The following is a 139,309-nucleotide window of genomic DNA, read 5'->3' as shown; positions in this document are numbered from 1 at the left end:
GTTATAAAAAATCATCAAAATCGGAGTTAAAATAACCGTTAAATCGTGATTTTTCATTTATAACCGTTGAAAAGCTTTGTCCCGTTTACTTGATCTCTGAATGTTTTTTTTTTGTGATTTTTTGCTGATGTGATCTCCAAGCATATACAAACAATTTTGATGGTTTGGATCGTTGAAATTAGTTTTGGAGAATTCGTAAAACGATAGATTCACTAACACTTAGAGTTTATTTATACTTAGATTCACCACTTCTATTAATTTTCATTTTTCCCTCTCTTTTTTGTTTCCTTTTCAACTTTTTCTTATCATTTTCACTTTTCCCTCCAACATCTTTCCCTAATTGAATTCCCTCACTTTTTTGTTTTATTTTCAACTTTTCTTAACATTTTCATTTTCCCTCCATTTTTGATTTTTTTTTTCAAAAAGGGCGGCAAGTTGGCAAATGGCAATGGCAAGAAATTGATTATTGAAATTTGAGAATGGAAACAAATCACATCTGAGTCCTGACGCATCAAATTTCAATGGATGCAAAATCATGCAAATATGCAATGGATGATCATGCATATTAAATTATTAATTAATAATTATTATAGTTTTTATAAAATTTAATATATATATATATATATATAATTAGTATAGACAGACTTAATATTTTGGGGGTATAATTATTATAGTATATATAATTATTATAATTATTATAAATTTTATAGTTAATTTAATATATATATATATTTATTATAATTTTTAGGGGTATAAAATTGTAAAATTAATGTATATAATTATTACAGTATTTTTTAAGGGTTATAAAATTATAAAAATAATATTCTGCTTATCGTGTATCGTGTTTACCCACGTGTATACCCGACCCAACCCGTTATCTTAACAGGTGCTTATCGGGTTACCCGATAAGACCCGATTCGTTATCGTGTCGACCCAAACACCTGTTAATTTCGTGTCGTGTCGTGTCGGGTTATCGGGTCGTGTCAGAAATTGCCAGGTCTAGTCGTAGGGCAAGATTTTGGCGCCAACAAAAAATTTGGTGCGCAAGTCATTGAGGCTTACAGGACAAAACACTGATTCGTTGGCTAAGTTCAGTTTACCCGATGGACAGTTTCATTGACTAACGGTTTCAGTTAGTTTTAACAAAGGACCACACCCTAGACTCTCCTCCATCTCTCTCTTATACACAAACACCCTACACTCTCCTCCATCTCTTCCTCTCCCAATTGATTGAAGATTAGTTTATTTTTATTTGTTGATTAATTGTTTCTTCGAATGTATGATTAATTAACTTAGTAGCTATTAAAAAGGAATCATGCAAGGAGCCTAATGAGGAAGGACGCCCTACTTACCATTTGATGTATATTATAATATTATATTATATTACGTTGTAGAGCCAATGTTATTCTTATATTAATTTATGTATTTATTGTGTAATTTCATTCTGCACGACAAGTATTTTTGGTTAATAAATATTAGAATTTCAAGTTTTGTTTATTTATGTTATTTTTGTTTATTTCTAAATTGTTCTCCAACAGATTTTGTGTCCACTAGAAAATGTTAGAAAGGACGCTAGGATCAGAGAGAACAATAAAGGGAGAGTCGATAAGCGAGGGTGAGGGTTTACGGGTAAGTCAATGGATGTCTAGGTAGACTGGGGTTTTCATGTGCTGTGTCTAGTGATTTTTTTAGAAGGATAATGCTAGGTAGCAAACTTTTAAACCAAATTTTGCAAACCAAATGATGTATCATCAATAAGAGTTAAGCATGTTAATCAACACTTAAGTAATAATCCAACCATAAACAATCGTATCATTTGGCTTACAAAATTTGGTTTGAAAATTTGGTTCCTTGGCATTATTCTTCTTAAAAGTTCAGAATTTAATATAATGGCTGGAGCGATTGCTTGAGATCTATGTTTCACTAAAGATGAAAACCATAAGTTTTCAAAATTTTCAACTTCACTACGTACCAAACAAGTTTTTGGGTTTTAATGAAAATTATTCTTGTAAATGTAAGTACAGTTGCATATAACTGAAATATATGAGACAAAGGAATTGATCATCGTCATAAAGTGCATTAAACATTGATTGAGCATTGCCCTTCTATTCCTAATGGATTTGAGCCTTGTTGACGTCATCAAAACCATGATCAGCTTGCTTAGTCTTGTTAAGCATGGCATTGGCTTCTCTCCACTTGTGGTATTTACCAAACAAGACCTCCATATCTTCAAGGGATCGACCCTGCGTTTCTGGATACAACGTATAAAAGAAGACCCAACTAAGCGCAGCAATTCCCGCGTAAAGAAAGAAGGCCCCACCAATCGTGATGGCCTTATACAATGAAATAAAAGTCATGGAGATGACCCCGCTCGTCAACCTGTTTACGGCCACCCCCATACTGCACCCTTGTGCGCGCAACTGCAACGGAAAGATCTCAGAGCTGTAGACCCACGTGATGGGTCCCAACCCGATGGAGAAAAAAGCGACTATGAATAGTACCATGGCGATGCACAACCCGACGGCCCATGGGACCTTGCTGTGGGATTGATCAACGACCGTAAGACCCACACCGAGTAGCGTAAAAGAAACTACCATTCCACCCACGCTGCTCAAAAGCAAAACACGACGTCCGAACCGATCAACTTGAAATGTTGCCACCAAGATTGCAATGGTCTTGACAAATCCAACAGCCACGGTTGCAAGTAGCTTGTCATTGTAAGAAGTGATTCCCGCTTTCTCGAAGATCCTAGGGCTGTACAAAACCACAGAGTCTGTACCCGACACTTGTTGAAAGAAGTGGATACCAAGGGCTGCTACTAAAATGTGGCGAACAGCCGGTGTGGGGCGAATGAGCAATTCCTTCCATATACCTTCACCTTGGCTGCGTTTAGAAACCTGAACGACCTCATCCTTTGAGTCTTTGGGGATTCCTGCAGCTTCTTTAATCTCGTCTAGTCTGAGCTGCGATTCCTCTTCAGAAGATGATGTTCTATTTAGTACTCGCTTGGCGTCTCCGAGTCTCCCTTGCATGACGAGCCAGCGTGGTGACTCGGGCATGGCTAAAACGCCAAGGGCTAGAAAAACTGAGGGAATTGCGCCGATGCCGAGCATGATCCTCCAGTTCAAGTGGATTGGGAGCTTGGCTAAGGCAAAGTTGGATACATACCCGAGTAATATACCAACGTTAACAAACACCTACATATTTTCAAAATGATCAATTCTATTAATATAAACTCCACGTGCATGCATTTGAAAGGTTTACGAAACAATAAATAGGGTGGTGCTATCTACACATCCCTTAGTATTTTTCACACACCTCTTGTTAATTTCCGTCTTTTGATATTCTTTAGTTCATTTGATCTTGCGGTCGGAAATTCAGAAGGTGTATGGAAAGTAAAACATGGTGTGGATAGCGCCACCTAGTAGATATTTTAGGAAAATTCTAGGGTGAGCACATTTTTATATGGCATTTGTGCACTATCTAATGTGGCAAGTGATGTGTACATGTCACATTAATTAATGAATTTATCTCATTGAATGTTGGTTGCATACATCACTTGCCACATGAGATGATACACTAATGTGCTCTAAATATCTGGTGTCCCTAGCATTATTTTTTGGGTGGTGCTATTCACACACTCTTTTTTACCATCTAACACATTCTCTCAATTTTTGGCTGTCGGATCAAATGAATTGAAGAAGACCAGTGGACAAAAATTAACAAGAGTGTGTGGAAGGTAAAGAGGGGTGTGTGAATAGCAATCCCCTACTTTTTACAAGGAAATTGTTAGAATATCACATTTTTTTACCGTATTTTTATACCTTTGGACGTGGCAAGTGATGGTTTAAATGCCACATCAATTAATGAATTTATCTTATTGAATGTTCATTGTATGCGCCACGTGTTACATGAGATGATATAGAAATGTGATATAACTATATGGTCTCGCAAGCATAACTTTTTTCAAATGCTTAGAGGCTTATATTTACGTAAACATATCACCCTGGCTAATAACAAAAATAGTTAGTATATTATATGATAATTTAACGTGGTAATGAAAAAAACCTCAGGGAAAGATGTGAGGAAGCCACGAAAAGAGGCCGGAGAGATTTCGGCGGTGTAGACAGGAGCTATCATAAGAGCATAGCCAACTCCAACTCCGGCAATGAATCTACCAAACATGAGGAAGGCGTAGTTCGGGGCAAAACCCATGAGGAGAGCTCCAATAAAGAAGATTGTTCCGGCTAGTACTATGGTGTACCGGCGTCCAATCCAGTCAGAGGTTTTACCGGCCAAGGCGGAGCCAATGAGAGAGTATATATTCAAGGTGCCGTTAAGAACTTCAACTTGAACATCGCTGATATTGAGGTTTTCTTTGATGAAGAGAGACGCTCCACTCATTACACCAATATCTGTAAATAAATTAGAAATAAGCATGCGTCGCAGGTGGAGAAGTTTCTTCCAAAACAAAAATATCTATGAGTTTATCATTAAAGAACCACAACCACTAATAATATCTATGAGTTTTAATGAACAATTACCATAACCCAGTAAGATAGACGTCATTGAAGCCAAAACAGCACAGGCAACAGCAAACTTCTTTGTCTTGGGTTTCTTTGGGGGATCAAAGTCTGCAATACTATTCTGGGGTTGGCCGGAGACGACGTTATTTTCTGCTCTTTGGTCAGCCATCTTCATATCTATAGAGCTAGATAAATGAATTGATAGAGAGAGAGAGAGAGAGAGAGAGAGAGAGAGAGAGAATTAGATATGAGGAATGAGCTATTAATCAAGTACCATTTATACAAATTATATCCATTTGTCTGAAATGTTGTTGTTCATGGAAACAAACACCGTCATCCAATACTGTCATCAATCAACGAAGAAATTTGAATTATCTTAATTCTAGAACACAATTTAGTTAATTAGTTCTTATATACCAAAGCAACAAAATAAAAAACTGAAATATGGTTCCATATTTAGTGTCATTTCAGGCACGCAACTATATATGCGCAAAAACTGTGTGATATTGTTCCATATATGTTACAAGCTCACCCGCCACAAAAAAATTGGGGTTGCCCTACAAAACCTTGCCCTTAGGAAATAACTAGTTCGTTGCATAAAGGTCATGAAAAAAAAAAATTGTGAGACAAAATAATGAAATTTGTCGCACAACAAATGATTGTGCGTTAAAAAAAATGATTCGTCGCATTAAATGTAACAGAACAAAGAGCTTAATTTTTCGTGTGAAATGCAACGAGGCAAAAGTATGTTGTCATATTGTCCTAATGGGGACGAAAATGCTGCGTTAGTCAAGCATTGCACGACGAAACGTTTTGTCTAGTAAACATTCATGCAACAAATTGGAGTAATTTTAATATTATTTAATTGTCACAAATTTGTCGTATGCATTGTGACATCCCACATCGCCCAGGGAGTGATCCTTATGTGTATATTCTCATCCCTACCTAGCACGAGGCCTTTTGGGAGCTCACTGGCTTCGGGTTCCGTAGGAACTCCGAAGTTAAGCGAGAAGAGGGCTAGAGCAATCCCATGATGGGTGACCCACTGGGAAGTTGCTCGTGAGTTCCCAAAAACAAAACCGTGAGGGAATGGTAAGCCCAAAGCGGACAATATCGTGCTATGGTGGTGGAGCGGGCCCGGGAAGTGATCTGCCCCGGGCCGGGATGTGACAAAATGGTATTAGAGCCTAACCCTGATCCCGTGTGTGCCGACGAGGACGTCGGGCCCCTAAGGGGGGTGGATTGTGACATCCCACATCGCCCAGGGAGTGATCCTTATATGTATATTCTCATCCCTACCTAGCACGAGGCTTTTTGGGAGCTCACTGGCTTCGGGTTCCGTAGGAATTCCGAAGTTAAGCGAGAAGGGGGCTAGAGCAATCCCATGAAGGGTGACCCACTGGGAAGTTGCTCGTGAGTTCCCAAAAACAAAACCGTGAGGGAATGGTAAGCCCAATTCGGACAATATCGTGCTACGGTGGTGGAGCGGGCCCGAGAAGTGATCTGCCCCGGGCCGGGATGTGACATGCATATTACTGTTACGCGACAAATATGGTTGTGGCATTTACTGTTACGCAACAAAAGGTTTTGTTGCGTAAAGTTTAATATACATATTTTTTTTCTTTTGGGTTGTGAAAACATTTTTTAAATTAAAACAACAATTAAAAAAAAATTTGATTAAATTGTAACAATAATTTATAAAAAAGTTATTTACAATTTTTTTTTATAATTAAATTGTAAAAGTAATTAATAAATTTGTTTTATTTATAATATAAAGAAAAATGTACGTACAATTTCAAAAGTTCTTCATATATCTACATTTTGCTAAATAAATACTATCTGCAATTCCCGAAAATTGTTGTTATCCACACTTTACTTTTACTACTAGCTGCAAAATTAACCCAAAAAAATAAGGTGAAAAGGCAAAGCAACAAAATTTGGTTGATCAATAATAAAAATTACTGTTAACCGTATAATATATAATTCGTTGTCAATAAAAATTAGAACTAAATTAACTCCTCAGTGAGATTCGTTGATCTGGTGCACACAACACAACTCAGTATCACAGTATATGCCTCTTATAAATTTGGTTACTTTCTAGCTAGTTATTTCCTTTTGATCGCTTTGGTACTTTGGTTGCAAACCAATAAAAAATAAGCACCGTCACTCATGCAAGGAGCCTAACGAGGAAGGACGCTCTACTTACCATTTGATGTATATTACAATATTATATATTATATTATATTATATTATATTATATTATATTATATTATGTTCTTGAGTAGTCTTTGAGGAGACTTAAATCTAGTTAAACTTGAATGATATCTTAAGACTATTGGTGATTCATTTTCACCAAATGGTCATCATACATATTGTATAGCTAGCTATGACCGTAGGTTTAATGCAGTTATTGATATTTCCAGTAAAATCTAGATTCGTTAATAGACACTAGTCATCAATTAGGTAAATGCCACTTCAACTGCTTGCTATACACTTGAATTACTTTGATAAAGTGAATGGAATTTACATTCTTTGATATGACAAGCGATGTGATATAAACTTGATTACTTATAGTTTTTTACTATATATATGATTTCAAAATGAGGGTTATTATATTCAAATGATTTTAACTAGATAAACTTGATCTACTCACATTTTATTTTGTCGACCTCTCAGGACATAGTGAGAACATGGATAATCCAGGAAGTGAAGAGTAGGCTTGACAATGAGTATAATAATTGCATGATTGTACTCTTGATTATATATGACACTACATTATTTTGTGTTAACTGTTGTGTGAGGCCACTATCAGCTTTGGTGTAATACGATAAGGATGAGATTACATCCTCGAACATGTGTCCCCAAGTGGGGAGGTTGATGAGGTTTTCTTAGTAGACTGTTTTGATTATTAATAAAGAACAGTTTGGTTCAAATTCATTCACATCATAATTATCTTACGATGGCTTTCATCACTAAGTCAGCTTGTGACGTTATCTCATGATGGGTTCATGTGATCAATTTAGTGGCGGCCCGCATATTACGGCCTCGTAACTTGTGTTATTGGGATCAGAGTGTGTCACTGAATTTTCATGCCTAACACGTGGACAACACACATGGTAATGCTAGGGAGACCAAATTTGGAGACTAAATTTATAAACTAAATGATGTGTCACCAATAAGAATAAGCACGTTTATCAACGAGTAAGAAATAAATCAATCATCAACTTTCATGTCCTTTAGTTTTCAAAATTGTGTCCATAAATTTAGTCTCTCTGGCCTTACTCTAATACAAATAAGGTGACGTAGAGCACGTGTGGCCGTCGAGCTTCATACATAGAGCAACCTGCTATGATACCATATAGAAATATGATTCCCTGATTTGTCTGATACAATGTGTATAATATATTTATATATAGGGTTTGACAAAACCCATATGAGACGAATTCCTAAAATAATTACTATAAAATTTTACCTTCTTGCAATTACGGAGAAGATTCTATATTAACTAAATGTTCTAACAAGAACAAACAATTATATATTAAGCGCATCTACCAAACATATTGATAGAACGTCTTGTTACTTAACAAAGAAAATAAGATGTCTGAGACTCTGAACCTTCCCAAAAGGTGAAAGTGAGCACAGAACTTGTGCGCTCGATTGATCTTGATGATGAAGATTTTGTAAGGGTTTTGAGACTTTTGGTGTCCCACATCGGGAAACACTAAAGGTTCATTGCCCTTTATATAGATTTAGTGCTTTAGTCTAGTAATTAGAACATTGATCATTTGGAAATGGATTGAAGGCTTGGGCCTTATGGTTGCCCTTAGGAAATAACTAGTCCTTTGCATAAAGGTCATGAAAAAAAAAAATTGTGAGACAAAATAATGAAATTTGTCGCACAACAAATGATTGTGCGTTAAAAAAAAATGATTCGTCGCATTAAATGTAACAGAACAAAGAGCTTAATTTTTCGTGTGAAATGCAACGAGGCAAAAGTATGTTGTCCTATTGTCCTAATGGGGACGAAAATGCTGCGTTAGTCAAGCATTGCACGACGAAACGTTTTGTCTAGTAAACATTCATGCAACAAATTGGAGTAATTTTAATATTATTTAATTGTCACAAATTTGTCGTATGCATTGTGACATCCCACATCGCCAAGGGAGTGATCCTTATGTGTATATTCTCATCCCTACCTAGCACGAGACCTTTTGGGAGCTTACTGGCTTCGCATAATCGGCTAAAATTAAAGTCGGAGAGAAATTGTCTGCTTGCGCATCAGGGAAGCAACCATAAGGGCATACTTGATATTTTGAGAAAAGGGTTACCCTTGCCTTAGGGGGCAAAAGCGACTTTTTATATTCTTTCTATACGCAAATTTTCCCCAAAATCGTTTTGTCATATCGAAATTATATTCCCAATTGGGTCACAAAATTTGATTATATTTAAACTTGTGCGCCTGTTAAAAAACCGAGGGAAAACCCAACTGCAAAAAATACCTTACTTCTCTCACTCAGAACTCCGACCACCAACAATGGCGGCGTCTTAACCGTCCGTCCGGCCTATGCTTGTATTTCGCCGAAATCTCTCTGCCTCCCCCACTGCCTTTCCCACCCACACAAGTCCTCGCTTCTGTCCGCTACCAAATGATGAGAATTTCAGCATTTCAGACGGAAATTGCCCTGAGACTGAGAGTCTCTCTCTCTCTCTCCTCCATTTCCGTGCTCTCCGAGTCGAACCCCAAATTCTCAAAGGTATTGACTTTTTGTTTGCTTTATCAATTTTTTGTTTGCGATAGTGTAATGTGCTCAATTTTGGGTTTTTGTTTTGCCTAAATTTTAATTCTCAATGAATTTTTGTTAATTTGATTTAACTTTATAACCCAAAATTTCTGTTGATACCGATGACACGGGCAATATGATTTGTGTCTATTCACTACACACAACAATTCTCAAAATACTCGTTCAACGATGATAAAAAGCTTTTAAGTTCACTTGTTTCAGATTTGCAACAGTATGGTCTTGCACAAGTTTCTGAAATTTCAAAAAATAAGCTGCTCGGAAGTCTTCCGAACCATCCATAATCGTTACGCAACAGCATGGTCTGGCGAACATTGTACGGTTATTCTCCATTTGATCAGAACTCCACCGGTGAAAAGAAACGAGAGTATCGAAAACTCAACAGAAACTCGAAAATTCATAAATTTATAGTAAAACCACGCAACTACGAGGTTCGGATTTAACACAAAACAACCGAGTACATAACCAGTTTACCGAGTACTTATCTCTAAAGCAGGCTAGGAAATGAAAATGCTTCTCGACTCGTTTCCATCGCTTCTACGCCTTATTTTTCTCAATGAGCTTCTCAATAACATCTGCGGCATCCTGCACAGTTGCAATGGTCTGACCGCTTTCCTCTTCCACACTGATGCCGAATTCCTCCTCAAGTCCCATCACAATCTCAACCTGGAGTGCAGCTTCACATTAGAACAAATTCAAACTACAACAAATAACAATGAAGTTTAAATACCGAAACTGTAACTACGTTAGAGAAACCAAAATGATTTCTACGTCTGAAGATTTTTAACTGCAACGAACACTGTTAAAAGTAAAGAGAATTTTGAAAGATTGCACACAAAATAACCAATATGTCTCCTTATTCTTCACTAGTACTGCAATAGTCGTAACGATTGTGAAATGTAGTATATTTTTCTGGTTAGAAGAACTCCCTGCGAATACGGATGGAAAAAATATAAAGAAACCGGAGTAGGATGTTAATGAATGTTGAATGTACCGTATCTATTAATCCGCTCCAAGTTCGGAAAACTTTGACTCGCCGGTAACTGCAGAGTCATCTGGCAATGCAAGTTGCTTCTTTACTATCTTAGACACCTTTTCCACCGTATCCGGCTTTGCCTGATGATGGACAATTAACATTACTACAGCTCACAACTACCAGATAACTATCAAATTTTTAATTTTTACTACATTTGACTTAATTCGGGTAAACTCGAGAAACACTCAAACAATGGCACGCTTTTCCATTAACTTTGTACAACTCAAAACAATTTTTTTTGTAACGTACACAATAGTTTATATACAAACAATTTAACACACCATAATTTAAAAATAAATTAAATAATTTAAATTTTTGAAAACCAAAGAACATACCTCCAATTTCGTTCTTCACCTATCGATAATCGTATACAAAAGCTATATAGAAAACAAATTTAATGGCATTAGTACAAATTCACAATGAAATTTTCAAATACAAAACAAAAACGCATACCGAATATAGTAGGATAGATCGATTTAGGGAGAGATGATGAAGATTGAGATGATGGGAGTATTAGAGGATGGATTTGATAGTAATGGAAGGAGGAAGATTGAATTTTTCTGGTGGCAGAGGCAGTTGCTGCAAAATTTGCAGTTTTTACCTCTACAGCTGAGTAATCTGATTATAAACACAAATTCTTTGTGCGACGAAACCTCCATTGCGCAAAACATATACCATCAAAAATTGGCGCAAAATCTACCTGAATTTTTTGGCCACTTTGTGCGACGAATATTTTTGTGCGATGACAGGTTCGCCGCCTAAATGCTGAAGCGACAGAAGACATAAAATTTAAATATTTATTTGAAAATTTGAAACTTATGTAAACAAGGAGTTTATTGTCTAATTGATTAAGTAAAATAAAAAAAAACTTAAATCAAATTAAGTTAACCAAATAAATCAAATTAACCAACTAATCAATTAAACTGAAATTTTAATTCAAATACATATTAAAGAAATAATTAAAAACATTGTCCTCAAATACACAAATATAAACATATGTTATTCGTCCACAACACTTAATTAACACTTCTACTCCACTAGTCGGTCAGGATTTCCCTGTAATTCTACGTGTCGCTAGACGTTAGGCCACCACTGCCAGTAATACGTCCTGAACATCTCATCGATCAACTTCATCAAGCGTTGGCCGTAACATAAATAATATAGTTACATTGTGACACAAAAAATAATTACAAATTAATCGTTATAATATACTATTTAACAAAATAATAATGATTTTACTAATTTACACTTACTGATAATTCATCCAACATAGACCTCTTCAAGTCCTTAGGTAAATTTTTCCAAGACGCCCGCTTCGTAAAACAGTTGATCCGCACTAGCTCAGCATTCCTCGTCGTATTCAATCCCCTCATATCATCATAAATGATTCGCATACGTTGCGCATTTTCCTCCTTTAGAGCCTGCACCGATCTCTAGGTTTTTTTTATTTGCAATATCTGCGGAAACAAAAAATAAATTTCTAAATCACAGTAAGTGATTCACCCAAAATTGTTTTTCCAAAAATATAAATATTACATCCACAAAAACTTAATTATTACCTTTCCCAAATACTTCTCCCTTACATTGCTTAGTTGTAAGAGCAGCGGAATCGGCCATCTCACGAAAATTAAAACAAGACCTTAAGATATTTTAAATACAACAAGTTCAATGTGCACTGACCATTTCAAAGCCCTTTACCTGATAAAATCTCTCGCATAATGTTTACATGGGAAATTCCTCGTCATGTGACTATTTGGTGCCAAAAAACTCCTTACCCGCATTTACTTGAAAGCCTTTGCACGATGAAGGTTTTTAGTAGTTGTGAAAAGGTACCTTTCGCGGAAAAATCCTTCGTAGCATAAATTTTTCCACATTTGACTGTCGTAGGGCAAGATTTTGGAGCCAACAAAAAATTTGGCACGCAAGTCATTAAGGCTTGCAGGACAAAACACTGATTCGTTGGCTAAGTTTAGTTTGCCCGACGGACAGTTTCATTGACTAACGGTATCAGTTAGTTTTAACAAAGGACCACACCGATGTGTTAAAAAACGAGCAGAAACACATTTGCTCAACCACTGAGTGAAGGTGCATGTCGAGGATTTCCGTCGGGCAAACACTACTTCACCAATTAGGTCTGTGCGTTCTTCTTTATTCCCATTCTCCTTTCGCTGTTCCCCTCGGCGGCTGCTGTTTCTCCTTGCATCTTTCTCTCTCTCTCTCTTTCTTATACACAAACACCCTACACTCTCCTCCATCTCTTCCTCTCCCAATTGATTGAAGATTAGTTTATTTTTATTTGTTGATTAATTTTTTCTTCGAATGTATGATTAATTAATTTAGTAGCTATTAAAAAGGAATCATGCAAGGAGCCTAACGAGGAAGAACGCTCTACTTACCATTTGATGTATATTATAATATTATATATTATATTATATTATATTATATTATATTATATTATGTTCTTGAGTAGTCTTTGAGGGGACTTAAATCTAGTTAAACTTGAATGATATCTTAAGACTATTGGTGATTCATTTTCACCAAATGGTCATCATACATATTGTATAGCTAGCTACGACCGTAGGTTTAATGCAGTTATTGATATTTCCAGTAAAGTCTAGATTCGTTAATAGACACTAGTCATTGATTAGGTAAATGCCACTTCACCTGCTTGCTATACACTTGAATTACTTTGATAGTGTGAATGGAATTTATATTCTTTGATATGACAAGCGATGTGATATAAACTTGATTACTTATAGTTTTTTACTGTATATAAGATTTCAAAACGAGGGTTATTATATTCAAATAATTTTAACTAGATAAACTTGATCCACTCACACTTTATTTTATCGACCTCTCAGGACATAGTGAGAACAAGGATAATCCAGGAAGTGAAGAGTAGGCTTGGCAATGAGTATAATAATTGCATGATTGTACTCTTGATTATATATGACACTACATTATTTTGTGTTAACTGTTGTGTGAGGCTACTATCAGCTTTGGTGTAATGCGATAAGGATGAGATTACATCCTCGAACATGTGTCCCCAAGTGGGGAGGTTGATGAGGTTTTCTTAGTAGACTGTTTTAATTATTAATAAAGAACAGTTTGGTTCAAATTCATTCACATCATAATTATCTTACGACGGCTTTCATCACTAATTCGGCTTGTGACGTTATCTCATGATGGGTTCATGTGATCAATTTAGTGGCGGCCAGCATATTACGGCCTCGTAACTTGTGTTATTGGATCAGAGTGTGTCACTGAATTTTCATGCCTAACACGTGGACAACACACAGGGTAATGTTAGGGAGACCAAATTTGGAGACTAAATTTATAAACTAAATGATGTGTCACCAATAAGAATAAGCGTGTTTATCAGCGAGTAAGTAAACCAATCATCAACTTTTATGTCCTTTAGTTTTCAAAATTGTGTCCATAAATTTAGTCTTTCTGGCCTTACTCTAACACAAATAAGGTGACGTAGAGCACGCGTGGCCGTCGAGCTTCATACATAGAGCAACCTGCTATGATACCATATAGAAATATGATTCCCTGATATGTCTGATACAATCTGTATAATATATGTATATATAGGGTTTGACAAAACCTATACGAGACGAATTCCTAAAATAATTACTATAAAAATTTACCTTCTTGCAATTACCGAGAAGATTCTAAATTAACTAAATGTTCTAACAAGAACAAACAATTATATATTAAACACATCTACCAAACATATCGATAGAACGTCTTGTTACTTAACAAAGAAAATAAGATGTATGAGACTCTGAACCTTCCCAAAAGGTGAAAGTGAGCACTGAACTTGTGTGCTCGATTGATCTTGATGATGAAGATTTTTTAAGGGTTTTGAGACTTTTGGTGTCCCACATCGAGAAATACTAAAGGTTCATTGCCCTTTATATAGATTTAGTGCTTTAGTGTAGTAATTAGAACATTGATCATTTGGAAATAGATTGAAGGCTTGGGCCTTATGGTTGTGTGGATTAGGCTTGTATAATATAGGCTAAATGCAATTAATATTAATTAATCAAGACAAGAGCCTTGGGGGCACTTGGGGCATTGGAATTTAAAATTAATCTAATTCATTAATTTTAATTTTCGGATTAAGTTTTTAATTAATTTATTAATTAAAAATGTTTTGATTAAAAGACACAGCTCTTAGAAAGAGTTGTTACTTTCAAATACGCTGAACAGGTATTTGAGAGGTTGTGAAACAACCTATATATTTGTAATCACAGTATCCAAGTGAGATCATCCTTTCTTCCTCTTTTTCTTCCGTACGAAAATTCCAGAGAGTAAGCACACAAAGCAAATTCGCTAGAATTCTAGAATCCAGTGCAGGTTGTAGAATTAGGTAGTTGAATTCTGGTCGAGCAGACGTTGTAGAGTCACAAGCACAAGAGTGAGACAGAAGTACTGTTCGAAGGACATAGCTTTTGCTAGCTTCTACCTTCTGTAATCAAGTTAGTACCAATGTTATTCTTATATTAATTTATGTATTTATAGTGTAATTTTATTCTGCACGACAAGTATTTTTGGTTAATAAATATTAGAATTTCAAGTTTTGTTTATTTATGTTATTTTTGTTTATTTCTGAATTGTTCTCTAACATATTTTGTGTCCACTAGAAAATGTTAGAAAGGACGCTAGGATCAGAGTGAACAATAAAGGGAGAGTCGATAAGAGAGGGTGAGGGTTTACAGGTAAGTCAATGGATGTCTAGGTAGACTGGGGTTTTCATGTGCTGTGTCTAGTGATTTTTTTAGAAGGATAATGCTAGGTAGCAAACTTTTAAACCAAATTTTGCAAACCAAATGATGTATCATCAATAAGAGTTAAGCATGTTAATCAACACTTAAGTAATAATCCAACCATAAACAATCGTATCATTTGGCTTACAAAATTTGGTTTGAAAATTTGGTTCCTTGGCATTATTCTTCTTAAAAGTTCAGAATTTAATATAATGGCTGGAGCGATTGCTCGAGATCTATGTTTCACTAAAGATGAAAACCAAAACTTTTCAAACTTTTCAACTTCACTACGTACCAAACAAGTTTTTGGGTTTTAACGAAAATTATTCTTATAGATGTAAGTACAGTTGCATATAACTGAAACATATGAGATAAAGGAATTGATCATCGTCATAAAGTGCATTAAACATTGATTAAGCATTGCCCTTCTATTCCTAATGGATTTGAGCCTTGTTGTCGTCACCAAAACCATGATCAGCTTGCTTAGTCTTGTTAAGCAAGGCATTGGCTTCTCTCCACTTGTGGTATTTACCAAACAAGACCTCCATATCTTCAAGGGATCGACCCTGCGTTTCTGGATACAACGTATAAAAGAAGACCCAACTAAGCGCAGCAATTCCCGCGTAAAGAAAGAAGGCCCCACCAATCGTGATGGTCTTATACAATGAAATAAAAGTCATGGAGATAACCCCGCTCGTCAACCTGTTTACGGCCACCCCCATACTACACCCTTGTGCGCGTAACTGCAGCGGAAAGATCTCAGAGCTGTAAACCCACGTGATGGGTCCCAACCCGATGGAGAAAAAAGCGACTATGAATAGTACCATGGCGATGCACAACCCGACGGCCCATGGGACCTTGCTGTGGGATTGATCAACGACCGTAAGACCCACACCGAGTAGTGTAAAAGAAACTACCATTCCACCCACGCTGCTCAAAAGCAAAACACGACGTCCAAACCGATCAACTTGAAATGTTGCCACCAAGATTGCAATGGTCTTGACAAATCCAACAGCCACGGTTGCAAGTAGCTTGTCATTGTAAGAAGTGATTCCTGCTTTCTCGAAGATCCTGGGGCTGTACAAAACCACAGAGTCTGTACCCGACACTTGTTGAAAGAAGTGGATACCAAGGGCTGCTATTAAAATGTGGCGAACGGCCGGCGTGGGACGAATGAGCAATTCCTTCCATATACCTTCACCTTGGCTGCGTTTAGAAACCTGAACGACCTCATCCTTTGAGTCTTTGGGGATTCCTGCAGCTTCTTTAATCTCGTCTAGTCTGAGCTGCGATTCCTCTTCAGAAGATGATGTTCTATTTAGTACTCGCTTGGCGTCTCCGAGTCTCCCTTGCATGACGAGCCAGCGTGGTGACTCGGGCATGGCTAAAACACCGAGGGCTAGAAAAACTGAGGGAATTGCGCCGATGCCGAGCATGATCCTCCAGTTCAAGTGGATTGGGAGCTTGGCTAAGGCAAAGTTGGATACGTACCCCAGTAATATACCAACGTTAACAAACACCTACATATTTTCAAAATGATCAATTCTATTAATATAAGCTCCACGTGCATGCATTTGAGAGGTTTACGAAACAATAAATAGGGTGGTTCTATCTACACATCCATTAGTATTTTTCACACACCTCTTGTTAATTTCCGTCTTTTAATATTCTTTAGTTCATTTGATCTTGTGGTCGGAAATTCAGAAGGTGTATGGAAAGTAAAACATGGTGTGGATAGCGCCACCCAGTAGATATTTTAGGAAAATTCTAGGGTGAGCACATTTTTATATGGCATTTATGCACTATCTAATGTGGCAAGTGATGTGTACATGTCACATTAATTAATGAATTTATCTCATTGAATGTTGGTTGCATACATCACTTGCCATATGAGATGATACACTAATGTGCTATAAATATCTGGTGTCCCTAGCATTATTTTTTGGGTGGTGGTATTCACACGCTCTTTTTTACCATCTCACACATTCTTTCAATTTTTGGCCATCGGATCGAATGAATTGAAGAAGACCAGTGGACAAAAATTAACAAGAGTGTGTGGGAGGTAAAAAGGGGTGTGTGAATAGCAATCCCCTACTTTTTACGAGGAAATTGTTAGAATATCACATTTTTTTACCATATTTTTATACCATCGGACGTGGCAAGTGATGGTTTGAATGCCACATCAATTAATGAATTTATCTTATTGAATGTTCATTGTATGCACCACGTGTTACATGAGATGATATAGAAATGTGAAATAACTATATGGTCTCACAAGCATAACTTTTTTCAAATACTTAGAGGCTTATATTTACGTAAACATATCACCCTGGCTAATAACAAAAATATTTAGTATATTATATGATAATATAATGTGGTAATGAAAAAAACCTCAGGGAAAGATGTGAGGAAGCCACGAAACGAGGCTGGAGAGATCTCGGCGGTGTAGACAGGAGCTATCATAAGAGCATAGCCAACTCCAACTCCGGCAATGAATCTACCAAACATGAGGAAGGCGTAGTTCGGTGCAAAACCCATGAGGAGAGCTCCAATAAAGAAGATTGTTCCGGCAAGTACTATGGTGTACCGGCGTCCAATCCAGTCAGAGGTTTTACCGGCCAAGGCGGAGCCAATGAGAGAGTATATATTCAACGTACCGTTAAGAACTTCAACTTGAACGTCGCTAATATTGAGGTTTTCTTTGATGAAGAGAGACGCGCCACTCATTACACCAATATCTGTAAATAAATTTGAAATAAGCATGCGTCGCAGGTGGATAAGTTTCTTCCAAAACAAAAAGAGTAGGAACGGAGAATGGCATATTGCAATAGTAAGATAATATTTTTAATCAAATAAGAACAAGATTGGAGAATGAGTGTATCATTAGAGAACCACAACCACTAACAATATCCATGAGTTTTAAGGAACAATTACCATAACCCAGTAAGATAGACGTCATTGAAGCCAAAACGGCACAGGCAACAGCAAACTTCTTTGTCTTGGGTTTCTTTGGGGGATCAAAGTCTGCAATACTATTCTGGGGTTGGCCGGAGACGACGTTATTTTCTGCTCTCTGGGCAGCCATCTCCATATCTATAGAGCTAGATAAATGAATTGATAGATAGATAGATAGAGAGAGAGAGAGAGAGAGAGAGAGAGAGAGAGAGAGAATTAGATATGAGGAATGAGCTATTAATCAAGTACCATTTATACAAATTATATCCATTTGTCTGAAATGTTGTTGTTCATGGAAACAAACATCGTCATCCAATACTGTCATCCATCAACGAACAAATTTGAATTATCTTAATTCTAGAACACAATTTAGTTAATTAGTTCTTATATACCAAAGCAACAAAATAAAAAAACTGAAATATGGTTCCATATTTAGTGTCATTTCAGGCATGCAACTATATATGCGCAAAAACTATGTGATATTGTTCCATATATGTTACAAGCTCACCCGCCACCAGAAAATTGGGGTTGCCCTACAAAACCTTGCCCTTAGGAAATAACTAGTTCGTTGCACAAAGGTGATGAAAAAAAAATTGTGAGACAAAATAATGAAATTTGTCGCGCAACAAATGATTGTGCGTTGAAAAAAATGATTCGTCGAGTTAAATTTAACAAAACAAAGAGCTTAATTTGTCGTGTGAAATACAACGAGGCAATAGTATGTTGTCATATTGTCCTAATGGGGACGAAAATGCTGCGTTAGTAAAGCATTGCGCGACGAAACGTTTTGTTTAGTAAACATTCATGCAACAAATTGGAGTAATTTTAATATTATTTAATTGTTACAAATTTGTCGTATGCATATTACTGTTACTCGACGAATATGGTTCTGGCATTTACTGTTACACAACAAAAGGTTTTGTTGCGTAAAGTTTAATATACATATTTTTTTTCTTTTGGGTTGTGAAAACATTTTTTAAATTAAAACAACAATTAATTTTTTTTTTTAAATTAAATTGTAACAATAATTTATAAAAAAGTTAATTACAATTTTTTTTATAATTAAATTGTAAAAATAATTAATAAATTTGTTTTATTTATAATATAAAGAAAATTGTACGTACAATTTCAAAAGTTCTTCATATATATACATTTTGCTAAATAAATACTATCTGCAATTCCCGAAAATTGTTTTTATCCACACTTTACTTTTACTACTAGCTGCAAAATTAACCCAAAAAAAGAAGGTGAAAAAAAGGCAAAGCAACAAAAATTGGTTGATCGATAATAAAAATTACTGTTAACCGTATAATATATAATTGGTTGTCAATAAAAATTAGAACTAAATTAACTCCTCAGTGAGATTCGTTGATCTGGTGCACACAACACAACTCAGTATCACAGTATATGCCTCTTATAAATTTGGTTACTTTCTAGCTAGTTATTTCCTTTTGATCGCTTTGGTACTTTGGTTGCAAACCAATAGAAAATAAGCACCGTCACTCAATATTACGGTCTGGTGGTATTTCTCTTTACTTGAACATGAGAGGTATTAGATTCGAACCTCGTGGATGACTAATTCAATATCAAATTAGATTGTCCATTGTGTGGCTTAGCCGAACTCCTCCCTCAATGTAAACTATATCGTTGTACTAAAAAAATAGAAAATAAGCACCTATGATGCACAAATACTTATGTTTGGTCGTGTATCCATGTAACAACCCGTCCCGGGATTTACTGAAGAAAATGGGTATTTTTGTATTTTCACTAAGTTTGGGGGATACCTTCCTTTTTAAAATTGTTTTTTAAACCTTAATTGGTGAGCCCAAGGGGCCCACCCCCTGTTTTGTCCCCCCTGCCGTGTCCCTCCTCTCTTCTTTCTTCTTTTTCTTTTTTTCTTCTTTCCTTCTTTTCTTTCGTTGTCTGCACCTTTTTCCTTTCTTTTTGAAAACTCCTCCATTCTTCTCTTCTTCTTCCCCGTGACAACACACACACACACACACACACACACACCCACAACTACACCTACTCGAGGAAATCATCACCATCATCGCCATTCAACTGCATCTCTCTCTCTCTCTCTCTCTTTCCCCTGCTCGCGGCGCCGGGAGGACACGAACACCTCCGGCGAGTTTTGGTTGTTTTCCGATTGGGTAAGCCCTTTTTCTTTTTCTTTTCTTATGTTAGACTTTGCCTAGATGTGGTTATTGAGTTTGGGTTCTTGAATTCCAAGGTTTTGGAGTGTTTTTGGCACGGGTGAGTGCACACCCAATTTTCCGGCGAGCACCGCCCCTTTCGAGGCAATTTCCGGCCAAACCACGGCGAGTTGGCCGGCGTGCGAGGTATCAATCTCTTCGTCTCGCTGAGTACTACAACTTTCCTTTTTGTTTCACTCAATTTCATTGAGTATTGAAGAAGTTATGCTCATTTGAATCTTACCCAGTTCCGGCGGACACCGGTGGCTTCCAGGCTGTTTTCCGGCCAACTCCGGCCACAATGACAGGAACCAAGGGTATATTTCGATTCCTTATCTTCGGGGCTTCAATTTGGTATATTGAATGACATGTTTTGGTTGAGTTTAGAGCTCCAACGGAGCTTGGGAATTTTCCGGCCGAATTCCGGCCTTCTTCTCCGGCGGGAAACCCAGCCCAAGAAACCACCCAGGCCTTCAGGCCGTTTCCTTCCCCCACGGGCCTTAGGCCTGTTTTGGTATTTGGCCCAAAACCCTAACCTTTTCTGTTTTTATTTTTATTTTTGTTTACTTTAAAACCCCAAAGGCCTTAGGGCCGTGTGAACCAAGCCCAAAACCCTTTTTAATTGGGCCATTGGGCCGTGAGGTTAAAGCCCAAACTCAGCCCACCTAAAACCTAAACCCAATTATCCTAACCCAAACCCTTTAGGCCCAAACCCGGATCCAACCCAAGTCCAAACCCTTTAACCCAACCTGGATCCAAGCCCAGACTTGTTTGACCCGTTGACCCGGTCAACGGTCAGCGTTGACTTTGACCGGTCAGCGGTCAATGTTGACTTTGACCGTTGACTTTTTGGGTTTCCGTGCGGAACCCCTCCTAGGCTAATTTCGACGTCCTGAACCCGTTTCCGTTGTCCGTTTTCCCAAATTCTTTTGGTTGAGTAGAGTTTGACTAAATGTACCATTTATGTGCTTAGGGGCAATTATCTGTGGCGTTTCCTTCTTCGCTAGATGGCGTGGCTTTTCGACGGCGAAGTACTGTGAGTGGACCCCTTCTAAAAATGCATGTTTTAATGGTAGAATTGCATACACAGAAAAGCATGACTTTACGATTATGTTTTATGAACGTTTTACGAGATAACATGCTTACTAAGGCTAGTTTGAATTATTACTATTTTTCCTATAACCCATGTTCTTATAGCATATCTGATGGATGACGATATGATATTTAGAACATGTTTAGAACACCTCTTTATAGTATAGATGATGGATGACTTTATACTATGAAGTTGATTTTCAATATATGTATGTTCACTGGTTTTGTACTTACCTAGTGGTCATTTCCGCTACGGGACGTAGGGATAGATCCGGTCCGTCCCGGGCGACGGTTTGGTGTTGGCATAGGGCCTGAAGTGTGTTTTCCTCTGACTGTCTGCTCAGAGACGGGGAGCCGGCAAAGGGCCTGAAGTGCATTTTCCTCTGACTGTGTGCTCAGAGACGGGGAGCCGGCATGGGGCCTGAAGTGTTATATCGGACATTCACTAGTGATTATTATTGTTTATGAGAATGATGATTTGAGACATTGCACGACATGCTAGATTTCGGAAAACCTATGTTTCTCATTATACTTGTGTTTTCATAAAACCTGGGGGTTAGTATGTTGATAACTGTTTTATTATATATATATCAACCTGGTCCACTCATGTTTGTTTTGCGCCCCCTTCAGGACTTAGAATCGAGGCATACAATCCCGACGTCCAGGCACTTCCGCATCGGCATCTTCGAGTCCTCTCGGTGTAGGACCCACTCCTTTGTTTCATTCAATTTTATATTATTTTCTTTTAGTGTTCTAGATTAGAGGTGTGCTCTGAACACGGTCCTTATTTGCATATTAATTATTCTTTTATATTTATAAACCTTATTTATCCCTTGTTTTCAGCATTTGCACTTAATAAATGGCTTTCGTCACCCTCGGGTGTCGGCCAGCACGTGCCTACCTTGGTATTCGGGGAATATCGGGGTCGGGGCGTGTCAATCCATATTTGATACTTGATTGGATACGATATTTGCCTGATACTCTCGGATACTCATCCGATATGTATCATGGTCTATGGACATGTCTCTGACTTGATGGATATGTGTATCCTATATTTAAGATACACGTATTTGGCTTTTAGAATTCATTTACACTTTTAAAAAAAGATATGAAGATGAGAAAATTAATAGGAGACATCTATAATTGAAAGTTGATGAATACAAAGAGAGCTTCATTTTAATTAAAACCATGAATACAATCTCACACTTCTTCTACTATATATAAGCAGGATTAGATTTCCAACTTTTCTTCTTCAACAACTCAAATGTACTTGAATTTGAATGATGAATTATGTTTTAAAATGTATATTTTTATTTGTTGTATCCATAGCATATCGTATCTCAATTTTTAGAGATTTTCGTGTTGTCGTGTCGTGTCATATCGTATCACTGTATCCGTATCTGTATCCATGCTTCATAGATAAGCATTACTCTTTCCTTTTTATCAGTTCGGTTATTAGTATAATGTCATATTGCTTTTTCTGGAGTATCATGTGTGCATTGATTTGTTGAACTATAAGCTCTGTACGTAGCTACAAGGAATGGAGGATTGCAGATTGATATGGCTTGGTTTCTGTTTTAGATTCATAGAAATGTTCCTAAGTTTGAAGTCGTATTCATGTGTAATGGACGACCACGATTTAAACATCTAGATGGTGTATATCGTGTCACCTGTCTAATTTGAGTTGTTATGTGCAACTCGCGTGCTAGACTTCTAGCTAAGGTGTGAGCTAGCAACGGCTATATTGCTCACACTCTCTTCGTGTTTGGCATAATAGACTGGAAGAAATCCGCTGTAGATTCTCAAGAGACGTTTTCGTTTTTGTTCACTCTTCTCTCCCTTATCTTACTCTCTGCAACTTTGAGATCATAATATATGTGATTTCAGTAGCTAAACCCAATCAAAACTCAAACTAAACCGCCTCAAATACACTAACACGATTTATATGCTGTAATTTAATTTCAGCATTTATATTGATCTCCTTTTCCTAGTAAGCAACCATGAGTCCGGAAGGAAATTGGGTATTATAAAAGTTCAGGAGATAATCGACTAAAGTCAAAGTGTAAGGAGGAAATTGAATAATTATAAAAGTTCAAAGAATAATCGGCTAAAATTAAAGTCGGAGAGAAATTGTCTGCCAGCGCATCAGGGAAGCAACCATAAGGGCATACTTGATATTTTGAGAAAAGGGTTACCCTTGCCTTAGGGGGCAAAAGCGACTTTTTATATTCTTTCTATTCGCAAATTTTCCCCAAAATCGTTTTGTCATATCGAAATTATATTCCCAATTGGATCACAAAATTTGATTATATTTAAACTTGTACGCCTGTTAAAAAACCGAGGGAAAACCCAACTGCAAAAAATACCTTACTTCTCTCACTCACAACTCCAACCACCAACAATGGCGGCGTCTTAACCGTCCGTCCGGCCTCTGCTTGTATTTCGCCGAAATCTCTCCGCCTCCCCCACTGCCTTTCGCACCCACACAAGTCCTCGCTTCTGTCCGCTACCAAATGATGAGAGCATTTCAGACGGAAATTGCCCTGAGACTGAGAGTCTCTCTCTCTCTCCTCCATTTCCGTGCTCTCCGAGTCGAACCCCAAATTCTCAAAGGTATTGACTTTTTGTTTGCTTTATCAATTTTTTGTTTGCGATAGTGTAATGTGCTCAATTTTGGGTTTTTGTTTGATTTAACTTTATAACCCAAAATTTCTGTTGATACCGATGACACGGGCAATATGATTTGTGTCTATTCACTACACAACAATTCTTAAAATACTCGTTCAACGATGATAAAAAGCTTTTAAGTTCACTTGTTTCAGATTTGCAACAGTATGGTCTTGCACAAGTTTCTGAAATTTCAAAAAATAAGCTGCTCGGAAGTCTTCCGAACCATCCATAATCGTTACGCAACAGCATGGTCTGGAGAACATTGTACGGTTATTCTCCATTTGATCAGAACTCCACCGGTGAAAAGAAACGAGAGTATCGAAAACTCAACAGAAACTCGGAAATTCATAAATTTATAGTAAAACCACGCAACTACGAGGTTCGGATTTAACACAAAACAACCGAGTACATAACCAGTCTACCAAGTACTTATCTCTAGAGCAGGCTAGGAAATGAAAATGCTTCTCGACTCGTTTCCATCGCTTCTACGCCTTATTTTTCTCAATGAGCTTCTCAATAACATCTGCGGCATCCTGCACAGTTGCAATGGTCTGACCGCTTTCCTCTTCCACACTGATGCCGAATTCCTCCTCAAGTCCCATCACAATCTCAACCTGGAGTGCAGCTTCACATTAGAACAAATTCAAACTACAACAAATAACAATGAAGTTTAAATACCGAAACTGTAACTACGTTAGAGAAACCAAAATGATTTCTACGTCTGAAGATTTTTAACTGCAACGAACACTGTTAAAAGTAAAGAGAATTTTGAAAGATTGCACACAAAATAACCAATATGTCTCCTTATTCTTCACTAGTACTGCAATAGTCGTAACGATTGTGAAATGTAGTATATTTTTCTGGTTAGAAGAACTCCCTGCGAATACAGATGGAAAAAATATAAAGAAACCGGAGTAGCATGTTAATGAATGTTGAATGTACCGTATCTAGAGAATCCGCTCCAAGTTCGGAAAACTTTGACTCGCCGGTAACTGCAGAGTCATCTGGCAATGCAAGTTGCTTCTTTACTATCTTAGACACCCTTTCCACCGCATCCGGCTTTGCCTGATGAAGGACAATTAACATTACTACAGCTCACAACGACCAGATAACTATCAAATTTTTAATTTTTACGACATTTGACTTAATTCGGGTAAACTCGAGAAACACTCAAACAATGGCAGGCTTTTCCATTAACTTTGTACAACACAAAAACAATTTTGTTTGTAACGTACACAATAGTTTATATACAAACAATTTAACACACCATAATTTAAAAATAAATTAAATAATTTAAATTTTTGAAAACCAAAGAACATACCTCCAATTTCGTTCTTCACCAATCGATAATCGTATACAACAGCTCTATAGAAAACAAATTTTATGGCATTAGTACAAATTCACAATGAAATTTTCAAATACAAAACAAAAACGCATACCGAATAGAGTAGGATAGATCGATTTAGGGAGAGATGATGAAGATTGAGATGATGGGAGTATTAGAGGATGGATTTGATAGTAGTGGAAGGAGGAGCTGAATTTTTCCTGTGGCAGAGACAGTTGCTGCAAAATTTGCAATTTTTACCTCTTCAGCTGAGCAATCTGATTATAAACACGAACTCTTTGTGCGACGAAACCTGCATTGTTCAAAACATATACCGTCGAAAATTGGCGCAAAATCTACCTGAATTTTTTGGCCACTTTGCGCGACGAATATTTTTGTGCGATGACAGGTTCGCCGCCTAAATGCTGAAGCGACAAAAGACATTAAATTTAAATATTTATTTGAAATTTTGAAACTTATGTAAATAAGGAGTTTATTGTCTAATTGATTAAGTAAAATAAAAAAAAACTTAAATCAAATTAAGTTAACCAAATAAATCAAATTAACCAACTAATCAATTAAACTGAAATTTTAATTCAAATATATATTAAAGAAATAATTAAAAACATTGTCCTCAAATACACAAATATAAACATATGTTATTCGTCCACAACACTTAATTAACACTTCTACTCCACTAGTCTGTCAGGATTTCCCTGTAATTCTACGTGTCGCTAGATGTTAGGCCACCACTGCCGGTAATGCGTCCTGAACATCTCATCGATCAACTTCATCAAGCGTTGGTCCGTAACATAAATAATATAGTTACATTGTGACACAAAAAATAATTACAAATTAATCGTTATAATATACTATTTAACAAAATAATAATGATTTTACTAATTTACACTTACTGATAATTCATCCAACATAGACTTCTTCAAGTCCTCAGGCAAATTGTTCCAAGACGCCCGCTTTGTAAAACAGTTGATCCGCACTAGTACACGAATGTCGTGCATAAGCTCCACATTCGTCATCGTATTCAATCCCCTCATATCATCATAAATGATTCGCATACGTTGCGCATTTTCCTCCTTTTGAGCCTGCACCGATCTCTGGGTTTTTTTTATTTGCAGTATCTACGGAAACAAAACATAAATTTCTAAATCATAGTAAGTGATTCACCCAAAATTGTTTTTCCAAAAATATAAATATTACATCCACAGAAACTTAATTATTACCTTTCCCAAATACTTCTCCCTTGCATTGCTTAGTTGTAAGAGCAGCGGAATCGGCCATCTCACCAAAATTAAAACAAGACCTTAAGATATTTTAAATACGACAAGTTCAATGTGCACTGACCATTTCAAAGCCCTTTACCTGATAAAATCTCTTGCATAATGTTTACGTGGGAAATTCCTCGTCATGCGACTATTTGGTGCAAAAAAACTCCTTACCTGCATTTACTTGAAGGCATTTGCACGATGAAGGTTTTTAGTCGTTGAGAAAAGGTACCTTTCGCGGAAAAATCCTTCGTAGCGTAAATTTTTCCACATTTGATTGTCGCAGGGCAAGATTTTGGCGCCAACAAAAAATTTGGCGCGCAAGTCATTGAGTCTTGTGGGACAAAACACTGATTCGTTGGCTAAGTTCAATTTGCCCGACGGACAGTTTCATTGACTAACGGTTTCAGTTAGTTTTAACAAAGGACCACATCAATGTGTTAAAAAATGAGCAAAAACACATTTGCTCGACAACTGAGTGAAGGTGCCTGTCGAGGATTTCCGTCGGGCAAACACTACTTCACCAATTAGGTTTGTGCGTTCTTCTATATTCCCATTCTCCTTTCGCTGTTTCCCTCGGCGGCTGCTGTTTCTCCTTGCATCTCTCTCTCTCTTATACACAAACACCCTACACTCTCCTCCATCTCTTCCTCTCCCAATTGATTGAAGATTAGTTTATTTTTATTTGTTGATTATTTTTTTCTTCGAATGTATGATTAATTAATTTAGTAGCTATTAAAAAGGAATCATGCAAGGAGCCTAACGAGGAAGGACGCTCTACTTACCATTTGATGTATATTACAATATTATATATTATATTATATTATGTTCTTGAGTAGTCTTTGAGGAGACTTAAATCTAGTTAAACTTGAATGATATCTTAAGACTATTGGTGATTCATTTTCACCAAATGGTCATCATACATATTGTATAGCTAGCTACGACCGTAGGTTTAGTGTTGTTATTGATATTTCCAGTAAAATCTAGATTCGTTAATAGACACTAGTCATCAATTAGGTAAACGCCACTTCAACTGCTTGCTATACACTTGAATTACTTTGATAATGTGAATGGATTTTACGTTCTTTGATATGACAAGCGATGTGATATAAACTTGATTACTTATAGTTTTTTACTATATATATGATTTCAAAACGAGGGTTATTATATTCAAATGATTTTAACTAGATAAACTTAATCCACTCACACTTTATTTTGTCGACCTCTCAGGACATAGTGAGAACAAGGATAATCCAGGAAGTGAAGTGTAGGCTTGACAATGAGTATAATAATTGCATGATTGTACTCTTGATTATATATGACACTACATTATTTTGTGTTAACTGTTGTGTGAGGCTACTATCAGCTTTGATGTAATACGATAAGGATGAGATTACATCCTCGAACATGTGTCCCCAAGTGGGGAGGTTGATGAGGTTTTCTTAGTAGACTGTTTTGATTATTAATAAAGAACAATTTGGTTCAAATTCATTCACATCATAATTATCTTATGATGGCTTTCATCACTAAGTCGGCTTGTGACATTATCTCATGATGGGTTCATGTGATCAATTTAGTGGCGGCCAGCATATTACGGCCTCGTAACTTGTGTTATTGGGATCATAGTGTGTCACTGAATTTTCATGCCTAACACGTGGACAACACACAGGGTAATGCTAGGGAGACCAAATTTGGAGACTAAATTTATAAACTAAATGATGTGTCACCAATAAGAATAAACATGTTTATCAACGAGTAAGTAATAAACCAATCATCAACTTTCATGTCCCTTAGTTTTCAAAATTGTGTCCATAAATTTAGTCTGTCTGGCCTTACTCTAATACAAATAAGGTGACGTAAAGCACGTGTGGCCGTCGAGCTTCATACAAAGAGCAACCTGCTATGATACCATATAGAAATATGATTCCCTGATTTGTCTGATACAATGTGTATAATATATTTATATATAGGGTTTGACAAAACCCATATGAGACGAATTCCTAAAATAATTACTATAAAAATTTACCTTCTTGCAATTACGGAGAAGATTCTAAATTAACTAAATGTTCTAACAAGAACAAACAATTATATATTAAGTGCATCTACCAAACATATTGATAGAACGTCTTGTTACTTAACAAAGAAAATAAGATGTCTGAGACTCTGAACCTTCCCAAAAGGTGAAAGTGAGCACAGAACTTGTGCGCTCGATTGATCTTGATGATGAAGATTTTGTAAGGGTTTTGAGACTTTTGGTGTCCCACATCGGGAAACACTAAAGGTTCATTGCCCTTTATATAGATTTAGTGCTTTTGTCTAGTAATTAGAACATTGATCATTAGGAAATGGATTGAAGGCTTGGGCCTTATGGTTGTGTGGATTAGGCTTGTATAATATATAGCCTAAATGCAATTAATATTAATTAATCAACACAAGAGCCTTGGGGACACTTGGGGCCTTGGAATTTAAAGTTAATCTAATTCATTAATTTTAATTTTCGGATTAAGTTTTTAATTAATTTATTAATTAAAAATGTTTTGATTAAAAGACACTGCTCATAAAAAGAGTTGTGTACTTTCAAATACGCTGAACATGTATTTGAAAGGATGTGAAACAACCTATATATTTGTAATCACAGTATCCAAGTGAGATCATCCTTTCTTCCTCTTTTTCTTCCGTACGAAAATTCCAGAGAGTAAGCACACAAAGCAAATTCGCTAGAATTCTAGAATCCAGTGCAGGTTGTAGAATTAGGTAGTTGAATTCTGGTCGAGCAGACGTTGTAGAGCCACAAGCACAAGAGTGAGACGGAAATACTGTTCGAATGACATAGCTTTTACGCTTGCCTCTACCTTCTATAATCAAGTTAGTACCAATGTTATTCTTATATTAATTTATGTATTTATTGTGTAATTTCATTCTGCACGACAAGTATTTTTGGTTAATAAATATTAGAATTTCAAGTTTTGTTTATTTATGTTATTTTTGTTTATTTCTGAATTGTTCTCCAACAAATTTTGTGTCCACTAGAAAATGTTAGAAAGGACGCTAGGATCAGAGAGAACAATAAAGGGAGAGTCGATAAGCGAGGGTGAGGGTTTACGGGTAAGTCAATGGATGTCTAGGTAGACTGGGGTTTTCATGTGCTGTGTCTAGTGATTTTTTAAGAAGGATAATGCTAGGTAGCAAACTTTTAAACCAAATTTTGCAAACCAAATAATGTATCATCAATAAGAGTTAAGCATGTTAATCAACACTTAAGTAATAATCCAACCATAAACAATCGTATCATTTGGCTTACAAAATTTGGTTTGAAAATTTGGTTCCTTGGCATTATTCTTCTTAAAAGTTCAGAATTTAATATAATGGTTGGAGCGATTGCTTGAGATCTATGTTTCACTAAAGATGAAAACCAAAAGTTTTCAAAATTTTCAACTTCACTACGTACCAAACAAGTTTTTGGGTTTGAATGAAAATTATTCTTATAAATGTAAGTACAGTTGCATATAACTGAAATATATGAGACAAAGGAATTGATCATCGTCATAAAGTGCATTAAACATTGATTGAGCATTGCCCTTCTATTCCTAATGGATTTGAGCCTTGTTGACGTCACCAAAACCATGATCAGCTTGCTTAGTCTTGTTAAGCATGGCATTGGCTTCTCTCCACTTGTGGTATTTACCAAACAAGACCTCCATATCTTCAAGGGATCGACCCTGCGTTTCTGGATACAACGTATAAAAGAAGACCCAACTAAGCGCAGCAATTCCCGCGTAAAGAAAGAAGGCCCCACCAATCGTGATGGCCTTATACAATGAAATAAAAGTCATGGAGATGACCCCGCTCGTCAACCTGTTTACGGCCACCCCCATACTGCACCCTTGTGCTCGCAACTGCAACGGAAAGATCTCAGAGCTGTAGACCCACGTGATGGGTCCCAACCCAATGGAGAAAAAAGCGACTATGAATAGTACCATGGCGATGCACAACCCGACGTGAACTTTCAGCATCTGACCTAAGAGGATTTTCTTCAACCATCTTGAGGATTGATCACGTTCGGATGAAGCAGAAGCAGGTTATTTTTCCTGCTCTGATACCATATTGATTTTCAAGGAATGAATTGTATCTCATTCATTCATCATTTTTAGTTACAAGAACAACAAAACATATATAGAGGAACCTATAGAAAACTAAGAGGAAAGCTACGGAAACAATGGAGAGTTAAGACCCCTCCATGACACCTCCACCTAACTTAAACCACTAATTAATCCTTACAATGATGATGAGGTCTCCACTCTACCTAACTAAACATCATCAAGGCTTGCATTATGCCTAAAGTAGATATTAAACTAAGATGCACTAAAGCATCACTTAAGTTTTAGCCAAAAGTTTGAATCCATGCATTAGCTAGCTTTCCATTATTCTATTCTTCCATGATACTCCATGATGCTTCCAACTCTTAGGAACCCTACTTCCAACCCTACTTCAAATAAACAACCATCCAATAGAAGTTTAAATACCGAAACTGTAACTACGGTAGAGAAACCAAAATGATTTCTACGTCTGAAGATTTTTAACTGCAACGAACACTGTTAAAAGTAAAGAGAATTTTGAAAGATTACACACAAAATAACCAATATGTCTCCTTATTCTTCACTAGTACTGCATTAGTCGTGACGATTGTGAAATGTAGTATATTTTTCTGGTTAGAAGAACTCCCTGCGAATACGGATGGAAAAAATATAAAGAAACCGGAGTAGCATGTTAATGAATGTTGAATGTACCGTATCTATTAATCCGCAACAAGTTCGGAAAACTTTGACTCGCCGGTAACTGCAGAGTCATCTGGCAATGCAAATTGCTTCTTTACTATCTTAGACACCTTTTCCACCGTATCCGGCTTTGCCTGACGAAGGACAATTAACATTACTACAGCTCACAACTACCAGATAACTCTCAAATTTTTAATTTTTACTACATTTGACTTAATTCGGGTAAACTCGAGAAACACTCAAACAATGGCAGGCTTTTCCATTAACTTTGTACAACACAAAACAATTTTGTTTGTAACGTACACAATAGTTTATATACAAACAATTTAACACACCATAATTTAAAAATAAATTAAATAATTTAAATTTTTGAAAAACCAAAGAACATACCTCCAATTTCGTTCTTCACCAATCGATAATCGTATACAACAGCTCTATAGAAAACAAATTTAATGGCGTTAGTACAAATTCACAATGAAATTTTCAAATACAAAACAAAAACGCATACCGAATACAGTAGGATAGATCAATTTAGGGATAGATGATGAAGATTGAGATGATGGGAGTATTAGAGGATGGATTTGATAGTAATGGAAGGAGGAAGGCTGAATTTTGCAAACCAAATGATGTATCATTTAAACCAAATTTTTTTAGAAGGATAATGCTAGGTAGCAAACTTTTAAACCAAATTTTGCAAACCAAATGATGTATCATCAATAAGAGTTAAGCATGTTAATCAACACTTAAGTAATAATCCAACCATAAACAATCGTATCATTTGGCTTACAAAATTTGGTTTGAAAATTTGGTTCCTTGGCATTATTCTTCTTAAAAGTTCAGAATTTAATATAATGGCTGGAGCGATTGCTTGAGATCTATGTTTCACTAAAGATGAAAACCAAAAGTTTTCAAAATTTTCAACTTCACTACGTACCAAACAACTTTTTGGGTTTTAATGAAAATTATTCTTATAAATGTAAGTACAGTTGCATATAACTGAAATATATGAGACAAAGGAATTGATCATCGTCATAAAGTGCATTAAACATTGATTGAACATTGCCCTTCTATTCCTAATGGATTTGAGCCTTGTTGACGTCACCAAAACCATGATCAGCTTGCTTAGTCTTGTTAAGCATGGCATTGGCTTCTCTCCACTTGTGGTATTTACCAAACAAGACCTCCATATCTTCAAGGGATCGACCTTGCGTTTCTGGATACAACGTATAAAAGAAGACCCAACTAAGCGCAGCAATTCCCGCGTAAAGAAAGAAGGCCCCACCAATCGTGATGGCCTTATACAATGAAATAAAAGTCATGGAGATGACCCCGCTCGTCAACCTGTTTACGGCCACCCCCATACTGCACCCTTGTGCTCGCAACTGCAACGGAAAGATCTCAGAGCTGTAGACCCACGTGATGGGTCCCAACCCAATGGAGAAAAAAGCGACTATGAATAGTACCATGGCGATGCACAACCCGACGGCCCATGGGACCTTGCTGTGGGATTGATCAACGACCGTAAGACCCACACCGAGTAGCGTAAAAGAAACTACCATTCCACCCACGCTGCTTAAAAGCAAAGCACGACGTCCGAACCGATCAACTTGAAATGTTGCCACCAAGATTGCAATGGTCTTGACAAATCCAACAGCCACGGTTGCAAGTAGCTTGTCATTGTAAGAAGTGATTCCCGCTTTCTCGAAGATCCTGGGGCTGTACAAAACCACAGAGTCTGTACCCGACACTTGTTGAAAGAAGTGGATACCAAGGGCTGCTATTAAAATGTGGCGAACGGCCGGCGTAGGGCGAATGAGCAATTCCTTCCATATACCCTCACCTTGGCTGCGTTTAGAAACCTGAACGACCTCATCCTTTGAGTCTTTGGGGATTCCTGCAGCTTCTTTAATCTCGTCTAGTCTGAGCTGCGATTCCTCTTCAGAAGATGATGTTCTATTTAGTACTCGCTTGGCGTCTCCGAGTCTCCCTTGCATGACGAGCCAGCGTGGTGACTCGGGCATGGCTAAAACGCCGAGGGCTAGAAAAACTGAGGGAATTGCGCCGATGCCGAGCATGATCCTCCAGTTCAAGTGGATTGGGAGCTTGGCTAAGGCAAAGTTGGATACGTACCCCAGTAATATACCAACGTTAACAAACACCTACATATTTTCAAAATGATCAATTCTATTAATATAAACTCCACGTGCATGCATTTGAGAGGTTTACGAAACAATAAATAGGGTGGTTCTATCTACACATCCATTAGTATTTTTCACACATCTCTTGTTAATTTCCGTCTTTTGATATTCTTTAGTTCATTTGATCTTATGGTCGGAAATTCAGAAGGTGTATGGAAAGTAAAACATGGTGTGGATAGCGCCACCCAGTAGATATTTTAGGAAAATTCTAGGGTGAGCACATTTTTATATGGCATTTGTGCACTATCTAATGTGGCAAGTGATGTGTACATGTCACATTAATTAATGAATTTATCTCATTGAACGTTGGTTGCATACATCACTTGCCACATGAGATGATACACTAATGTGCTATAAATATCTGGTGTCCTTTGCATTATTTTTTGGGTGGTGCTATTCACACGCTATTTTTTACCATCTCACAGAATCTTTCAATTTTTGGCCATCGGATCGAATGAATTAAAGAAGACCAGTGGACAAAAATTAACAAGTGTGTGTGGGAGGTAAAAAGGGGTGTGTGAATAGGAATCCCCTACTTTTTACGAGGAAATTGTTAGAATATCACATTTTTTTACCATATTTTTATACCTTCGGACATGGCAAGTGATGGTTTAAATGCCACATCAATTAATGAATTTATCTTATTGAATGTTCATTGTATGCACCACGTGTTACATGAGATGATATAGAAATGTGATATAACTATATGGTCTCGCAAGCATAACTTTTTTTCAAATACTTAGAGGCTTATATTTACGTAAACATATCACCCTGGCTAATAACAAAAATAGTTAGTATATTATATGATAATATAACGTGGTACTGAAAAAAACCTCAGGGAAAGATGTGAGGAAGCCACGAAACGAGGCCGGAGAGATCTCGGCGGTGTAGACAGGAGCTATCATAAGAGCATAGCCAACTCCAACTCCGGCAATGAATCTACCAAACATGAGGAAAGCGTAGTTCGGGGCAAAACCCATGAGGAGAGCTCCAATAAAGAAGATTGTTCCGGCAAGTACTATGGTGTACCGGCGTCCAATCCAGTCAGAGGTTTTACCGGCCAAGGCGGAGCCAATGAGAGAGTATATATTCAAGGTACCGTTAAGAACTTCAACTTGAACATCGCTGATATTGAGGTTTTCTTTGATGAAGAGAGACGCTCCACTCATTACACCAATATCTGTAAATAAATTTGAAATAAGCATGCGTCGTAGGTGGAGAAGTTTCTTCCAAAACAAAAAGAGTAGGAACGGAGAATGGCACATTGCAATAGTAAGATAATATTTTTAATCAAATAAGAACAAGACTGGAGAATGAGTGTATCATTAGAGAACCACAACCACTAACAATATCCATGAGTTTTAAGGAACAATTACCATAACCCAGTAAGATAGACGTCATTGAAGCCAAAACGGCACAGGCAACAGCAAACTTCTTTGTCTTGGGTTTCTTTGGAGGATCAAAGTCTGCAATACTATTTTGGGGTTGGCCGGAGACGACATTATTTTCTGCTCTCTGGTCAGCCATCTCCATATCTATAGAGCTAGATAAATTAAATGATAGATAGAGAGAGAGAGAGAGAGAGAGAGAGAGAGAGAGAGAGAGAGAGAGAGAGAGAGAGAGAGAGAGAGAGAGAGAGAGAGAGAGAATTGGATATGAGGAATGAGCTATTAATCAAGTACCATTTATACAAATTATATCCATTTGTCTGAAATGTTGTTGTTCATGGAAACAAACACCGTCATCCAATACTGTCATCAATCAACGAAGAAATTTGAATTATCTTAATTCTAGAACACAATTTAGTTAATTAGTTCTTATATACCAAAGCAACAAAATAAAAAAACTGAAATATGGTTCCATATTTAGTGTCATTTCAGGCACGCAACTATATATGCGCAAAAACTGTGTGATATTGTTCCATATATGTTACAAGCTCACCCGCCACCAGAAAATTGGGGTTGCCCTACAAAACCTTGCCCTTAGGAAATAACTAGTTCGTTGCACAAAGGTCATGAAAAAAAAAATTGTGAGACAAAATAATGAAATTTGTCGCGCAACAAATGATTGTGCATTGAAAAAAATGATTCGTCGCATTAAATGTAACAGAACAAAGAGCTTAATTTGTCGTGTGAAATACAACGAGGCAAAAGTATGTTGTCATATTGTCCTAATGGGGACGAAAATGCTGTGTTCGTAAAGCATTGCGCGATGAAACGTTTTGTTTAGTAAACATTCATGCAACAAATTGGAGTAATTTTAACATTATTTAATTGTCACAAATTTGTCGTATGCGTATTACTGTTACGCGACGAATATGGTTGTGGCATTTACTGTTACACGACAAAAGGTTTTGTTGCGTAAAGTTTAATATACATATTTTTTTTCTTTTGGGTTGTGAAAACATTTTTTAAATTAAAACAACAATTAAAATTTTTTTAAAATTAAATTGTAACAATAATTTATAAAAAAGTTAATTACAATTTTTTTTATAATTAAATTGTAAAAATAATTAATAAATTTGTTTTATTTATAATATAAAGAAATTGTACGTACAATTTCAAAAGTTGTTCATATATATACATTTTGCTAAATAAATACTATCTGCAATTCCCGAAAATTGTTGTTATCCGCACTTTACTTTTACTACTAGCTGCAAAATTAACCCAAAAAAGAAGGTGAAAAAAAGGCAAAGCAACAAAAATTGGTTGATCGATAATAAAAATTACTGTTAACCGCATAATATATAATTGGTTGTCAATAAAAATTAGAACTAAATTAACTCCTCAGTGAGATTCGTTGATCTGGTGCACACAACACAACTCAGTATCACAGTATATGCCTCTTATAAATTTGGTTACTTTCTAGCTAGTTATTTCCTTTTGATCGCTTTGGTACTTTGGTTGCAAACCAATAGAAAATAAGCACTGTCACTCAATATTACGGTCTGGTGGTATTTCTCTTTACTTAAACGTGAGAGGTATTAGATTCGAACCTCGTGGATGGCTAATTCAATATCAAATTAGATTGCCCATTGTGTGACTTAGCCGAACTCCTCCCTCAATGTAAACTATATCGTTGTACTAAAAAAAATAGAAAATAAGCACCTATGATGCACAAATACTTATGTTTGATTGTGTATCCATATCTGATACTTGATTGGATAAGATATTTGCCTGATACTCTCGGATACTCATCTGATACGTATCATGGTCTATGGACATGTCTTTGACTTGATGGATATGCGTATCCTATATTTAAGATACACATATTCGGCTTTTAGAATTCATTTACACTTTGAAAAAAAGATATGAAGATGAGAAAATTAATAGGAGACATCTATAATTGAAAGTTGATGAATACAAAGAGAGCTTCATTTTAATTAAAACCATGAATACAATCTCACACTTGTTCTACTCTATATAAGCAGGATTAGATTTCCAACTTTTCTTCTTCAACAACTCAAATGTACTTGAATTTGAATGATGAATTATGTTTTAAAATGTATATTTTTATTTGTTGTATCCATAGCATATCGTATCTCAATTTTTAGAGATTTTCGTATCGTTGTGTCGTGTCGTATTGTATCACTGTATCCGTATCTGTATCCATGCTTCATAGATAAGCATTACTCTTTCCTTTTTATCAGTTCGGTTATTAGTATAATGTCATATTGCTTTTTCTGGAGTATCATGCGTGCATTGATTTGTTGAAATATAAGCTCTGTACGTAGCTACAAGGAGTGGAGGATTGCAGATTGATATGGCTTGGTTTCTGTTTTAGATTCATAGAAATGTTCCTAAGTTTGAAGTCGTATTCATGTGTAATGGACGACTACGATTTAAACATCTAGATGGTGTATATCGTGTCACCTGTCTAATTTGAGTTGTTATGTGCAACTCGCATGCTAGACTTCTAGCTAAGGTGTGAGCTAGCAACGGCTATATTGCTCACACTCTCTTCGTGTTTGGCATAATAGATTGGAAGAAATCCGCTGTAGATTCTCAAGAGACATTTTCGTTTTTGTTCACTCTTCTCTCCCTTATCTTACTCTCTGCAACTTCGAGATCATAATATATGTGATTTCAGTAGCTAAAACCAATCAAAACTCAAACTAAACCGCCTCAAATACACTAACACGATTTATATGCTGTAATTTAATTTCAGCATTTATATTGATCTCCTTTTCCTAGTAAGCAACCATGAGTCAGGAAGGAAATTGGGTATTATAAAAGTTCAGGAGATAATCAACTAAAGTCAAAGTGAAAGGAGGAAATTGAATAATTATAAAAGTTCAAAGAATAATCGGCTAAAATTAAAGTCGGAGAGAAATTGTCTGCCAGCGCATCAGGGAAGCAACCATAAGGGCATACTTGATATTTTGAGAAAAGGGTTACCCTTGCCTTAGGGGGCAAAAGCGACTTTTTATATTCTTTCTATTCGCAAAATTTCCCCAAAATCGTTTTGTCATATCAAAATTATATTCTCAATTGGGTCACAAAATTTGATTATATTTAAACTTGTGCGCCTGTTAAAAAACCGAGGGAAACCCCAACTGCAAAAAAGACTTGACTTCTCTCACTCACAACTCCGACCACTAACAATGGCGGTGTCTTAACGTATGTCCGGCCTCTGCTTGTATTTCGCCGAAATCTCTCCGCCTCCCCCACCGCCTTTCCCACCCACACAAGTCCTCGCTTCTGTCCGCTACCAGATGATGAGAATTTCAGCATTTCAGACGGAAATTGCCCTAAGACTGAGAGTCTCTCTCTCTCTCTCTCTCTCTCTCTCTCTCTCTTCCATTTCCGTGCTCTCCGAGTCAAACCCCAAATTCTCAAAGGTATTGACTTTTTGTTTGCTATATCAATTTTTTGTTTGTGATAGTGTAATGTGCTCAATTTTGGGTTTTTGTTTTGCCTAAATTTTAATTCTCAATGAATTTTTGTTAATTTGATTTGATTTAACTTTATAACCCAAAATTTTTGTTGCTACCGATGACACGGGCAATAGGATTTGTGTGTATTCACTACACATAACAATTCTCAAAATACTCGTTCAACGATAATAAAAAGCTTTTAAGTTCACTTGTTTCAGATTTGCAACAGTATGGTCTTGCACAAGTTTCTAAAATTTCAAAAAATAAGCTGCTCGGAAGTCTTCCAAACCATCCATAATCGTTACGCAACAGCATGGTCTGGCGAACATTGTACGGTTATTCTCCATTTGATCAGAACTCCACCAGTGAAAAGAAACGAGAGTATCGAAAACTCAACAGAAACTCGAAAATTCCTAAATTTATAGTAAAACCACGCAACTACGAGGTTCGGATTTAACACAAATCAACCCAGTACATAACCAGTCTACCAAGTACTTATCTCTAAAGCAGGCTAGGAAATGAAAATGCTTCTCGACTCGTTTCCATCGCTTCTACGCCTTATTTTTCTCAATGAGCTTCTCAATAACATATGCGGCATCCTGCAAAGTTGCAATGGTCTGAGCGCTTTCCTCTTCCACACTGATGCCGAATTCCTCCTCAAGTCCCATCACAATCTCAACCTGGAGTGCAGCTTCACATTAGAACACATTCAAACTACAACAAATAACAATGAAGTTATTGATTTTCAAGGAATGAATTGTATCTCATTCATTCATCATTTTTAGTTACAAGAACAACAAAACATATATAGAGGAACCTGTAGAAAACTAATAGGAAAGCTACGGAAACAATGGAGAGTTAAGACCCCTCCATGACACCTCCACCTAACTTAAACCACTAATTAATCCTTACAATGATGATGAGGTCTCCACTCTACCTAACTAAACATCATCAAGGCTTGCATTATGCCTAAAGTAGATATTAAACTAAGATGCACTAAAGCATCACTTAAGTTTTAGCCGAAAGTTTGAATCCATGCATTAGCTAGCTTTCCATTATTCTATTCTTCCATGATACTCCATGATGCTTCCAACTCTTAGGAACCCTACTTCCAACCCTACTTCAAATAAACAACCATCCAATACTCCCCCTCAAGCTGGATCCAAAAGGTTGATGGATCCAAGCTTGGAGAGGAGTCTTTGAAACTGATGAGAGGCCAGAGGTTTGGTGAATATATCGGCCAGCTGATCGGAGCTTTTTACATAATGTGTCTGAATCACCTGCGACTGTACTTGTTCACGAACATAGTGACAGTCGACTTCAATGTGCTTCGTTCTCTCGTGAAAGACTGGATTTGATGCTATGTGCATAGCAGCCTGGTTGTCACAAAATAAGGTCATTGGTTGAGTCGTGAACACACCTAAGTCACATAGAAGTCCTTTTAGCCATATCAGCTCACACGCGGTTGAGGCCATTGCACGATATTCAGCTTCGGCACTTGATCTTGCAATGACAGTTTGTTTTTTGCTCTTCCATGTGACCAAATTTCCACCGACAAAGGTACAGTAACCAGTGGTGGACTTGCGATCGATGGCATTTCCTGCCTAATCTGCATCGCAGTACCCCATGATTTGAGTGTTGTCATTCTTCGTCATGAGGATGCCACGACCAACGGACCCTTTTAAGTAACGTAAGATCCTTTTTACAAGGTTCAAATGCTCGATGGTGGGGGAATGCATGAATTGACTGGCTATACTCACTGAATATGAGATGTCAGGTCTGGTGATCGTTAGGTAAATCAGCTTACCGACAAGCCTCTGATAGGAGCTGATATCCGAGAGTGGTGTGCCTCCCAAGTCAAGTTTGAGCTTGCTATCGAAAGGAGTAAGTGCAGGCTTAGCATCGCTCATATTAGCATCCTTGAGTAGGTCCATGACGTATTTTCGTTGATTAAGAAATAGTCCCTTGTGAGAAGATGCCATTTCGATTCCAAGAAAATACTTCAGCACCCCAAGATCTTTAATTGCAAATCTTTGTTGAAGTGACTTTTTGAGTGTGGAGATCTCTGCAGCATTATCACCTGTAATTATTAAGTCATCCACGTATATCAACACAACTAATTTGCTCGCAGCTCCCGTGCGAACAAATAATGATGAATTTGCATTACTCCTTTTGAAACCAACACTATGAAGAACTGAACTTAGTTTTGCATACCAAGCACGAGGCGATTGCTTCAATCCATAAATCGACTTATGCAACTTACACACCAAATCAGGCTCCTGGCTTTGAGGGTGTCCTGGTGGCAATCTCATATAGACCTCTTCTTCAAGATCACCATGTAGAAAGGCGTTCTTTATGTCCATTTGGTACATGGACCAACCCTTATTGATGGCAACAGACAATAGGACCTTAACTGAGTTCATTTTTGCAACAGGAGCAAATGTTTCTTTGTAATCTACCTCAAATGTTTGAGTGAATCCTCGAGCCACCAGCCTGGCTTTATGTCTTTCAATTGAACCATCAGCATTAAACTTGATCTTATAGATCCATTTGCAGCCCACTGCCCTTTTTCCTTTTGGAAGTTTGGTGATGCTCCAGGTGTTATGTTGGTCCAGTGCTTTGAGTTCATCTCGCATTGCTTCTTTCCACACAACTTGGTTATTAGCCTCATGAAAGTTTTGAGGCTCACTGTGACTTGAAATGGTATTAAGAAAAGCAGCATGAGATGGAGTCACCTTTTGATACGACACGCAATTGGAGATTGGATACCTCGGTTTATATGTGACAAAATCTTGAAGTCTTGTGGGAGGTTGTCTATCACGCCGAGGGTTGCATCGAGGTACTGGGAGAGTTGTCTCATCCTCGTTCAAATTATCAGCCACACTTTGAAGATTTTCTTGGTTGCCGCTGTTATCATCATCCATAGAACCATCAGGATGAGTGCCTTCATTGTTGACTTCAGTGAGTGGTGTAGGAGATTCATCATTGTTGTCATGGTTAGAACCTCTTTCATTTAAAACATCTGGAGTGCTGATTTCATCTGGAGTGCTGATTCTTGGTAGAGGAAGCAGATCAAAGATACACTCCCCCTGACCTGTGGCTTCAAGTGACTTGCTGAAAAAAGGGTTAGCTTCATGGAATCGAACATCTTTGGATACAATGATTTTTCTCAGTTGGGGATCATAGCACTTATATCCTTTTTGTGTTGATGAATAACCAAGAAAAATGCATTTGAGAGCTCTAGGGTCCAATTTATCTCGATGGTGTGACTGAACATGAACAAAACAGACACAACCAAAGGTTCTAAGATGTGAGAGGTCGATTTTTCTTCCTTTCATGACTTCAAGGGGAGATTTAAACCCCAAGACTCGGCTAGGAAGTCTATTGATGATGTACACAGCCGCCATGGCTCCTTGGGACCAAAATCTTGTTGGTACATTCATGTGTAACATTAATGCTCTTGTTTTTTCCAGTATGTCACGATTTTTCCTTTCGGCTACACCATTTTGTTGAGGTGTGCCAACACAGCTTGTTTGATGCATGATACCATGATTGCTCAAATATTGTGACATGAGATGGGACGTGTATTCGGTGCCATTGTCAGATCTTAAAGTTTGAATTTGAGAAGAAAAATGGTTCTTAACAAGGTTGTGAAAATCCTTAAATACTTCCATCACTTTACTCTTAGACTTTAAAAGGTACAACCAAGTGGCTTTAGAGAAATCATCAACAAAGATCACATAATACTTATAACCATCAAAAGATTCAAACGTTGGTCCCCATACATCTGAGTGAACTAGTTCGAAAACTTTACTAGTCCTAGATAAGGATGGGTTAAAAGGCAATCTAGTGTCCTTAGACAAATGACAGGTTTCACACGAAATTAAATCATTCCCTAAATTTGGAAACAAAGATGACAAAACAGGTTGAGAAGGATGAGCTAGACGTTGATGCCACAATTGACTATCTTGGGATGGATTGGACTTGGCTTGAAATCCCCTGGGACTGCTTTTTGATATGTAATAGAGACCATCTAGATAAAACCCTTCACCAATCGTCTTCTTGGTGAGACAATCCTGAAAAATGACATTGTGAGGAGAGAAGATGGCTAAACAATTCAAGGTATTGGTGATTTTTCCCACAGATAGAAGTTGAAATGGAAAAGAAGGAACATATAAGGCTACTGACTCAATTTTGTCCGACATTAAGTGGATATTTCCCTTGCCTAAAACCTTGGAACTCTCACCATTGGCAGTTGAGACTTGAGAAGGTTGCGAAAATTTTTCAAACTTTTGAAACTTAGAAACATGATTGGTCATATGATCTGTGGCACCCGAATCAACAATCCAAAAATCATGCATCATATTTACATTAAGAGCAGTTTTGAAAGCAGTCATGATACCTTGCATGTCATCTTGGGACATGTGTTGTGTGTCTGTCAGAAAACCAGCGAACTTGCCTAGCAAAGCTGTTGAGTTTCCATCTTCAAAAACGACCGTTTGATCACTCTTAACCTCTTCTTTCTTGCTTTGAAGATATGCTGCAAACTCATTTATGAGTGCAGCCGGATTTGCTGTGAAGCTCTTGAGTGCGTCAGACCCATGTGAGGTTGAGGTAGATGCATTGTTGGCTCTGTGTGGTGCACGGTTCAGTCTTTGTGAGCCCTTGTTATCCTTCATGAACTCTGGCTTTAATTCTGGATGTAAAATCCAGCATGTCTCCTTAACATGGCCAGTATAGTTTCAATGTTGGCACTTCAAGTGTGGATTCTTCACTTTGTATTTTCTTTCGTTGGTTAGGTAAGACCTTGCTTCAGTTACATTGGTCTTTGTGCCAATGTTCATGACTTTCCTTCGTACTTCTTCACGTTGGATTGTTGCACATACACTGGTGAAGGAAGGTAGTTCGGGGTTCATGAGTATGTGGCTTCGTAGGTCTTCGTATCCTGAATCAAGGCTTGACAAGAGTTGGAATATCTTGTCTTCTTCTGCCCTTTTCAGTAGCACGGACGCTTCAGTTGTATGAGGCCGATACATTTTCAACTCATTCCACATGCTCTTCATACTGCCAAGAAGTTGAACAAATGGCTTTCCTTCTTGTTGCAGGTTGGAAATGTCCTTCTTTAGTTGAAACACACGTGCAGCATTGTTTTGACTGCCATACATCTCCTTGACTGTCTCTCATAGCTCGAATGATGATTCAGAATAACTGAATATTTCAGCTAGTTTACGCTCCATGGAATTTAGGAGCCATGACATAACTAGCTGATCCTTGCAAAGCCAGTTTTCATATGTTGGTGAGGAAGCATCAGGAACTTCGATGCTTCCATTTATGAACCCTAGCTTGGACCTTCCACCTAGAGCAAGGCTCACTGCTCTCGACCAAGGTAAGTAATTAAACTCATTTAACAAGACTGAGCTTAACCTTTGATTTGGATTGACATCCACCTCAGACATATTTCCGGAAGAAAGAACCGGTGAACTTTCAGCATCTGACCTAAGAGGATTTTCTTCAACCATCTTGAGGATTGATCACGTTCGGATGAAGCAGAAGCAGGTTATTTTTCCTGCTCTGATACCATATTGATTTTCAAGGAATGAATTGTATCTCATTCATTCATCATTTTTAGTTACAAGAACAACAAAACATATATAGAGGAACCTATAGAAAACTAAGAGGAAAGCTACGGAAACAATGGAGAGTTAAGACCCCTCCATGACACCTCCACCTAACTTAAACCACTAATTAATCCTTACAATGATGATGAGGTCTCCACTCTACCTAACTAAACATCATCAAGGCTTGCATTATGCCTAAAGTAGATATTAAACTAAGATGCACTAAAGCATCACTTAAGTTTTAGCCAAAAGTTTGAATCCATGCATTAGCTAGCTTTCCATTATTCTATTCTTCCATGATACTCCATGATGCTTCCAACTCTTAGGAACCCTACTTCCAACCCTACTTCAAATAAACAACCATCCAATAGAAGTTTAAATACCGAAACTGTAACTACGGTAGAGAAACCAAAATGATTTCTACGTCTGAAGATTTTTAACTGCAACGAACACTGTTAAAAGTAAAGAGAATTTTGAAAGATTACACACAAAATAACCAATATGTCTCCTTATTCTTCACTAGTACTGCATTAGTCGTGACGATTGTGAAATGTAGTATATTTTTCTGGTTAGAAGAACTCCCTGCGAATACGGATGGAAAAAATATAAAGAAACCGGAGTAGCATGTTAATGAATGTTGAATGTACCGTATCTATTAATCCGCAACAAGTTCGGAAAACTTTGACTCGCCGGTAACTGCAGAGTCATCTGGCAATGCAAATTGCTTCTTTACTATCTTAGACACCTTTTCCACCGTATCCGGCTTTGCCTGACGAAGGACAATTAACATTACTACAGCTCACAACTACCAGATAACTCTCAAATTTTTAATTTTTACTACATTTGACTTAATTCGGGTAAACTCGAGAAACACTCAAACAATGGCAGGCTTTTCCATTAACTTTGTACAACACAAAACAATTTTGTTTGTAACGTACACAATAGTTTATATACAAACAATTTAACACACCATAATTTAAAAATAAATTAAATAATTTAAATTTTTGAAAAACCAAAGAACATACCTCCAATTTCGTTCTTCACCAATCGATAATCGTATACAACAGCTCTATAGAAAACAAATTTAATGGCGTTAGTACAAATTCACAATGAAATTTTCAAATACAAAACAAAAACGCATACCGAATACAGTAGGATAGATCAATTTAGGGATAGATGATGAAGATTGAGATGATGGGAGTATTAGAGGATGGATTTGATAGTAATGGAAGGAGGAAGGCTGAATTTTGCAAACCAAATGATGTATCATTTAAACCAAATTTTTTTAGAAGGATAATGCTAGGTAGCAAACTTTTAAACCAAATTTTGCAAACCAAATGATGTATCATCAATAAGAGTTAAGCATGTTAATCAACACTTAAGTAATAATCCAACCATAAACAATCGTATCATTTGGCTTACAAAATTTGGTTTGAAAATTTGGTTCCTTGGCATTATTCTTCTTAAAAGTTCAGAATTTAATATAATGGCTGGAGCGATTGCTTGAGATCTATGTTTCACTAAAGATGAAAACCAAAAGTTTTCAAAATTTTCAACTTCACTACGTACCAAACAACTTTTTGGGTTTTAATGAAAATTATTCTTATAAATGTAAGTACAGTTGCATATAACTGAAATATATGAGACAAAGGAATTGATCATCGTCATAAAGTGCATTAAACATTGATTGAACATTGCCCTTCTATTCCTAATGGATTTGAGCCTTGTTGACGTCACCAAAACCATGATCAGCTTGCTTAGTCTTGTTAAGCATGGCATTGGCTTCTCTCCACTTGTGGTATTTACCAAACAAGACCTCCATATCTTCAAGGGATCGACCCTGCGTTTCTGGATACAACGTATAAAAGAAGACCCAACTAAGCGCAGCAATTCCCGCGTAAAGAAAGAAGGCCCCACCAATCGTGATGGCCTTATACAATGAAATAAAAGTCATGGAGATGACCCCGCTCGTCAACCTGTTTACGGCCACCCCCATACTGCACCCTTGTGCTCGCAACTGCAACGGAAAGATCTCAGAGCTGTAGACCCACGTGATGGGTCCCAACCCAATGGAGAAAAAAGCGACTATGAATAGTACCATGGCGATGCACAACCCGACGGCCCATGGGACCTTGCTGTGGGATTGATCAACGACCGTAAGACCCACACCGAGTAGCGTAAAAGAAACTACCATTCCACCCACGCTGCTTAAAAGCAAAGCACGACGTCCGAACCGATCAACTTGAAATGTTGCCACCAAGATTGCAATGGTCTTGACAAATCCAACAGCCACGGTTGCAAGTAGCTTGTCATTGTAAGAAGTGATTCCCGCTTTCTCGAAGATCCTGGGGCTGTACAAAACCACAGAGTCTGTACCCGACACTTGTTGAAAGAAGTGGATACCAAGGGCTGCTATTAAAATGTGGCGAACGGCCGGCGTAGGGCGAATGAGCAATTCCTTCCATATACCCTCACCTTGGCTGCGTTTAGAAACCTGAACGACCTCATCCTTTGAGTCTTTGGGGATTCCTGCAGCTTCTTTAATCTCGTCTAGTCTGAGCTGCGATTCCTCTTCAGAAGATGATGTTCTATTTAGTACTCGCTTGGCGTCTCCGAGTCTCCCTTGCATGACGAGCCAGCGTGGTGACTCGGGCATGGCTAAAACGCCGAGGGCTAGAAAAACTGAGGGAATTGCGCCGATGCCGAGCATGATCCTCCAGTTCAAGTGGATTGGGAGCTTGGCTAAGGCAAAGTTGGATACGTACCCCAGTAATATACCAACGTTAACAAACACCTACATATTTTCAAAATGATCAATTCTATTAATATAAACTCCACGTGCATGCATTTGAGAGGTTTACGAAACAATAAATAGGGTGGTTCTATCTACACATCCATTAGTATTTTTCACACATCTCTTGTTAATTTCCGTCTTTTGATATTCTTTAGTTCATTTGATCTTATGGTCGGAAATTCAGAAGGTGTATGGAAAGTAAAACATGGTGTGGATAGCGCCACCCAGTAGATATTTTAGGAAAATTCTAGGGTGAGCACATTTTTATATGGCATTTGTGCACTATCTAATGTGGCAAGTGATGTGTACATGTCACATTAATTAATGAATTTATCTCATTGAACGTTGGTTGCATACATCACTTGCCACATGAGATGATACACTAATGTGCTATAAATATCTGGTGTCCTTTGCATTATTTTTTGGGTGGTGCTATTCACACGCTATTTTTTACCATCTCACAGAATCTTTCAATTTTTGGCCATCGGATCGAATGAATTAAAGAAGACCAGTGGACAAAAATTAACAAGTGTGTGTGGGAGGTAAAAAGGGGTGTGTGAATAGGAATCCCCTACTTTTTACGAGGAAATTGTTAGAATATCACATTTTTTTACCATATTTTTATACCTTCGGACATGGCAAGTGATGGTTTAAATGCCACATCAATTAATGAATTTATCTTATTGAATGTTCATTGTATGCACCACGTGTTACATGAGATGATATAGAAATGTGATATAACTATATGGTCTCGCAAGCATAACTTTTTTTCAAATACTTAGAGGCTTATATTTACGTAAACATATCACCCTGGCTAATAACAAAAATAGTTAGTATATTATATGATAATATAACGTGGTACTGAAAAAAACCTCAGGGAAAGATGTGAGGAAGCCACGAAACGAGGCCGGAGAGATCTCGGCGGTGTAGACAGGAGCTATCATAAGAGCATAGCCAACTCCAACTCCGGCAATGAATCTACCAAACATGAGGAAAGCGTAGTTCGGGGCAAAACCCATGAGGAGAGCTCCAATAAAGAAGATTGTTCCGGCAAGTACTATGGTGTACCGGCGTCCAATCCAGTCAGAGGTTTTACCGGCCAAGGCGGAGCCAATGAGAGAGTATATATTCAAGGTACCGTTAAGAACTTCAACTTGAACATCGCTGATATTGAGGTTTTCTTTGATGAAGAGAGACGCTCCACTCATTACACCAATATCTGTAAATAAATTTGAAATAAGCATGCGTCGTAGGTGGAGAAGTTTCTTCCAAAACAAAAAGAGTAGGAACGGAGAATGGCACATTGCAATAGTAAGATAATATTTTTAATCAAATAAGAACAAGACTGGAGAATGAGTGTATCATTAGAGAACCACAACCACTAACAATATCCATGAGTTTTAAGGAACAATTACCATAACCCAGTAAGATAGACGTCATTGAAGCCAAAACGGCACAGGCAACAGCAAACTTCTTTGTCTTGGGTTTCTTTGGAGGATCAAAGTCTGCAATACTATTTTGGGGTTGGCCGGAGACGACATTATTTTCTGCTCTCTGGTCAGCCATCTCCATATCTATAGAGCTAGATAAATTAAATGATAGATAGAGAGAGAGAGAGAGAGAGAGAGAGAGAGAGAGAGAGAGAGAGAGAGAGAGAGAGAGAGAGAGAATTGGATATGAGGAATGAGCTATTAATCAAGTACCATTTATACAAATTATATCCATTTGTCTGAAATGTTGTTGTTCATGGAAACAAACACCGTCATCCAATACTGTCATCAATCAACGAAGAAATTTGAATTATCTTAATTCTAGAACACAATTTAGTTAATTAGTTCTTATATACCAAAGCAACAAAATAAAAAAACTGAAATATGGTTCCATATTTAGTGTCATTTCAGGCACGCAACTATATATGCGCAAAAACTGTGTGATATTGTTCCATATATGTTACAAGCTCACCCGCCACCAGAAAATTGGGGTTGCCCTACAAAACCTTGCCCTTAGGAAATAACTAGTTCGTTGCACAAAGGTCATGAAAAAAAAAATTGTGAGACAAAATAATGAAATTTGTCGCGCAACAAATGATTGTGCATTGAAAAAAATGATTCGTCGCATTAAATGTAACAGAACAAAGAGCTTAATTTGTCGTGTGAAATACAACGAGGCAAAAGTATGTTGTCATATTGTCCTAATGGGGACGAAAATGCTGTGTTCGTAAAGCATTGCGCGATGAAACGTTTTGTTTAGTAAACATTCATGCAACAAATTGGAGTAATTTTAACATTATTTAATTGTCACAAATTTGTCGTATGCGTATTACTGTTACGCGACGAATATGGTTGTGGCATTTACTGTTACACGACAAAAGGTTTTGTTGCGTAAAGTTTAATATACATATTTTTTTTCTTTTGGGTTGTGAAAACATTTTTTAAATTAAAACAACAATTAAAATTTTTTTAAAATTAAATTGTAACAATAATTTATAAAAAAGTTAATTACAATTTTTTTTATAATTAAATTGTAAAAATAATTAATAAATTTGTTTTATTTATAATATAAAGAAATTGTACGTACAATTTCAAAAGTTGTTCATATATATACATTTTGCTAAATAAATACTATCTGCAATTCCCGAAAATTGTTGTTATCCGCACTTTACTTTTACTACTAGCTGCAAAATTAACCCAAAAAAGAAGGTGAAAAAAAGGCAAAGCAACAAAAATTGGTTGATCGATAATAAAAATTACTGTTAACCGCATAATATATAATTGGTTGTCAATAAAAATTAGAACTAAATTAACTCCTCAGTGAGATTCGTTGATCTGGTGCACACAACACAACTCAGTATCACAGTATATGCCTCTTATAAATTTGGTTACTTTCTAGCTAGTTATTTCCTTTTGATCGCTTTGGTACTTTGGTTGCAAACCAATAGAAAATAAGCACTGTCACTCAATATTACGGTCTGGTGGTATTTCTCTTTACTTAAACGTGAGAGGTATTAGATTCGAACCTCGTGGATGGCTAATTCAATATCAAATTAGATTGCCCATTGTGTGACTTAGCCGAACTCCTCCCTCAATGTAAACTATATCGTTGTACTAAAAAAAATAGAAAATAAGCACCTATGATGCACAAATACTTATGTTTGATTGTGTATCCATATCTGATACTTGATTGGATAAGATATTTGCCTGATACTCTCGGATACTCATCTGATACGTATCATGGTCTATGGACATGTCTTTGACTTGATGGATATGCGTATCCTATATTTAAGATACACATATTCGGCTTTTAGAATTCATTTACACTTTGAAAAAAAGATATGAAGATGAGAAAATTAATAGGAGACATCTATAATTGAAAGTTGATGAATACAAAGAGAGCTTCATTTTAATTAAAACCATGAATACAATCTCACACTTGTTCTACTCTATATAAGCAGGATTAGATTTCCAACTTTTCTTCTTCAACAACTCAAATGTACTTGAATTTGAATGATGAATTATGTTTTAAAATGTATATTTTTATTTGTTGTATCCATAGCATATCGTATCTCAATTTTTAGAGATTTTCGTATCGTTGTGTCGTGTCGTATTGTATCACTGTATCCGTATCTGTATCCATGCTTCATAGATAAGCATTACTCTTTCCTTTTTATCAGTTCGGTTATTAGTATAATGTCATATTGCTTTTTCTGGAGTATCATGCGTGCATTGATTTGTTGAAATATAAGCTCTGTACGTAGCTACAAGGAGTGGAGGATTGCAGATTGATATGGCTTGGTTTCTGTTTTAGATTCATAGAAATGTTCCTAAGTTTGAAGTCGTATTCATGTGTAATGGACGACTACGATTTAAACATCTAGATGGTGTATATCGTGTCACCTGTCTAATTTGAGTTGTTATGTGCAACTCGCATGCTAGACTTCTAGCTAAGGTGTGAGCTAGCAACGGCTATATTGCTCACACTCTCTTCGTGTTTGGCATAATAGATTGGAAGAAATCCGCTGTAGATTCTCAAGAGACATTTTCGTTTTTGTTCACTCTTCTCTCCCTTATCTTACTCTCTGCAACTTCGAGATCATAATATATGTGATTTCAGTAGCTAAAACCAATCAAAACTCAAACTAAACCGCCTCAAATACACTAAGACGATTTATATGCTGTAATTTAATTTCAGCATTTATATTGATCTCCTTTTCCTAGTAAGCAACCATGAGTCAGGAAGGAAATTGGGTATTATAAAAGTTCAGGAGATAATCAACTAAAGTCAAAGTGTAAGGAGGAAATTGAATAATTATAAAAGTTCAAAGAATAATCGGCTAAAATTAAAGTCGGAGAGAAATTGTCTGCCAACGCATTAGGGAAGCAACCATAAGGGCATACTTGATATTTTGAGAAAAGGGTTACCCTCACCTTAGGGGGCAAAAGCGACTTTTTATATTCTTTCTATTCGCAAATTTTCCCCAAAATCGTTTTGTCATATCAAAGTTATATTCCCAATTGGGTCACAAAATTTGATTATATTTAAACTTGTGCGCCTGTTAAAAAACCGAGGGAAACCCCAACTGCCAAAAAGACCTGACTTCTCTCACTCACAACTCCGACCACTAACAATGGCGGTGTCTTAACGTCTGTCCGGCCTCTGCTTGTATTTCGCCGAAATCTCTCCGCCTCCCCCACCGCCTTTCCCACCCACACAAGTCCTCACTTCTGTCCGCTACCAGATGATGAGAATTTCAGCATTTCAGACGGAAATTGCCCTGAGACTGAGACTCTCTCTCTCTCTCTCTCTCTCTCTCTCTCTCTCTCTCTTCCATTTCCGTGCTCTCCGAGTCGAACCCCAAATTCTCAAAGGTATTGACTTTTTGTTTGCTATATCAATTTTTTGTTTGTGATAGTGTAATGTGCTCAATTTTGGGTTTTTGTTTTGCCTAAATTTTAATTCTCAATGAATTTTTGTTAATTTGATTTGCTGATTTGATTTGATTTAACTTTATAACCCAAAATTTCTGTTGCTACCGATGACACGGGCAATAGGATTTGTGTGTATTCACTACACATAACAATTCTCAAAATACTCGTTCAACGATGATAAAAAGCTTTTAAGTTCACTTGTTTCAGATTTGCAAAAGTATGGTCTTGCACAAGTTTCTGAAATTTCAAAAAATAAGCTGCTCGGAAGTCTTCCAAACCATCCATAATCGTTACGCAACAGCATGGTCTGGCGAACATTGTACGGTTATTCTCCATTTGATCAGAACTCCACCGGTGAAAAGAAACGAGAGTATCGAAAACTCAACAGAAACTCGAAAATTCATAAATTTATAGTAAAACCACGCAACTACGAGGTTCGGATTTAACACAAAACAACCGAGTACATAACCAGTCTACCAAGTACTTATCTCTAAAGCAGGCTAGGAAATGAAAATGCTTCTCGACTCGTTTCCATCGCTTCTACGCCTTATTTTTCTCAATGAGCTTCTTAATAACATCTGCGGCATCCTGCACAGTTGCAATGGTCTGAGCGCTTTCCTCTTCCACACTGATGCCGAATTCCTCCTCAAGTCCCATCACAATCTCAACCTGGAGTGCAGCTTCACATTAGAACAAATTCAAACTACAACAAATAACAATGAAGTTTAAATACCGAAACTGTAACTACGTTAGAGAAACCAAAATGATTTCTACGTCTGAAGATTTTTAACTGCAACGAACACTGTTAAAAGTAAAGAGAATTTTGAAAGATTGCACACAAAGTAACCAATATGTCTCCTTATTCTTCACTAGTACTGCAATAGTCGTAACGATTGTGAAATGTAGTATATTTTTCTGGTTAGAAGAACTCCCTGCGAATACAGATGGAAAAAATATAAAGAAACCGGAGTAGCATGTTAATGAATGTTGAATGTACCGTATCTAGAGAATCCGCTCCAAGTTCGGAAAACTTTGACTCGCCGGTAACTGCAGAGTCGTCTGGCAATGCAAGTTGCTTCTTTACTATCTTAGACACCCTTTCCACCGCATCCGGCTTTGCCTGATGAAGGACAATTAACATTACTACAGCTCACAACGACCAGATAACTATCAAATTTTTAATTTTTACTACATTTGACTTAATTCGGGTAAACTCGAGAAACACTCAAACAATGGCAGGCTTTTCCATTAACTTTGTACAACACAAAAACAATTTTGTTTGTAACGTACACAATAGTTTATATACAAACAATTTAACACACCATAATTTAAAAATAAATTAAATAATTTAAATTTTTGAAAACCAAAGAACATACCTCCAATTTCGTTCTTCACCAATCGATAATCGTATACAACAGCTCTATAGAAAACAAATTTAATGGCGTTAGTACAAATTCACAATGAAATTTTCAAATACAAAACAAAAACGCATACCGAATACAGTAGGATAGATCGATTTAGGGAGAGATGATGAAGATTGAGATGATGGGAGTATTAGAGGATGGATTTGATAGTAATGGAAGGAGGAAGGCTGCATTTTTCTGGTGGCAGAGGCAGTTGCTGCGAAATTTGCAATTTTTACCTCTTCAGCTGAGCAATCTGATTATAAACACGAACTCTTTGTGCGACGAAACCTGCATTGTTCAAAACATATACCGTCGAAAATTGGCGCAAAATCTACCTGAATTTTTTGGCCACTTTGCGCGACGAATATTTTTGTGCGATGACAAGTTTGCCGCCTAAATGCTGAAGCGACAGAAGACATTAAATTTAAATATTTATTTGAAATTTTGAAACTTATGTAAATAAGGAGTTTATTGTCTAATTGATTAAGTAAAATAAAAAAAAAACTTAAATCAAATTAAGTTAACCAAATAAATCAAATTAACCAACTAATCAATTAAACTGAAATTTTAATTCAAATACATATTAAAGAAATAATTAAAAACATTGTCCTCAAATACACAAATATAAACATATGTTATTCGTCCACAACACTTAATTAACACTTCTACTCCACTAGTCTGTCAGGATTTCCCTGTAATTCTACGTGTCGCTAGACGTTAGGCCACCACTGCCGGTAATGCGTCCTGAACATCTCATCGATCAACTTCATCAAGCGTTGGTCCGTAACATAAATAATATAGTTACATTGTGACACAAAAAATAATTACAAATTAATCGTTATAATATACTATTTAACAAAATAATAATGATTTTACTAATTTACACTTACTGATAATTCATCCAACATAGACTTCTTCAAGTCCTCAGGCAAATTGTTCCAAGACGCCCGCTTCGTAAAACAGTTGATCCGCACTAGTACACGAATGTCGTGCATAAGCTCCACATTCGTCATCGTATTCAATCCCCTCATATCATCATAAATGATTCGCATACGTTGCGCATTTTCCTCCTTTTGAGCCTGCATCGATCTCTGGGTTTTTTTTATTTGCAGTATCTACGGAAACAAAACATAAATTTCTAAATCACAGTAAGTGATTCACCCAAAATTGTTTTTCCAAAAATATAAATATTACATCCACAGAAACTTAATTATTACCTTTCCCAAATACTTCTCCCTTGCATTGCTTAGTTGTAAGAGCAGCGGAATCGGCCATCTCACCAAAATTAAAACAAGACCTTAAGATATTTTAAATACGACAAGTTCAATGTGCACTGACCATTTCAAAGCCCTTTACCTGATAAAATCTCTCGCGTAATGTTTACGTGGGAAATTCCTCGTCATGCGACTATTTGGTGCCAAAAAACTCCTTACCCGCACTTACTTGAAGGCATTTGCACGATGAAGGTTTTTAGTCGTTGAGAAAAGGTACCTTTCGCGGAAAAATCCTTCGTAGCGTAAATTTTTCCCCATTTGACTGTCGTAGGGCAAGATTTTGGCGCTAGCAAAAAATTTGGCGCGCAAGTCATTGAGTCTTGCGGGACAAAACACTGATTCGTTGGCTAAGTTCAGTTTGCCCGACGGACAGTTTCATTGACTAACGGTTTCAGTTAGTTTTAACAAAGGACCACATCGATGTGTTAAAAAACGAGCAGAAACACATTTGCTCGACGACTGAGTGAAGGTGCCTGTCGAGGATTTCCGTCGGGCAAACACTACTTCACCAATTAGGTTTGTGCGTTCTTCTATATTCCCATTCTCCTTTCGCTGTTCCCCTCGGCGGCTGCTGTTTCTCCTTGCATCTCTCTCTCTCTTATACACAAACACCCTACACTCTCCTCCATCTCTTCCTCTCCCAATTGATTGAAGATTAGTTTATTTTTATTTGTTGATTAATTTTTTCTTCGAATGTATGATTAATTAATTTAGTAGCTATTAAAAAGGAATCATGCAAGGAGCCTAACGAGGAAGGACGCTCTACTTACCATTTGATGTATATTACAATATTATATATTATATTATATTATATTATATTATATTATGTTCTTGAGTAGTCTTTGAGGAGACTTAAATCTAGTTAAACTTGAATGATATCTTAAGACTATTGGTGATTCATTTTCAACAAATGGTCATCATACATATTGTATAGCTAGCTACGACCGTAGGTTTAATGCAGTTATTGATATTTCCAGTAAAATCTAAATTCGTTAATAGACACTAATCATCAATTAGGTAAATGCCACTTCAACTACTTGCTATACACTTGAATTACTTTGATAATGTGAATGGAATTTACATTCTTTGATATGACAAGCGAAGTGATATAAACTTGATTACTTATAGTTTTTTACTATATATATGATTTCAAAACGAGGGTTATTATATTCAAATGATTTTAACTAGATAAACTTGATCCACTCACACTTTATTTTGTCGACCTCTCAGGACATAGTGAGAACAAAGATAATCCAGGAAGTGAAGAGTAGGCTTGACAATGAGTTTAATAATTGCATGATTGTACTCTTGATTATATATGACACTACATTATTTTGTGTTAACTGTTGTGTGAGGCTACTATCAGCTTTGGTGTAATACGATAAGGATGAGATTACATCCTCGAACATGTGTCCCCAAGTGAGGAGGTTGATGAGGTTTTCTTACTAGACTGTTTTGATTATTAATAAAGAACAGTTTGGTTCAAATTCATTCACATCATAATTATCTTACGATGGCTTTCATCACTAAGTCGGCTTGTGACGTTATCTCATGATGGGTTCATGTGATCAATTTAGTGGCGGCCAGCATATTGCGGTCTCGTAACTTGTGTTATTGGGATCAGAGTGTGTCACTGAATTTTCATGCCTAACACGTGGACAACACACAGGGTAATGCTAGGGAGACCAAATTTGGAGACTAAATTTATAAACTAAATGATGTGTCACCAATAAGAATAAGCACGTTTATCAACGAGTAATTAATAAACCAATCATCAACTTTCATGTCCTTTAGTTTTCAAAATTGTGTCCATAAATTTAGTCTCTCTGGCCTTACTCTAATACAAATAAGGTGACGTAGAGCACGTGTGGCCGTCGAGTTTTATACATAGAGCAACCTGCTATGATACCATATAGAAATATGATTCCCTGATTTGTCTGATACAATGTGTATAATATATTTATATATAGGGTTTGACAAAACCCATATGAGATGAATTCCTAAAATAATTACTATAAAAATTTACCTTCTTGCAATTACGAAGAAGATTCTAAATTAACTAAATGTTCTAACAAGAACAAACAATTATATATTAAGCACATCTACCAAACATATTGATAGAACGTCTTGTTACTTAACAAAGAAAATAAGATGTCTGAGACTCTGAACCTTCCCAAAAGGTGAAAGTGAGCACAGAACTTGTGCGCTCGATTGATCTTGATGATGAAGATTTTGTAAGGGTTTTGAGACTTTTGGTGTCCCACATCGGGAAACACTAAAGGTTCATTGCCCTTTATATAGATTTAGTGCTTTAGTCTAGTAATTAGAACATTGATCATTTGGAAATGGATTGAAGGCTTAGGCCTTATGGTTGTGTGGATTAGGCTTGTATAATTAATTTATTAATTAAAAATGTTTTGATTAAAAGACACAACTCATTTCATAAAAAGAGTTGTGTACTTTCAAATACGCTGAACAGGTATTTGAAAGGGTGTGAAACAACCTATATATTTGTAATCACAGTATCCAAGTGAGATCATCATTTCTTCCTCTTTTTCTTCCGTACGAAAATTCCAGAGAGTAAGCACACAAAGCAAATTCGCTAGAATTCTAGAATCCAGTGCAGGTTGTAGAATTAGGTAGTTGAATTCTGGTCGAGCAGACGTTGTAGAGCCACAAGCACAAGAGTGAGACGGAAATACTGTTCGAATGACATAGCTTTTACGCTTGCCTCTACCTTCTATAATCAAGTTAGTACCAATGTTATTCTTATATTAATTTATGTATTTATTGTGTAATTTCATTCTGCACGACAAGTATTTTTGGTTAATAAATATTAGAATTTCAAGTTTTGTTTATTTATGTTATTTTTGTTTATTTCTGAATTGTTCTCCAACAAATTTTGTGTCCACTAGAAAATGTTAGAAAGGACGCTAGGATCAGAGAGAACAATAAAGGGCGAGTCGATAAGCGAGGGTGAGGGTTTACAGGTAAGTCAATGGATGTCTAGGTAGACTGGGGTTTTCATGTGATGTGTCTAGTGATTTTTTAAGAAGGATAATGCTAGGTAGCAAACTTTTAAACCAAATTTTGCAAACCAAATGATGTATCATCAATAAGAGTTAAGCATGTTAATCAACACTTAAGTAATAATCCAACCATAAACAATCGTATCATTTGGCTTACAAAATTTGGTTTGAAAATTTGGTTCCTTGGCATTATTCTTCTTAAAAGTTCAGAATTTAATATAATGGTTGGAGCGATTGCTTGAGATCTATGTTTCACTAAAGATGAAAACCAAAAGTTTTCAAAATTTTCAACTTCACTACGTACCAAACAAGTTTTTGGGTTTTAATGAAAATTATTCTTATAAATGTAAGTACAGTTGCATATAACTGAAATATATGAGACAAAGGAATTGATCATCGTCATAAAGTGCATTAAACATTGATTGAGCATTGCCCTTCTATTCCTAATGGATTTGAGCCTTGTTGACGTCACCAAAACCATGATCAGCTTGCTTAGTCTTGTTAAGCATGGCATTGGCTTCTCTCCACTTGTGGTATTTACCAAACAAGACCTCCATATCTTCAAGGGATCGACCCTGCGTTTCTGGATACAACGTATAAAAGAAGACCCAACTAAGCGCAGCAATTCCCGCGTAAAGAAAGAAGGCCCCACCAATCGTGATGGCCTTATACAATGAAATAAAAGTCATGGAGATGACCCCGCTCGTCAACCTGTTTACGGCCACCCCCATACTGCACCCTTGTGCGCGCAACTGCAACGGAAAGATCTCAGAGCTGTAGACCCACGTGATGGGTCCCAACCCAATGGAGAAAAAAGCGACTATGAATAGTACCATGGCGATGCACAACCCGACGGCCCATGGGACCTTGCTGTGGGATTGATCAACGACCGTAAGACCCACACCGAGTAGCGTAAAAGAAACTACCATTCCACCCACGCTGCTTAAAAGCAAAGCACGACGTCCGAACCGATCAACTTGAAATGTTGCCACCAAGATTGCAATGGTCTTGACAAATCCAACAGCCACGGTTGCAAGTAGCTTGTCATTGTAAGAAGTGATTCCCGCTTTCTCGAAGATCCTGGGGCTGTACAAAACCACAGAGTCTGTACCCGACACTTGTTGGAAGAAGTGGATACCAAGGGCTGCTATTAAAATGTGGCGAACGGCCGGCGTAGGGCGAATGAGCAATTCCTTCCATATACCTTCACCTTGGCTGCGTTTAGAAACCTGAACGACCTCATCCTTTGAGTCTTTGGGGATTCCTGCAGCTTCTTTAATCTCGTCTAGTCTGAGCTGCGATTCCTCTTCAGAAGATGATGTTCTATTTAGTACTCGCTTGGCGTCTCCGAGTCTCCCTTGCATGACGAGCCAGCGTGGTGACTCGGGCATGGCTAAAACGCCGAGGGCTAGAAAAACTGAGGGAATTGCGCCGATGCCGAGCATGATCCTCCAGTTCAAGTGGATTGGGAGCTTGGCTAAGGCAAAGTTGGATACGTACCCCAGTAATATACCAACGTTAACAAACACCTACATATTTTCAAAATGATCAATTCTATTAATATAAACTCCACGTGCATGCATTTGAGAGGTTTACGAAACAATAAATAGGGTGGTTCTATCTACACATCCATTAGTATTTTTCACACATCTCTTGTTAATTTCCGTCTTTTGATATTCTTTAGTTCATTTGATCTTATGGTCGGAAATTCAGAAGGTGTATGGAAAGTAAAACATGGTGTGGATAGCGCCACCCAGTAGATATTTTAGGAAAATTCTAGGGTGAGCACATTTTTATATGGCATTTGTGCACTATCTAATGTGGCAAGTGATGTGTACATGTCACATTAATTAATGAATTTATCTCATTGAACGTTGGTTGCATACATCACTTGCCACATGAGATGATACACTAATGTGCTATAAATATCTGGTGTCCTTAGCATTATTTTTTGGGTGGTGCTATTCACACGCTCTTTTTTACCATCTCACACAATCTTTCAATTTTTGGTCATCGGATCGAATGAATTGAAGAAAACCAGTGGACAAAAATTAACAATTGTGTGTGGGAGGTAAAAAGAGGTGTGTGAATAGGAATCCCCTACTTTTTACGAGGAAATTGTTAGAATATCACATTTTTTTACCATATTTTTATACCTTCGGACATGGCAAGTGATGGTTTAAATGCCACATCAATTAATGAATTTATCTTATTGAATGTTCATTGTATGCACCACGTGTTACATGAGATGATATAGAAATGTGATATAACTATATGGTCTCGCAAGCATAACTTTTTTCAAATACTTAGAGGCTTATATTTACGTAAACATATCACCCTGGCTAATAACAAAAATAGTTAGTATATTATATGATAATATAATGTGGTACTGAAAAAAACCTCAGGGAAAGATGTGAGGAAGCCACGAAACGAGGCCGGAGAGATCTCGGCGGTGTAGACAGGAGCTATCATAAGAGCATAGCCAACTCCAACTCCGGCAATGAATCTACCAAACATGAGGAAGGCGTAGTTCGGGGCAAAACCCATGAGGAGAGCTCCAATAAAGAAGATTGTTCCGGCAAGTACTATGGTGTACCGGCGTCCAATCCAGTCAGAGGTTTTACCGGCCAAGGCGGAGCCAATGAGAGAGTATATATTCAAGGTACCGTTAAGAACTTCAACTTGAACATCGCTGATATTGAGGTTTTCTTTGATGAAGAGAGACGCTCCACTCATTACACCAATATCTGTAAATAAATTTGAAATAAGCATGCGTCGTAGGTGGAGAAGTTTCTTCCAAAACAAAAAGAGTAGGAACGGAGAATGGCACATTGCAATAGTAAGATAATATTTTTAATCAAATAAGAACAAGACTGGAGAATGAGGGTATCATTAGAGAACCACAACCACTAACAATATCCATGAGTTTTAAGGAACAATTACCATAACCCAGTAAGATAGACGTCATTGAAGCCAAAACGGCACAGGCAACAGCAAACTTCTTTGTCTTGGGTTTCTTTGGGGGATCAAAGTCAGCAATACTATTCTGGGGTTGGCCGGAGACGACGTTATTTTCTGCTCTCTGGTCAGCCATCTCCATATCTATAGAGCTAGATAAATGAATTGATAGATAGATAAAGAGAGAGAGAGAGAGAGAGAGAGAGAATTAGATATGAGGAATGAGCTATTAATCAAGTACCATTTATACAAATTATATCCATTTGTTTGAAATGTTGTTGTTCATGGAAACAAACATCGTCATCCAATACTGTCATCAATCAACGAAGAAATTTGAATTATCTTAATTCTAGAACACAATTTAGTTAATTAGTTCTTATATACCAAAGCAACAAAATAAAAAAACTGAAATATGGTTCCATATTTAGTGTTATTTCAGGCATGCAACTATATATGCGCAAAAACTGTGTGATATTGTTCCATATATGTTACAAGCTCACCCGCCACCAGAAAATTGGGGTTGCCCTACAAAACCTTGCCCTTAGGAAATAACTAGTTCGTTGCACAAAGGTCATGAAAAAAAAATTGTGAGACAAAATAATGAAATTTGTCGCGCAACAAATGATTGTGCGTTGAAAAAAATGATTTGTCGCATTAAATGTAACAGAACAAAGAGCTTAATTTGTCGTGTGAAATACAACGAGGCAAAAGTATGTTGTCATATTGTCCTAATGGGGACGAAAATGCTGCGTTAGTAAGGCATTGCGCGACGAAACGTTTTGTTTAGTAAACATTCATGCAACAAATTGGAGTAATTTTAACATTATTTAATTGTCACAAATTTATCGTATGCGTATTACTGTTACGCGACGAATATGGTTGTGGCATTTACTGTTACACAACAAAAGGTTTTGTTGTGTAAAGTTTAATATACATATTTTTTTTTCTTTTGGGTTGTGAAAACATTTTTTAAATTAAAACAACAATTAAATTTTTTTTTAAATTAAATTGTAACAATAATTTATGAAAAAGTTAATTACAATTTTTTTTTATAATTAAATTGTAAAAATAATTAATAAATTTGTTTTATTTATAATATAAAGAAAATTGTACGTACAATTTCAAAAGTTCTTCGTATATATACATTTTGCTAAATATATACTATCTGCAATTCCCGAAAATTGTTGTTATCCACACTTTACTTTTACTACTAGCTGCAAAATTAACCCAAAAAAAGAAGGTGAAAAAAAGGCAAAGCAACAAAAATTGGTTGATCGATAATAAAAATTACTGTTAACCGTATAATTTATAATTGGTTGTCAATAAAAATTAGAACTAAATTAACTCCTCAGTGAGATTCGTTGATCACCAGCACACAACACAACTCAGTATCACAGTATATGCCTCTTATAAATTTGGTTACTTTCTAGCTAGTTATTTCCATTGGATCGCTTTGGTACTTTGGTTGCAAACCAATAGAAAATAAGCACCGTCACTCAATATTACGGTCTGGTAGTATTTCTCTTTACTTGAATGTGAGAGGTATTAGATTCGAACCTCGTGGATGGCTAATTCAATATCAAATTAGATTGCCCATTGTATGGCTTAGCCGAACCTCGTGGATGAGAATTTCAGCATTTCAGGCGGAAATTGCCCTGAGACTGAGACTCTCTCTCTCTCTCTCTCTCTCTCTCTCTCTCTCTCTCTCTCTCTCTCTCTCTCTCTCTCTCTCTCTCTCTCTCTTCCATTTCCGTGCTCTCCGAGTCGAACCCCAAATTCTCAAAGGTATTGACTTTTTGTTTGCTATATCAATTTTTTGTTTGTGATAGTGTAATGTGCTCAATTTTGGGTTTTTGTTTTGCCTAAATTTTAATTCTCAATGAATTTTTGTTAATTTGATTTGCTGATTTGATTTGATTTAACTTTGTAACCCAAAATTTGTGTTGCTACCGATGACACGGCAATAGGATTTGTGTCTATTCACTACACATAACAATTCTCAAAATACTCGTTCAACGATGATAAAAAGCTTTTAAGTTCACTTGTTTCAGATTTGCAACAGTATGGTCTTGCACAAGTTTCTGAAATTTCAAAAAATAAGCTGCTCGGAAAGTGTTCCAAACCATCCATAATCGTTACGCAACAGCATGGTCTGGCGAACATTGTACGGTTATTCTCCATTTGATCAGAACTCCACCGGTGAAAAGAAACGAGAGTATCGAAAACTCAACAGAAACTCGAAAATTCCTAAATTTATAGTAAAACCACGGAACTACGAGGTTCGGATTTAACACAAAACAACCCAGTACATAACCAGTCTACCAAGTACTTATCTCTAAAGCAGGCTAGGAAATGAAAATGCTTCTCGACTCGTTTCCATCGCTTCTACGCCTTATTTTTCTCAATGAGCTTCTCAATAACATCTGCGGCATCCTGCACAGTTGCAATGGTCTGAGCGCTTTCCTCTTCCACACTGATGCCGAATTCCTCCTCAAGTCCCATCACAATCTCAACCTGGAGTGCAGCTTCACATTAGAACACATTCAAACTACAACAAATAACAATGAAGTTTAAATACCGAAACTGTAACTACGGTAGAGAAACCAAAATGATTTCTACGTCTGAAGATTTTAACTGCAACGAACACTGTTAAAAGTAAAGTGAATTTTGAAAGATTGCACACAAAATAACCAATATGTCTCCTTATTCTTCACTAGTACTGCAATAGTCGTAACTACTGTGAAATGTAGTATATTTTTTCTGGTTAGAAGAACTCCCTGCGAATACGGATGGAAAAAATATAAAGAAACCGGAGTAGCATGTTAATGAATGTTGAATGTACCGTATCTAGAGAATCAGCTCCAAGTTCGGAAAACTTTGACTCGCCGGTAACTGCAGAGTCATCTGGCAATGCAAGTTGCTTCTTTACTATCTTAGACACCTTTTCCACCGTATCCGGCTTTGCCTGATGAAGGACAATTAACATTACTACAGCTCACAACTACCAGATAACTATCAAAGTTTTAATTTTTACTCCATTTGACTTAATTCGGGTAAACTCAAGAAACACTCTAACAATGGCAGGCTTTTCCATTCCGGACATAAAAACACTTATCCTTACAGCTACATGCCTACAAAATAGTGTTCACAATTCACATCAATCCGAGCTTTAAACTGTTACATCGTAAGTATAAAGCTCGGATTGATCGTGCATCCAATCTAAACCTTTAAGACTGAAACTTTCGACACTTCCAATGAAACCCCAGGATATTGTGAATGCAAAATTCAAACTGTAAAAATCATAACAAACAACAAGAGCACTTCAAACAAACACATACAGCGCAGGAAACGCGAAGCCGGGCCGAACGTTGTTGCAGCCCGAAAGAGAGGGAACTTCTTCCATAGCCAGCAAGTGAAACTGATCTCAAACCGTTAGCCCTGGATAATGCCTGTTCAAAGATGAATTGTTCAATAAAATTCAAATAAAAAATTCAGTAAAATGCGAATTGTTCATGCATTTTTTCAATACCCATGAAAACATGGGCAATTGGGTACAATTTCAAATGTAGCATTATATATGTAAAATCACAGAATTCCAACACCAACCCAATAAAGCTATATAATCGAGAAAAACAATACCAACATAATTAACTTTCACTGCAATTAAAAACTAAAACTAAAAGCATGTAAAGTACAACAACAACAAAGCTTTTTCGTATTAAGCGAGATCGGCTATATGATTCTTTAGAACGGCTATATGATTCTTTAGAACGATATTGCGCTCGGTTCGTAAAAGCATATAAAGAAAACTGTAAAAAATAAATATGATCAAAATTGTAAATTACAGTGTAATTAAAGAAATGGGTTTACGAGATTTTGGTGGAACTGCTGGGGGGAGGAGCGGATGAGGGAGATCGAAGAAGCTCCGGTGACGGCGGCCATTGGTGGAGCTACGGCGAGACCGAATTAGAAGGAGAGGGAGAGACTGAGACGGCGAGACCAAGGAGAGGAGTAGTGTGAGAAAGAGAGGGTCGTTTGCAGGTGGGTATTTATGGAACAGGGAGAAGGATTCTGTGACTGACACGTGTATGTGACAGAAGGCAGGAGAGAGTGACTGCTGAAATGGTCACTGACTCATCATGGACGGACGGTACAATGCTTTCGACTTAATGGGCCTGAAAAAGTTGGCTGTTTTCTTGAATTTACGACGTGAAATGTCGAAGAACTCTTTAAAATAAAATTAATGAAAAATGGTTGAAAATTTTGAATATTAACAATAAAAATAAAATAAAGAGTAAAATGAATAGTATCAGGATTGACTTTTTAGTGTAAAAATATGGTTTTTCGTTAAAATAAACAGTTACCAGGAATTTTTTGTTAAAGTTCCCCTCTTTAAAAAGTAGGAATTTTTATGACTTTTCAGTTTATTTATAATTTAACGTTAATTTTTGTGTCAAAATCATAAGGTGACAGAATTTCACTTTTAAAAGAATACCGCTAGCATTTCTCATTTCTGATTTCTTTTCCAGAATTTCAACTTATGACTTAAAAACTTTCCCTGTTGTTTGTGACGTTTTTTGAAATGGCAAAAAGCATTTTTCAACAATCTAAGACCTGGTTTGGTACTGAGGTGATTCTGAAAAAAACTGGTATCAAAAAAAGCTGGGAGTTGTTTTTGTGTTTGGTAAACATTCAACTTCAGCTTTTTTTCACAGTTTTGGGTGAAAAAAAGCCAAAAACAAGAAGCTGCAAAACCTAGCTTTGAAAAATCGGCTTTTTTCACATCTATTTTACATAAAAGTTTACCAAACACTATAATACTGTTTTTTTTTTTTTCAAAAACACTTTTACAAAAAAGTTTACCAAACACTCTGCTGCTTTATTTCACATCCGCTTATTCTCATAGCACAGCAAAATCAGCTTTTTTTCAAAGCACAGCAATACCAAACCAACCCTAAAGTGCTTCGAACTATTTTTTTTTTTAATGGTCAATATTAATTATGAGTTGTAGAAGCACATTTTAGGTGTTTCTTTTTGAAGCACTTTCAAATATTTTTTTAGTAAACACTTGAGTTGTTTTTAAATTTAACTATTTAAGCACTTGTGAACAAATATGCTTCCACATGAGCGGTCTCAAATAAACTCTAAAATACATAGTTTCTTTTCGAACTAATGATTTAAAAGTAGAAACATTTGTCACCTAGTACTAGAGTTTAGTGGTATTTCTCTTCACTTGTAAGTGAAATATCTTAGGTTCGATTATCGCCAAAGATATATATATATCACTCGTTAAAAAAAATGTAATTATTTAAATTTGAATTCTCTTTGAATAAATCTTCAAAAAACTATGTAAATTTTGAATTATTATAAATAAAATATATATATATAGAAAAGTATGAGCTTTGAATTTTTAATTTGGTTAACTTTGAATGAGCATGAAATTCGGATGGGATAATTCAAGGTGCAACAAATTCTTCTTGGTCTACTCTTTGCATGACCAAATTATTTGGAAAAAGCAAACCATCTTAAGAAAAGATGCCGAGTCTCTTCGGGCGTATGGTAATTTTGACCTTGGTGCTATGGATCTTGAACCTTCTCACATCCCAACTTTGTTGGCTGATTTCATACGAAACCCCAATTAATGGTGGTCTTCCATTTAATCAATTAGTATTTATTTGGTTTAATTCGACTTGATTGTGCGTAAAGTTTGAAGGAGAGTGTTACCAACCTTCTCTCTTATCTTTTTATTTCAATTTTCTCATTATTTCTCATGTCACATGTATTCTGCTAGCACTTAAAATTAAAATTTAATTACTTTTAACTAAATTATACTAAAATGATAATTTGTCTACCAAAAAGAAACTAAATTTTTAGTTTTAACGGCTAGTGAAGTGCACATTGTATTAAAAGAAATGAGATGGTTAAAACTTAAAATGACAAAGTAAGTGAGAATGGAATATGTTTGCTCAGCTACCTTAAGTGATGATAATGATCACCAACCTATTTATTATCGTTGAATGTATTTAAATTTCTAGATCTGTCTAGTGAGTAAACGCAAATATCAAAATTTAAATTCATCAAATGATAATAAGTATCACCACCACTTGAAGGCGGTGAGTTAAACCAACCCAAAAAATAGACTTGTTGGAGTTTGGACATGCCAATAGCGAAAAAGCAACTTGCCAGGTTGTACATTCTAGTCTTAGCTAGGGATGGGCAAAATACCCACAGATATGGGTAATCGTGGTTACCCGCCCATTTAAATTTCATGGTTACAGTTATGGGTAACCGTTTAAATAAATAAACGGTTATAGTTAAATAGGTATGCAATTATAGGTATGGTTAACCGTTTATAAACGGTTATAGATATGAGTATAACCGTTTAGGCAATTACCCAACGGGTAAACGGTTATGGGTAAATAATCGCGGTTACCGACCCACCATAACCTTTGCTCATCCCTAATCTCGGCCCTGATGTTTTTCCTTGGGCCTGTTTGTTTGTTTGGGCTCCCGCCTCATTTCAACCCTACCCAATGGAGTAAATAATAAAAAACAGGATTCGGTATAACTCAACCCAGTGGAGCAAGCAAGGCGGAGTAGCCCACCATCCAAACGGCGGGTACAACTAACGCACACCAGCACCCAACAGGATCTTTTGGTGAGAATCTCAAATATTCATGAATTATGTTCATTCATCGTATATCATACGATTAGTTTTTATTAAATATTTTTGTTTAATTTTAAATAAAAATATTTAAAATAATTTATGACGATACGATATACAATAAACAAATACGATTTACGAATTTCCAGAATTCTGACAAAAATGACCCGGTGAGAATACGAATTCCACCAGCAGCAATACTGCTTCGTGTTAGTTGCCCATCACTTCCTTCTCACCGTCAATATATTATTAAGCTCCCGCTGTACTGTTTCAGGCCACCAAACACACAAACACATCCTTCTCTCTCCTCCCTCTCCCCTCTCTCTTTCTCTCTCTAGAATCCACTACTTGAGATCCTACTTGGATTTATCGATTCCATCAAATCACCTTTCCATCCTTATTCTGTCGATTATATTATATTATTCATCCAAACGCGGCCTTTCCCAATTCCTCTCCGGTTCTCCCTCGGTAAACGCTTCCTCAACCTCCTTCCCCCCTCTCTCTCTGATCGAAACGTCGTCGTTTCCCGAAGTCCATCTCCACTGAACGCGTTTTGACGATCCGAGTGAGTGAGAAGCGAGTCAACTCTCTCTCTCTAAGCGGCGTTATTGATTTTGTATTTTGATTTTTATCCGGTCTGTGTCTGTTTGGTTGCTGAGAAAAAAGCAGAGTGCGGGAAAATGGAAGTTGATTGAATTTGATTTTCCCGACAGATTTTATCACGATTCTCTTCTTTTTGTTTTGGGATCTAGTGCTCGAAAACTTTTTCGCAACTTTTCTATAAAAATTATTCTACTGGGTCCCGACGATTCGATAATTTCAATCATATTCGTAATCGATTAGTAAAGTTTTTGTTTCTGAGATTTTCTCAGCAACCAAACAGCCGGTCAGTCACTAATATACACGATCATATACGCATACAGATACATCATACGTGTTTCTAATTTCTAAATATTTACATTGTTACATTTGTATGCAGTAACAATGAACACGCAGCTGTTGGAGATTCAACCAAACGAATTGAAGTTCTTGTGTAAGTTCGTCGATGGCAGACTAATCATTTTCTTTGTGATTTAGTGTGTATTCGATCACTGCTACAATAATCGCTGTTTGAAAATTTGTTACGTTTTGGTGTTGCTGGATCAGCTGATTTCATGCTATTGAATTTTTTCTAGTTCTTTTTGTATCGAAAAGAACATCGATTTTGAAACTATGAATACTGAACAGACTGATTCAAATTCGTATTAGGTAGGTTAGGCTTTGTTTGCTGATTGCTTTTGAATTGTAAACTGATTGCGAAATTGTTTTTGTAGTTGAATTGAAGAAGCAAAGCTCATGCTCGATTCGGCTTACCAACCTGACCGACAGCTATGTTGCTTTTAAGGTGCATATTGCATTTTGTTTGTTTATCAAATTAGTGAAAACTGCTTTTGTGTATTTCGCTGAGTCTGATCAAATTTTAGTTGGATTGTAATTTGGCAATGACATTTGCAGGTTAAGACTACGTCCCCTAAGAAATACTGTGTCCGCCCAAATGTTGGTGTTGTCTTACCGAAATCAACTTCTGAGTTTTCGGGTATGCTTTTTCATGTATCTCGTTTGGTACGTTTTGAGCATGTGTTAATGTTTGATTGTTCATGTAAGCATTACTTCATCAGTATGTAGAAAAGCATGAAGTTTGACGTTTAAGTTCCACTTCTGAATTTTCGGTTTAAGATGACAGGAGAAAACCAGATCATTATATTCTATATTGCACATTGACATTTTTAATATACGCTGTCTCCTCGTGGATGGAATAGCTTAGCTACTATAAGGTTTTCCAGTTGCTTTTACATGCTTTAGGCATCATTTTTTTTGGCACATGATTCAATCACAATGTAACGACATCATTTCTTTGGTTTTAGATTGCATTTAACTTTCTAATTGTTTTCTTCTTTACTGGGTCTTGTTATAACCATTTAAATTTTGTCAACATAGTTACAATGCAAGCACCACAAACTGGTATGGTAGATATGGAATGCAAAGATAAGTTTTTAATCCAGAGCACGATTGTTTCTTCTCGGACAACTGATGAGGATATTACCGCTAGCATGGTAAGTCTTGGTAGTTAATTTTGGTCTGGAGATTTTGTATTGATTTCTCATTGTTTACATATTACATTCACAGTTTTCTAAAGACGGTGGCAAGTACATTGAAGAGAAAAAGCTAAGAGTAACCCTCTTTAGTCCACCCAATTCCCCAATGCTGTCACCAATGAAGGTAGACTTGAAGCAGGGGCTCGGCTATGAACATTCAGTTCTAAAAGATCAATTTGGTGGAGTTGAAATCCTCCCTTCGCTGAACCAGGTTAGAGAATCTATTCTTATTTGGCAATGTTTGATTCTCTTCCTCTCTATCCCCCTCCCTCTTCCCCTCCCTTTCCTTCCTTCCCATGTGCTTGCTTTCTGTATGTATTGATCCATCATGCTCACTTTCTCCAAGTGCCTTGCATTATCGCTTAAACAGCATATTTACATAACGATGACTGACAACTCAGCGTAGTAGAAAACTTTCAGGAAATCCGAATAATTTCTTGGTATACTGTTATGTGGTTCAAGAACACCATGCAAAATCATTTTGTGGTTCTTATTTGGGACCAGGTTACTAAGGATGTGAAGTTTGCGGCTACTAATGAGATGCGAAAGCCATCAACGGATACTCATGAGAAGCCAAAACCATCAAAGGATGTAGAGTTGAAACCAGGAAAAGACTTTGAATTGAAACCAGAAAAAGATTTTGAGTTGAAACCAGAAAAAGATGTGGAGTTGAAGCCAGCAAAATATGAGGCATTGGAACCAGAAAAAGAGGCTGAGTTGAAACCAGTAAAAGATGTGGAACTAAAATCAGCAAAGGATGTGGAGTTGAAACCAGTAAAAGATGTGGAACTAAAATCAGCAAAGGATGTGGAGTTGAAACCCGAAAAAGAGGTCGAGTTGAAACCCGAAAAAGAGGTCGAGTTGAAACCCGAAAAAGAGGCGGAGTTGAAACCTGTAAATGACGTGGAACTAAAATCAGCAAAGGATGTGGAGTTGAAACCGCCAAACGTTACGGAGTTGAAACTAGAAAAAGATGTGGAGTTGAATGCAACAAAGATTGTGGAAGATTTGAAGTTAGTGAAGGATATCCAAGAGATGAAATCAAAGCTAAATGCACTTGAATTAAAGCTGAGCCAGGTTTTGGTCTTTAGCAGAATTTTGTTTCGAAACATATGATATTATTGCGGTTACGTTGCCTGTAGAAACTGACCTCTAGCAGTGTTCCTCTACATTATGCGAAGAGTTTAGTTATTGGTTATACACTACACGAACAGTTCTCAAAATGCAATCTTACAAGTTTTCCGTTCTTTATAACTTTGAGTTAATTGGCGTTTTTCAGGCTGAAGTTACTATTTCAAAGCTAACAGAGGAGAGGAGTTCAAGCATTCAAGAGACGAGAAATATACAGCAGCAATTAGTAATTTCTTGCGCCCCTTCCGTTTTCTATTCTCGCAACTCTTGTTGTTTGTCTACCGATGAACAATGATATGAGCTTAAATGTTATGAATCGATTATGAAGTTTTATTTTGGGTTTGTTTGTCGTAATTTTCATACTACTGTGCTAATTTCTTTAACTCCGCACACTCGTGTTTGCAGTTATTAAGACTTACTAATGATTGCAGGCACAACTGGGTATAAGAGGTGTGGATGTGAAAGTAGTCCAAGTCGGATTTCCTCTCCTCTTTGTTTGTATGGTGGCGATCATGAGCGTTGCTATCGGATACTGTATACACCCTTGAAGAACATGTGCATGAAGCTAGAACCATCGGTGCCAGTTAGATGTGTACAGATGAAGTTTATAGGGGACAGTCTAGCCAAATTTAATCACAGTAGAGACATTAGATACACACATTTTCTTGTTTCCGATAAGGTATGTACTTGTTTTCAAGGCATGGTGTTTTGAAGGAACTACCTTTACCCTTAAAGAATTTAAAACATTAAAAAATAAAATAGATTAGGGTGCGTGGGGAGCAAAGTTTTCTGAACTTTATGCCATGTTTAGTTTCTGTCCATGAACTCTCATATTAGTTTTCTTCGTCCTTAAACTTAAACTTTGCGTTGTATGAGTAGTCCTTCCGTCAAATCTGGTGGGATGGGTTTCAGAGAGGGTGGTGCAGGTGCTTGAACCTCGCCTAGCTCTTTAGTTCTTGACATTTTTGGCCTTCCGGGTTGCTTTTTGGTAACATCTTTGAAAACCTTCACGAGACTACACTTATCCCATCAAGATAGTGTATAGATTTAAAAAGCTTGTTAGTTATTTTAATTTCACTATAATATCCGTGTATGTTAAAGCAGTTAAACACAAAAATCCTATTGTGTAATATTAGTAGTGTCCAATAAGAGTGCATACTTGCATGAAATTATTTAGCTTGTGAGGTTATTTTTTTTAGTTGTCAAAAGCTTGTAAGGTTATTATGTGGTGTATATTTTTGGTATGCTATGCCTTTTTATTCCATATTTGTCCCTAATAGTAATATATATTAATTACGACCATCTCCAAAGGAGATGTGTCAAACTTTAAACATAAAATTTAAATTTAAAGGCTTATGTCCACTTTTTGATATGTGAAATTTAAACTATTATTTTATTGAATTATTTCTTTCTTATTTTGATAGCAACTTCAAATCTTTAGTGATTAATAAATGATTTTTACTATTTTTATTATTATTATATTTTTAAAAATACTTATTAAAAGTAAATAATGTAATAAATTATAGTTTAAATTTGACATATCGGATGGAGAATAAAATTTAAAAAAAAAAAATTCAAAGTGTCACATAAGCTTTGGAGATGCACTATGTGCCTTTTTTTTATTCCAGATGAGTGAAATGTCACACAATCAAATTTGAAGGTAAGAAAAAGGTTCAATCGATATGAAAAAAATGTGCTGTCAATTAATTTTCTAATTATTTTATTGTGTGCATCCTATTAATGCATCAATTGTAAATCTTAAAAATTATTTTTATCGATTTCATTTTCAACGTGAGTCCTACAAATATCATTTATAAAAAATAAAAAAAATATTAGAAAAAGAGAAAATCTGACATTGGTACCTCAATAATCAAATTAATATTTGACATTTATCTTTGCTCAAAGAGTTCAAAATTAAAAGTTCTAGAATTTATGAGAAAATTCATCAATACATGAATTCGTGGATATACCATCAATATATGAAAATATGGAATTAAATCTTACAATAAACCAAAAGATTCAAACTCTGTGTAAAGACATGAAACCAAGAGAAAAATCAACGGTAACCAATTTATCGGTATATGAATTCGTGGATTTACTGTCAAGTGTTACAAATTAATTTAATTAGAGCGTATTTGGTACTCTACTTGAATTCAACTTTTTAAACTTAAAAACAATTTTCAAGTTTTAAGTCTTAAAAACTTGTTTGGTATGATTATTTTAAAAAACTGAACTCAAGTCTAACTAAAAAATATAGTCTATTATCTAAAAACACAAAAAATGAGTTTTTAGAGTTTTTAAACTTAAAACTCACTCCTTTCTTTTCTCTTCATCCTCCCCTCTCATTCCAAATCTCTCTCTCTCTCTCCCTCTTCTTCTTCTTTCTCTCTCCCCCTTCTCTTATTTTTTTTTTACTTTTTCGTCTCTCCTCCAATTCGCTCTCTTTATTCTTTCGGTTTTTTCTCTCACTCTTCTTCCTCTCTATCTCCTCCGATTCTCTCACTTCTTTCTTTTTCCTCCAATCATCTCTTACTTTCTTTCCTCCTCTCTCCTCTTTCTCTCTTGACCCCTTTTTTTTGGATCTCTTTGTCCAGTTTAAGTTGTAAGATTTAAAAATTTTAAATCGCATACCAAACAAGTTTTTGAGTTTTAAAGAAAATTGTTTCAAGAAAATTTCTTAAGAAATGTTTTGAGAAATTATAAAAAATTTCAAATAGGATACCAAACAAGCCTTTAGTTTTTTTTTTTTTTTGGTCAAAATTAATTAGTTCATTTACAATTTGGCCACAAAAAAAAATTCATGTACGTTTTAATTAGTATTTTAAATTATGTGTAAATTATGCAATCACGTAATTTAAAATATTATGACAGATATAAAAGTTTATTATTTACCATATCCAGAAGATTTTTTCAGTTAATTAGTATTTTAAATTATGTGTAAATTATGCAATCACATAATTTAAAATATTATGACAGATGTAAAAGTTTATTATTTACCATATCCAGAAGATTTTTTTCAGTTATTGACATGTCTTTTGATAAGATAATGACGACCCTTTCACTATAAATATTGTACATCATTTTCATTTGCACTACAAACTACATTACCGATTGTAATATTTGGATTACGAGGAGAGAAACATGGAGAAATCCACACTCACATTGGCTTTCTTGGTCGCCTTCCTAGTCGTTATCTCTGGTATCTCTCACATTGCGTTATGTTTGTTACAGCCAACACCATTTAGTGGTATAAATGTTTGTTGTTCTTGTTATTGAAATTTGTATTGATTGGCAGGTTTTTCAAACGAAATTGAAGCAGCAAGAAACACAAAGGAGGTTGCAAGTTTGCCATCTTTCAGAGCGTTGGAAGGTCAAAAGAAGCCACAGCTAGTGCCGATGGAGGGTGGTGGCTGCATTTTTTGGTGGGACTGTAGTAAGATATGCCCTCCAGGATGCGACGTTGGAGTTTGTGATCGTGGACATTGCCGTTGTACTTGTACCTGAACAAATCGATATCTTTCGAATTTTCTGTGGAGTAAAGACGATAGAAAATTTCATTAAATTCGAAAAGAAAAAAGAAAGTGTTTAAATCACATGCTACAATATTAAATAACAATTCCAACTCAAAACGATCTCTTCTATGAAGGCCGTCTTTTCTCGAAACAAAAATTAACGTAGCTATTCCAACTGAACTCGCACAGTCAAGTTTCTTTCAGAATTTCAATTATATTCATTGTTACTTTTAACATATTTAAGCAATATTTCTTTTATACAATAGTTAGAGATTGAACTATGTCACATAATGAATCAACAATAATAATTACGTATCAAGCTCACTATCCATGAAAGTCAAACTTAACTTCTCTCACTTGTAAATCAATTGTAAGCAGAGAGAAATAACGGAGTTAATGACAAATAAGTTCAATTGAGTGCAAAACAAAGAAAGAAAAAGTATATGACAATTGCGTAACCATATAAAATATGATGGCGAAAATTGTAATATACATGAATTTGGACTATATGCACTGAGCCGATAACCCGAACAAAAGGAAAATAAAAATCAATTTTGAAAGGAAAAAATTATGCTACCAATTAGTTCATGTGCATTTTATTTTTCTTTAAAAAGGAACCAGCTAGTTGTGAAGTCCCAAAAGTTCAACATTTTAGGAGCCGAGATGACGCACAGAGTCATTTCAGGCTTTCAGCCTACCAAATTAGTTCATGTGCATTTTGGTTAAAACAAAAATGGTTCATGATTTTGACATTTGATTCATGAAATTATGTGATCATACATATACCATATTATAATAATTGTAAATACTTTACACTTTACTATATCTAGATGAAATTTTTTCCAATCATTAGACTCGTTGTTATTTTTGTTAATAAGAAAATAATGATAATCCTACTATAAATAAGGGTACATCAATCTCCACAATTTTCATCTTGCACTCGAAGTTTCATTACTTAATCACATATTTCAACGCTTAGAAACAAAAATAGTGGAGAAATCGACACTCGAGTTAACTTTCTTGGTGACTCTTCTAGTTTTTTTCTCTTTTAAGTCTTTCTCACATTGCATTACGTTAACATATTTACTTGTATGGTTATATGTCAGCAATCCCCACCCGCTTCACAAGCTAGCTATTGGTGTCACGTTGTTAGTTGATTTTCACACACATTTTCAATCGCAAGTGTGTTGACATGATATGGATAACTATACAATTTAAGCATCAATGAAGTGAATAGATGAACGACATGTCGGCAACACATTAATATAATTTTTTAATATCAGATGGTCGAGCGTGTCACGACCCAAGATTCTCTCTATGAATACTCAGAATTATAATATTTATACATTGGCAGGCTTTTCAAAAGAAAGTGAAGCAGCAAGAGGCATATATGGAGTTGCAAGTTCGCTGTATCAACTGCAAGTGAGGTGCACTTTCTTTTGGGAATGCCGCCACATATGCCCTCCTGGATGCGACTGGGGGATTTGTTACGACGATAGAGTTTTCGCATGTACTTGTATCTGAACCAATTCGTTTAGGTTTATATTTGTGGAATAAAAAAGATGATATCTGTGGACAAGTATGAATAAATAAAAGAGGCAATTTGATTCACCACCTAACATATCCATTTTTTTATTAAACATTTGTCGCTTTTGAAGTTTTAATTCGACTACATTTTACTCTCATAGTGCCTTTTTTTTTTTTCATTTTTCAATTGACCTACTAAGTGGTTGAGCCAAAATTATAATTTAGAACGAGTCTAAATGTCTCAATATGAAATATTCTTTTGATCTTATAAAAATTACTTTGTTGTGCGATGACCAATGTTGTTTAGGTCTGGTATAGTGTCGTTCTCATCATCTTCTTTTTTAAACTTAAACCCCCAAGCCTCTCTAACATTCTTTCTCCCTCCACAAGTTGCCAGGCCAAAGTCTTCCTCAAAACTCACAAGCAACAGATTGTCTAAACTCCATAGGAATCAAACTCTATGAAAGAAAAGTAAAAACGTCGATCGGTATCTTGAGCGTAAAAAAACCCTTGAAAATCATACCCATGGCGCTAAACATTTCTGTGCGAAAAAAAAAGAAGTCAGTGGTCTTTCATGGCTCCGGCGCTGCATTTACCCCCATTTTACGTGGGGTTAAATCTTATTTATTATGACTAATATTATGGATAATCATACAATTTAAATTTTGACAAAAATGAGAAATACATACACAATAAAAAATGAAAACTGTACATGGACCCATGCCAGAAAACACAATCAGCAAACTAATGTACTGATGTAGTTTTCTTACTTTTAACGAATACAGCAAACTAAAATCGGAAAAAATGATTAAATAATCTTTAGCAAAATAATATCGTGCGTTTCCTTATGAAAATCAAAATGACCCCATCTGCAACCAAATGTACCAAAATAATATTGGTACGTTTAAAATCAAACGTACCATAAAGATAGACGTACTTATATGGGTGGGTTCAAAAAATTGAAAACCGAAAAAAATCAACCCGAACATCAAACCGAGACCTAAAAAATTGAACCGAACCGAATTCTTTTGGTTTGATTTATGTTTCAATGGTCTAAAAACCAAACCAAATTAATTATTAATATTTTATTTATTTATTTATTTATCTGTTTTGGGTATTATTTTCTAAACCCAATTTGTAAGCCAAAATGTGCAATGTGTTGCCAAACTTTAAGCCCAAAATATTAAAAAAAAGCATTTAGAAACCCTAAACCCTAACCTATTATTTGTCCCCCTTCTTCTCTTTCACCCTAGCCGCACCTTACCATCTCTCCATCTTCTTTCTTTCTTTTTCTTTTCTGTCCCTCTCTTTCATTTCTTTCTCCTGGACTCCAGCCGCACCTTCATTCTTCTCTCCCTTTTTTTTTTTTCTTCCCAACCAGACCTTCATTCTGTTTTGCTCTCTAATCATCATCTTCTTTTTTTCTCCCTCTTCATAATTTGCTGCATCAATAGCAGCCCACAAGTCCTGCAAACCCTAAACTTTGCCCACACTTGCCGAGTGAAATCCCAAAGAAAAGAGTAAGCCAGTTTGCAGATTTTGTTCGATTTTTGTGTTGTGTGGTTGTTAGTTATTTAAATTTCAGCTAAATGAATATAATTGTTGTTGTAATTTTTGTTGTGGGGTTGTTAGTTATTTATTTTTAGTGGTTTTTGTTGTTCCTATGATAGTAATGCTTATGTTGTCAATTAGAAGATTTTGATTGAAATGTTGTCCTCGATGGGTGAGTCTCTCGATTTATGTTATGATTGTGTTGAAGATGTTAAAATTTCAGATTTTAATTTTTTTTTATCATTTTGAAAAGAAAAATAAAATAAAATAAAAAAAAGAACCGAACTGAAATTTCGGTTCAGTTTCGTTTTTGGCAAAAAACCGAACCCAGCCCTAAACGTACCATAGTTTGTTTTTGAGAAAAAATGATGGTAGGGGATTTAAGACCCTATTATGGACTTTATAAAACTAATTTCAATTTTAATTATATGTGCTTATTTAATAGAGAAGTCGATCCCAATGAACTTAGAAGATTTTACTCGATGCATGTTTTTTATAGATATCTTGTTGGAGAATCAAATTGAGGCTATTCACATATCTTTAACAATCATTGAGTAATATTAGAGAGTTTAAACAAGATTTTGGTTATGATTTGAAGCCAATTCGAGAAAGTTTTCGAAATTCTTATTAAGAAAAAAACCATGAACAACGTCGACCTCGATTCTGGCCAAGACGATGAAGAAGTCAACGGAGTGTAGAAGGGGAGGAGTTGGTGGCGGAGATGTGGGAATGGATGTAGGGAGTGGGTGGTTGGCCGGAGGTTTTAGGTACAAGTGGGTGAGTGATCAAGTGTTCGGTGGCTGCATTTTCATGTTTTTACTATTCTTTTTAACTTTTTTTCTTTGGTTTAAATTTTTTATTTTTAAAGTTTTCACTTATTTTTTGTTATTATAGTTTTTGAAACTTTAACACGTGTGCTTCACAGATGTGCCACGCGAACAAATTAGTAGAAATTATAACATAATTGGGAAACAAAAAGCAATTGATTAGTGGGTAGAAGGCAAAATTGATGAGTTTAAAATACAAAAGTCATGAACTTGTGACCTACCTTTTTAACGAATGACGACATACTATGCGGCATTATCTACAATTTTATTCTTTTTTTTTTCCTCCATATAACCCACCATCCATCCTAAAAAATCACACACCAAAATCAAAATCTCTATCATTATTCATAGTTTATGTTCCTTCATAATGTCACAATCTTGTTGAGCCCTTATTTCTTCTTTAAACTCTTCCCTTTCTTGCCTAAGTAGCTCTCTTTCTCTCTCATTAGCTTGAAATAATTTCTCAACAACTGCAACTTTTGCCTCTTTTCTAGCCTTATCAGCCTCAAATTTGGCCATTTCTCGCACCAAAGTCAATTCACCTTGGCGAGCAAGTTCTTCTATATATTTTGCATAATCATTCTTGGAAGCACTCCCTTTTCTCTTTGAAGCCTTCTTCCCTTGCGGCCTAATTAGATAACGGGTCGACCCCGATGCTTGTTCAGGGGGCATTTTCAACACTTCTTCTGTGTCGGCTTCATGAACATGTGAGTCAAGAACGGGCGTATAATGTAGAGGGGTGTTGTTCAAGACAACTTCTGGACCGACAGGCACAACTCTGAATTTAGGACAATCTTTGACAATATTCTCCAACATTCCCACCAGGTGAATGATTTGTTTTTGTTTTTGGTTTTGGCATTATACGAAGCTTGTGCTTGAAGTATCTACACAATGCGGGAGAAGAAATAATTATAATCAAAGTAGCTAATCTAAATTTGGGTATAGTACAAACAAATAAATAATATATTGTTATATGATCCGCTAAATTTTCCCCACTTCGAAGATTAGCACTAGCTTGTGCCAAGGCGTCTCTCCAAAGACTAAACGATTGGCTGAATATTCTCCAACGATTGGACATCGATTCTTTGGTTCATTTCCCACCAATTTTCTCAAGATAATTGGTATGAATAAGACTCTACATTTCTCGCAACTGCATCTCATTACCCGTAATCCGATCATGAGTAACTTCAACCCAGCTAGAACACAACGTAACATCTTCAATAAGCGTCCAATTCGTACTTGCATCATTAATCATTTTGTTAGAAACCAATTGGATTGAAACTTTGAGAGAAAGATTGGAATGTGGTTGAAAGTATTTGAGAAAATATGAAATTGTGGTGTAAGGTAGAAGATAATGAGAAAGTATTTATAGAAAAGTAAAAATCAAATTTTTTTTTTAATTTTTAAGATTTTTTATTACCTTGAATAATTTCTGCTGTTGGATTAAAAAAATTTGAAATCCAACATGCCAGAATGTGCCACATGGCACAACGGTAACATTTCAAATTTTTTTAATGTTAATTCTTTTTTTTATAATTTATAAAGGTGAATAATGTAGACCATTGATCTCAAATCCAACGGCTGATATTGCCGAAAGTTTCAAATATTTTTTTTTATCGATGGAAATCCAACAGTCCAGGAAAAGTAATCGTTGAAATCCAACGGACGAGAACGTGACACGTGGCCACCAACGGTAACATTTCTGCCGTCTAAACCGTGGGCCCCAGCGCCTGAAATGTTGTCGAGGTTGCACCCCTACGCGCGCGTGTTGTGCACTCGCCTGACACAAAAATAATTAAATAGTGGCTGACACCACCCTGACGTCAACGTTGCATCACTTTGCCCTCGGGCTCTCGAGCTGAGCCTTTCACTCACCCCCCCCCGGTCTGCCCAATCGCCCTCTAGACTGGAGCTTGCAGCTCTAGCTATTGAGTTGGTAAAGTTGCCGGTCCATTAGGCTAATTGTCCCGGTGGAGTTGCTCTTACGAGGACGATGACATCACTTGTTTCCTTTTATAACCCAAACCCTTTTTCCCATGGACAAGGATTGTCTGCCCTCCTAGTTTCGGTACCCTCCCGTGCCCTCCTGTTTGTTTGGTCACAGTTAAATCACGTCAACATTTTATATTACTATTCATTTTTATCTTATTATCTCTATAAAAAAATAATATAAAATGTTGACGTAACTTAACCGTGACCATACAAAATAAGAGAGCACAGGAGAGCATCAAAACTAGAAGGATAGAGAATCCTTGTCTTTTTCCCATTAACCAAACAGTAAAAAATGACGAAAAGGATGAGTAAAACAATTCAAAAATGACAAAAAGGTGAAGCGAAAGTACCTGACTTTCGCTCGCTTCCCCATGATCTTCCTTGGTTTTCTTCAAAATCGGGGCATGTTCTTGACTTGGACTTATTCAATGCGATGAGTGCAGCAGATAGAGAGCAGATGATTTAAATTGGCCTTATATGTGGGTATTTATGGGACAGATTATATAACCTCCCGCCCCCGACTTAAGTTTTGTTTTAAAATTTTCCCCACAGCAACGTAAATTTTTTATTTTTTTTTTTTAAACGATAAATTTGTTAGATTAGATGTTAGATTAGGAAGTCGACGGGATTAGAACCCATGCCGTGGTACAAAGGTAACATTCTTCTTCATCAATGTGGTAAAGAGCCACTTAGCAAAACTAGAAAGTTAGTTCATCGGGAAACAACTAAGTAGTGGTAGATTCAAGACTTTGCCCTCGTTGCATCCCAATGGTAGAGCATCGCAAATAAATAAATAAAATTCTAGTTTTTAAAGGTGAGGCATTTCGTCGACTATTTGACCGACCCATATTATTGTATGATTAACGTACATTCCACTTTTTAGTGCTATTTTAATTGTTTTTTTTTCTAATTTGTCAATATTGTTATAGTGAAATAAAATAAAGAGTTTAATTATATATGTGTAGAGTCGGGAGCTCAAATTGATATGACGATTGAGAGGAGGAAAGTTTAAAGAGGCTTTTATTTTTCTAAATGAGTAATTTTAAACTTATATATATATATATATAAAGGTCGCATTTCGCTAAACACATATAAAATTTCCCTTGTTCTTCTTCTTAGTGATCAGCCATGACCAAATCTTATGTAACGCAAATTAATGCATGTTTCTTAAATGCAGAGTCTCGAGATCTTATGAAGTCTATATAATAAAAATAATGTGAATTAAAGAAAAAAACTAACTACATTAACAACATTCCAATATAGTGATATCAATCAATTAAAAATACGTAGTATCAGTGTAGTTTTTAGATCGCTAGCTAGCTAGTCTTGGTCCATGCCATCGGTGTAGTTGTCTATCAACATCTGCAACGCATTTCTTGTCGTTGGCATTGGGTATCATGGCATCGTTGGCATTGGGTATCGGCACAAGGGACACAAATGGCTCGTCTCCAACCATTGAACAATGCAGTCTCCATGATAAAGGTGCTTGCAGGGCATGCGAGCAAGTGGTGGACTTCGATCATCATCAACGTGATCATGACCTTGGCCGTCAACGTTGAAAAATCCCTCCATGCAAATAACGCAGAAAAGCGACGTTGTATCATTAGCTGCTGCTCCTTTTTTTAACAGGCCTTGGAGATCAAGTAATCTCACTTTCTCCAAACCGTCGATGGATGATTTAGTCGCAGGAATATACTTGACTTCAGTCTCACTAATCCTACTAGGTACAACTGGGTGACGGCGTCTCAAATGCGCAGTGAAGTCCTCAATGTTGACTTCAATAGTCTGGAAGGGGACGACGTCTTGTTCGTCAATCAACCGAAACACTTTGGCGATAATATTTGGTTGCTCTTCTTCTGGGACTTGAATATCTGTAAGATCCCTAGCAATGCGCTCTGCTGAATATGTCAGTTTGAAAGAGCAAAGGCGCACCGTTAATAATATTTCAGCTGTTACACATTGTTCAAAACGAAAGCCTCTAACTATCGGTGTACCACCAGTTGTTTCTTCTTCTTCTTCTTCGTCTTCGTTAATCCAACCTCTTCCTGTTGTTTTGTAGTACCTTAAATTGATCATAACCAAGCCTTCCTGCCCTGCCTAATCATTATCTCTTTGTGGCATGCATCGTCGTTCACCCACGCCAGGCTATCAAAATGGTGTATACATATCTCGCTGGATGATGGCTGGATGATGGCTGCATGATTATTGGATATCAATCAACCAATAATATATGGATCGGAGAATTTAATTGCTTAACGGAGATCGGTATACAAACTCTAGTAACTTGTAATGTACATATATATAGCTAGCTTATGTCCCTAAATTCTAAGTCGAGGAGGCTTAGGTTTCCTAAGCCTGTAAGGAATGGGATTGTATTCTGTTTCTCACAAAAAAAAAAGGTTTTATAACTCACTAATTAATTCTACATCCTTCCAATCCTAGTCTGATACGAACTAGGGTTTAGTAAGATTTAGCGGATCGGAAAGTAAGAAAAAAGATACCTCATCATCTATCTTTATAAAACCAATTTCAATTTTAATGTTATATATGGATGCTTTTTTGATAGAAAAGTTGTTCAAATCTTATACATCCAACTTATTGTATGGAGTAGGATTTTTTTCTCTCAAAATTTAATTTCCCTTCAGACTCCTCATATTTGAATGATTACGTTTAAATCCGTCAACATCTTTTCTTAACTTCTTTATAGAAGGAGAAGAAGAGAAAAGTGGGAGTAGGAGACTGGAGCCGGCAAATTTGGAGGAAAAGAAATTTCTACTCCCTTACTGTACCACACCACATGTGTCAACTTTAATATTAAGAAATGTAGACATTTATTTTCAACTTTATTTGCGGTTAACTTGTTATAAAATAAAATAAGTGATAAAACCCCGGCCAAAAAAGGCGCCCAACCACAACCAACACTGGAAAACCACTCGCCAAGCGCTCAGTCCCACCGGCGAAAATTCTTCCACTCCTCACCTCCATCCAAGCCTTACTTCACCACTCACTGAAAATTGAAAATAACAACATAATAATGAAAAACAAAACAATGTTTATTCGAGACTATTTATGTCGAAATGATTTTCACGTCCTTTTTTTTTTTCAGTCTACGCAATCAAGGAACATAAATTAATAGGGTGTTCAAAAATAGTCTAATAGTATTTCTCTTCACTTATAAGTGAGAAGTCTTAGATTCGATTATCGTCGAAAGTGAATTTGAATCACATTATTGCTAACTTATTATGAGGCTTAATCTATCCCCTCTTTTTTAGTGTACATAATATTATTTGTTAAGAAAAGAAAAAAAAAAAAAAAGTTTCACCCAATTGTCACATACCCACAAGCCCATGTTCTATAAGCCCAATATTCCACTCACAAAATCTATTTTTTTTTCTTTGCTCTGAAAAAAAAAATATTCAATTTAGAAAGGAAAAATCATAGAATATACATCATTTGTATGAATGCTGGCATGTCAACTCGCAACTGAACTCGGTTGGGTGAGTAGAATGGAGCTGGTGGTGGTGTTGAATACTCTACTAACTTTTGTGCCAAAGCAATTAGGGCCGAGAAAGAAAGATGTCTCAGCCTTGGGTTTTAGAACCTGAAGATAATGTTACTAGATCACTGTGAAGTTCAACAATTAGTTCAACTTTTGTTGTGCCGACCAAGGAGTAAACTAGGAACATCTCACTTCGCTGAAGTTGGTGGTTGGATTTTAAATACCTACCAACTGCTTCGGCATAATATGGATTGCTGCAAGTTGACGACTATGATTACCAGAATTCGAAATTAACAAAGATATTCTACAAAACAAATACATCGTTAGTAATATAGATAATATTATCATTTTTTCTTTTTAAAAAAGAGATTAGCTGGTGGCTTTCCTACGGCAGTCCATCCTTTTGGGGGTCGAGAAGACTCACAGAGGCATTTCAGCCTTCCTTGACCACCATCATGCGATTCACCAGCACTAGAAATCAAACTAGAATGTGTCATGTAGAATATATGCCTGAAATTCATCTCCAACTATTGAATCATCCCGTGATGATTAATATAGAATATTATCACTAGACTTACTATTTGTTTTATTTAGCAAAAATAATGTATGATAGTTCAAGAGTTGCGCTGCAATTGTCACTGATGCTGGCGGCCCAAGGACCAAACCACACTACTTTGATGTTGTGGTGACTAAAAAAGTAAACAATGCAAACTATTCTTTAAATGGTGACAAAGAAGCACTAACCTTTGCTTACATTACTTGTAGTGCAACTAAATGTTAATTTATTAGAACACACTAGCTTTTTGTTGTGTCTCTCAATTTATTTTTTGATTAATTATTACTTCTCAACGAAAACAAATTAAATAAAAGTATTCATCATTATTTTATTTTTTAAACAAGCGATATTGCTCTTTTATTGTTTTTAATAAATGCATTTATGGTTGTGTTTCTTTTATAAGTACTGAATTCAAACCAACCACGTGTAGTTTTTTATTTTTATTATTATTATTTTTTTAACAAATGATATTATTTACACAAAGAGGGTAGCCGAGTGGGCTAAATCTCACAATGAGTTAGCAATAATGTGGTTCAAATTCGCCTTTAATGAAAATCAAATCTAAAACCTCTCACTTACAAGTAGAGAAGAGTACTATTAACTCGTAATACTAAGTGGCATGAACCACATGTAGTTAATTATGTTTAAATGGATAGAAAATTAAAAAAATGTTGGCTTATGTTTTCAACTTTACCCTTAAGATCTATTTTCTTCCCAACCCTCTATTGTCACATCCCGACCCGGGGCGTATCACTTTCCGGGCCCGCTCCACCACCGTAGCACGATATTGTCCGCTTTGGGCTTACCATTCCCTCACGGTTTTGTTTTTGGGAACTCACGAGCAACTTCCCAGTGGGTCACCCATCATGGGATTGCTCTAGCCTCCTTCTCGCTTAACTTCGGAGTTCCTACGGAATCCGAAGCCAGTGAGCTCCCAAAAGGCCTCGTGCTAGGTAGGGATGAGAATATACATATAAGGATCACTCCTCTGGGCGATGTGGGATGTCACATCTATCATTTATGGAAGTTAGCCCTTAATTTACAAGATAATTAAAGAAGTACAAAACTTATGTCCATCCAATTGTGATTAATGTTTATTTATTATACAAATATTATAATTAGAATCATACATTTCCTTTATTATTATCTAAATTAGGACCAAGGAACAATTATAGCGCAGATAGAAGTATCATTCAACAAAGAAATATATGATACACAAATTAATTAGTCTCATTTATTGAATCCAAGATATCTTGATTACACACGGTGATTTGTTACCCGTCCGTTCAGGGTGGGGCATAAAATATCAATTGTACCACATATCTCTAGGCATGCACAACTCTTATTTACTAATCATGGGAGAAAATACATGTATAAATATCATTTCATGGTGGTATTAGTATCAGATACCACAGTAGGCCTTGATACGACCGGTCATATCCAGGTTGGAGAAAGCAAAAGTAATATAGCCAAGACCATCACATGGCTTGTAGCACAATGGGTGGTTCTCATCGGTTACTTCTTCTGGTGGTTGTATTGTTCCCCTGTTGAATATGAAAATTCCCACTGAGCACCTTTCCACATTCACGTCCCAAATCCTGACGCGATGGTTGCAAGCTTTTATTCTCTGGTTACTCCAAATCTGATTATTAACAAATTAATCAATCATTTATAATTAATTAATGAATAATATACGCTATAAGTTTTAATACTCATGATTTAGGATGTTGAAGTGTGAAGGCGGGGCATGGTTTAGGAGTGTATATATACGAGTTTGCTCCATCTTTTAGAAGTTTGCAAAATGCAAATTTGAGTCATATTATTGTTAGTTTATTATAAGGTTTAGTCTACTCTTTTTATCTTTAGTATAACTAATATCATACGTAAGAAAGAAAAAAAAAAAAAAAAAAAGAAGAAGAAGAAGAAGAAGTCTGCAAAAAAACTTTAAGCAACTTTAAAGTTACCAATTGTTCACCATCAGTCCTTTTAATTAATCTGTAAATTGTCTTTTTTATTTTTTTAATTATATTTTGCAATCACACCGATCAAGTTAGTTGGTACTCAGTTTTTAGAGAGCAACATACACGGAATGGATTCACTGCCACATAAAGTTCCGACCCAATCATACATTGCCAAGTGGATAAAAACTTGCATACGACAATGTTATTGGACATGGACACTATATGGTGGTGAACCTATTCCATATAAATGCTTCTCCTTTTTTAGAGGATGTTCTTGTGAGCTAAGCTATTGCTTACATGGATATCATAATGATATCATCCACATAGGTCATTTTTCATTCAAAAATATTACTCTTACTACATTTTTCATATCACATTAATATCATATTTCTAATAGAGATGAAACTCACATATGTTGGTGTGCCATACTTTTATTAGAGAGATTATACAAATATGATATGAAAAATGGTTAAGTGTAGCGTTAGTCTTTTTCATTTGGGGTGTTATCCACACATCCCTTTTTACTTCTCACACACCCCTTTTAATTTCTGTTATTTGATACTCTTCAATCCATCTGATCCGACAGCCGAAAATTAGAAGGATGTATGAGAAGTAAAAAGGAGTGTGTGGATATCTCACCCCTTTAAAGAAATATCTAATTTGACCTTTATAATGCTAGGGAGACTAAATTTCTACACCAAGTTTTGTAAACCAAATAATGTGGATGTTGATAATTAGATTATTGCTTAAGTATTGATTAATGTACTTATTTTTTATTGATGACACATCACACATCATTTGATTTACAAATTTGGTCTCCATAACATTATCCTTCAATTAACTCATACTTACCTGCAACATGTCTCCTGCGAAGACTATGAAGTGGCCAGGTGAGGCGTCAATACCCACAAAGGTTCCATCCTTGGATTTGATTTCTAAACCGCCAATTTGGTGCTGGAAAAGTATTGATATGAAGCTTGCGTCGCTATGGTTTGGAAACCAAACACTAGTACCAGTGATGTCGATGTCTTTCATTTCTCTATACTTGATTAATCGAAAAACGTGGTCATTGAAAGCAGCAAAGGACTCATAGTGCTTCGCTGCAACACCATAGCTTTCGAACAACAATCGCATCACCCGTTCACCCAACTCTTCTATCAACTTCACATAACTGTGAGTAGTTTCACTGCACATGTACATGCATATATAACAAACATTTATTAAAAAAATAATAATTAAACCGAAGATAGAAGTCAAGCAAATTCAGAACCATATTATGTCACATATACGCGAACGAACCAAAAAAATTATACACACACACACACACATGTTCCACGCAAATGTCTGCAAAATATGTGATAAGAAATTAACACGAACGATAATATATTAATTTGATTAATATTACCAGAAGTTATCTTTGCCAGCAGGCCACACGAGGTTCATGAAATTCTGCACATCTTGGAAGCTTGTAGCATGACTAATCGCAAAGGTCTCGGAGTAAGGAAGCCTAGGACTTGGTCCAATATATCCACGGAGTACGTCGTCGCCAGTGTGGCTAAGTTTGGTTTCTGTGGGCAGATCAAACAGATCCTTAGACTGGGCCATTACCTTGTCAACAAGTTGAGCCGGAACTCTGTCATACGCCGCCACGAAACAACCGTACTCTTCAAGTGCATGTCTTACTTGGTCTGGCGTGGTGCCACTGCCACTATTTGTGAAATCAATGATAGGAATTTTTAGAGACGCTGTTTCGGAACCCGATCCCATACTTGAGTTTCGACTGATCGTCACTAACGTGGTGTGTGCGAATGTGAGTGAGTTTAACCTTTTAAGTGAGCCGAATGAGGATGCATGGAGTTGAGATAGATAGATATATATATATATATATATATATATATATGTATGTATGTATATGTGTGTGTGTGTGTGTGTGTGTGTGTGTGGTAGCTGGGCAGTGATATTAGGTATATGAAATTATTAAATAATTAATTTTATGTTCATCATGATGCGTGTGTGTGTGTGTGTAGTAGCTGGGCAGTGATATTAGGTATATGAAATTATTAAATAATCAATTTTATGTTCATCATGATTCACCAACACGATATTTTCTATTATATGTGTGAATCATGTGATATGGCTTTCGGATGTTCAAAGGATGTGGAGCGGCTACATAATTTTATTTTTTTATTTTGTTTCTGTTTAAATAATTTCCAAAATTTATCTTAGAATTTCGTTTGATTTCTCTCTTTAGGAGAGAGTTTGCTAGTTTGATTGCTCTCAATCAAAATGTCACAAAAAAAAAAAAAAAAAAAAAGAAAAAAGAAAAAAGAGTCGCTTGCTAGTATCATCCAAAACCTACAATTAGCTGTCGGCTTGTTGCTTTCTCCCGCGCATTAAAATAAAAAGTTTGGAGCAGGAATGTAGGACTTCATGCACGTTACAAGGACCGTAATCATAAACAATCTATCTTCGTTTTTTTTTTTTCTTTTTCTTTTTTTTTTTATAAAAGGGGTTCACCATGACAATTTATCTTTTCGAGAGCCGAGAAAACTCATAACTGCATTTTAGCCTTCCTCTAGCTACTATCATACGATTTACCAGTGACAAGAATCGAATCTAGAACATGCCGTGCAAAATATGAGCCTGAAATTCGTACTGAACCATTGATCCACCCCGTGGTAGTTTCACTAGATCTTAATTTTGGGTTTGGTATAAAGACAAAATTACCAAAATCGATTTTTTTATATATATTGCCAACTAACATAATGATAAGGCAATAATAAAATGCTTATAAAAAAAAAAATAAACGAATTAATCAAGTATATATCACATGTTCCCATTGGCATTTTCCCCAAAATTGAGTTCAGTTCATAAAGAAAATGATATCCATCCACAAGTGCACATAACAAATCTGAAAAAAACAATTACTTAAAAAAATATGAACATGAAAACAAGAAAATAATTTCATGCCCCATTTTTCTTTCCCTGTATTTTGAATTGAATAATGTAAAAGAAAAATCAATGGAAAGAAATGTGACTAAAGAAGAAAAATAAAGTGCATAATTTTTTAAAAAAAAATATAACATAAATTAACAGGATGCTAAAATAAAAATGAGTGTTTATAAAATATTTTTATTTTTCTTCACAATTAGACTATTTCTAACCTTTAGAGCAATTCCACCCCAACCTGATAGGCTGACACCCAGCTTGAAAAATGGGCCGGCCTCCCCTTTTTTTTGCTCCACCCCAGCCTAACAGGCCATAGGCCAGCCCATAATTGACAGACCCATGGAACAACCCATTTGACGCCAACGTGGTGTCGGAGAGAGAAGGACGGGAGGACGAAGCGGACGACGCGGCCCTGGGTGCACTTGATGCCCTACCATTGGCAGTAGTCAAAGCGCTCGTTGAGGGTGTAGAGGAGCTTGATGTTGAGGTCGGCTTGGGATTTGAAGGACAGGATGGCGACGACGTCAGAGGATGAGATGAGGTGGTTTGGAGGCGACGGTGGGAATGGAAGGGAAGTGGAGGGGTGGACGACGGTAGCGACGAGGAAGAAGGGTGGAGATGCAGAAATTAAAAATATTTTAATAAAAATATTATTATTTTATTAAAAAGTCAGAAATTAAAGGTTGAATTATTATTTTATAATAAAAATTAATAATATTTTAATAAATTTGACTAGGCTATGTAGTTTTAGGGGTTGAGATGCATTTGACCAATTTAACTATTCACGGGGTCTATCACAGTTCACTGAGTGGATTAAATGGGTTAGGTGCCAGCGCATTTTTTAGGGGTGGACTTGCTCTTAGGAATAAAGCTTAAAAATTTAAGTCATAACCGATAAACTGCTTTTCTTCTTCAATAGTTATGACTTAAAATTTTTGCCCAAGATTATTAAATGATGATTTTAGCCTAATTTTTTTTGGTAAATTTTTTGAAAATAAAATTTATGTAGATTATCCTAATTTATCTTCATGAACATTTTAATCTTAAAATATTTAAATTTTGATAAATAAAGTGAATTTTGATTTTAAAAAAATTATTTTAGACATTAGATTTGATTTTGGGCTGTAATTGTTTTACCGTTAAATTTGATCACAACTGTCGGATTATAAGTAAAAACAAAAAAAAAGTTTGAAATATAACAATTTGGTGGGTGTAGAATAATTTAAACTAGACTTAATTTCTAGGGAGTTTAGCCAAAAGATATTATTTTCTCTCCAAAGCTTATTTTAATTCAATAGTTGGAGATGATTTAGGAATGGAGGTTTAACGCTTATATTTTAAGTTTTATTTTATGAGACGATGTAATGCTTTATGATCACCCAATGGGCCAATTCTTCCATACCCACACCAAGCCCATATTCTATAAGCCCAATAATCCACTCTCAGAATCTATTTTCTTTGTTTGTTTTTTTTTTATGAAAAAAATCAATTTACAAAGAAAATCTCAGAAAATACAGAGAGAGCGCGAGAGAGAGAGAGAGAGAGAGAGAGAGAGAGAGAGAGAGAGAGATGGGGAGAGAGGTCTCAGAGAGCTGCGTGGATAGTCTACTGACAGAGATGGTCTCTATGTACTGCAATCGGTTATACGCCAACAAGCCCGAGCTCGCCGCCAGTAGGATCGACGCTATTGGCTACCAGGTCGGCCACCAGCTCTCCGAGCGGTACACTTCCCCGCCTATATCCTAACCACCCTGCCCTCTCTTGTTCTTTCCTTTATTTCATTGTAATTGAATTGGATTTGTTTGATCTCACAGATTTTTGGGTTTTTAGATCTGAAATGCCTATTTTCGAAGTGTTTGATCTCGTAATTTGTTCTCTTTTTTCCGTTTGTAATGATTTGGGAGAGTGTTTGGTTGCTGAGAAAATGTGGAATAGTAATTCGAAGTGTTTGATTTCGAAATTTTTTCTCTTTTTTCGTTTGTAATGATTTGTTAGAGTGTTTGGTTGCTGAGAAAATGTGGGAAAGTAAAGCATATGTGTGTGGCATTGAATCCTATGCTATTCTAGGTCTACTTATAATTTAAAGTTAACAAAATAGTGCTCATTGTAAATTGTAGGAATAGGAGTGTGATTATGGATAAATTTCACTTGTTAGGTACACGATGGAGCGGCCTCGGTTTACTGATCATCTGGATGCAATTAAGTTCGTCTGCAAGGACTTTTGGTCCGAGCTCTTCAAGAAGCAGATTGACAACTTAAAGACCAATCATAGGGTAATTTGTGTAGAATCGAGTTGAATTGGGGTTCTTTGTCAATGTGTGAATTTGATAAAGGCTAAGATGGTTTTCGTTTGTGTTGTAGGGTACTTTTGTATTGCAAGATAATCGGTTTCGTTGGGTTTCACGCATGTCACTCGATCCTTCCGAAAATGGTGACTTGTCTCAAGAAAATGCCGAGGCGGCTGAAAACAAGGCAGCAGAAGAACCAAACATGCATCTCCATTTCTCATGTGGAGTCATAAAGGGTGCTCTTCATAACTTGGGGATTGCTTGTGCTGTTTCTGCCGACACATCCCACCTTCCTGCGTGTAAGTAGTTCTCTGTTTAGTGCTTTAGAATTATGAGTACATTTTCTGTGCCAACACTGTATATGACATTGTTTTTAACAAATATATGCTCCTAAACATGTAAAGTTAGAAAATTTGATATACCTGTGATAATTCATTGTTTTTGGAGTAGATCATTATATAGAATCTATACCCTCCACAATCCACTTATACGTTAAGCATCACTTTGCAGTGTTATCTGCCTATATCCTCTTAGTAATCTTACCAAAAGTGAGTTACGATATTTTGGGCTACTGAATAACTGTCTGTCTGTATCTCACTAGTCATGAGATGATTCTCACCTATGCTAGTGCTTTAATGTTTTTCGGCATATTTGAGGTGGTTCATGTTTAGTTAGAGCAGTATATTACATTGAAGTGTAGTAATCGGTAAGAGGACAATTCTTGGGAATTTTTGTTGTCCAGCCATGCTTAGAATTCCATATTTCCTGGATAAATGTGACAAAGTCAATCATAATCTGCCCGGATAGTATCACCTTCGAACCCTGTATTTTCTTCTCGTGGGCTCAGGTATCTGTTTCCTAGAATGAATACTTGGTGGATCATGGGTTTCACTTTGACTACCTATCACTTGGAATATAAATGCCATCAGTTGATCCAATAGCTCGTCATTCCAACTTGTTTTATCCTATATAGCATCAAAAGCCTCAACCTCTTCCTGACTCAAATTTTTTATAAATTAAACGGCAAGGGGTGAAGCATTTTACTTTGTTGTGCATGCAGCTTGCTCCTTCATTGCAATTTGACACCGATAAGAATCTGTTTATTTCCTTACATGCGTATCTGTGTTTATTTTCATACATGGGTATCTGTCTCATTATTATTTCATGCACTGAAATACTGAATCTGACATGATCTCACGACATTCTCGACAAATATTCCATTCATCCTCGTTATCTCATATATATACGGTTGCCATCATTCATAAATGAACTGTAGCTGGCAAGTTGGCTTGAGATCTAAAAGATTATCGTTGCTTGGTTTTCCGGCATCCTTATTGCAATAGCAATTGATTCTTTCTGCTGAAATTGTTGAACAGGTTCATTCGTGGTTCGTATAAAGCCCTGACGAACGCTTCTCCAAGGAACTTTCAGAAAAAAGTTGGGGTTTACTTCGTCGGCCTATTGAGATTTGTAATCCTTCTCCTTCTCTCGTGTACAAGAATTTTTACCGCGATTTCAGAATTTAGTTGTAACCTTCAAACTGAGAAGATTCATCTCGGGGAAATCACAAGATTGTACTTACTAGTGTTGTGAGGGTGAGGAGAATGTTGAGAAACATGAATTGTATTTATCCTTAACTCCTAATATAGAACGTTGAGCCCACAATATTTACTTGTACCTTGTTACTAAATCACCCGATTGATCAACCTTGACACCTATTTTTATCGTTAAGCTACTTGACAACACGGAAAACTATTGTTCAACTATTTGACACCAATTTCTTAAAAAAAAAAAAAAAAAAAAAAAAAATAGGCTATTAGATGCCAACAAACCAAACCATCATACTTTAAAGATCAACCGACATTGAATGGGTTTAATGACTCGTGCTGCAAGGCTTCAAAAGGCGCTAGTCAGGTAGGAAAATTTTTATTTTTTTTAGTAAATTTATTATACAACATATAAATAAGTGTGTTTATACTTAAAAAAAGATTATACTGATTTAGAAAATCAGAAAAAAAACAAAATGCAAATTAAAAAATACATACATACAAATTTTCATAAAAAAAAAGTTAGAATATGATTGGGTTAGGAGAAAAAGAAAATTTAAAGGAATATAAAAATGAGAAGAGCCACTTCGTACGATGAGATTCCCGATCGGTTTGATCGAATTACTTAAAATCTTTCTCCTTATGGTGAATCTTTTTCCTACGCCTTAAGCCACCGAAAGGTGGGGAGGATGAAAAAGGGGATGACCTCGATTGAAAGGGAAATGGCAACCAAAAGAGATCTCCTCGTAGGAATAATTTTTTCTTTTCGTTGATTTGTGAAACTCGAGTCAATGGCTACGCAGTATAGTGGAGAGCCAAAAAGAGGTTGGCCCGCTTCATTGGCCAAGCGAATGATCTTTGCTTCGCGGGAACAACAAAAACCACCATCGTGGTATTCTTTTGTCTTGGGTTTTATTTTTGCTAAAATCGAATTTGAACTACATTATTAATAAATTATTATGAAGTTAAGCTCATCTCTTCTTTTTTCATGTACATAATATCGTTTGTTTAAAAAAATGAAAAAGACCATGATTAAGATGGTTGGGTCGGTGAGGAAAAGATGATGGGGATAAGACGATGGGATTTGGATCCCAATTGGATCCAAATTATGAGAATACTAAGGATCCTCACATCCTAACAGTTTATTGTATATCTTGCGTTAGAAATTATTTTTAATTTTGTATTTAATATTAAACATAAATAGTAATTAACGAAAAATAATTGCAAGATATACGATAAAACGGTTAAAATGTGAAAATTTTATGAAGCCTCAAAAAGAGAGATGGTGGGCCGACGAGAAAAAGACAATATGGCGGGGTCAGAGAGGAAAGAGAAGATATTTAGTAGAGTAAATTTACGAAATTACCATCGCAGACGAATTTGCGGCAGTTTAACATCCACGGTATCACAATCCAATAATTGTCGTCCAGGTCCAGGGTCCTAAAGTCAAACAGTAAAGCAATTCCATTCAATTGGGCCCAAGGATTCAAGCATCCAGATTCGCACACGTGGCGTCCTGTATGCTTTCGTGGCCCCACCGCTGTCTCCACTACTCCACTCACTCCACTAGTCCACTACCCCTTCCGGCTACCGTGTGAAACGGCAAGCAGTCTTGCTTTAACCAGGGTTTCCGAGCACTACCATCTTCTCTTTTTCTTGTTTTTCTTGGCTTCTCCGGCACGACGACGACGTTTCACCTGGGGTTTATGCGGCGGCGGAGACAATGGAGAAGATACAGGCGGAACTGAAGGAGGCGGAGACGAAGCAGAGGAGTCTGAGCAAGGCGTACGAGTGCGTACACGCGCAGGCGACTGCGCTTATTATCTTCGCCGTGCAATGGAAGGATCTGGAGGAGCACTTCGAGTCGACTCGGTACTCGCTCGAGTTGCAACTCCGGGAACTCGCCCGTCGCGAGACGGCGGTCCAGGTGCGGTACGGGGAGTTGGAGGCGAAGGAGATGAAGTTCAACTCTGAAATCGAATCGAAAGCGGACGAGTTGGGGGGGCTTCAGAGGCTGATCGACGAGAAGGTTGAGGATGTTATACAGAATAAGAACCACTTGCACTCTCTCCAGTCATTGATTCAGGAATGTAGCAATGAGGTTGTGGTGCAAGAGACGAGATTGATGGAGGCTGAGGGTTTTGTTGTGGAGAAGAAGAGGGAGTGCGATTCGATTGAGAGGCGGGTTGAGCGGAGGCAGAAAAAATTGGATTGGGTTGAGAGAAGGGTGGAGGAGAAGTTGAAGGTGGCGGAGGAGAAGTCGAAATTGGCTGAGGTGAAGGCGGAGGAAGCGAGGGGGTTTGAAGAGGCGTTGGAGAAGTGTGTCGAAGAGATTGAGTTGAAGAAGAGGGAGTTGAATGAGATTAGGGGGTTGATTGAGAAGCGCAAGGAGGAGTTCAATTCGATAGGGGAGCAGATTATGGGGGCGGAAGAGTTGATGAAGGTCCAGGAGGAGCAGCTGGGTTTTAAAGAAGAGAGAATTAAGGAGGCGCAAAGGGCGGTTGAACAGTGCGACAAAGAGTTGAAATGGAGAGAGAAGCTGATTACGGAGGCGGAAAGGGCGGTTGAAGAATGTGACAAGGAGTTGAAGCTGAAAAAGGAGAAACTTGTTGTCATTGATAAGTCATTAGTGGAGTGCTCGAATGCGCTGGAATCAAGAGAGAAAAAGATTAGGGAAATAGACTCGAAAAAGGATAAAGATTTGTGCTTGCGTGAGAAATCATTGGAGGAGTGGTCCTGTAAGCTTGAGTTTAAAGAGATGGAAGTTAGATTGGGAGAGAGAATTGTCGAGTTAAAAGCTGGGGAACTCCAAAAGTTGAAGGAAGGCGAAAGGTGTTTGGAATCTGTCTCGCAGGTACTTAAACAGAAAGAGAACCGACTTCAAGACCTTGACGAAGAGCTCGAATTGAAGCAGAAAGAACTTGATTTGATAAAAAAATCCACTGAAGAACGCGCCAAAAACTTGGAATTGAAAGAGAGGCAACTTGAAGATCAGACCAAAGAGCTTGAACTGAAGCAGAAAGGATTTGATTCGATAAAAAAATTCTCTGAGGAACGCACCCAAAACCTGAAATCGAAAGAGAATACTAGTATTCTTCTTTCTCATGTGAAAATTGAGCAATTTGAACATATCCCTGCCAACAATGTTGTTGTTCCTTCTACCTCAAGTAACCAGTCCAGCGTCAATATGGATGGTAGAGGCTTGCTGTTGTTCATAAATGAGCATTTGAAGACATATGTTCTATTGGGTAGTGAAATCTCAGCTGCTCTTCAGGCGTCACCAGACCCGGCAAAATTAGTTTTGGATGCTATGCAAGGTTTTTACCATGCAAATTCAAGTGCGGACAAAAGCGAGTGTGATTTTGATTTACGCATTACTAGGATGACTTGTAGCCTTTTGTTGGAGAATTTAAAGAGTGTCTCCCCCCAAATTAACCCTGAGGTGAGAGAGGAAGCAATTAAGTTGGCAGGTGATTGGAAGGTTAAAATGAGGACGGACAATTGCTTGGAGGTTTTGGGTTTTCTGCGGCTTGTTAGTACATATGGAATCACCTCGTTTTATGATGCGAAGGAGCTTCAAAGTCTTTGTGCGATTGTTGCTAAGGATGAACACACAACTGAATTATCCTGGGCTTTTGGTATGACTGGTGAGGCACCTGGTAAAATCTTTTTGCTTGTTCATATTTATATCTAAATTTCTAATTTGCTTGTGTTGTCTCTTTATTTTATTGCATACATATATGAATGGTTTCCTGATTTACTTTGAAAAGTCGAATGTTCCTATTATGTTTCTCACCCTTGTTCAGTCAATAAGTAGAACTGTATATCAGCAGCAACGATGCCTTTTAAGGGCTCGTTTGTTGTCCATAGAAGATGAATTTTTCACTAAGGAAACTTATCTCTTCCGATTAAGAATGGAAAATTTTCCTATTCGACATGCCTTAGAGTGTCTGCAGTTTAGAGCAGGATTGTTTACTAGTCCCTTGAGAAATTTTTGCAACGGTTGTCATATTTTGCAAAGATGACAGATTATCTTGCAATTACGTAGTGTATCTAGTTCTCTTCTCTTATCTCAGAAGAATCTCTTCTTTTACCATTTCATCTTAGATTTTATTCCAAAATAGTTTTTTTTTTTTTTTTTTTTTTTGGGAAATTAATCTTATTGCAATTTTTTTCATGAACTTCATAATTGGTCGTTTATAGCATGCGTCAAGTTTTCTTCTCATTTATCTCATCTTCTTTTGATGCCATTTCATCTTAGATCCTCTTATTGCACATTTTACATATACTTCCGAATTGGTCTTTTAGGCCATCGTTATCTCCAATTTCCCCATAATACCATCTTATGCTTGCAAGTTTGCAAAACAAGTACATTTTGCTTTGATAGGATTCTGAAGTGATAGCTTATGACCACCACACCCACACCACACCTTACCATTTGACTCAAAGCACGACAGGACACAATGCTCTGGATACATTTGATATGTTACATTTGGAACTATTCACTCTCTAACCTGCCCACTGCATTTTCTTGTTTCGTACCACAGCCAAAATTGAGGCCCCAGAATCTTTACCGGCAAAAAATGCAGAAACTCGTTCTTCTCCGAATCTTCAGCTAACTGCCACCAGAGATGCTAGTGCTACTCATTTGCAGGGGTTTTTAAATGAGCTTTTCAGTAGGGATCGTTTGACACAGACCGAAACTTGGGCTGCTTTTCAATCGTCATCAGAACCAGAACCAGAAAAGTTTGTGATGGATGTGATGCAAACTTCTTTTGATAAATACTCCAAAATAGAGGATGCTGGTTTTAAAGAAATTGTCATGGCAAATTACATTTCACTACTCAACATGCTGATGAGAATTAAACCGCATGTTGGACATCATGTTAACAAAGATGCTCTAAAGCTAGCAATCAATTGGAAATTGAAAATTGGTGCCAGTACCCAACCCCTCGAGCTTTTGGGTTTTTTGCAGTTCATAGCTACATATGGACTGCTTTCCGTGTTTAATAGAGAGACTTTAGTGTTGCTTGGAAGGATTTCTCAGCAGAAGCAGGCGCTAGAAATATGTCAGACGCTTGGTTTAGCTGATAAGATCCCTGGTAAGTTTATTAAATTAATTTCTCTGTGTGGTAGTTACTCAAATTAGTTTATCGGCATGCTATTTAAATTCTCTTTAAAAATTCCCCAAATTTGGCCATAGGTATCAGTCACTATAAGTGTCCCAGATGCCATTTTTGTGCCCCTTAGTGTGATAGTTACTTTTTGTTGGTTTTATACTGCCTGAAGGAGCTGATGGCTTGGGTGTTATTTAACGCTTTATAGATGATTGAGATGGTAGCGGCTTCTGTCCTAAATTCCTAATCCATTCTCTCGTAACCAAACTAAGCTTTTAATATCACCATGCAATGTGTGAAATACAAAATCGTGGATTAAAACTTTTTTCAGTCTTTCTTATTTCTTTCCAATTGAAACATACACAAAATTGATAGCAATATTAGAGAGAGAAGAAAATACGTTGATAAAAAGAATAAGAATGAGAAATTTTCTCTTACACATGAAAGAACTTCATCTGTTCATCCCTGTTCTTCAATGTCAAGAGTGAAGCTTTCTCAACCTTCTATAATCTTTCTTCCTCAAGATATTAGACCCCATCCTACTCTCTAGCCCTTTTTTTTATTGGAAAGTAGGACGTAGGTCATAATTTTGAAAAGAATGCTGCAATTACAAGCTCGAAAGACGGTTTTATTGAGAGACACATGTTGGACCGGTAGCTGTTTGATTTGCTGATAAATTTTGCAATCTTGGTGGATTAATCTGATAGGTAGTTTTCTGTTTCTATTCAAATCCTTTTGTGAAAAGTGCAGGGTTACAAATTTCCGGAGTATGATGATGCTTGTTCTCAAAACAAAGGGATTCCAAGTTGCTCAATCTTTTTCTTCCACTCAACAAATAATAGTTTCACAATTTACTAACAGTTGCCAGGGTTTTTGAAAACAGCAATGAAAATTAGTATGCAATTTTCGGTTGACAATTCGACTTCTCAGTTTTTATTTCTTTGTCATTCCTAGTTTTCGCATTATTCTTTTCTTTCCCTAATTGGGTATATTGCTTATATGTTTTAAATGGAAAAAAAATGAAACAAAAACTTAAAATTGTTCGGAGCCACAGGATCTTAATATGACACCTGTATGATGAGGTTTAAAGTTTAGGTGGGTTAGGAGAAGATAGATTAGGAGAGAAGCCGCTCCTGGGATTAAGAAACCAACAGTAAGTACGTCATATGAGATGGGTAAATGTACAATAAAGTTAAGCTATGAAGAGATTATCTACATAATGATCTTTTTGGCCTCAGTTAATTCCCCCGACGTGTATATTTTCATTAATTTGATATCTATATGGGAACAATTATCCTCTCTTACGATTTAGAGTTCCTGAGTTGGTGTTCTTGCTCACTGGTATTTTGTGTTTTCCTTGCATAATTTTGATTCTGCTTTAACTTGCATCTTTTTCCATCTTAAATTTTTTTCCTCTTGTTAATGCATTTGTCAACGTTACCTTCTTTATGTTTGGGTGGCACTACTATGATATTTTCGTCTTGAAACTTCTTTGGAGCAGTTTTGATAAATCCTGCAATTCTGTTTTATATGCAACAGAAATCATTCGGGGTCTTATTGAAAAGAAGCAACTAATTGAGGCCGTTCGATTGATTTGCCCGTTTAAGTTAATTGAGAAGTTCCCGCCAGCACCACTCTTGGAAGAATTTGTGGAGAATGCGAAGTTGTTGTGCATTCAAATGAGCAAGAGACATAAATTATTTTCTGAAAGGGTAACCATTGTATTTTCTTTCGACATCCGATATCTTCAATGTAAATATACATTTACTGACTCATACTTTTTACCTTTGTTCACAGGATAAGTGTGTAAACGACCAGATTGCTGCTCTTAGAGTTGTGATTCAATGTATCAAAGATTGCAACCTCGAGTCCGAGTACCCTTCCAGGTTCATTGAAACACGAATAGCTCTTCTGGAAAACATGAAGAAGAATCGCAGACGCCAAATGACATCTCCTCCCTCCAAGGTTGAACAACAAGGGAAGAAAAATTCTCGAGTCTCCAAGGTTGAGGGACAAGAGCAGAAACAGTCTCCTGCCTCCGAAGTTGAGGGACGGGAGCAGAAAAAGTCTCCTTCCCCTAGAGTTGAGGGACGAGAGCACATCAAACCTCTTGCCTCCAATGTCGAACAAGGGGCAGAAAAGCCTTTTGCTTCCACTGTTGAGGGACAAGAGCAGAAAAGATCTGTTCCCTCCCAGGCTGAACCAGAAGAACACAGAAGAGGCAAGAAACGTCAACCCAACACTTTGCCTCGCCGCATTCAACCACCACAACAACGTCGAAATATGTATAATCAGACATCTGCTTCCCCTGGTACATCCTATTCATCACCACTAATCACCCCAGGCTATCGGAAGCCAGGTCCGTTGCCTGGGGAGAATTTTCAAAGCCATGCCGAATCGTGATTAGACCGAGTATGAACCTGCTATACGTACTAACTAGGAAAGACCACTGCGTAACTCTGAAGTCCCGTCCTAGTTCGCAATGCTGCTTACGGATACCTTCCTCGTAATGTACCCTTAGTTTTTATGGTGGCACTATAAGTTGGCAACTCGTTGTCTTCTGTAAGTTGCACTACCACTATTTAGGAGAGGCGACATAATCTGACCTGACTATTGTAAATACCCTTTGGCATAGATAGTGTTGTTTTTGTTTTTTTTTTTTTTTTTGGGTCCAAACTTGACTTGGAGTTGTATGTATCCACAACCTTATTGCTCGTTTTAGAGTGTTTTTTGAATGACTGAAAATGTTTTGGTGAAATTAAGCGAAGCACCATGTATTTGCTTCTTGCAGGAAGCACCTAAAGGGTTTTTTCATGATCCATTTTGGATTTTTACGAAGGATTAGTTCTTAAAACATTTTTACAAAAAACATTTTCAATTATTTTAAAAGCACTTACAAAACAAGTCTTAATGTTTTCTCACACTAGACTAGCTATAACAATGTGGTTCGATTTTGCCACAATTCGTCTTTGACGAAATTGAACCCGTAGATCTCTCACTTACAAGTGAAGAGGAATATCACTACATTGTAATAATAAGTGACGTGTTTTGTTAACACATGAACAACTCCTTTCTTTCTCACGTGCACAATATGTGACTTTGATTTAGTTGTGATTGACAAAAACTCCACGGCAAAAATCATTGAAATGCATTCATGTTGTGCACCACAACTTAAAACACCAAATTAAGAGAAAAAAAAAATATGGGAACTTTAACGAAAAGTTTTTAGTACTTGTTCATTTTAATGAAAAATCACATTTTTACATTAAAATATCAATTCTGATACTATTTACTTTACCCTTTATTTTGTTAAAACTTAAAATTTTCAAGCTCTTTTCATTAGTTTGCTTAAAAAAATAAAAGTTTTTAGGAATGAGATTAAAATGAACGGAAGTATTTTGGAAATCAAAAACAATTTCACCCAAAATTTTTTTAAGTCATTTTAAAATAACTTTTAAATAAGCCCTGAGCTTTCTTCACGTATTGCTCAGAGGACAAAAATTCATTTATCGAGCGTGCGAATATGAAATACAAGATTTTTATCCTTAAGGTTGGGTTGAACAAAATCGACATTTTAATTTGTCAACAATATTCAAATTATTATTATTATGAGATTTATTTAAATTTCGAGATTGTTATCAATCCATTATCCATTTACAAATTTTGAAATTTAAATCCGTTCAACAGGATAAATATTAGCATGGTCGTGGTGGGAAAAATGCAGTCAATTAAATGACTAAATATCCTTTCCAAAAAAATTAAATGACTAATAGAGGTGTATTCAATTAGGAATTTGAGAGATTTTAATGGATTTATCCATAGATTTTTATGAAATTTAACCGATTCGTAGAGATTCCATGTAAAATTTTAATTTAATTTCCTCAAAATCTAATGGGGAAATGTGAGATTTGTAGATGCTTAACTACAAAATCTTAGCAGTTCCCTCTAATTCCTCAACTTTTCCAAATTCTTTAAATTCTAATTCTAATTGAATACACCTGGAATGTTGTAAATTTCTTTAAAATTCTAATTGAATACACCTAGATTTCTAAGGATTTTAATAAAATATCTTAAAATCCTAATTGAATACACCTTAAATTTCAGAGAATCACTTAAAATCTTGATTGAATACCCTAAATTCATTAAAAGAATTAAAATCCCTCAAAATCCCAATTGAATACACCCCCTAAGCATTTGAGAAAGTTGAGGAATTAGAGGAAATTGGAGAGATTTCGTAGTGTATTTTAAGTATCCACAAATCTCACATCTTCCCATAAGATTTTGAAGGAATTGAATCAAAATTTTATATGAAATCTATACAAATCAATTAAATTCCATAAAAATCTCTCAAATTCTCAATTGAATACATCCCCTAAATATGAAAGAAAACAATACGAACGAAATAGTTGGACACGTGGCAAATTGCATGCATTGGGTGTCCCTCCTGTAATCTCTGAAGCATAACACGTGAACACAGTAGTTGAACAATACACAAACGCTCTCTTTTCTCTGCGCTCTCGTTACTCTGTTTAGGGGTTTTAAGAAACCGAACCTTCACAAAGGCGGGAAAATCTCCACACGGCGCTAGGGTTTCTCTTCGCCTTCTTCTTCCAGCTCCGCCACTTCTTCCACCAACCGTGGCTGCGTCCGCGCGGTTAAATTTTGTAACTAGGGCAAAGAATGGACAAGATTCAGGCGGATTTGAGAATCTCGGAGGAGAGGCAGAGCAGCCTCTGCAGAGCGTACGAGAGCTTGCATGCCGAAGCGAACTCCGTCGTTCTGTTTTCTCTGCAGTGGAAGGAGCTCGAGGAGCACTTCGAGTCGACCCGTAGCGAGATCCGGACCCGATTACAAGAACTCGAGAACCGCGAGAAGGAGATGGACGATCTTGGGAAGCGGCTGGAGGCGTCAGAGTTGAGATTCGACTCGGAGATGGCAGCCAAAGCTTTGGAATTGCGTGGAATCGAGAAGTCGATTGCGGAGAAAGTGAAGGAGTATGAATCAGGTAAGCTCCGCTTGAAATCGGTTGATTTGTCGATCGATGTTAAAAAGAGGCAAGTTTCGGAAGTTGAAAGCTTGGTTAGAGAGAAGGAGAGGGAGCGGGATTCAATTGATAGATGTATCGAAGAGCGGAACAAGATATTGAATTGGTTTGTGAAAAATGCGGAAGAGAGGTCTGTGGAGATTGAGGCTAAAGAGAAGGAAGTGGAAGAGGTCAGGACGGTGTTGAGCAAGTACGGAGATGATATTGAGTTGAAGGAGAGGCGGTTAAATTCGATTATGGAGTCGATTGAGGAGCGGACTAAAGTGTATGATTTGAAAGAGGAGGAGATTAGAAGGGCGGAAAGATCGATTGAAGAATGTGACAAGAAGATGAAATTGAGAAAGGAGAAACTCAGTTTGATTGAGATATCGATCAAAGGATGTGAGGAAGAGATGAAATCGAAAAAGGAGAAACTTAGTTTGATTCGGAAGTCATTGGCTGAATGCTCTAATACACTGGAATCCAGAGAGAATGCAATTAGGGAATTGGAGTTGAAAGAGAGGGATTTTTGTTTGCTCAAGAAACCAATGGAGGAGTGGTCCTGTAAACTTGAATATAAAGAAAGGGAACTCTGCGGATGGTTGGAGAAGCTTGAACTGAAAGAAAAAGGATTTGAGCAGAAACTAGAGGAACTTCATTTGATTGATAGGAGGGTTAATGATATCTTCGATAACGTTCAGTTGAAAGAAAAGCATTTGGATTCACTCCAACAAATGATACTTGAACATGAAAAGCGTTTGGATTCACTCTCCAATGGACTTCAAGTTAAAGAAAGGAAACTTGAACTACAGGCCAGAACGCTTGAATTTAGGCAGAGAAAGTTTGATTCTATTCGTAAATCCGCTGAAGAACGTTCCAAGAAAATGGCATTGGAGAAGAAGACTAATATCCTTAATTCTCAGGTGAAGATTGAGCAATTGGAACATAATCCTGCTAACAATCCCTCTGTTCCTTTGCCCGCAATTATCCAATCCAGCATCAACATGAGTAGTAAGGACTTGCAGTTGTTTCTGAACGAGCATTTGAAGAGACATGATTTATTGGGTACCGAAATCTCAGGGATTCTTCAAGCGTCATCAGACCCCGCCAAATTAGTTTTGGATGCAATGCAAGGGTTTTACCCTTCAAGTTTGGTTGTGGAAAATAAGGAGTGTGATTTTGACGTGAGCGTTATTAGGAGGAGTTGTATTCTTTTGTTACAGGAGTTAAAGAGAGTCTCACCGCAAATTAATCCTCCGGTGAGGGAAGAAGCAAGAAAGTTGGCAGGTGACTGGAAGGATAAAATGACGGTGGCAGTAGAAAATGGGTTGGAGGTTCTGGGTTTTTTGCTGCTTATTACTACATTTGACTTGACCTCCACGTATCCTGAGAGTGAGCTTCAAAGTCTTCTTCTTGTGGCTGGTCAGCAAGCACACGTTGCACAGGCTACTGGATTGAGCCTTGGCATCTCAGATAAGGCACCCGGTAAGCTTTTTTCTTTTATTCATATTTATATCTGAATTTTAATTTGTATAATTCTCTTTCCCTTATTTGAATATGTTTCCGCGTTAGATGGAAAAAAGGGAAATTGAATGCTTATAGTTCTTGCGTTGTAGATTTGCTTTATACTTATGCATTTTCGAGTACAACCGTAGAGTGTTCATTTACTTTAAGAAGTTAATAAGCAATGAGTTTTAAGCATATCTCTAAACAAGAGATCCTTTTAGGCCTAGTTGTATTCTGCAAAGAAGTGTTTTTATTTGATTTTTCCTAAATACTTTATCCCGTCTCCTAGTCAGAAAATCGTAATAGTTGCTGTGTGGTCATTTTATAACTATGTTGTTAGAGGCTCCTAGCAACTCTTGTCCATGTTTTTTTCTACTGATTTATTTCGCCGTGATCTCAGTGCTGGTGCCAAACACATGGTGCTCATCAGTATATCATTTCATGATTTTCATCCTTGATGCTAAATTATATTTTTAGGCAGTCACTTTCTCCAGTTTCCGCATAATACCATCTGATGCTTTGGCATTTATGCAAAATAAGATTTATGCCTGATTGGTATGCTACCACCACCGCACCTTATCTCTTCACTGAAAGCACAAGTGGCACGGAATGCTATAAGTATCTCTTTTATTTTGGTACAGAATGATATAAATATCTTTCAGTAAAATCTTAAATTCAGAATTACCCTCGGTAACCTATCTACTACCATTTTTTGTACCTTACTGTAATTGCATAGAGTGCAGCATAACCTCTGTCAAAATTGTGGAACCTGAATCTTCACTGGCCAAAAGTGAAGCAACTTTATCTTCTCCATATTTTCAACCAAGTGCCACCATTGATGCAAGGACTTTGCAGGGGATTTTAATTGAGCATATGAAACAAAATCATTCAATGCAAAAAGAAATGTTGGCTGCTCTTCAAATGTCATCAGACCCAGCAAAACTTGTGTTGGATGTGATTCAAACATCTTTTGCTCGATACTGGAGTAGAGGAGAGGTTGCTTTAGAAGAAACTTTCATGTTAAGCACGATCGACCTTCTGGAGGAGCTAATGAGAGTCTCTCCGAATGTTGGACCTCATGTGAAAGAGGATGCAATAAAGCTAGCGTGCACGTGGGAAGCAAAAATGAAGGGCAACACTGAAAATTCATTGGAGAGTTTGGGATATTTGCAGTTTTTAGCTACATACAGATTGCTTTATCGTTTAAATGAAGATGAGATCAAAAAGATTCTTGGGATGATTTATCAGCATAAGCAGGCCCTAAAAATATGCCAGACACTCGGTTTTGTCCCAGGTAAATTTCTTGAAAATTGGCTTTCATAGTGTGCTGTTTGTGGTCCACTTACTATTGCTCATTTATTTCTTGGAATGGTATTTAATTTCTTCTGAACTATGCAATATTTTGGCTAAAGTTTTTAACAACATTGTCCTAGATGTCATAGATTAGACTCATAGTTATATTGTGCTCTAGTTATATTTGGGTTCTTGAATAGTTATCTTCGGGTTCTTAAACCTAGTTATCTTGGATTTCGTATTACACTGCCGCCAGGAGCTACTGGGTATTAGCAAATGGCTGGATAATGACTTAGAAACCGAAGATAAACTTCATGAGACGAGATGAGGGATAGGAAAATGCACGACAAAGTTAAGTAAAATCTTGTTTAGAGATTTCTTTTGGCTGGTTTCGTCTGGATTTGTTCTACATTGTAAGCTCATGTTTTTCGGGAGCTCTGTAAATTTTTGCAGAAATGTGTTTTTTGATTGGTTCGGAATTTAGTTTGTGGAATTATCCTCTCCTAGATGAGAGTATCGTTTAAACATGTGTTTTCTCACGGAACTGTGTTTTCCGGCTTAGTTATGATTGTTATTTCTTTTCCATCTTAAATATGATTTCCTTTGTTAATGCATTTGCTCATTGAGTGCAGTTCTTTTTTTTGAAACGTCTCTTGACAGTTTGATGATCACGCAATTCCGTTTTACATGTAACAGAATTTGTTAAGAAGCTAATTGAGAGGAAGCAACTTCTAGAGGCTGCTAGACTTATTTGCACCTTCAAGATAGCTGAAAAGTTCCCCCCGGTACGGCTTCTAAAAGAATATGTGGAGGGTGCAAGGAAGTCTTGCAGGAAAATGTGGAGGAAAAAGAAATCACTTGATGAAAAGGTACTTTCACTCTGTTTTGGACCGTCTGATATCTGCTTCCTAAATCTAAGCCATCCAATTTAAATGCTTATCCGGCAAGGCTTACTTTTGCTCACAGGAGGAGGTTGTAGACCATTTAATAGCTGATCTAAGAGCTGTGACTCAATGCTTCCAAGATTACAACCTCGAGTCTGATTACCCATCCAAGGGCATCGATATGCTGATAGTTGAGCTGGAAAAAATGAAGGAGAACTGGAGACGTTGTGAGCAATCTCTCGTGTCCAAGGTCGAGCAAGAGGTGAATGAACCGTCTCCTGCCTCCAACGTCGGACAAGAGGGGGAAAAGGAGGACCAGTCTCCTTGCCCCAAGGTTGGACAAGAGGAGCGAAAAGCTTCTCCTTCCTCCAGGGTCGGACAGAAAGAGAAGAAATCCCCTCCTTCCTCCAAGGTCGGCGAGGAGGAGACGAAACCGTCTCCTGCCACCGAGGTCCGAAAAGAGGTGAATAAAGTGAAGAAACTGGTGAAAAAAGCGAAGAAACTGTCTATTGCCTTCAAGGTGGGACAAGAGGTGAAAAAGGTGAAGAAGCCCTCTCTTGCCTCCAAGGTTGGACCAGATGATAAAGCGGAGAAGAAACCGTCTCTGGCCTCCACGGTTGAACAAGAGGAGAAAACAGAGAAGAACCCATCTCATGCCTCCACGGTCGAACAAGAGGAGAAAACAGAGAACCCCCCTCTTGCATCCGCGGTCGAACAAGAGAGCAAAACGGAGAAGAAACCATCAGCCTCCAAGGTCGAGCAAGAGGAGAAATCAGAGAAGAAATCTCTTGCCTCCAACGTCCAACAAGAGGAGAAAAACGAGAAGAAACGCAGTGCCAGTGCTTCCGACTCCACATTTCAACGGCAACAACGTCAAAGTAAACGTCCTCGGATACATGTACCAGCAGCTACACCGTACCGAATGTCAACCGTCCCTCCTGCCTACATGTACATGTTCTGGCCCAACCCTCCTACATATGGCTATTATTAAACCTAGTACGAAGAACCAGCCATGCATGCTAACCTTGAAGAACCAATTGTGCGTGCTGATTTTGATTTTTGCCACCCTCTTGTGGCTCAGTTGTTGAAATCTTCACTTGGCTTTTTTGGATCCAAGAGTTTTGGAAATCTTTGACGTAGTTGGACTAGTATTTTGAAAACATTAATATAGATGTTCAATGTTTATAGACGAGTTCCTTGCAGCAGTATTTCAAGTTACTCACGTACAAGAATACGTGCCAAGTTACTCACGTACATGAATATGTGTGAAAAAGTTAAAACGGTGGAAGTATGTGATTAGTTTGGAATATTGCTTCAATACTTCCTGGTATACAATGATATATTGCCTTCAAGGATGGTCACTTAAGCTTAAATTTGATATTAAGAGTTCGGATTAAAGCATTTAATTCTCCAACCTTGGTATCAAATTACAAATTTAAGGATATGTGACTACGATTCTTGGGCAAGTGGGGTTGGATGTGGCCCTAGCTAGGCCCATATGGATTACTGGGTTTGAGCTCGGGGTTTTTGCACCGAGTGACAGAGAAAATTAAGAACTTGTTTGAAAATGCTTTTAAAATGGCTGAAAGAGGTTTGTGGTCAAAATGTTTTTAGAATAAATTCTTAATAAAACTGTAAGTAAATACTGAAAAACAGTTAAAGTGCTTACATGCTTCTTGCAGAAAACACTTGAAGTGCTTTTGAAACCTAAAAATATTTTATCTAAAAACATTTTCAATCATTTTAAAAATACTTACACGAGCTCTAAACCCCCGATATAAGTAAGTTTCTCTCCATAAGTTCTCATAATCGTTTGTTATCAACTTATCATCATTAGCCCTCATGTTTAACTAATTAGAGGGTGGTGGATTATTGTTAATCTTTTATTCAGGATGGACTTGCATGGCACAACCACCGTCATGTTAGCATTTTGTACTAATGAAATAAGAACGTTTAAGTTTTTATCTACGTATCTTCATTTTATTAGTACGAAACATCATGTTTTGGCATATTAATTTCATAGAGAGTAAATTGTAGTAATGGTCTTTTAACTTTAACTCAAATGAAGCAATAGTCCCTCAACTAAAACTTCATTACCATTGGTCCCTCAGCTCATCAAAACATGCAGCTATGGTCCCTCAACTAAAAATCTATTATCATTGATCCCTCAACTTCTATCCAACTGGAGAAATGATCCCTCAACTTCTATCCAATTGGAGAAATGATCCCTCAACTTTAAACCAATTAGAGCAATGGTCCATCAATTTTATCCTAATTGTACCAATGATTATTTCAACATAATTTATTTTGACAAAATTCTGACGAAGTTAACGAAAATGACCATAGTTACACGTTTTGTTGATTTGATAGACCCTATTTGTAGCAATAGTTACACGAAAATTCTAACAAAATTAACGAAAATTACCATAACTATACATTTTGATGAGTTGAAAAACTAATGCTAATGAATTTTTAATTAAATGATCATTCCTCTAATTTAATTAAAATTGATAAACCATTCGTTCAATTTACTCTCTCGTATACAAATTGTTTTCATAGCTCATTAATTCACAGAGACAAAAATTTCCTGTTTGGTGAATGCTAAGTCAGCCCAGCGTACTGAAAAGAAAAAAGACACATTTATATTATCTCACTGAAGAAAGAAACCTTCCAGAAAAGCTGGCAATCGGATACAAACAATTTCCAATATTTTGGTGCGGACCCACCGATATCAGATCTCTCTTGTTTTTTCCCTTAAATATGTAGTACTAGACTACTAGTACCCTCTCTCTTTCGTTTCGTTTTGCCATTTTTGTGCAATGTACTACTCTCTTCACATTGCATGCAAATTGCATTTACGGCGATGAGTTTACTTTTTCTTTATGCAATAAATTAATATTTTTAATGTTTTAATCTCAATTATTGATAGTAAATTTACGAGGGAACATTCATTCTTTCATCGTTGAACAAATAAGATAATATTTATGCAGAGGATAACCCTATTAATTTTTCGACCGTCAGATCGAATGAATGAAGAAGATCAAGGGTAAAAAATTATAAGGATGTGTTGGAGGTAAAAATGAGTGTGTGAATAGCACTTTCATATGCATAAAACGTCAAATATAATAGTTTTTCATCTTTAACGTTGATAATATAGTTACGCGTGTCATTGTTTTTAGTATTTAAATGAATATTTATTCGTTAGGTCATGACTAAATGAGAATGATTAACAGACGATTAAAAACAAATCCATGTATTTTATAATGATCGAGTTTGTAAAGAGTGTTATTATGCCCCAAACTACATGTTTAATGTTTTCAAGTGTGACTTATATGCTACATTGCCAAATGTGTTTTAGTTGTTATAACTTTTATTTCCAAAGTCATTAAATTTTCTATTTTTAATTCTTTTTTGTACCACTTAATATTAAAGAAAACTTGAATGTTTTCACCATATTGATTTGTCATATATAATTTAGTTAGAAGGTAGTTGGAAAGGCAAGATTAGTACGTGAGTATAATAACACATTGTATAAGTTCGTTAAATGTGAATTAAAATCTCTAATACTTTTAACGAAACATTTTCGTTATCCAAGCGATTTTGAGGAGATAAATTTAAATTCGAAATCATGATCACTAATGACTGAAATATCTTCTCCAACAAAAGCACTTCAAAACGAGACCTTCTCAATAAATGAAAGAAAGAAAATTAGTGTTTGATTAAATGTTTTCATAACTTTGGTTGCTTGGTTAAACAGTAAATTCCCATTTTAAGAAGAGTGCATTTTTGCTCACTACCATTTAGTATGGTGTATGCTCATCACCTTATTTATCATCGTTAGATGAGTTTGAATTTTAAGATTTGTGCTTATCCACTACACGAATTTAGAAATTCAAATCATATAACGGTAAAAAATAGAATGGTGAGCATACATCACATTGGTGAACAAAAATGCTCATTTTTAAGAAATACAAAACAATAGAAAAGTTGAAAATGAAGGACACGTGTCAAATTTTAAAACCCTATCCGACTGTCATTTCAGATGTATGATCTTTGAGCACAGTATTGTATAGAATCATCTGTGTGATTCAGAAGCGTTGAACGACAGTGCCTCCTGACATCTCCGGTGCTCCACACAGGGCTTGGAGAAAAGTGACAGACACTTGCAGGCGCTGGTTGGAGGTTGAAGACGAAGAAGTCTGCCCTAATTTTTCCACAAAATCCACTGCTAGGAGAATTTGAAAAACCCAACTCAAAGGTATGTCCAATGGCTCCCTTTCTCTCTTTCAATTTGTGAGAAAATGAATAGGTTTTGTAGGGTTTGGGGAAAATTTACCTTCCATGGCAGTGATACCAAGCACAATGCTTTTTTCTGCTCTCCCTGTTACTCTGTTTGTAGGGTTTTGGGGAAAGGTACCTTCCATGGCAGGAGAGTTTTTTCAGAGGCAACCTGGATTTTTGTGTTTATTTTTCATTTGCTTGAGCTTTGTAATTGACTCTTCTTCGTGGCCGTGTCGTCAGTAACAAGTTAGGGTTTTTACAGGGGAAGGAAAGCTAGAATGGAAGATAAAGGTTTGAAGTTGAAAGAATCTGAGTTGAGGCAGGGAAAACTGGCCCTGCAATTTGAGGGCCTTTTGGACTGCATTGATTCCACCCGGGCCGAGATCCTTGGCGTATTCCAAGAGGTCCAGGATAAGGATAAGAAAATTGGAGTTTTAGAGAGCCAAGTCGAAGCCAAATCCGAGGAATTGCGTGGAATTGAGAGGTTGATTGAAAAGAGATCAAATGAGCTCGAATCACTCGAGTCCTCCTTGTGGGACTGTCAGTCATCGATTGAAGAGCACAAGAAGGAGCTTTCGGCTAAGGTGAAGCGGCTGGAAGAAGTTCAGAGATGGGTTAGTGAGAAGGAGAGGGAGTATGATTCGATAAAGAAGGGGATTGAACATGGAAGAAGTAAATTGAATTGGTATGAGAAAGCTGTGGAAAAGAAGTCAAAGTTAGTTGAGTCCAAGGAGGAAAACTTGAAAGGGGTTCTACGAACATTAGAGATATACAATGAGGAAATTGAGTTTCAAAAGAGGCGATTAAATGAGATTCGGGGGTCAATTGAGGAGCAGAAGGAAGAACTTGCTTTGAAAAAAGAGCAGACTAAAGAGGCGGAAAGAAAGGTTGATCAATGTGACAGAGAGACGAAGGATAAAGAGAAGAAGCTTAGTACAATTCAGAAATCAATTGAGGAAATTGAATCAAGAGAGAAAATAATTGATGCAATGGATTTGAAAGTGAAAGATTTTTTCTTGCTGAAGAAATCCATGGAGGAGTGGTTCAATAAACTCGAATTGAAAGAGAAAGAATTCGAGTCAAAAGTTGAGGATCTTAGTTTGATTCAAAAGAGAGTGGATGAATGCATCAATGAGGTTCAGTTGAAGGAACAACATTTGGATTCACTTGAAAAATTGATTCGAGAAGGAAAAATGCATTTGGATTCACAAGAAAGGTTGTTAAAAGAATTATCTAATGGTCTTGAATTAAAAGAAAGGCAACTTGAGCAGCGGCATAAAGAACTTGAATTGAAACAAGAAGATATTGAGTCGATCCGAAATTCTACCCGTGCTAACAGTGTCATTGTTTCTTCTTCCACAAGTAATCACTTCAGCATCGATAAGGATGGTGGAGGCTTGCAGTTACTCATGAAAGAGAGTGTAAAGAGAATTGATTTATTGAGTAGTGAATTGGCAGCTTTTCTTCAAGCGTCATCAGACCCAGCAAAATTGGTTTTGGATGCAATGCAAGGGTTTTACCCTTCAAATTCGATTGGGGACAACGAGGGGTTTGATTATGATCTGACAGTTATTAGAAGAAGTTGTGTTCTTTTGTTACAGGAGTTGAAGAGGTTATCACCACCGATTAATCGTCCGGTGAGAGAACAAGCAATTAAGTTGGTGGATGACTGGAAGGAAAAGATGACAGTGGTGGTGGAAAATAGTTTAGAGGTTTTGGGTCTTTTGTGGCTTCTTACGGCACTTGAGTTGACCTCAACTTATGATGCGAGGGAGCTTCAAAGTCTTCTTGCTTTAGTTTCTCACCCAGAACATGCACCTCAACTGCGCCAGGCCCTTGGCATCACATACAATGCATCTGGTAAGAACTGTCATTTTCTTCTCAACTAAAGCATATATCTGTGTGTGTGTGTGTGTTACATGCGAGGGATTTTCTTCTCAACTAAAACATATATATATATATATATATATATCTGAATTTCTTAAGAATGATATGCGAGCGTTTCGCATTCTCATTCTGATTCTGATTTTGGAATAATAACGGATGGGATATCAAAGTTGCAATGTTTACAATGATTGCATTGCGTATATAGATACTATTTACTATTTAAAGTTGACCTTTCTTAAAAAAATCTTGGCTCCGCCACTGCATAGAAGTGATCCCTGCATTAGCTGGTATTTGTTTAGTCATTTGGATAGTAACGGGCATGTTTTTAGTTATGCATCACACACCTCCTTTGGATCTAGCTTTCAACAGCGTAGAACACATTATGAGAGTGTAATAATAAGGTACACTCTGGGGTAGGCTACTTGTTCTCTGATATTGGCCAGTGGTGTAAATTTTCCGTATACTTCAAATTTGACTTTGAGGCTGTGCCTTTCTAATTTACTCAATATACCATCTGATATCTGAACTATGAAAAAAAACCATTTTATTATTTATCTTTTGGGTATTTTGTTTATATATATATATTTAGTGTTTCCCGGTATAATTTGACCCAAAAAGCTATGCCCACCGCCACATATTGGTTAATGCTTGAGTAGAAGCACAAATGGCACATAATGTTGTAGATATCTTTTGATACATTACATTCAGAATTATTCAGGTACTGATCTGTGTGCTGCCTCGTTTTGTTTCCTATTGCAATTCCATAGTATATAGCGCCTTGTCAGTCCCTGTCAAAATTGAGGAACCAGAACCTTCAACAGTCAGAAATGTAGCTACTTCTCCTTCTCCAATTCTTCAACTAAGTGCGACTGCCACCACAGATGCAAGGAATTCGCAGGACTGTCTAGATGAGCATTTAAGTGGGAATGACTCAGCCAATAACGAATTGCTTGATGTTCTACGACTACCAGTAGACCCGGAAAAAGTAGTTTTGAAGTTGATGCAAAAATCTCTTGATCAGTACTGGAGCAATAGAAATGTTGGTTTCATAGCCAATCTCAAGAAGACCTACATTCCCATGTTGAATGAGCTGATGAAAATCTCAACAAATGTTGCCCTCGATGTGAAAGAAGATGCAGTAAAGCTAGCAGCCCAGTGGCAAGCAAAAATGAGAACCGATGCAGAAAACTCGTGGGAGATTTTGGGTTTTTTGCAATTTGTGGCTGCATATAGATTGCTTTCTACCTTGAGTGTAGATGAGACTGTGATGCTTCTTGGAAACATATGTCAGAATAAACCGGTTCTACAATTATGTCGGATGCTTAGTTTTGCAGATAAGATCCCCGGTAAGTTTCTCAACATGGCATTTGTAGTGTGATGTTTGTATTCCATTACCTTTCTCTTCAGTTTACAATATTTTGGCTATAGATGTTTGTAACTGTGAATACCTAGATGTCATTTCTGTGTCCGTAGTGCCAGGGTGATAGCTAGGGGTTGCTTACTGACTAAAAAAATCGTCTTTTTTGTTAATGCCTTTGTTAACAGTAACTTCAGGTTTGGGTGATGAAACTGTCATTTTTTTCCGAAACTGATCTGAAGCAGTTTGATGAACCTGCAATTTTGTTTTGCAGGTTTTATTCGGGATCTGATTGAAAGGAAACAGCTGATTAAGGCTGTTAGATTGATTTGCACCTTCAAGTTAACTGACAGGTTCCCGCCGGTAGTACTCTTAAATAAATATGTGGAGGATGTAAGGAAGTCTTTCCGTGCAATATGGCCGGGAAAGAGAACAATTTATGAAAAGGTACATTTACTTCTTCTTTACATCCAATAGCAATGCTTCTTTTTTTTTTTTTTTTTTTTTTTTTTTAACGAAATAGCGATGCTTCTTAAATAGTTAAACCAAGGACTCCTCAGTGTATATATAATATATATTTTCCATGGCTTATATTTTTCTCACAGGATAATGTAATGAACAACCTAATAGCTGATATGAGAGGTGTACTTCAGTGCATAAAGGATCACAATCTTGAGTCCGAATACCCATATAAGGACATTGAATTGGAAATAGTTCAGCTGGAAAGACTAAAGGAGAATTTGAGATTCTTGCCGACGGGGATTGCCTCCAGGTGTGAACAGCAAGAACAGGAAAGAAGGAAGAGATGCAGTACTAGTTCTACTTCCCAGTTTCAACCACCAGAGAAACGTCAAAATAGAAGTCATCCGACAGCTCCTGCAGCAGCTGCTAGATCCTACACAACTTTCCGTTCGCAGTTAAATCCGTCATCTCAGCTATTTGGAAATAATGATGGACACCCTGGGCAGTTTAGTATGTTTGCCAACCACCATGAAACTGGTTGCAGTTTTGTTTCCGAGCAGTTAACTTCATCGTCTCAGCTGTATAAAAACCAGGGACACCCTTTGCAGTTTGCTATGGACCATGAAATTGGTGCTAATTTTGGTCCCATGCAGTTAAGGTGGTCCTCTCAGCTGGCTCAAAATTTTGGATTCCCTGCGCCGCTTCCTTTGGCTTCCAACGAGCATGAGATTGGTACTGATTTCAGTTGTATGCAGGATGCCGGATTATATAACTCTAATCAGTTCTTGCCCGGCACTCATGGTTTTGGCCGTAGAGAAACCTAGCAGGAAACCCTCCACACATGTAAACTTTGATGAACCACTTTCAACCCCAGTGTGCAGTTCTGATTGTAGTTTACACCGTCCTTATACGATTATAACGGCGTCCTTATGTCGCACGTAATTGTATCTACGACACGAATACGGTAGGTAGCCAGCCTGCTTTCTGTTTGTGGGTTGCACCACTTCCATTTGACTGACTCTTGTAGTATAGAAACCTGGAGATGGAATACAGTCCTTGACATGTTTAGAAAACATTATTGTGTGTGTCTTAGGATGTTGTACAAATTCTAGCTAGTGTAGTTCAAAGCATTTGGGGTGACTTTCTACGGTGCTCTAGAGTATTCTAGACTCCGAAGTTTTAACTGCTAGAATATTATTGACAAAAAAAATATACCGACCAAGATTTAACGGTTATAAACCCATAGTATAGGATACTTTGGGTACTGTTTGGTACATGGGACGAGACGGAATGTAGTGGAACGAGGCGTTCCGTCTCACGTTTGGTGCACCCAAAAATCGGGGAACACGTTGTCCCATGGAACAACTCGTTCCATCCCCGTGGAACATAAAATTATATTTTTTTGGACAACAATACCCCTCTTCTTTTTCATTAATTACATTGTCTACCTCCCTTTCTCTACCGTAACCTCCCTCTCTTCTACACTCCTCCTGTAGCCTTCTCTTCCTCCACCACAAACCCAGCAACCCAACTGCTAACCCAATCCCAGCAAACCCATCCGAACCCAACTATGGCTGCACCTTGTTCTCCGGCGCAGTCACCATAGCCAAGCCGACGACGACAACGACGACGCTGCAGGGAGGACGATGACGAAGACGCAGAAATTGATTGAAATGAATTTGCAGATCCGACGATTCGACGAAGCCTCTGTAAATTTAAAAAAAAAAAAAAAACAATTTGGGATTTTTCTGTGTTTGATTTGAAGAGAAAGAAATTAAAAGAACCCGGAACCCTAACACCTCCATTTCCAGAATTTTTGCGTTTTTTATCTTGTAATTGTTTGGGGAACTGATTGGTTGCCGAGAAAACGAAGGAAAGCGAAACTGAATTGTCGTTTGTTGATGAATTATTCCCCTGCAAATTTGGATTTGATCTGTTATGTGATAGTAGAAATTGATAGTGGCATTTTGTTTTTCTTTCCATGCTTGTTGATCCGAAGTCTTATGATCCAGTTGTTCATGTTAATGGCGTGAGCTACCTGTTTATACAGCATAACAATGTTTACTTGGTGACTGCGTCCAGGCAGAACTGCAATGCCGCTAGTCTTCTCTTCTTTCTACACCGAATAGTCGATGTAAGCTCCATCACGTTGAGAACTACAGCCATTGAGTTCAGCTAGCATCTCGGACTTACCCACGCATAAACACTGTACAATCCTTTCATTTTCTTTGTTTGAAGATATCCCATCTCGTCCCGTCCTATGCATAAACAATGTACCAAACAACAGACGAAACAAGACTAAGTTAGTCATTTAATCTTTTAGTTCTATTCTGTCCTGCGTTACCAAACGCAAAACGGAACAACCATCCTATTCCGTCCTGTGCATACCAAACATAACACGGAACCTCCATTCCGTTCCATTCCGTTCTGTCCCGTCCTGTCCAGTTCCGTTCTGTTCCGTTCCGTCCCGTCAGCATACCAAACGGTACACCGTAGAATTTTTACCATTTGGATAGCAAATCAAAACAAATGGCTTTCCTATTTTGATGCCAAAGTATAGGCTTTGTTCTCTCTATGCAGAAGACAACCTATGAACTTTTTCAGCTGATAACTCAATATATGTCCTCTTCTGTTTTCGTATAAGCTTGATTACAAGCGTAAAGATAAATGTTCATAACTTCTTGAGTTAAGTTTTTGTTTTTAGCTTTTGATTATTTCTTCTTGGTTTAATGCACATTTGAAATAATTTATCTGGTTGAGGTAAAATAGTATTTGATTTCTCATAGCATTTTTAAGTGAAAGAATTCTCATATGATTTTTAAGTGAAAGATGAGATTGTAGAAGTGTCATGGAATGGATTATTTGATATTTTTAATATTTATTATGTTTTTTTTACCTGTTACGAACATTATGTTATCAATTTTTCTCTTTTGCTTTAATATTGATGTATTTCATGTGTCCCGGATTTGAAACTCCCTCTTAAATAGTTTCGAACTCGATGTGTTCCGGATATAAAACTCCCTCTTAAATAGTTTCAAACTCTTTCCCTTTCTTTAATAATAATAAATTAAAAAAAAATGTATTCTATTGTGCGACGCTCTTTAACCTTCAGTTGGTTTGAAAGTTTCGACATAGTTTTAACAACATCAAAGTAGGATTCTCTCTACTCTAGTTCTCCTGTCATTCCTCTTGTCATTTCTTACTTTCTTCTTTGTCTTCCTGTCGATAAAAAGTAAACGTAAGATATTGACATGATGAGTTAATTGTGACCGTTCAAACAAATACGAATCACTCTTGCAATAAATATCGTACTTTCTCGGTCCTTTCTCCCAAAGAAAATTATCAAATTTTTTTATAGAAAGAAAAAATATTAATAATTATTTATTTATTTAAATAGGTTGCAGTCCCACCAAAATTTGACACAAATATGGATCTGTTTGTTTCCCTGCAGCAAAAAGGTATTTCTAACATAAGACCAATTTTGACCGATGCGGAAAAATCTAGACACGTGGCATTTGCCAATAGGGAAACAAAACTCGTTTCTGATTGGCCTAATGGCCTGACCCGGTTAGACTGAATCCTATCCGTTCATTCACCACACATCTAAACCAACGGCCCAGATGCATCTTGCAATAATTAACCCACTGAGCACTGCATGAGCTCTGAGGGACTGAGAACGTCGAGCTGAAGAAGAAAGCTTGCAGCTTCCGCCATAGCCGATACGTCGTCGTATTGCAGCAAAACTGAAAGCCGCAACTCAGGAACGTCGATACGGTGTCGTATTTTAGCTCTCTCTCTCGCATTCTGGTTCAACATTTCACCTCCTCTGTTTTAGGGGTTTTTGCTTCTGAGAAAATTGGAAATGTACCTTCTCTGATCGCCAAGGAACTTTAGGGTTTTATCGTTTTTCGTTCTGCATTTTCATACGGCGTCGGATTTCAGAAATTAATATTTTTTTGTTTGCAGAAGTTGCAGAGACGCCAGCGATGGAAACGATGGTGTCCGGTTCGGATGAACCGGAGTTGAAGCAAAGGAATTTGGTCCCGCAGTGGAAGCACCTCTTGGACCACATTGACTCGCTCCAGACCCGGTTCGAGGAGCTCCATGTTAGACAAATAAGGAATATGATTGGAGTCCTTGTGTAATTGTATATAATATTATTATTGGAAGAATAAGCCGTCCTACAGCCGTCAAGCCGTCCTACCTTGTCCTACCTACACACTAGCCGTCCTACAGCCGTCAAGCCGTCCTACAGCCGTCCTATAGCCGTCAAGTCGTCCTACAGCCGTCAAGCCGTCCTACAGTCGTCAAGCCGTCCTACCTTGTCCTACCTACACACTAGGACGGCTACCTTGTCCTCTACAGCCGTCCTACCTACACACTAGGACGGCTACCTTGTCCTACCTACACACTTGTATCATGTATATATATCCTTGTAATCTTGTAGAGAAACATAATGAAAAAATAAGCATTCTCTTCCATTTGCATTCTCTTCCATAAGCATTCTCTTCCATTTTTTCTACATTCACGTATCAATAACAAATATATTTTTTAGCCTACATACCTTTTTCTACATGGTATACAGAGCAGGTTTATAACCCTAGCCCTAATTTTTTTTTTTTTTTCGGCAGCTTTCTCTGCCGTTCCCATGGCTGTTCGTGGCCCGTCCCGTCCCTCCTTTGCTCGTCCTCCCCTCCACTGCACCTACTGCAATTTTGATTATCATACCCGAGACACCTGCCATAAACTTCATGGCTATCCCGTTGGCCATCCCCTCCATGGCCAACCGTGGCGACCACCGCGCCGTGCCACTGCTTCCAGTTCTTCCCGCAGTCATGCACCTTCCAGTCCTCCCTGGCAGCCACGGTTTTCTGCTTCCCGGCCCCATAATTTCACCCAAGCCCATCACGTGCAAGGCACCCAGGCCCCCGCCTCCTCTTCTACTCCAGCGACCCACCAAGTGCACGGGGCCCAGCCCACTTTGCATGACTTGCAGCTTGCCATGCCTGACCTCTCTGCCGAGCAGCACTCCCGTGTTCTAGCTGCTCTACGTGACACCACCACCCCTCCTCAGGCCAATGCCGTGCTCACTACTGATTTTGCCCAAGGTTTGTTACCTGTCACCTCTCGTCATGGTCAATGGATTCTTGACAGTGGTGCTACGGATCATATTACTTCTTCCGCTTCATGTTTGGTTAATCGCTCTCCTTCACATTTGCCGCCTGTTTCTTTGCCTAGTGGTGCTTCTGCTCCCATTACTTTTACCGGCACTCTTCCTTTAAATTCATCAGTTACTTTGAAGGATGTTTTATGTGTCCCTAATTTCCGAGTGGACCTTTTATCGGTTGGTAAACTTACAGATGGATTATCGTGTTCCATAACCTTCTTTCCTTCTTGGTGTGTTTTGCAGGACTTGGTTTCGAAGGCGATGATTGGTGTGGGTAAGCGACGTGGCGATCTGTATTACCTTGTGGCCCTTACCTCTTCTCTCCCCACCCGTCAACCTCTCTGCAACATCATTACCATCCCCTCCTCCCTCTGGCATAGGCGTCTTGGTCACCCCTCCTCCACTCGTTTGCAAGCTTTAGCATCTAGTTCTCTTAATTGCACTTTTGATTCTAGTCATATTTGTGATGTTTGTCCGTTGGCAAAACAAACTCGTCAACCTTTTCTTTTGAGTTCAATTTCATCCACTTTCCCTTTTGCTTTAATTCATTGTGATATTTGGGGCCCGAATCGTCAATCCTCTTCTCTTTCTGGTGCTCATTATTTCTTAACCATTGTGGATGATTTTTCTCGCTTTACGTGGGTCTTCCTCATGAAACATAAATCCGACACTCAACAATTAATTAAGGATTTTTTTGCTTATGTCACTACCCAATTCCGCACTACCATCCAATGCATTCGTACTGACAATGGTGGTGAATTTTTATCTCTTCGTAGTTTTTTCTCTGATCATGGGGTGCTTTTACAAACTTCTTGTGTTTATACCCCCCAACAAAATGGCGTTGTTGAAAGAAAACATCGTCATCTTCTTGAAACCGCTCGCGCCCTTCGTTTTCAATCCCATCTTCCTATCAAGTTTTGGGGGGAATGTGTTCTTACCGCTACTTATCTCATCAATCGTCTCCCTACCCGTCTTCTCCATCATAAATCCCCATTTGAGGTTCTCTTTTCGAAAACCCCATCTTATGACCACTTCCGCGTCTTTGGTTGTCTGGCATATGCCACCTCTGTCACTCCCACCACCAAATTTTCCCCTCGGGCTCATCGTTGCATTTTTCTCGGTTATCCTCATGGACAAAAGGCCTATACCCTTTACGATCTCGACAATCACCGCATTTTCACTAGTCGAGACGTCATCTTTCATGAAACTACTTTCCCTTATGCCGTTTCTCACCCTCCTATCCCATCCTCTTCGCCTACCCTACCCATCCCACCCCCTCTGGACTTTACATATAACCCACCCCTTCCTGCCCCGACGCCTCACCCTCCTCCACCTTCCTCCCCTTCCACGCCTCCCACAGATTCCCTTGCTGCCCCATTACCCGTTCTTCCCCATGCCCCTGCCCTCTCGGTATCCCCTCCTTCCCCCCCCGCTACTTCCTTACCTTTCACCCTTTTACCCACGGACATCCCTACCCCCCCACTACCTACCAATCCTCCCCTTCCCCGCACCTCTTCCCGTGCCCATAAACCTCCACCCTATTTAAAAGACTACGTTTGCTCGCAGGTGATTCTGCCATCCCACCCATCTTCGACTTCGCAACCCGGTTCTACACAAGGTACGCGATATCCACTTTGTAATTTTCTCTCTTATCACCGTTACTCTCCCAGGCATTTTTCTTACATTAACTCTGTCAGTCGGACTGTGGAGCCTTCCTCCTTTGCCGAGGCTGCCACTGACCCCAATTGGCAACGTGCTATGACTGAGGAGCTTCAAGCTTTACATGCTAATGATACTTGGACTTTAACTTCCTTGCCCCCTGGCAAAATTCCCATTGGTTGTAAGTGGGTGTACAAACTCAAGCACAATTCCGATGGCTCTATTGACCGCTACAAAGCTCGTTTGGTTGCTAAAGGCTTCACTCAGGCTGAAGGTATTGATTATCATGACACTTTTTCTCCTACTGCTAAGATGATTACGGTGCGTTGTCTTCTTGCTCTTGCTGCTAGTCAGTCTTGGTCTCTTCATCAGCTTGATGTTAATAATGCTTTCTTACATGGTGACTTACATGAAGAAATCTATATGTCTCCTCCTCCTGGTCTTCGGCGACAGGGGGAGAATCTTGTGTGTCGCCTTCACAAGTCACTTTATGGTCTTAAGCAGGCTTCTCGCCAATGGTTTGCCAAATTCACTAGTGCCATCATTTCTGCCGGTTTTCAACAATCCAAAGCTGACTATTCATTGTTCACTAAAAAGTCTGGTATTTCTTTCACAGCTTTGCTCATTTATGTGGATGATATTGTGATTACAGGCAATGATGCTAGTGCCATTAATTCTCTGAAGTCTTTTCTCCGTGATCATTTTCGGATAAAAGACCTTGGTGATTTAAAATATTTTTTGGGTATTGAGGTTTCTCGTTCCAAACAAGGGATTTATATTTCTCAACGCAAGTATGCATTAGAGATTCTCAAGGACTATGGTTTTTTGGGAGCACGACCCATTGCTTTTCCTATGGATGACACAAAATTATCTGATAAAGGAGAACTTCTCAAGGATCCTGAAAAGTATCGACGATTAGTAGGTCGGTTAATATATCTCACTATCACTCGGCCGGATATCACCTATTCTGTGCATGTTCTAAGCCGTTTTATGCACGAGCCAAGGATATCTCATATGGATGCTGCGCTTCGTATTGTTCGTTATTTGAAGGCTACTCCAGGTCAAGGTTTATTATTTCGTTCTGACAACCAGACCAAGTTAACTGCGTTTTGTGATTCTGATTGGGCAGGTTGCCCTATCACTCGCCGTTCGACTACTGGGTATTGTGTATTCTTGGGCGGTTCTTTGATTTCTTGGCGGACGAAACGACAGAAAACCGTTTCGCTCTCTTCAGCAGAGGCGGAATATAGGGCCATGGCAGGTGCTTGTTGCGAGATAGTTTGGCTTCGTTTTTTGTTGAAGGATTTGAACATTCCTTTGGATGGTCCTTCCATTTTATTTTGTGATAATCAAGCAGCGTTACATATAGCTGCCAATCCTGTTTTTCATGAACGAACTCGTCACATTGAGATGGATTGTCACTTTATACGAGATAAGATTGTAGATGGCACAATAGAGACCAAGCATGTGGGTACGGCACAACAGTTGGCAGACTTGTTTACCAAACCTCTTGGGAAAGAAAAGTTTTCGAGTATGTTACGCAAGTTGGGAGTTCTTGACATCCACTCTCCAACTTGAGGGGGAGTGTTAGACAAATAAGGAATATGATTGGAGTCCTTGTGTAATTGTATATAATATTATTATTGGAAGAATAAGCCGTCCTACAGCCGTCAAGCCGTCCTACCTTGTCCTACCTACACACTAGCCGTCCTACAGCCGTCAAGCCGTCCTACAGCCGTCCTATAGCCGTCAAGTCGTCCTACAGCCGTCAAGCCGTCCTACAGTCGTCAAGCCGTCCTACCTTGTCCTACCTACACACTAGGACGGCTACCTTGTCCTCTACAGCCGTCCTACCTACACACTAGGACGGCTACCTTGTCCTACCTACACACTTGTATCATGTATATATATCCTTGTAATCTTGTAGAGAAACATAATGAAAAAATAAGCATTCTCTTCCATTTGCATTCTCTTCCATAAGCATTCTCTTCCATTTTTTCTACATTCACGTATCAATAACAAATATATTTTTTAGCCTACATACCTTTTTCTACACTCCAGGACCGGTTTTACTCGGAGCAGAACTCGCTCCAGACACGGCAGCGGGAGGTTGAGGAGCGCGAGAAGGAGTTGGAGGGCAAAGTTTTGAACTTTAACTCGGAAATGGCGTCTAAAGCTCAGGAATTGTATGAAATCGAGAGATTGGCGAAAGAGAAAAGAAGGGAGGTTGGTGGTAAGGAAAAATGGTTGTTGGAAATCGAGGAATCGGTTAGGGGGAAGGCGAGGGAACTTGATTTGATAAAAAATGATATCGAAGAGCGAACGGAGAAATTGAATTCGATTGTGAAAAGTTTGGATGAGAAGTCGAGAGAGCTGAAGATGAAGAAGGAGGTCACTGAGTTGAACGGAAGGCGATTAAACTCGATGAAGGGGTCTATTGATGATGTCATGAAAGATTTTGTTTCGAAACAAGAGCAGGTTAAGGCGGCGCATAAATCTCTCGAAGAATGTCACAAGGAGATTCAATCGAAAAGGAAGATACTTGGTGCCGTTGAAAAATCGATAAGGGAATGTTACCGTACACTTGAATCCAAAGAGAAAACCATCAGGGCAGTGGAGTTGAAACAACAAGAATTTGAGTTGATGGTTCAAGAGTGCCAAAAGCATTTGGATTCACAAGAAAAGTTGTTGCAACAAGGTTGCCATGGACTCGAAATGAAAGAGAGGCAACTCGAAGAGCAGGTCAGAGTGTTTGAATCTGAACAACGACAATTTGATTTGACGGCTAAAGAACGCCAAAAATGTTTGGATTTGCAAGAAAAGTTGTTACAAGAAGGTTGCCATGGACTTGAAAAGAAAGAAGGGCGACTTGAGGAAAAGGTCAGAGAGTTTGAATCGAATAAAAAAGAATTTGATTCGATGATTCAAGAACGCCAACAACATTTGGATTCTCAAGAGAAGTTGTTACAAGAAGGTTCTCATGGACTTAAAATGAAAGAGAGGCGGCTTGAAGAACAGGTCAGAAAGCTCGAATCAGAAAAAAAACAATTTGAGTCGCTGCAAAAATCCAGGGAAGACATCCAAAATCTGAAATCCAAGGAGAAGACTAATTGTTCCATGGATGGCAAATGCTTGCAGGTTCTCATGAATGAGAATTGGACGAGAACTGATCTTGTATGTGGCGAAATCGCAGCTTGTCTTCAGGCGTCATCTGACCCAGCAAAGCTCGTTTTGGATGCAATGCAAGGGTTTTATCCTTCAAATCAGACCGTGGACACCACTGAGTTTGCCTTTGATTTGACAGTTATTAGGAGGAGTTGTATTTTTTTGTTACAGCAGTTGAAGAGATTCTCACCACAAATCAACCCTCAGGTGAGAAAAGAAGCAAGGGCTTTGGCAGCTGAATGGAAGGGTAAGATGACTGTGGCGACTGAGAATGGATTGGAGATTTTGGGTTTTTTGGAGCTTGTTGCTGTGTATGAAATCACAACTGCTTATGATTCGAAGGAGCTTCAGAGTCTTCTTTGTACAGTGGCTGAGCACGAGCAAGGAACTGAACTATGCCAGGCCCTTGGTATCACAAGTAAGGCACCTGGTAAGCTCTTTTTCGGTTTTATTTACGTTATCTTTTATTCATTTAATATAAGTAGTTGTTATATCATGTAGGGGATAGAGCTTTAAAGTTTTCGAAGTAATTACTAGCTCCTTTTTGCTGGCCTGAAAAAACGTAATCAGTTTTACTCATCCCACTTTTATAACTGTGTTATCTAAGGATTTCGTTCTGCTGTGTCATGTTCTCTTCTCATTTATCGTTTAAGTATCTTAGTGAAGGTGTCTGGTGCCGCACATACTCTTGCTTTGAACCGTTTCATCCCAGATCTTGCTATTGGAGTTTTACAAATTCTTCTTGTTTGATCATTTAGGCAGCCTCTGTCTCCAATTTGCACGTAACACGATTTGGTGTCTGATATACCACTTCAGTCTTCAGTAAAGCACAATTGTCAAATAATCCTTTTCTTTGTTCTTCTTGCGATTGCACAGCGAGCAACAGCGTTTCTTTCCCTATCAAAATTGAGGAACAAGAATCTTCACAACTTATAAATGTCGCAGCTTCATCTTCTCTGGATCTTCAACCGAGTGCAACCACAGATACAATGAATTTGCAGGGCTCTACGGATGAGCATTTAAGTGAGTACGAGTCAGTGCAGAACGAAATGCTTCTTGATCTACAAATGTCAATGGACCCAGCAGAACTAGTTTTGAAGTTGATTAAAGAATCTTTGTCTCAATGCTGGAGAAAAAGAGATGTTGGCTGTGAATCAGCTGTCGTGGAGAATAGCATTTCCCTGTTGAATGATCTAACGGAAGTCTCCATGAAAATTGGGCCACATGTTAAAAAAAATGCAATAGAGCTAGCAGTACAGTGGAAAGCAAAAATGAGAGTTGATGCTGAAAATTCAATGGAGATTTTGGTGTTTTTGAACTTTGTAGCTACATATGGATTGGTTTCTACCTTTAACAGATATGAGATTGTAAAGCTTCTCGGGACGATTTGTCTGCACAAAAAGGCTTTGGAATCATGCCAAGCAATTGGTTTTGCAGATATGATCCCTGGTAAGTCTCTTGATTCATACTGTGGTGTTTTGTTCCAGAACCAAACTCTTATCTGTTTCTGTTGGTAGTTTACCAATTTTGGCTATATTTGATTGTATCTGAGAGTCCTAGATGCGATTCCTGCATCCATTGTGCTAGGGCGATAGATTTGAGCCGGTTTTATACTGCCTTCGGGATTTAATTGGTCTAATATTTGCAAATGGCTTGAAGATGATCGATGGGAAACTTCATGGGTCAATATAACTTATCATGAAAAAGTACATGAAGTTTAGAAAGAGATTATTTACAGGCTAGAGTGAATTTTCATTGAGGATGGTTATAATTTGCAATTCTCCTTACGGAGCTTCTCTGGAGCTGTTTGATGAATCGGTCAATTTTGTTTAAATGCTGCAGATTTTGTTCAAGATCTTATTGAAAGGAAGCAACTGATTGAAGCTGTTAGATTGATTTGCGGCTTCAACTTATCTGCCAGGTTCCCACCGGTACCACTCTTAAAAGAATATGTGGAAGGTGCAAGGCGGTCTTACTGCACAAAATGGCTGGTAAAAAGATCACTTGATGAAATGGTACATACATCTTTGGACTTCCAATAGCTGCTGCTTCATAAAAAGTTAATTTCAGGATCATTTACCCTCTTCGATTCAAATATACAAATTTCAAGCCTTAATTTTGTTCACAGAATGAGGTGGTAGACAAGCAAATAGCTGATCTGAGCGCTGCGATTCATTGCATCAAAGACAATCATCTCGAGTCAGAATTCCCATACAAGGGCATCGAAAAAGAGATAGTTAAGCTGGAAAAGCACAAGTTGGATTGGAGACGTTCGGTTCCAGTTGTTGGCTCCAAGGGTGAAGGAGAGCAGGAGAAAGGGAAGAAACCAAATACCAACCTTGTATCCTTCAAGATCAAACCGCCAGAACAGCGTAACTGCAAGCGCCTCAAACAGCTGGCCTGATGGACTCGTGTGCATAGTAAAACCGAAAACCTCGACCGTAGTGTTAGCCTCTAGTAACCTGCTAATTGCAAAGTTTGATAGGTTGTTGTCAGCTGCTTTCTTTTGAGTTGCATTGCCTTGCATTTAGGAGGAGCAGTTAGTTTGACTGACTTCAAGGTAGAATTGTTTATGTGGAAACAGGTTATGTTGCAAAACCTTGAGAGATACATGAAACGAAATGTCTTGACTAATTCTTACACACACACACACACACACACATACACACACAATCTTTTAGCTAAATATTTGATTTGCTGATGTGAAATTCTAGATCAATTTCTATGTACTTTAAAACTTAAATACGGAGGATTCTTAAAAAAAAAAAAAGGGGATTTTTTCTATACCACCGATATTCAACATCAAATTCATCTAATTACAAAATATGAGATTTAAACTTGAATGCAGAAAGGGGAGGAACATAATGTTCTAACCAATTTTTTTTTTTTCCCAAGTCTTCAAATGTGAGGATAGCGTTTTCATTGGTATAGAACCTGCAGCACCAAAATTTGGTATATATAAAATAAAAATATAAAAATAAATAAAAAGAAAAAGAAAGCATTATTATATTCATCATTTTTTTCCTTTTAAGTAAAGACCAAGTAATCCCACTAAATAGAAAGAGATTAATTAAGCCAAATTCAAAACAGATCAAATTAAACCATCTTAGGAGAGATTTTTTTTTTTTTTTTTTTTACACAAGCGCGACTAGTTCGTTTGGCGTGAGACACAAACAAACGGGCATTTCTACGTTGGTATTAGCTAGAGAAAGTCGGTGTGGATCATGGACTGAGTATCTGAACCACTCATTCAAATTTTACAGCACCTATTAGCCCTAGTTTGGTACTGAGGTGATTCTGAAAAAAGTTGGGAGCTTTTTCATGTTTGGTAAGCATTCAGCTTTAGCTTTTTTTCACAATTTTGGGTGAAAAAAGCCAAAAGCACAAAGCTGCAAAACCCAACTTTGAAAAATTAGCTTTTTTTCACATCTGTTTTACATAAAAGTTTATTAAACACCATAATATTATTTTTTTCCAAAAGTACTTTTACAAAAAAATTTACCAAACACTCTGCTGCTTAATTTCACAGCACGGTAAAATCAATTTTTTTTCAAAGCACAACAATACCAAACTAACTATCATATTAGCTCACTTTACAGAATTGAGAGGTCCGGATCCCCTTCTCTTTCTCTTGAACAGTGCGAATCTCGCGGTTGATTGGCTTGTTGGTAGTTGTGGTAGCGTGGTCCGCACGGACGATATTTCTGATTGTAGGCCAAAGCGGGAAAAACGTAGACACGTGGCAACTAGCCGTACGGACAAAAGACTCGTTTAAATTGGCATGATCCGGGTTAACTTGAATCTTGTCCGTTGCTTTGTGCAATCATTAAACTAACGGCCCAGATGAAATTTGTATGAAACAAATGCATATAGCACCTGTGCGAGCTACTGAACGTTGGAGTGTTGAAGAAGAAGAAGAAGCTCCTTCCGCCATAGCCGTCGATTCAAGAGTTCGAAATCCCCAACGCAGGTATGTCACTACGCCGTCGTATTATACCTCCGGCTCACATTCTCTTCCAGTATCTCAGAATCTGTTCAGGTTTTTTTTTTTTTTTTTCCTTATAATTTTTTTTTAGGAAATTTGAAAATGCACCTTCTATGTTTTAGGGTTTCTCATTTTTTTTCTTCAAATTTCATCCGCCATGGAGGTCGTAACAGTTAGGGTTTTTGTTTTGTTTCTTTTCTTTGTTTGGGACAGAAGCCCAACAATGGAGAAAAGGGAGTTGAAGCAGAGCCATCTTGCCCAGCAATGGAAGGACGTTTTGGGTTCTGACGGCTCGACCCGGAATGTGCAGTTCCTGACCCGAATCCAAGAGCTCCAGGACTACTTTGACTCGGAACGGAACTCGCTTCTGACCCGAAACCGAGAGATTGAGGACCGGGAGAAGGAATGGGAAGCTAAAGTTTTAAACTTTAACTTGGAAGTGGAAGCGAAAGCCCGAAAATTGCAGGAAATCGAGAGTTTGGCAGAGGAGAAAGGAAAAGAGGTTGAGTTTAAAACTATAAAACTTGGTCTCATTCAGAAATCAATGGTGGAATGCTGTAATACACTCAAATCGAAAGAAGAAGTCATCGGGGCAATGGAGAAGAGGACCCGTAAACTCGAAGCGAAAAAGAGGGAACTTGAAGGATTGGTTAAGAAGCTCGAATTTAGACGCAGACAAGTTGAGAAACCCGGTTTGGTTCATAGCATGGTCACCGAATGCCCGAATGAGGTTCAATTGGAAGGAAAGCAATTGGATTCGCGTGAAAGGTTGTTGCAAGGATGTTCCGGTGGAGTTGAAAAGAAAGAGAGACTTGAACTGGCCAAAGATCTTGAGTTGGAACGAAAACAATTTGATTCGATGATTCATGAACATCGACAACATTTTGTTTTGCAAGAAAAGATGTTAAAAGAAGGCTCCCACGGACTTGAAATGAAAGAGAGGCAACTTGAAGAAAAGGCCAAAGAGCTTGACTTGAAACAAAAACAGTTTTATTCGGTGATTCAGGAACGCCAAAAGCATTTGGATTCACAAGAAAGTCGTTGCAAGAGCATTCCCGTGGACTTGAAGTGAAGGATAGGCTACTTGAGGATCAGATCAGGGAGTTTGAATCAAAGCAAAAGCAGTTTGATTTGATGATTCAAGGACGACAACATCGTTTGGATTCCCAAGAAAAGATGTTACAAGTAAGTTCCCACGGACTTGAAACGAAAGAGAAGCAACTTGAAAAACAGGCCAAAGAGCTTGAGTTGAAACAACAAAAGTTTGATTTGATGGTTCATGAACACAAGAAGTATTTGGATTCACAAGAAAAGTTGTCACAAGACTGTTTCCATGAACTTCAAATGAAATGGTGGCAGGTTGAAGAACAGGCCAAAGAGCTCGAGTTGAAACGAAAACAATTTGATGCAATGGTTCAAGAAAGCCAGAAGCAATTCATTTCACAGGAAAAGTTGTTGGATGAATTCTCCAATGGACTTGAAATGAAAAAGAGGAACCTTGAAGAACATTTGAAAGAGTTTGAATCAAATCAAAATGTTTTTTTTTTATGATTCAAGAAGACCAACAACATTTGGGTTCCCAGAAAAAATGGTTGCAAGAACGTTTCCATGGACTCCAAATGAAAGAGAGGCAATTTGAAGAACAAGTCAAAGAGTTTGAATCAAAACAAAAACAATCTTATTCACTGATTAAAGAACGCCAACAACATTTGGATGCACAAGAAAAGTTGTTACAGGAAAGTTCACATGGACTTGAAATGAGAGAGATGCAACTCCAAGAACAAGTCAAAGAGCTTGAATCGAAACAGGAAGAATTTGATTCGATTAGAAAATCCACGGAGGAAGATATCCAAAACCTGAAATCCAAGGAGAAGACCAATGTCCATCCTGAAGTGGATAATGATCAGCAATTGCTATGTACCCCTGCTACCATTACCAATAGGGATGGAAGAGGCTTGCAGTTGCTCATGAATGAGCATTTGAAAAGAATTGATTTAGTTGGCACCGAAATCTCAGCTATTCTCCAGGCGTCATCTGACCCAGCAAAACTAGTTTTGAATGCAATGCAAGGGTTTTACCCTTCAAATTCGACTGGAGACAACTCAGAGACATCTGATTATGATTTGAGAGTTATTAGGAGGAGTTGTATTCTTTTGTTACAGGAGTTGAAGATATTCTCACCACAAATAAGTCTTCAGGTGAGAGAAGATGCAATGAATTTGGCAGCTGATTGGAAGGCTAAGATGACGATGGCAAGAGAGAATGGTATGGAGGTTTTGGGCTTTTTGAAGCTTGTTACTGTGTATGAGATCACAACTGCTTGTGATCCAAAGGAGCTTCAAAGTCTTCTTGCTATCGTGGCTCAGCATGGACAAGCATCTGAGTTATGCCAGGCACTTAAGACCACAAACAAGGCAGCTGGTAAGCTCTCTATACTTTTTCATTTAGAGTTGTAGATTACCAGATTACTCATTTACTTTAAGATGTTGTTTCAAGAAATGGTTTATAAAGAAATTTTAAAAATGTTATATTCTGCAAAGATTTTTTGGAGCTTTAAAGTTATGTAAGTCTCTCCTTTTGTTGGCCTAAAAAATGTAAATAGTTTTATTTGTCCCTCTTTTGTAACTGTGTTGTTAAAGGTTATTAGCAAGTTTTCTTCTTATTTATCCTTTTCTTGGTTTCTTCTTGCAATCACATAGCGAGCAACAGCATTTCTTTCGCTGTTAAAGTTGAGGAACCAGAATCTTCACCGGTTAGAAATGTACTTTCTTCATCTTCTCCAAATCTTCAACCGAGTGCCACTACAGATGCAACAGATGTGCAGGGCTCTCCAAACAAGCATTCAAGTGGTAACCCACCAATGCAGAATGGAATGTTTGTTGCCCTACAAATATCATTGCACCCGGAAAAACTTGCTTTCAAGTTGATAAAAACTCATTTGGGTCAATGCTGGGGAAACGGAGACGTTGGTTTTGGAGCAGTTGTCATGGAGAATACCATTTCCCTGTTGATTGATCTAGCAAAAGTCACACGGCGTATTGGATCTGATGTGAAAAAGATGCTAAAGAGCTAGGACTCCAGTGGATGGCAAAATTGAGAGCTGATTCTGAAAATTCCATGGAGATTTTGGGGTTTTTGCAGTTTATATCTACATATGAATTGCTTTCTGCCTTTAACAAAGATGAAATTGTGAAGCTTTTTGGGATGATTTATCTGGATGAAATGGCTCTAAACTCATGCCGAACACTTGGTTTTTCAGATAAGATCCCTGGTAAGTTTCCTGAAAATCGACATTCATAGATTTCGTCATGCTTGTGTTCCACTACCATTGCTCTTGTCTGTATCTATGTATTCTCAGTTGTTTACAAATTTTTCGGTTATAGTTGGTTTGGTTGTTACAAGTGTAACTTCTGATTGGTTTTGTAGTTAGTTTTTCGAGAACACTTGTTATCTCGTCGGAATATAGTGTTCTTGTATCACTAGCGTTCTGTGGTTAGCTTGCGTAATTAGGATTCTGTTCCATCTGCAATATGTTCGGTTATGTTTGCTTATAGTAATAGTGAGTTCTACAAGTTCAAGTTGTTATATATGCTCATGCTATTCTCCTTATGGCAACCTTCTTGTCGTAAAATGTTGCAGATTTGATTCAGAATCTTAGCCTCATGATTCAACCGCCGGAACGGCGCAAATGTAAGCGTCTCAGACGGCTGAGTGAGCTGCCGTGATTAAAAATATTGAGCGGCATTACTTGCATTCAGGGGAAGCAGCTATTCAGAATTTGCTTGTGTGGAAGTGGAAACATGTTATTCAGAGTTTGCTTGAACTATCATGTTTAAAATATAGTTTATAAAGTTTTACTAAGAAGAGGTTGGCATGACATGTTTACTTATTCGGAAGGGCAAGTTTGAGGACGAAAAAAATAATATGAATGGGATTAACTAATTTTTTAGTTGTTGAGGTTTTTTCTTCAACTAATTTATAGTCTCAGTGGCATTAACCGATCATAAAATTGTGTCCCGTATTTAAAAATAAACCGCACTTTGATATGGGTTTGTTATGTGATGAATTTATCACAACTAAAAAGTGAGTTACATTTTTAATCTCATTGAATTGAGAAGATTAATTAAGCGCCAAATTAAAAAAAGATCTGTTTTTCTTCTTCTTTTTTTTTTTTTGTCAAACAAATTTGTGTTGAAATGTTAACATCTTCAACGGGGATAGGGAATTAAATATGTTCTAGACCTTAATGTTCAAAACTTAAGAATCAATTCATTTGGGCAGCACAAATTCAATCAAAAGGTTCTCATTAACTTATTTTCCTGACCCACCATACAAAATCAACAGTCCTTATTAACTCATTTCCTAAGATTTTGGACACAAAAGTTCAGAACGGATCCAATTCCTAAAACAACCATTCGAAAAATAACATGCCTCGATAAACGCCGAAATAATATTATATGTAAGTAATAGTGTTGACAAAAATAAGATAAAAGAATAAATCAATTAGGCTCTAAATCCCAAGTTAAAAGGTCAATTAACCGCCAAATCCCCAAGTCAAACAGGAAAGACCAAAAATTGACCGACTAAAGGCCAAAACAGTACGGCTGGACACGTGGCCGCCGAACGTGCGATACTAACTAAGACAGTCCCCATAAATCCTAGCCGTTGCTTTGTCCGTATGATCTGCATGATCATTTATTCCTAACGACCGAGCTGGTGGAGCTTCACTGCTTCAGAGAGCTCGAAGAAGAAGAAGAAGCAGCAGCAACAGCAGCTAAAGCGTCAAGCTTTGCGCCGTCCTTCCTCCATAGCCGTCGATTTCAAGGCCAGAGCTGAGAAATCCCAACTCAAAGGTATGCAGTTTCTTTCATTTCATCGGCAATGGCGGCCTTTCGTTCTCTTTCAGTAATCTCACGTTCTCTGTTTTTAGGGTTTTGTTTTTTCAGAAATTGAAAATGCACCTTATTTGGTTAACTGAACACACTAGACACATTAGTGTTTTCTCTTTTTCTTCTTCATGTTTAACCGAATCGTGTTCGTAATAGTTCGATTCTTAATTTTTTGGATTTTTTTTTAATTTTATTTTGTTTTTAATTTTTAGAAGAAAAGAAAACTTGATCAACAATGGCGAAGATGGTTACCCGTTTGAAACAATCGGAGTTGATGCAGTGCAATGGTTCCTTGCAACTGAAGGGTCTTTTGGAGAAGATGGGCTCCGCTCGGAATGTGCTTCAGAGCCAATTCCAGGAGATCCAGGACGGCATTAACTCGGATCGGAACTCGCTCCGGACCCGAATCAAGGAAGTTGAGGACCGGGAAACGGAGCTGGAAGCCAAAGTTGTGAGCTTTAACTTGGAAATGGAATCGAAAGCTGAGGAATTGCGAGAAATCGAGAGGTTGGCAGAGGAGAAAACAAAAGAGGTTGATGGTAAAGAGAAACGGTTACTGGAAGTTGAGAAATGCATTGAGGAAGGGACAGAGAAAGTGAGCAAGTACAATGAAGATATTGAGTTGAAACGGAGGCAATTGGAAGGGTTTAAGGGGTCTATTGATGAGGGGAAGAGAGTGTTTGATTTGACGGATGAGCAGATTAGGGAAGCAAAGAAATCACTCGAAGAATGCCAGGAAGAGATGAAATCGAAAAATGAGAGACTTCGGCTGATTCAGAAATCAATGGTGGAATGCTCTAAGGCACTAGAATCGAGAGAGAAAATGATCAGGGAAATCGAGGTGAAGGCGAAAGATTTTGACATGCTTAAGAAGTCCATGGAGAAGTGGTTTTGTAAACTTGAATCGAAAGAGATGGAACTCGAAGGATGGGTGGGGAAGCTTGAACTGAGAGAAGAAGAAGTTGAGTCAAAAGTTGAAGGACTCAGTTTGATTGAGAGTAGGGTTAGTGAATGCCTTGGTGAGGTTCGGTTGCAAGGAGAGCATTGTCATTCACTCAGGAAGTTGATGCAAGAACGGCAGAAGGAATTGGAATTACAAGAAAAGTCGTTACAAGAACGTTCTCGTGGACTTGAAACGAAAGAGAAGCAATTTGAAGAACAGGTCAGGGAGCTCAAATTGAAACAGAAAGAAGTTGATTCCATGAATCAAGAGCGCCAAAAGCATATGAATTTAGAAGAAAATTTGTTGCGAGAACGATCCCGTGGACTTGAAATGAGAGAGAGGCAACTTGAAGAACAGGTCAAGGATCTCAAATTGAAACAAAAAGAATTTGATTCGATTCAAAAATCCACGGAGGAACACATCCAAAATCAAAAGTGTAAGGAGAAGACTATCAAGGCTATAGTTGCTATGCAAGAACAGGCTACTGAACTACTCCAGGCCTTTGGTATCATAAATCAGGCACCTGGTAAGCTCTTCTAATTTTTATTTGGTTATGTAATATATCTCTCTTCATATTTTGAAGTTGTAGGGGAGGCATTTACGTTAACAAAAGCAATGATTTCTAAACATATTTCATAGCAATTGTCTCCTTTTTTGCCTTGTGGGTATATTCTGCAAGATTTACACTTTGCATATACTTCTGAATCGATCTTTTGTTTTGCCACATAATACTGTAAACTCAAAACTTGTCACTCACTATACTATCTTTCTTTGTTTCCTTTTGCATTTACATAGCGGAAATCAACGTTTCTTTCCCTGTTAAACTTGAGCAACCAGAATCTTCACATGTCAGAAATGCAGCAACTTCATCTTCTCCAAATCTTTCACTAAGTGAGAACCAGCCAATGCAAAACAGAATGCTTGCAGTTTTACAAAGGTCAACTGACCCAGCAAATCTTTTTTTGAAGCTGATGCAAGAATCTTTTAATGAGCGCTGGGGAAACGGATGTGTTGGTTTTGAAGAATCTTTCATGAAGAATCATATTTCCATGTTGAATGATCTAATGAAAGTTAAACCGGATGTTGGACCTATTGTGAAAGAAGATGCAGTAAAGCTAGCAGTCCAGTGGCAAGCAAAAATGAGAGCTGATATCGGAAATTCAATGGAGATTTTGGGTTTTCTGCAGTTTATAGCTACATATGGACTCCTTTCTACTTTAAATGGAGATGATATTGTAAAGCTTCTTGGGATGTTATGTCAGCATAAACCGGCTACAAAGTTATGTCAGACACTTGAGTTTGCGGATAAGATATTACCTGGTAAGTTTCTTGAATATTAACTTTGAGGGTGTGACATTTGTGTTCCAGTACCATTCTCTTACCTATTTCTTTGTATGTTAATTAATTTCTTTCTGCAACTTACAAAATTTTGGCTATATGCATTTGTAACTATGAGTATCCTCAATGCCATTCTTATGTCTATTGTGCTAGGGTGATAGGTTTATGTTGGTTTTAGACCATCTTCAGGAGTTGATTACCAGTCGAATATTAGCAAATAGCTTAAACATGACCGATAAGCCTGTGATAAATTTCATGAGTCAATCATCTTGTTGAGATACTGATTTTGTTGGGATTTTTTTTATTTTTATATTTTATTTATATACTGTTGTTGCGGAAGCTCAACAAATTTCCACACAAGTGTATCCTTTGATGGTTGATATTTAGTTTGTCGGGGAACTGTTGTCCTCTCCTCGGATGAGAGTTTCATGAATCGTGTTGTCATCATTGGGATTCTCTGTTTGATCACTTAAAGGAACAGGCAAATGAATCAAAAGAATATAAATATATAAAGAGAAAAGGGCAAACGGAAAAAGCGATCGATGGAATAGAATCTTTTTTTGAGTCTCCGAAACAAAAGCTAACTGGGAAAATGGCATGAACGCAGCAACAGAATAAATTGTCAACGTTATTTATTTTTAATGCTTTTGCTAATGGTAACTTCTTTAAGTTTGCAATTGTCCTTTTGAAACTTCTGTGGAGCAGTTTAATGATTCCAACTTTGTGTTAAACATAACAGATGTTGTTCAGAATCTCATTGAAAGGAAGGAGGTCATCGACGCTGTTAAATTCATGTGTGCCTTCAAGTTAAATGACAAGTTCTCGCCCGCACTACTCTTGAAAGAATATGTGGAGGATGCACGAAAGTCATACCGCACAATATGGCTGGAAGAAGAATCACTTGATGAAAAGGTAGCTTTACTCTTCTTGACATCCCATAGCTATTGCTTAAATACTTAAATCGGAACCATCCTCAGTGTAATAACTGAAATTTTACATCTTTCATGGCTTAATTTTGCTCACAGGATGAAATTTTAGGCAACCAAATAGCTGAGCTGAGAGATCTGATTCGATACATCAAAGATCGCAATCTCGAGTCTGAGTTCCCGTCCAAGGAAATTGAATCAGATATCGTTAAGCTGGAACAACTTAAGGAGAATTCGGGAAGTTCAATGCCATCTGTTGTCCCCAAGGATGAACAAGAGCACGAAAAAGGGAAGCGTAGAAGGAGCCGTTTACCCATCAGTACTGAACCGGAACAATGCCGTAAAAGTAAACGTCTCAGGCAGATGAAAGAGGAGCCATGACGGACCGTGTACAATGTACATCCTGGTTCCGAAAACCATCCCTGTACTGTGAACCTAGAAACACTTCTTACTTTTAGTGACGGAAAATTGACAGTTTGATCGTGATATGTATCTAATTTGACTAAATTTTAGGCTCTTAGCTGGAGCAGGGTCACTTTGTCAATTGTCATCTTTTATATAAAAAATCAACCACGCCTTGTCTGCATTTAAATACGACATTCGAATTGGGAATGCTATTCGCACTCCGTTTTTCCTCCTGCACTCCTCTTTTTGTTTTCGTTCCACTTCCCCCCTTTGTTTCCTTTCTTTGATTTTCTCATTTTATTTATAAAGATCCAACTGCTAGAAACGAATCAAAGAATGTAGAAATGAAAATAGGAATGCGAAAATCATTTTTTGAAAAAAAAAAAAAAAAGAAAGAAAAAATGAAAAAAAATTATCATACATCAAGATCCATCTTTTTTTTTTCATTGTGGATGCCCATCTATCCCACTACCAATTCAATGTTCATCCCACCACAACTTTGTCTAAAGCTTTGTCTATAAAATGAATGAGAAGAAGGAGAGCAAATATACCCAGATAGACATACGACTGGTAGAGGAAGAAAGAAGAGAGGAAGAAGAGAGGAGATAATAGAAATATTTATCTTTGTAATCTTATTATTCTAGATTATAATGAATGTATCACTGCTGCTTCGAGGACGTACTCTAGTCACACTGACTGTAGAGGAACCTCGTAATTTGTATCTTATTTATTTATTCCACTGCACAAACGTCAGTTTTACAACATAATCGTTATTATTATTATTTTATTTTTTTATATATATCCCAAATTCCTTTTTGCGACGGCATTTGGCCCGTCTCCATCAACTTAATGAAATATGTAAAAAGGCGACCCCATCGGTTAGGCTTGGTTTATTTTGTCACAACAGAAAGTAGGTTTTCGAGGGCCCGTTGATTAGTACACCTTTGGTGCTTTATAAGGATGGGTCCGAATGAATCCAAGGACAAATTCAAAAAAATTATGGCCGTCAAGAGCATTGGCTGCTGTGTACCGTCGCTTTCTATTTTAATGCCATATTTGCCATCGTCCCGCAATAGCAAATGCATTTTGTGACGGCACGTAACTACAAACTTGTGTAAAATTTTTGAATTTATGTTTGACACATACGATCTAAAACACAAATGAATACTTTTAACTACTTAATATACGAACATATTACCGTTTTGGGATCAAATCATCAAAGCAAGTTGCATTCTTGCTTCAAACAAAGACCATCTAAATTCCAAACCACTATTATCTACAAAGACAATTACTTGTCATCCAAATCACTCAAGACTCATAAGGTGGTGGTGGGCCAACTCTACTCGAAACTAAGGGCGGAATATCGTATGTAATTATAAAATTGGAATGACATTGAAAAAATAAAAAAATAAAAAATAAAAACCTTTTCCCAAGTGTATCATAAATAACATATAGCCAGTGGCGAAGCCAGGATTTGCCGAGAGGAGAGGAGAAATTCAAAAGAGTGTAAGGTTCAATCGAAGCGGTTGCTTTCACATTAGAGAGTGCAAAGTTTTGAGTCAATATTCATACTAGAAAATAGTCTTTCCACCAAAGTAGTTGTAAGCAATAATATCAAAGCCAATGTAATAAGTTTAAATTGGTTAGGATTACATCCTAAAAAATGTTAGGTGCCAGTCAAACAGTGAACTAAGACCTAGCAGCTAAGTGCCTATGTGAGATCTAGGTAGGAGCCTGGAGCGATTTAAATTATCATAAAATAAGCATTAAACAATATTTACATTGTTTTTAAAAAGTAATACAATATTTATAAATAATATGAGAGTTTAAGATAAATACGGTGGGAGTCTTAAAAGAGAAAATAAAAATAGATACAAGAATAAAAAGAGAGAAATGGGTTAATAAACCACCAAAAAAGGTGGGGTCAGAAGAGAAAAAGGAGAGGGGGAAATGCGTAAACAAACAAGTGGGGGAGAAAGATAAAGACCGGAAGAAAAGTGATGGTCAACACAATATTTTAGGAGAGAAAAAAAGTAAACAAACAATTAGCAGGATAATATTGGGGTAAGGTGTTGGTACCTAATTTTTATTAACATAGGTGGCCCAATAATTGTCCAACACCCATCTTTAAAACTCACATCCAAATTCTTGCTATCCTGATAACCAAACGGATAATACTTGCCTGCTGATAGGTCAGTAAACCATTTTTACTGACCATTATATAGTTCAATAAAAATGCTACAACTGTCCATTTGATTGCTCCAAGCTCCTGCTATTTTGATAACCAAACATCCTACTTGCTCCCATAACCTGATAACCAAACAACATTCTTCTTCCTCCCATAAACCCCACTAGACATGGCTGACCAACCCTCA

The 139,309-nt window shown here is 37.2% G+C and overlaps 15 protein-coding genes, 2 long non-coding RNA genes and 2 pseudogenes across 24 annotated transcripts; 9 read left to right on the top strand and 10 right to left on the bottom strand.

The window, feature by feature from the left end:
• Positions 1 to 2,111: 2,111 nt before the first annotated feature.
• Positions 2,112 to 4,701, bottom strand: LOC137723614 (putative polyol transporter 1). The gene is made up of 3 exons (XM_068462813.1): positions 4,545 to 4,701; positions 4,069 to 4,415; positions 2,112 to 3,197 (listed from the first exon to the last, which is right to left on the bottom strand). Exons 1-3 carry the CDS (start codon positions 4,699 to 4,701, stop codon positions 2,112 to 2,114), a joined length of 1,590 nt encoding a protein of 529 aa, XP_068318914.1.
• A 4,796-nt stretch (positions 4,702 to 9,497) lies between these two features.
• Positions 9,498 to 10,477, bottom strand: LOC148697647 (acyl carrier protein 1, chloroplastic-like; annotated as a pseudogene).
• A 5,016-nt stretch (positions 10,478 to 15,493) lies between these two features.
• Positions 15,494 to 18,227, bottom strand: LOC137723327 (putative polyol transporter 1). Its single transcript, XM_068462491.2, has 3 exons — positions 18,071 to 18,227; positions 17,528 to 17,874; positions 15,494 to 16,656 (listed from the first exon to the last, which is right to left on the bottom strand). The coding sequence occupies exons 1-3, from the start codon at positions 18,225 to 18,227 to the stop codon at positions 15,571 to 15,573; spliced, it is 1,590 nt and encodes a 529-aa protein (XP_068318592.2). The 3' UTR covers positions 15,494 to 15,570.
• Positions 18,228 to 20,027: 1,800 nt separating this feature from the next.
• On the top strand, positions 20,028 to 22,207 carry LOC137721712 (uncharacterized). The gene is made up of 5 exons (XR_011066704.2): positions 20,028 to 20,244; positions 20,325 to 20,433; positions 20,535 to 20,603; positions 21,260 to 21,322; positions 22,009 to 22,207. It is a non-coding gene; the product is annotated as an uncharacterized LOC137721712 (long non-coding RNA).
• Positions 22,208 to 24,533: 2,326 nt separating this feature from the next.
• On the bottom strand, positions 24,534 to 26,409 carry LOC137722184 (acyl carrier protein 1, chloroplastic pseudogene; annotated as a pseudogene).
• A 6,094-nt stretch (positions 26,410 to 32,503) lies between these two features.
• On the bottom strand, positions 32,504 to 35,193 carry LOC137722183 (putative polyol transporter 1). The gene is made up of 3 exons (XM_068461147.2): positions 35,005 to 35,193; positions 34,462 to 34,808; positions 32,504 to 33,589 (listed from the first exon to the last, which is right to left on the bottom strand). Exons 1-3 carry the CDS (start codon positions 35,159 to 35,161, stop codon positions 32,504 to 32,506), a joined length of 1,590 nt encoding a protein of 529 aa, XP_068317248.2. The 5' UTR covers positions 35,162 to 35,193.
• A 10,637-nt stretch (positions 35,194 to 45,830) lies between these two features.
• Positions 45,831 to 48,520, bottom strand: LOC137723362 (putative polyol transporter 1). The gene is made up of 3 exons (XM_068462544.2): positions 48,332 to 48,520; positions 47,789 to 48,135; positions 45,831 to 46,916 (listed from the first exon to the last, which is right to left on the bottom strand). Exons 1-3 carry the CDS (start codon positions 48,486 to 48,488, stop codon positions 45,831 to 45,833), a joined length of 1,590 nt encoding a protein of 529 aa, XP_068318645.1. The 5' UTR covers positions 48,489 to 48,520.
• A 9,353-nt stretch (positions 48,521 to 57,873) lies between these two features.
• Positions 57,874 to 60,664, bottom strand: LOC137722418 (putative polyol transporter 1). The gene is made up of 3 exons (XM_068461413.2): positions 60,494 to 60,664; positions 59,951 to 60,297; positions 57,874 to 59,079 (listed from the first exon to the last, which is right to left on the bottom strand). Exons 1-3 carry the CDS (start codon positions 60,648 to 60,650, stop codon positions 57,994 to 57,996), a joined length of 1,590 nt encoding a protein of 529 aa, XP_068317514.1. The 5' UTR covers positions 60,651 to 60,664; the 3' UTR covers positions 57,874 to 57,993.
• Positions 60,665 to 62,527: 1,863 nt separating this feature from the next.
• LOC137722420 (acyl carrier protein 1, chloroplastic) lies at positions 62,528 to 64,537 on the bottom strand. The gene is made up of 4 exons (XM_068461417.2): positions 64,379 to 64,537; positions 63,847 to 63,957; positions 63,351 to 63,473; positions 62,528 to 63,022 (listed from the first exon to the last, which is right to left on the bottom strand). Exons 1-4 carry the CDS (start codon positions 64,448 to 64,450, stop codon positions 62,894 to 62,896), a joined length of 435 nt encoding a protein of 144 aa, XP_068317518.1. The 5' UTR covers positions 64,451 to 64,537; the 3' UTR covers positions 62,528 to 62,893.
• A 2,842-nt stretch (positions 64,538 to 67,379) lies between these two features.
• LOC137722419 (uncharacterized) lies at positions 67,380 to 71,298 on the top strand. Of its 3 annotated transcripts, none has more exons than XM_068461414.2 (9): positions 67,380 to 67,737; positions 68,152 to 68,205; positions 68,486 to 68,556; positions 68,667 to 68,748; positions 69,150 to 69,265; positions 69,339 to 69,518; positions 69,812 to 70,384; positions 70,587 to 70,664; positions 70,870 to 71,298. In XM_068461414.2, exons 2-9 carry the CDS (start codon positions 68,157 to 68,159, stop codon positions 70,984 to 70,986), a joined length of 1,266 nt encoding a protein of 421 aa, XP_068317515.1. In that variant the 5' UTR covers positions 67,380 to 67,737; positions 68,152 to 68,156; the 3' UTR covers positions 70,987 to 71,298. The 3 variants fall into 3 exon arrangements, with proteins under 3 accessions (XP_068317515.1, XP_088549185.1, XP_068317516.1); XM_088693059.1 differs by having other exon boundaries at positions 67,539 to 67,737; positions 68,636 to 68,748; XM_068461415.2 differs by having other exon boundaries at positions 67,566 to 68,058.
• Positions 71,299 to 73,323: 2,025 nt separating this feature from the next.
• Positions 73,324 to 74,083, top strand: LOC148697646 (uncharacterized). The gene is made up of 2 exons (XR_015961864.1): positions 73,324 to 73,637; positions 73,734 to 74,083. It is a non-coding gene; the product is annotated as an uncharacterized LOC148697646 (long non-coding RNA).
• A 7,159-nt stretch (positions 74,084 to 81,242) lies between these two features.
• Positions 81,243 to 81,923, bottom strand: LOC137722182 (uncharacterized). Its single transcript, XM_068461146.1, has one exon. The coding sequence runs from the start codon at positions 81,921 to 81,923 to the stop codon at positions 81,243 to 81,245; it is 681 nt and encodes a 226-aa protein (XP_068317247.1).
• A 3,190-nt stretch (positions 81,924 to 85,113) lies between these two features.
• Positions 85,114 to 87,731, bottom strand: LOC137721852 (deoxypodophyllotoxin synthase-like). The gene is made up of 3 exons (XM_068460877.2): positions 87,269 to 87,731; positions 86,716 to 87,049; positions 85,114 to 85,544 (listed from the first exon to the last, which is right to left on the bottom strand). The coding sequence occupies exons 1-3, from the start codon at positions 87,628 to 87,630 to the stop codon at positions 85,305 to 85,307; spliced, it is 936 nt and encodes a 311-aa protein (XP_068316978.1). The 5' UTR covers positions 87,631 to 87,731; the 3' UTR covers positions 85,114 to 85,304.
• A 2,533-nt stretch (positions 87,732 to 90,264) lies between these two features.
• LOC137722956 (uncharacterized) lies at positions 90,265 to 92,765 on the top strand. Its single transcript, XM_068462091.2, has 4 exons — positions 90,265 to 90,533; positions 90,968 to 91,085; positions 91,174 to 91,399; positions 92,477 to 92,765. The coding sequence occupies exons 1-4, from the start codon at positions 90,382 to 90,384 to the stop codon at positions 92,503 to 92,505; spliced, it is 525 nt and encodes a 174-aa protein (XP_068318192.2). The 5' UTR covers positions 90,265 to 90,381; the 3' UTR covers positions 92,506 to 92,765.
• Positions 92,766 to 94,223: 1,458 nt separating this feature from the next.
• Positions 94,224 to 100,522, top strand: LOC137722955 (uncharacterized). 3 transcript variants are annotated; one of them, XM_068462090.2, is made up of 4 exons: positions 94,224 to 96,294; positions 97,195 to 97,749; positions 99,304 to 99,476; positions 99,562 to 100,522. In XM_068462090.2, exons 1-4 carry the CDS (start codon positions 94,371 to 94,373, stop codon positions 100,165 to 100,167), a joined length of 3,258 nt encoding a protein of 1,085 aa, XP_068318191.2. In that variant the 5' UTR covers positions 94,224 to 94,370; the 3' UTR covers positions 100,168 to 100,522. The 3 variants fall into 3 exon arrangements, with proteins under 3 accessions (XP_068318191.2, XP_088549181.1, XP_068318190.2); XM_088693055.1 differs by having other exon boundaries at positions 94,233 to 96,285; XM_068462089.2 differs by having other exon boundaries at positions 94,233 to 96,306.
• Positions 100,523 to 100,569: 47 nt separating this feature from the next.
• Positions 100,570 to 107,659, top strand: LOC137721910 (uncharacterized). The gene is made up of 4 exons (XM_088693057.1): positions 100,570 to 104,272; positions 105,030 to 105,587; positions 106,283 to 106,455; positions 106,553 to 107,659. Exons 1-4 carry the CDS (start codon positions 102,445 to 102,447, stop codon positions 107,459 to 107,461), a joined length of 3,468 nt encoding a protein of 1,155 aa, XP_088549183.1. The 5' UTR covers positions 100,570 to 102,444; the 3' UTR covers positions 107,462 to 107,659.
• A 2,855-nt stretch (positions 107,660 to 110,514) lies between these two features.
• LOC137723734 (uncharacterized) lies at positions 110,515 to 115,530 on the top strand. Of its 2 annotated transcripts, none has more exons than XM_068462928.2 (5): positions 110,515 to 110,728; positions 111,014 to 112,611; positions 113,406 to 113,984; positions 114,270 to 114,442; positions 114,601 to 115,530. In XM_068462928.2, the coding sequence occupies exons 2-5, from the start codon at positions 111,030 to 111,032 to the stop codon at positions 115,279 to 115,281; spliced, it is 3,015 nt and encodes a 1,004-aa protein (XP_068319029.2). In that variant the 5' UTR covers positions 110,515 to 110,728; positions 111,014 to 111,029; the 3' UTR covers positions 115,282 to 115,530. The 2 variants fall into 2 exon arrangements, with proteins under 2 accessions (XP_068319029.2, XP_088549182.1); XM_088693056.1 differs by having other exon boundaries at positions 110,540 to 110,728; positions 110,992 to 112,611.
• A 2,591-nt stretch (positions 115,531 to 118,121) lies between these two features.
• LOC137723775 (uncharacterized) lies at positions 118,122 to 127,090 on the top strand. Of its 3 annotated transcripts, none has more exons than XM_088693051.1 (6): positions 118,122 to 118,231; positions 118,424 to 118,563; positions 123,345 to 124,878; positions 125,325 to 125,897; positions 126,291 to 126,463; positions 126,577 to 127,090. In XM_088693051.1, exons 2-6 carry the CDS (start codon positions 118,444 to 118,446, stop codon positions 126,850 to 126,852), a joined length of 2,676 nt encoding a protein of 891 aa, XP_088549177.1. In that variant the 5' UTR covers positions 118,122 to 118,231; positions 118,424 to 118,443; the 3' UTR covers positions 126,853 to 127,090. The 3 variants fall into 3 exon arrangements, with proteins under 3 accessions (XP_088549177.1, XP_088549178.1, XP_088549176.1); XM_088693052.1 differs by having other exon boundaries at positions 118,122 to 118,321; positions 126,291 to 126,439; XM_088693050.1 differs by having other exon boundaries at positions 118,132 to 118,321.
• A 1,269-nt stretch (positions 127,091 to 128,359) lies between these two features.
• On the top strand, positions 128,360 to 137,044 carry LOC137722181 (uncharacterized). Its single transcript, XM_088691969.1, has 10 exons — positions 128,360 to 129,501; positions 129,793 to 129,818; positions 129,991 to 130,854; positions 131,133 to 131,501; positions 131,615 to 131,704; positions 133,170 to 133,286; positions 133,556 to 134,791; positions 135,061 to 135,585; positions 136,343 to 136,515; positions 136,629 to 137,044. Exons 1-10 carry the CDS (start codon positions 128,591 to 128,593, stop codon positions 136,908 to 136,910), a joined length of 4,593 nt encoding a protein of 1,530 aa, XP_088548095.1. The 5' UTR covers positions 128,360 to 128,590; the 3' UTR covers positions 136,911 to 137,044.
• The last annotated feature ends 2,265 nt before the right edge of the window (positions 137,045 to 139,309 follow it).

This window comes from Pyrus communis, chromosome 4 (genome assembly GCF_041283825.1).
Source record: "Pyrus communis isolate YQ-2024b chromosome 4, ASM4128382v1, whole genome shotgun sequence".
Lineage (NCBI taxonomy): Eukaryota > Viridiplantae > Streptophyta > Magnoliopsida > Rosales > Rosaceae > Pyrus > Pyrus communis.
The sequence above is the reverse complement of the archived record's forward strand: the minus strand, read 5'-3'. Positions and strand labels throughout refer to the sequence as shown.

What these genes read in the sequence shown, in the direction of transcription:
- LOC137723614 (XM_068462813.1), bottom strand. Translation starts at nt 4,701, where the DNA reads ATGAAGATGGCTGACCAAAGAGCAGAAAATAACGTCGTCTCCGGCCAA. An exon ending in GTCTATCTTACTGGGTTATG is followed by an intron (nt 4,416 to 4,544) that starts GTAATTGTTCAT and finishes ATTTATTTACAG; the next exon opens with ATATTGGTGTAATGAGTGGA. An exon ending in TCCTCACATCTTTCCCTGAG is followed by an intron (nt 3,198 to 4,068) that starts GTTTTTTTCATT and finishes GAAAATATGTAG; the next exon opens with GTGTTTGTTAACGTTGGTAT.
- LOC137723327 (XM_068462491.2), bottom strand. Translation starts at nt 18,227, where the DNA reads ATGGAGATGGCTGCCCAGAGAGCAGAAAATAACGTCGTCTCCGGCCAA. An exon ending in GTCTATCTTACTGGGTTATG is followed by an intron (nt 17,875 to 18,070) that starts GTAATTGTTCCT and finishes ATTTATTTACAG; the next exon opens with ATATTGGTGTAATGAGTGGC. An exon ending in TCCTCACATCTTTCCCTGAG is followed by an intron (nt 16,657 to 17,527) that starts GTTTTTTTCATT and finishes GAAAATATGTAG; the next exon opens with GTGTTTGTTAACGTTGGTAT.
- LOC137722183 (XM_068461147.2), bottom strand. Translation starts at nt 35,161, where the DNA reads ATGGAGATGGCTGACCAGAGAGCAGAAAATAATGTCGTCTCCGGCCAA. An exon ending in GTCTATCTTACTGGGTTATG is followed by an intron (nt 34,809 to 35,004) that starts GTAATTGTTCCT and finishes ATTTATTTACAG; the next exon opens with ATATTGGTGTAATGAGTGGA. An exon ending in TCCTCACATCTTTCCCTGAG is followed by an intron (nt 33,590 to 34,461) that starts GTTTTTTTCAGT and finishes GAAAATATGTAG; the next exon opens with GTGTTTGTTAACGTTGGTAT.
- LOC137723362 (XM_068462544.2), bottom strand. Translation starts at nt 48,488, where the DNA reads ATGGAGATGGCTGACCAGAGAGCAGAAAATAATGTCGTCTCCGGCCAA. An exon ending in GTCTATCTTACTGGGTTATG is followed by an intron (nt 48,136 to 48,331) that starts GTAATTGTTCCT and finishes ATTTATTTACAG; the next exon opens with ATATTGGTGTAATGAGTGGA. An exon ending in TCCTCACATCTTTCCCTGAG is followed by an intron (nt 46,917 to 47,788) that starts GTTTTTTTCAGT and finishes GAAAATATGTAG; the next exon opens with GTGTTTGTTAACGTTGGTAT.
- LOC137722418 (XM_068461413.2), bottom strand. Translation starts at nt 60,650, where the DNA reads ATGGAGATGGCTGACCAGAGAGCAGAAAATAACGTCGTCTCCGGCCAA. An exon ending in GTCTATCTTACTGGGTTATG is followed by an intron (nt 60,298 to 60,493) that starts GTAATTGTTCCT and finishes ATTTATTTACAG; the next exon opens with ATATTGGTGTAATGAGTGGA. An exon ending in TCCTCACATCTTTCCCTGAG is followed by an intron (nt 59,080 to 59,950) that starts GTTTTTTTCAGT and finishes GAAAATATGTAG; the next exon opens with GTGTTTGTTAACGTTGGTAT.
- LOC137722420 (XM_068461417.2), bottom strand. Translation starts at nt 64,450, where the DNA reads ATGGCCGCCGTCACCGGAGCTTCTTCGATCTCCCTCATCCGCTCCTCC. An exon ending in GGCTTCGCGTTTCCTGCGCT is followed by an intron (nt 63,474 to 63,846) that starts GTATGTGTTTGT and finishes GTCCTTCATCAG; the next exon opens with GCAAAGCCGGATACGGTGGA. An exon ending in GAGCTGATTCTCTAGATACG is followed by an intron (nt 63,023 to 63,350) that starts GTACATTCAACA and finishes GCTGCACTCCAG; the next exon opens with GTTGAGATTGTGATGGGACT.
- LOC137722419 (XM_068461414.2), top strand. Translation starts at nt 68,157, where the DNA reads ATGAACACGCAGCTGTTGGAGATTCAACCAAACGAATTGAAGTTCTTG. An exon ending in AAACGAATTGAAGTTCTTGT is followed by an intron (nt 68,206 to 68,485) that starts GTAAGTTCGTCG and finishes TTGTTTTTGTAG; the next exon opens with TTGAATTGAAGAAGCAAAGC. An exon ending in ATCAACTTCTGAGTTTTCGG is followed by an intron (nt 68,749 to 69,149) that starts GTATGCTTTTTC and finishes TTGTCAACATAG; the next exon opens with TTACAATGCAAGCACCACAA.
- LOC137722182 (XM_068461146.1), bottom strand. Translation starts at nt 81,923, where the DNA reads ATGATCAATTTAAGGTACTACAAAACAACAGGAAGAGGTTGGATTAAC.
- LOC137721852 (XM_068460877.2), bottom strand. Translation starts at nt 87,630, where the DNA reads ATGGGATCGGGTTCCGAAACAGCGTCTCTAAAAATTCCTATCATTGAT. An exon ending in GCTGGCAAAGATAACTTCTG is followed by an intron (nt 87,050 to 87,268) that starts GTAATATTAATC and finishes GTACATGTGCAG; the next exon opens with TGAAACTACTCACAGTTATG. An exon ending in TCGCAGGAGACATGTTGCAG is followed by an intron (nt 85,545 to 86,715) that starts GTAAGTATGAGT and finishes GTTAATAATCAG; the next exon opens with ATTTGGAGTAACCAGAGAAT.
- LOC137722956 (XM_068462091.2), top strand. Translation starts at nt 90,382, where the DNA reads ATGGGGAGAGAGGTCTCAGAGAGCTGCGTGGATAGTCTACTGACAGAG. An exon ending in GGCCACCAGCTCTCCGAGCG is followed by an intron (nt 90,534 to 90,967) that starts GTACACTTCCCC and finishes TTCACTTGTTAG; the next exon opens with GTACACGATGGAGCGGCCTC. An exon ending in ACTTAAAGACCAATCATAGG is followed by an intron (nt 91,086 to 91,173) that starts GTAATTTGTGTA and finishes TTTGTGTTGTAG; the next exon opens with GGTACTTTTGTATTGCAAGA.
- LOC137722955 (XM_068462089.2), top strand. Translation starts at nt 94,371, where the DNA reads ATGGAGAAGATACAGGCGGAACTGAAGGAGGCGGAGACGAAGCAGAGG. An exon ending in TATGACTGGTGAGGCACCTG is followed by an intron (nt 96,307 to 97,194) that starts GTAAAATCTTTT and finishes TTCGTACCACAG; the next exon opens with CCAAAATTGAGGCCCCAGAA. An exon ending in ATAAATTATTTTCTGAAAGG is followed by an intron (nt 99,477 to 99,561) that starts GTAACCATTGTA and finishes CTTTGTTCACAG; the next exon opens with GATAAGTGTGTAAACGACCA.
- LOC137721910 (XM_088693057.1), top strand. Translation starts at nt 102,445, where the DNA reads ATGGACAAGATTCAGGCGGATTTGAGAATCTCGGAGGAGAGGCAGAGC. An exon ending in CATCTCAGATAAGGCACCCG is followed by an intron (nt 104,273 to 105,029) that starts GTAAGCTTTTTT and finishes GTAATTGCATAG; the next exon opens with AGTGCAGCATAACCTCTGTC. An exon ending in AGAAATCACTTGATGAAAAG is followed by an intron (nt 106,456 to 106,552) that starts GTACTTTCACTC and finishes TTTTGCTCACAG; the next exon opens with GAGGAGGTTGTAGACCATTT.
- LOC137723734 (XM_068462928.2), top strand. Translation starts at nt 111,030, where the DNA reads ATGGAAGATAAAGGTTTGAAGTTGAAAGAATCTGAGTTGAGGCAGGGA. An exon ending in TTTTGCAGATAAGATCCCCG is followed by an intron (nt 113,985 to 114,269) that starts GTAAGTTTCTCA and finishes TTTGTTTTGCAG; the next exon opens with GTTTTATTCGGGATCTGATT. An exon ending in AGAGAACAATTTATGAAAAG is followed by an intron (nt 114,443 to 114,600) that starts GTACATTTACTT and finishes TTTTTCTCACAG; the next exon opens with GATAATGTAATGAACAACCT.
- LOC137723775 (XM_088693051.1), top strand. Translation starts at nt 118,444, where the DNA reads ATGGAAACGATGGTGTCCGGTTCGGATGAACCGGAGTTGAAGCAAAGG. An exon ending in TATCACAAGTAAGGCACCTG is followed by an intron (nt 124,879 to 125,324) that starts GTAAGCTCTTTT and finishes GCGATTGCACAG; the next exon opens with CGAGCAACAGCGTTTCTTTC. An exon ending in TTTTGCAGATATGATCCCTG is followed by an intron (nt 125,898 to 126,290) that starts GTAAGTCTCTTG and finishes TAAATGCTGCAG; the next exon opens with ATTTTGTTCAAGATCTTATT.
- LOC137722181 (XM_088691969.1), top strand. Translation starts at nt 128,591, where the DNA reads ATGGAGGTCGTAACAGTTAGGGTTTTTGTTTTGTTTCTTTTCTTTGTT. An exon ending in TGTGAAAAAGATGCTAAAGA is followed by an intron (nt 131,502 to 131,614) that starts GCTAGGACTCCA and finishes CCTTTAACAAAG; the next exon opens with ATGAAATTGTGAAGCTTTTT. An exon ending in AAGAATCACTTGATGAAAAG is followed by an intron (nt 136,516 to 136,628) that starts GTAGCTTTACTC and finishes TTTTGCTCACAG; the next exon opens with GATGAAATTTTAGGCAACCA.